The sequence below is a fragment of the Platalea leucorodia genome (assembly GCF_965183815.1).
Source record: "Platalea leucorodia genome assembly, chromosome: 4".
Lineage (NCBI taxonomy): Eukaryota > Metazoa > Chordata > Aves > Pelecaniformes > Threskiornithidae > Platalea > Platalea leucorodia.
Genome location: NC_138826.1, coordinates 91393217 through 91537395, shown reverse-complemented (window position 1 = coordinate 91537395; position 144179 = coordinate 91393217). Strand labels below are relative to the sequence as shown.

General features: G+C 38.1%; 1 protein-coding gene across 1 annotated transcript; it reads right to left on the bottom strand.

Annotated features, from left to right (window-relative positions):
- Positions 1-35819: 35819 nt before the first annotated feature.
- Positions 35820-119550, bottom strand: TAFA2 (TAFA chemokine like family member 2; the record flags this gene model as incomplete). Its single annotated transcript, XM_082310215.1, has 6 exons — positions 119487-119550; positions 88772-88878; positions 58061-58213; positions 56886-57010; positions 42794-42887; positions 35820-35863 (listed from the first exon to the last, which is right to left on the bottom strand). The coding sequence occupies exons 2-6, from the start codon at positions 88875-88877 to the stop codon at positions 35820-35822; spliced, it is 522 nt and encodes a 173-aa protein (XP_082166341.1). The 5' UTR covers position 88878; positions 119487-119550.
- Between the last annotated feature and the right edge of the window lie 24629 nt (positions 119551-144179).

Below are 144179 nucleotides of genomic sequence, written 5' to 3'. Positions count from 1 at the left end.
TTTTCCTTTTTTTTGCAATTATAATTACAAAATACAGAAATAATAACTGTATTTTTATATAATACCTAAAAGTTGGGTCCAAAAAGTAATTTTAAATAAGTTTACTTTAGAAAAATGAAGATTTTTTTTGTAACATTTTCACAGAAACTATTTATTAGGTGACACAGGTCATAAAAAAAGAAAATGAAACCATTTATGTATTATTTTTGCATTTTAAATGGCGTTGTTTTGGGGATCCATATTTGGCTGCCTAAATTGGGCAACATAACTACATTTCTAATGACACTATTTCTATCAATCACTGTATGTTCTAATTTGACTACTTGTGGCTAGAGGTCTTGACTAACCTTTTTGTGACTTGAGAACAGCCATCTGTTATTGATGAATGAGATACTGAGGAATTTCAGCCACATGGACTTTTAACATATCTAAAATTTCAGGAGACTGGCAGAGCAGAGACTATGCTGCAGTACTAAGATCTGGTTACTTTCCCACATTTTCAACAGTAGAATACCAAGATAACTATTTAAACAGCATGATGGCAAAAAAGTAGACTAAGAAAATGATCAGTAACTAGTGGTGGTTTTTGCTCACATGTGAGAGAATTAGGAAGCAAAGTCATTATGAGATAAATTCAGGGAAGTCAGAACCTTACGTTCATGTGCTTATTTCTACATTATTATCAATGCTATCAATTATTATCACTGCTATCATCCTTCCTAGAGAAGGATGATATTAGGTTAAGGTTTTTACAAACAAAGATCAAGGGATGTCCTCCCTAAAAGATCTTCTAGTTCATGCAAAACACATTGAACATGGAAAACGTGGGAAACAGTATAAGCAGGGGGGCAAATGTGTCAATTTGCAAACATCACGGATGTTTTCTGCATTGGTTTCTTGAGTATGTTAGGGGTGTATCAAGTCTCGCACTTTCTGTGATGAATGCGGTTGTTCCCACTTATGTTCTCCTGCCACACACTGACATTCCACATTTGGTAGCAAGGCAAGACAAACTTTTACTCAGCATCTGTATCTTGTAGAGCAGTAGAGAAGCTGTGGTGCTGTGCTGCTTTTAGGAAACCTTTCCTAGCAGGGCTACCAATCCAAGAAAAGCCCTGCTGAAAAACACATTACCCATCAGCAGCTTCTTTTGCCTGAGAAATGACCAGCATAGGCTGGTACCTGTGCAGTCTGACAAGTAATATTTCCCACAACAGAGTTTAGAGATCTAGATGACCAAAAAAACAGAGAAAGGCAAAGGAAAACATCCCCGGGGGGGCAGGGGGGAGGAAAAAGAGGGAAACATCCCTGCTCTTCCTCAAGCAGAAGCAGGAGAAAACGAAGACCAGCAGAGAAGGCTGTCCGAAGCAATTCTAGCTTAATGCAATCTGGAAAGCAAAGGATAGCACTTCACCAGTCTCATCATCTGTCATCGGTATAAATATAGTCACATTTTTTTTGGAAGCAGTATAAAATACTATCTATTTTTAAAAAGTAAGATTTGCAAGTGTAAAGTATTTGGCCAGTTTGCATGGGATATTTTTTATAGTGCTTCTTTAACATAAAAAGTATAATGAAAATGGTAAATTATTCTAAAGGCAAAATGACTGGAAGGCATAACAAACTTACATACATAATAACAAAGTACTTTCTAATTAAAGTTAGCATATTTTCATTAAACTTTATGTGAGGATTATAATTCAGTGTTAGGTAACATATAATTACCAGGCCATTATGAATGTAACTGAAAAATCAGCAATCTGGAAAAACTAGGATTAAGATTTACTTTAAACATTAAGTTTTGTTTCCTTCTAGAAGAGTGTCTTATTTGTAGTCCAATTCCCTGATATCAGTACTCACACAGGTGCACACCTATAAAGTTATAATATTTGTTGTCTTTTTAGTGAACTCAAAGAGCAAGAATGAAAAAAACTGTCTAGTAATGCATCATAGAAAATTGCTTGCTGTTAATAATTAGTGTTTTCCATTTCAAATAGAACTGTAGTTTATTCTGTTAGCATTAATAGTTGCAGAATTTTATTCTTTCTTGTAATTTAGTCAAGTTACTCTATTTGTACTACTAGAATGGTACAGAAAAGTGACAGCACAACATCTTTCCATTACATTTTTGAAGACAGCAATGTGTAATATGGACTGTTCACTTACGCAGACTTACAAAGCTTAAGCTTCATTCAAACAAGAATGTTCCTTTGCATGTAAATGCAGCAAAAAGCATAAATGTGTCTGATGTGGATTAAAGTAGCAAAAACCAACTACTTGATTTTGTAATTAAGTGATAAAACAAAATGTTGACATGCACAGAGGAATATACTCAAACAAATGATACACATATACCAAACTCATTCCATTACTGTCCTTTGGAGAACTGCTTTAATAGTCTATTAATATGTCAGTCATTGGAAACCAACAGACTGCTACAGACAGGCAGCAGAGGGAGTTCAGGTTTACTGCTACTTCTGGAAAGAGGATGAAGTACTTGGAGTTTCACAAGGTGGGGGCAACATGAAAAGGCAGTTTCTAAACCAGTTCAATTTTTTTAAAGTGTTACAGCAAACAGACTTTAAGGATATACACTTACAATCTTGCAGAATCTTAGTCCCTGTGCAGAAAGACCTCCTGCATGCTGTAATGCTGAAGCTGTAATGCCACATATGCTACTCCTCCCAAGGAGCATGTGGTAGATATGTGGCTAAGAAGTTGCCGTAGCAGAAGTCCCCTGTCCTGGCCCACCCCACCTTCCACATGTGAGCCCCCTTCCCATGGTGGTGACGGTTCTACTGCCCCAGCTCAAGGTCTTCCAGGTTGGACCCCAACTCTTGATAAACGGTCACATCTTTCACAGCACCACTTTGGAAAAAGAAGTTTCCAGTCTTTAATATGTTTCTGTCTTTGAATCTGGCTCACTACAAAACATACTTAGTAATTTTAAAAAACACAGTACAAATAGTAAGGTCAGAGCAAGTTAGCCTCCACCATGTTAAACAAGCCATTTTTCACCAAACGTGGATCCACTGAACATAGAGGCTTTCCCCCATCCATTTTGAGTTTGAGGACTTTTCCGGCAAGACTGTTGTGTGGCAACTTGGAAAGCCCTGTGCTGATTTGACACCATTTTAGCTTTTTTACTAGCTGTGTGACTTTGTTTCCACCAGAGGACAAAAAAAATCCTTTTCAGTTCCACATCACCCCATTCATTATGTCCTTGGGTAAGCCTGCTTTCAGTTTTGACCAGCTCAGGGTAGGCACTTCAAGTCACTCCCCAAGTCACACTTCAAATAGGCCATTTAAGTTTGTCTGAAGCTAAGTTGGTCCTTATCTCTGTATCATTGTGATTACGTCTTCAGTGAAAGAAACAAGGAGAGCATAATTCCTCCAGCATTTCAGAACAGTGCAAGGTTTCCTTTCTTAAGGCCACATACCCACAGGAGATGTTAGGCCATCCTCTTGTAGGAAGCCGCAGCATGTGACTTTTACCTGACACCTGCATAATCTAAATTTCCCTTCTCCATTTTTCTTCTTCAGTTTTACAAAACTGAGGGGAAAAGGCAAGTGAAACAGAATTTCTTTCGAACTCAGAAGAGGTAATATGGGCCATCCAGTCTATTTGAGCAGTTTTGCCCTGTTGTTCCTACAACAAAATAAGGCTCCTCCTAAACTACAGTCTTCTAAAAGCAGAAAAGAGAAAGAAAACTTCTCTAGGAAAAAGGACTATTTCTGCAAAATGAATCCCAGAGAAGAGACCAGCAGAAGCTACTTTACCTGAACTGTGGTGAAAAAGACTTATATAACCATTTGGGTACAAAAGCTGGTGACATTAATGAAACACGAAAGAAAACAGTTAATACATGCACAGTTTATCAAGTAACTTAATAAGGTGGCTTCTTTCCCCAGCTGTTATCCAGCAATTATCAGTTTTCAAAAACACGAATCTCAGTTCTACAAGGGATGAGGCTCTTTCTCAGAGCTCTGAGGTAGGAAGAAAGCTTCCTTCCTACCCTGCCACTGAAATCAGGCCTCTGCACTGGGAAGTGACAAGACATGAGTGTTGCTGAAAGATGAAATGGAAAGTACTTGGTCATTTAGCACGGGAAGGAAGACAACAGACTGGTTCATGTTCCCTTCCAAAGGCATGCACACTGGCATTACTGTGCCGAGGACGGTGGAGGTGTATTTTTCAGAAAAGACACTGACAGTAACTGACTCGGATCGACTTTGTCAATATCAGCTCAAGTGCTATATTTATCATGTCCCACCAGCTTTGCTCACCATCAGGCATTTACTAAGCACACAACTTAATTCAACACAGACCACAGACTGCAATAGACACATCTTAGTGGAAAATATCCAATGAATTTCAGTTTTATGATTTAATAATATTCCTGAAAAACCCAACCTGAGCAGAAGGGGGAACATCATTGCCTCTCAGTCTCAAAATTCTGAGGCCATGTAAAATAAGTAAAGGAAAAGGAGGCTTTTTCCTTTTTCTTTTTTGTAAAATAGGCCTCCACAGGTGTGAAATAGAAGAGGAGAGTTCAGTGAAGCAATGTGCCTTCTTCAACTCTATTCAATCCAGTCAATTTGACTGAAACAATGAAGATTACTTCTTATTGTCTCAGCCTTAATAACAAATTTTGCTAATGCCCTTTCAGTGGGGAACTTCTTGCTATTTCAAAACACATCCTACTGCTGTGTCTTGTTCTTTCCCATAATATCAATTTTGCTGATTTTGAAATCATGTATGAAAGGTACCTGCTTTTCTTTTTTTTATTGATTTGTCAGTTCTTCGAAGAATATATGATGCTGCTTCTACAGAAAAGTCTAAGGAGGCAACTTTCAAGGAAAATTGGTTTAAAAGGCTAAATAAAACTCTGTTGTATCAAAAATCTTTAAATCCAGCATCTTTACAGTTCATTACAAAGAAAAATATCTCCTGGGATGGTTTCCTTGCTTCTGGAGATGGTACAATGGTCATCATGTTTGCCAGTGTACAACATATCTCTCTTCCAAGAACTTGTTCTGGGATTTCATCTGCTCAGAAGGGAGATAGTATTAGACTAATTGCATATGAAGAAGAGGCAATATTTTTTTTATTTACCTTCACACCCCACCCCCCCCCCCAAAAAAATAAGGCAGTCTGGGTTTCCTTCTTATTCTATGGGGCTCATTTCACTAAAAAGCCCACATCTAGATTTTGTCATAACTTTCTCACATTTAGTCTGGATGTGGATACTAAGACAGAATCTCCTCTACTCTATTCTACCCTAGATACTTGTTGTGGTTTAACCCCAGCCAGAAACTAATCACCACACAGCCGTTCACTCACTCCCCTGCCACTGGTGGGATGGGGGAGAGAATCGGAAGGGTAAAAGGGAGAAAACTCGTGGGTTGAGATAAGAACAGTTTAATAATTGAAGTAAAATAAAATAGAATAGTAGTAGTAGTAATAATAATAATGATAATTAAAAAGTAAAATACAATAATAATATACAAAGCAAGTGATACACTGTATAATTGCTCACCCACCCACCGATTGATGCCCAGCATGTTCCTGCACAGTGATTGCTGCCTCCCGGCCAACTGCCCCCAGCTTATATACTGAGCATGACATCATACGGTATGGAATAGCCCCTTGGCCAGTCGGGGTCAGCTGTCCTGGCTGTGCCCCCTCCCAGCTTCCTGTGCCCCTGGAAGAGCACGGGAAGCTGAAAAGTCCTTGACTAGTGTAAGCACTACTTAGCAACAATTAAAACATCACTGTCTTATCAGCATTATTGTCATCCTAAATCCAAAACACAGCACTATACCAGCTACTAGGAAGAAAATGAACTCTATCCCAGCTGAAACCAGGACAATACTAAGGTACAATTCACAGAGGACATGAGGAAAGAGTACTAAGTGCAGGATGTAAGAATGAAGTTTATGCTGTAATTTAACATGTGATCTAATAGCTGGGATTACCAGTCCCAAGGGAGGAAACACAGAAAACTGAATTATTAATAAATAACAATTAAATAATAACATAGTAACTCTTTGTTTTACTATACATATATACAGAGAAAGAGAGATCATAATTCTATCCTCTACTGATGAAACTGGGACAACTCAGAGCTCAGGACTACACCCATGTCTAGAAATTGGACACAGCCACACCCTGCCCCTAGGAAATGCCTCTTTCCTTTCCTTAATTCAGACTTGAGACTCCAAAATCCACTCCTTGCGCACAACTAATTCTTGTGTTCCCTGGCCAGCACAACATGAGCCTGTACCTTCTCTCACCCTTGTCCAGTGAGGAGCATTGCAAGGTGACTGTCTCAGTGCAAGCACAGTCACTCCTTGTCTTACCCTTTAAGCACCATTTGGGGGATGCACACACTCAGAAAAGAGGTATCGCACCCAGAAACGCAAAGGAACAGGACTAAGTGAGCAGGAACGGTACTCAGCAACATCTCCCACCACTGTTAAACGCTCGCAAGTGCTGGATCAATGGTCAGAGAGCAAGCACCTTCATGGGCCAAAACCCTAATTTCTCTATGACATACTGGTCCAGGTCTCTTTTTCCTCATTTTCACACAGTCTTTGTCCATCTCAGCTATTGCACCACTCCCCATGGTGCAATAAAATTAAAGCCAAATTGACCAAGACACACCATCCTGTTTCAGGTCAGAAAAAGTCAAATGCTTTGATTTTACAGTGTCAGTGTGTTGTGTTAGAATGCACTGTTTTGATTTTAAGCTGGTAAATCAACTAGTTAACACCATTCCAAAACATGGGGTTTCTCTATTTTTTTTCCCATTTGCAATTTCCAAGATCTAATGTATGGTGTTATTTACAAACTACAAATTCCATCATTTATCCAGAAGACAATATATAAAAAAATAAACACTTTATTAATTAGGCAGGTATGTATCAATTATATAAATATTTAAATAAATACAGCAATTTAGAGTATCAGGAACTGAGGTCTGTTGATTACTCAAACTGACACCATTTAGAGAGATCAGAGAGCTAATTCCCAGAGCTTTCTGAAGACAAGATCTTTAAGATCTGTTTCTCAGGTTGGGTTTTCCAAATTTTGGAGGACTCCAAATTATTACCTTGTAGAAGATTAGATCTATTGAGCCAGTTAAATTTTAATTAGGGAAACTAAATTAAAATGAGAAATCTGGATTCTCAGTATAATTGTAATCAGCCGTGCTTAAGAAAGATATATTCAAACAAGAACTGTTGCAGAGTGTGGTCACTAGGATGACAAGGGAAAAGGAGATTTGTTTAGCCTAGCCTAACAGAGGCTATAATAATATGCATTAGCAGAACAGAAGGATAACAAATGAGTATAAAGTGACTGTGACTAAATTTAGGGTGGAAAGAAAAAGAAAGCCTATCACAAAGTAGAGTGCTATACCAGAAAACTGTAGAGCTAATTAAATCTATCACATGGTAGACTGCAATAGCAGGAACTTTTGAATTAATTTGCCTGCATCCAGAGACAATTCTTCTTATTATTTTTCCTAAAAGTGATATCCACCTGGCACTCAAAAGGAACTCCTAAACCTGCAAATCTTCACCAACTGGATTATGTGGATGAAGGGCTTTTAGGTCTTATATATGCAGAATTTTTCTGTGTTCATAGGACTAGGAAATGCATTCAACATAATTGTTTGTGAGCTGATGTTGTATCATTCCTGAATTGTTTTTGGAAGGTTTTGTTTAGGTAGGTGAGTTCATACAACCCTGAGACAGAAAAATTCCTTGGACAAAAGAAGCAGTCATGGGGAGTCACATAAAAATCATAGGAGGAGATAATTTAGTTAAGCCTAATTTAGCTTCTGCTTCAAAACTCTTATGTCTGAGCGTGCTTTATGACTCCTCTGCTACTTAAATGTATGGCATGTTACAATAAATATGACAACGTTTCAAAAAACGTTCATTTATGGCTGACTGCTTTAGTGGCTTAGTGAAAGTCAAGTGGATTATTTTTGCAATATGTTCCCCACTATTAAGCCTTCTGTCCCAGCCTGACAAGAACCAAGAGTGTCCCAGAAGAGTGCACTCTAAACTGTAGTTTGGGGAAGCCACTAATGCTGCTGTGCTTGCTTTTATTAGCCATCTTCACCAGCTAACAACATTGGCAAGGAACTTGGTTTTTGTTCTTGGCTGCAATTCTGTGACAAGTGTTTCCAATCTAGGGCATTAACTTTTGACCTGCTAAACAAGAAGGATTCCCCTGGTGGCAAAAGGGGAAATTCAGTCAGACATCTATGAAGCTTCATTTAGCTCTGTCCTACATGTTGTCCAGACAGAAGTTAGGAAGGTCAAGAGAAAGCCAGAAAGCAGAGAAGTGTATTATTTCCTCAGTTAAAATCTGTATGGTGAGTTCAACAGGCAGCAGTAAACCTTCCTCTGTGCTCTGGTTTTAATCAAGGATTGTCAGTGATCCTAGTTTCAGGGGTAGTCTGGGGCGTAACTGGCTGCTTTTGAGGAGTGAATGTACCACCTGTGGCCCTCTGCTTTAGGCTTCACAGCATTATGGATTAAGACGGTGGTAAAACTGAGGTTTGCTAGATGCTTCTTAGTCACCCTTGTGCCTACAGATACCATGGAGCTTGCTAAGATATCATGCCCCATGTGCAGGTTGACCTACAAGAGTTACATCAGTTTAGCTTCTCCCATGATAACTTCTCTGCTTCTATCAACTTCCTTGGAAAGTTGGTAGCAGAAATTTTGAAATCATACCATAAATTGTTAGAACTGAAAGCAAAACTGGCACAGTCTCCAGTTGGGCTAATAGCCCCAAAGAATTGATCCATCACCCAGACAGTGAAGAAACATCAGAAACCAGTCTCCAAGAGACACTTCTGTTAGCCAGATGCCCTTCCCAAGATTTAGGGACTGTCTCTTTCCAGCTGTGTAATGTTCTCCTGTTTTAGAGTCTTCGTCTCAGTTTGACGCCACTCAGATGGATGATACAGTGAGTTAGTGCTTCTTATTAAGTCTGTGTTGATTGATATGAGCTTTGTATAACCCATCACAGGATACGATTTATTTCTGTAAGAATTATGGTAGAAATATATGAAGTAGTAAACAGAAGAGTAGCCATCTTATTCTTGGATGATTTTCATGGCCAAAGGCAAGATGAGAAGTGATAACAAACTCCTCAATAAATGAGGATTCAGGGTTTCTCATCCTCTCTTTAGTGAATATTTTAGAAATGCATTTTGCTGCTGCCAAAAACTGCAGCATGTGCTAAAATTTCTAGCTCTATTGCTGCAGAAAGTAGAGAATAAAATAGAAAATATCCTTAAAAATTGCCCATGACATGACACAGTATTTCCATCTTGTCCTGAGTCAGCATGTGTAGGTCTGCTGCAAACAGTCAGACTTTTGGTGAGGTTTCCATATCCACGCTTATGGCTGCTAATAACATTTTAACCTCTGATTTCTTAATTATTACATCATTCACCAACTCAGTGTTAAAACCCTGTTAGCATATGATAAGATATTAATGCATCTTTTATTACCAATTATATTTCAGGATTGCTTTTCATATAAATGCCCTATTGCTAGGTGTATGTCATCTCATTGATTCTACTCCAATGTACTGAACGCAGTAGTTAAAAATGTCTAATAGCTCACTCGTGTAATGTTACAGGTACATTTGGTACCTTTCTCTCCTCTGATTATAGACGTATTAGCTCATTAAACACTAGTGTAAGAACACAGGCTGAGCCCTTCCTTTTAACAAACTACCAGTGTGAAACTAGAGGCTAAGCCCTTCTCTTTTAATGAATCAGTAGTACTGCCTTCATAATCGAGGGAGGCTGGGAAGAGATGGAATGAGAGCACACAGTGTTTCAACCAGCATTTATAGCTACAGAGGTGGTGTTTTCTCATGTTTGATTTCAAGCATTTTTTAAAATGTCCTCTTGTGCCCTTTTCTGGTTGCTTCTTTTATTAAAAATGTTGATGTTCGTTATCAGAAAGGTTGCTGCACTTGTGTAGATGCTACATTGAACAGAATTACTCCATACAATCATTTAGAAACTGTATAATACTACAGATATAACAGCAAACTAGTATAACTGGTAAACATGCATATACTAAATAATATAAGTATGTACAACGATATATCTTATAAGTCAGACTCTAATTTGGAACCATTATAGGTCAGGGAGATATTTGTTTCTGCAGAGAATATGACAGCACTTCTTGTGGTTGCCTTAATGAATAAAATCAGTCATTTTTTGCTCCCAGTCCAATTGCATACTAACTGTAAATTGTTTCACAGCTCTAATGGGTTTCCTCGTCTGAAGCTTTTAAGGGATAAAAAGGCTTTATCTTCACCCAGAATTGAGCCTGCAGCATCTGGAAGGTCCTCTACACTTACTGTAGGAAACTTAGCCCTCTAGCTATTGACATGGAAGTCCTTCCTTTCTGGGTTTACGTATGATAAGAAGGAAAAACAGATGCAGAATTAAACACAGAGTGAAACATTTGTCCCTTAGATATTCCATGGTGGAACTCTCCCCCCGAAACATGGATCAGGTTTCAGAGATTCTCCTCCCTCTGCAAAAGCACACAAGAAAATGATCACGGCAGAGAGAGTTGTTTGACACAGTCCTCCATAGGTACAGAGGACTCTCAATGAGCCTATGCCCTCCTCTGTTCCACTTGCTCATGGTTTTCCTTTTCCTTCCCTTAATTCTGATTTTCTTACTGGTATATTGGGGTAGAACTGCTTGATCTCACCACAGCTCATTAACCCTGTGTTTACCAGTAGCGTGCCTGCATAACTGGCATCACTGAAAGGCATAACAAACATTTCAGCAGAAATACATGCCATAGCAATATAATAGTGCCCATCTGACTCTTGGCTGATATTCATGGCCAAAGGCAAGATGAGACGTAATAACTAATTCTACAGTAGATGAGGATTTAAGGTTTCTCATCTTTTCTTTGCTGAATATTTAGATAAAATGCATTTTATAGCTGCCAAAAAAATTATAGCACATACCACAATTTGCAGTTCCATTACCCAAGATAAATTAAGACAGTATGACAAAGTGATTCAACAGACTTGCTCCGTTATTATTACCTGTTTCAGAACTCCCAAATAAAATCAGTGAGCTGCAATGTATGCTGTGTCTTCCAGAGCTCCATTAGTTCTCTTGGTACCTTAAACACGAATAACTGCTGGAAAGGGAAAGGTTATATTAATGCCTCTAAATATTGTGCCAAATTATTAAGTTGTCTGAAACACAGGTAACAAACTTATTTTAGGACCTTCCCTATAATAGCAATTGGTAATATTAGTAGTTAATAAGACACATATCCTCAAGGGCTATTAAATTACTTTACAAATGACAGTCCAAGAAATAACATTATTTGCATTTTAAACTGAGGAAACTGAGGAATAGAAATGCTATTAGACCAAACATAAATGGTGAATTATGTATAAGACATAAAAGAACAGAAATGGTGGCACAGATTCATTCAACAGCACTTAACTGGGTCAAGCTAAGAGTATAGTCACACCACATTCCCTTCGTCAAGACAGAGAGTAGCCCAATAAATACAATTTTACCATTATTGACAAAAGGCCACAGACTTTTTGTTGCCCTTACAGTACTGGGTCTGAGGACTTGCCAGGGCTTGTCTTGGCATGGCTTAGCCATGATATCAGTTGTCTAGGAGTGAGGTAACTATTGTCAAAATTTGCTTTATCTTAGTTTTAGTTCATAATAACAAATAGTCATTCTATGTGGATTAAACAATCTAGGACTCTAGAGCAAAAATTGGAAGGATGATCCCGGGTCCCAGACTGTAAATACCATTGACAAGTGTCAACAAGAGGTCCTTATACCAGTGCAGCCTCACTAGTAATGTGACACCAGTTTTAAAGAAAAAAGTAAACAGAAAAACTGAATAATCTGGAAACAATTAAAATAAGTAACATGTAAGAAGTCTGTGTGAAGAAAACATATAAAAATAAATCCAAGCAGATGCAAGACTGAGGAAGAAACCCATATCATGAAGATCACATTCCATCTGACAAAGACCTCAGCAGTCTGACAACTTGTTATAGACCACCCTTCTCCATTCTTCTTCAGAAGTACTGAAGGGTCAACCTTGGACCCAGAGGGACATTGAAAGGGTGAGCACAACACCAGTGAACAAGGGGGAGATATAAGGAAGGCTTAGTATAAAAATGTTAAGAAACTATTGATGAAGATTCTCTGTGTTAGGTTGGACTATTAGAATGTTAAAACATTAACTGGGCTAGCAATAAATTCTTAGCTCTATATATGTGAAGTTAATGCCTTTTGCTCATAACTGAATTTTGAGCATAGTGAGACAGAGAGCCTGGCCAGATCCGAAGGCGTGTGGACTGCCGTAAGCTACATGGTCCTCTCTTAACCCTTCAATTCCATTCCCAGAGTGAAGCACTGTACATTCTCCAGGAGGTCATACATTCCCTGCTAGCAATAATACCCCTATTTACAGACTCAGTTATGAATTCTTACTCTACATTTAGAGGAAATGACACTGCTTTCAACATATAATAATTATGGTACATTTGAATGCAAAACTCATTTTCTAACATGAATAAATAATATCCATTTTCAGAAGGAGGAGCTGAACTCATGGTCAGTTTCAAAGATAATAATCTGTGAATTGCAAATAACACTTTTCCACAAAAGGGATTTCATCCTTCCTGATAATGGCTCTACTGCTTTCAGTCCTAAAATATATGGTACTGTTGCATTCTGCCCACTCTGGAAGGATTGCATTTCAATAAGAGGTGAAATAACATTCTTCGTAATACACATGCCAAAAAAACTACCATGAATGTCATTTTTATCATTAGTCCCTTTCCAGACCATTCTTTATAACACAGTTAGCACTTTTCAGCTGACTATCTCATTGTAGAATATCTTCTGTCTCTCTTATGTTTGGTATCACAAAATACCATGGCAGATTAATCCTGTTCAGTAGCACGATGCCCCAGCAGGAACACTGAAAAAAAAAACAATCCAGCTTTTTCAAAACCATAGTTCCTGCATCAGTAGCTTTCATTTCTTTAGAATTCATGATTTCTCAGTAAGCAAGAGTAAGAGTAGGAAATTATTGACAATGAGCCTAAAACAAAAGCAGATTTAAATAAACTCACTATTTGGTAAATACAGTTCTGGGCAAGGGAATAATGGGGAAAATTATTTTTGGGACTGCAACCAGTGCAAAATCAAACAATATCGAAGTGAAACAGTTCCAGAAAGGAAATGTGGTAAGGCGAATTTGTGCTCACAGGGTGCTTTCTGAGTATTTTGGAATCAAAAAAGGTTTGTCCAAAAAGTATAAACAGGGAAAAAATGCTTAGGGTGATTAAGAAAGTAGTACAGAAGCACAAACAGACAAAACCAGGAGTGGATAACTGTAAATGTGTAAAATCCAGCAATGGATAACAAGCTAGCAAAGGATAATTTAAAAAAAAAAAAAAAAAAAGAAAGAAAAAAAAAGACAATATATAAAAACATTAAAAGGCATGACAAAGCAAAGTAAAATGTCTTGAGATTTATGGAGAAGGTGAGCTATTAACAGATGACATAGTAAAAGCAGAAATGTCCCAGGGTTTTTCACTTCCCTTTTCACAAAAAGGTTAATAGTGATCAGATGCTTCATAAGATTGCTGTTAACAGCAAAGGGATGTGAACATAGGCCAGATCAGCATAAGAATATATCAGAGAATATTTAGGTATTCAGGAAAGTTATATATATTCAAGTCACAAGGCTTGAGAAAATTTATCGTAGAGCTAAGCAATCTTTGAATTGTTAGTGATTATCTTCTAGACTTCATGGAGAATAGATGGAATCTGAAAGGGATGGAGAAGGATAAATATTGATCTTACCTTTAAGAAAAGGAAAAATAAACACCTGGGGAATTAAAGATCAGTAAACATAACTTTGTTATGGAAATTATACTGAAGCAAATGATTAAATAATCAATTTATAAGCTCCTAATAACAATGAAGTAACATTAAGCATCCACTATCCATTTCTTGAGACAAAATTTTTTCAACCTGTTTGCCTTTTCTAGCTATCTCTCCCTCAACAAACAGAGAAGAAGCACAAGCCGAGCTGTGCATGGAACTAGGGAATGTTTTTGGCACAGTCATGCTCAGGAGAAAAAGCAGGAGGAAATGGTCTGCCATGACATCACCCCAGGCACTGAAAGAGTTAATGAGAATGATCACTGCCTGGCATTTTGGTTCTGCCAGAACACAGATGCATAGCAGGTAAAAGCCATTTTTAAGGCAATTATCACTAGGTTGGATCACACTGGAAGATCTTATTAGGTGGAGACAATGTAAGGCTGCACTATGTATAATTCTAGTCAGTGTTTTCATGAACAATATGGATAGTGGAAAAGATCCTTATAACATTTGTGGATAATTTTGCTGGGAGGGGCTGCAAGCACTTTGGAGAGTAGGTTTAGAATTCAAAATAATCTTGATAAATTGGTGAAATGGGCTGAGATCAATATAGCAAAATTCAATAAAAACACCTGTGAAGTACTACAGGACACTCAAGTACACATGTATAACATGGGAAACAAGTGACTAGGTAGGTACACTGCAAAAAAGGACCTGGGGTATATACAGACTGAAAACTGGATATAAGTCAACAGTGTGCTGCTGTTGCAAAGAAGGTAAATATTTTGGGATGCATTAGAAGGAGCATGGCATATAAGAAAGAGAAGGCAACCATCCTGCTGTACAAGGCACTACAGTGGCATCCACTGGAGTCCAGTTTTCAGCAGCACACTTTCAGAAAGATGCAAATAAGCAAAAAAAAATGCAGAAGATAGCAATAACAATGAAATTGTTTTGAAAACATAAACTGTAAAAAGAGGTTGAAAGAACAGAGTATTTTTTAGGCTGGAAAAGTCAAAAGGGAAGGCAAGATCCAATCCATCATTACCACTCCATGGTCTGTCACAATTTTCATGGCTCAGCTGACTCCTCCTGAGTATGTCTCTTTTCCTTGTCAGCTGAAAAAAAAAAAAAAAAATCTAGACTAAATCCTTCCACATTACCAGCAAACCAATAGCTGGGTGAACTAAAATTGAAACAGCCTATTTACTTTGACAAGACAATTGTCCCATCTTTAGACTTCCCCACCTAAATCCTGATTTCTTTCAGCTTTTCTTAACAATCCTGTGCCTGTAGTATGTAAATTAATCTGCCTTTGAAAAAGCAGAGCTAGACATTACCGACTAGATTTAGTTCAGCACATGATTTATTAATCGGGACATTTATGAGCAAGAATTGATCTGTCATTTTTAGGACTAGATACTTGATAATATGCATAATCCTTAAAATATGCAAGATAAAGACAAAAATACAGCCTGTTATCAGGAAGCCATTCTAAATCAGCTCCAAAATCATATCAATTGAAATTACACTTCTCAGCTGATTTCCGCTTCTTTCATGCTACCTTGCTCCCATAGTACCATAAACAAATTATGCATTTTCACAGGAGAAACTTAGCTCATTTGTGGCACTTGAGCACAGCAAAGTTTCTTACAAGACTTGAGGTGCATGGTAATAACCCTTACTTCTTATCAACTGGCTTAGTAAGTAAAGAATTTCAGCTGGAAGATCATACTCCCTTATTTACATTGGAAGGTAAAGCTGGAGGAATGGTACCACATTACATCCTCCTGTATGCGATGACCTAGATGTAGCATTGAACTTTTATTTGAGTAGGGAGAATGCCAAAAGGAACTTTCTTGTTCAGGTTTCTTCACTTTCTTGTTTGGGTAAGAATCAAATAAATCTTGGAAAATTTGCAGACCAAACCCCACTAGACATAGAAAACCTACAAAACTGACTGTTCAGTCAGATAATGGTATTTCTCTTCAGAGACTTTAGGGTAAGCTTGTATTTTCTCTTCAGTTTTGGTTTTCCACTGCTAGAGAGAGCTTCTCCAGATTTCACAACGTATTTCCCTTGCAGACAAGTCTTCTTTCTACCTTCCTGATATCTGACTAGGACAGAGTAGTGACCCACTAAAACACATGAATAAGAACTGGAAAGTTACTTAGGAGTTTTAGCAGTGAATTTTGTTTTTCTATTATTTTTTCTTTCCTCTTTGGGCTGCAATCTGACACAACAGCACAAGATCTTAATTATTTGCTAAGGAATCACAGATAGATGGATAGATAAATAGAAAGAGAAAAGCAGTAAGGTAATTGCTTCTAATGCCAGGGGCAGGAGCGATGGTAAAGAAGGCAGAGATTATAAATGCTCCTAAATCAGACAGTTTCTTTTCTTATATCAGAGTTTCTTCTATTGATAATTACCAATGCAGCAAGCTCCACGTTTCATGAAAATTTGAAACATATCATCACAATGAAGGAGTGAGAAAGCTCTTGAAACAATGCAGTATTATCAGCTCCCAGGCTTAAAGCCCAGAGTAAAATGGAGAATGTAGGCACACACAGAGCACGTGTACGCCCTGCATATATACAGATATATGCAGCTGGCCATGCGGATAACATGCACAGCACTCACACAAACACAGACAGCACCAGCGGCCTCATCCTGCTGCCCTCTGTGGCTGAGAAGAACGGAAGACCACTAGTGAGAATGTATCTCTCTCTCTCTATGTATATGTGTATATATATACACATATACGCATGTATATACATATATATACAGAGACAGAGAGAGAGAGATACACGTATGTGCAATGTGGAGCCCTCCAACATGTGGGCTCAGACACCCATTCTGACCAGCAACTCGCCCCTGGATCCCCCAGTCTCCCCAGCTGCTGGCACCTGGGTGCAGATGAGTCCCTGAGACCACAGTCCCGCTCCATCTGCTGGAACATACCCGCTCACACAGACACACACACACACGCATGCACGCACGCACACATGCAACATGGCTAGGTTTCCCATGGTCCCCAGCAGCCAACCCTGCTGTGGTCTCACCATCTGTGCTCTATGTTGGGTGTGCAGACCAGCTTTTACCACATAACCTAACAGAGAGAAGGCAGTCAGTGACCGGGAATCACATTCAGAGATGGGAAGGAGGTAGTCAGTTAGGCAGGAGAGAAGCCTATTCAGGATTATAAAAGAAGGAAGGGAAATCTGCAGAAAATTGAGGCAAATTCTGAAATGATGGGAAAGGGTTCTTCAGTAAAGGCAGAAGAAAACGGATGAGGATTTATGGACTTGGTTTGGTTTTGAAAAAAGAGAAAACATGTATCCCACTGAGAACAGTTATGGATTGAGTACATGCTTGTTTGCTACTGCTGTATCACAAAGCTGTGAAAACTGCAAATGAAACAATGTGCAATACCATAGACATATTTTTTTTTTAATAAAAGGTTGCCAAAACAGTGAGCAGAAGCTCAAACTAGTGTTTGGGAATATTACTTACTCATCCCAGTTACTTACCCAAATATTTGATTGGGATTGGCAAAACAACATAAGCAAAAATGAACTTCTCAACCATGACTTGAAAAGGAACTGTGGGACTGTGGTATTTATACAACACAGGAGGTGCCCTACAGTTCACAACAAAGAACGCCTGCCACATGTTTGCCAATTTATGCATGCCTCATGCCATGACATTTTGTATGTAATGGAAGAGAAGCCTGCACAAGAGGAAGGCAAACAAAAGGACAGAGTAATAGAAATGGACATTTGGAGCAATAGAATAGGGAAAACATGTCAAGTCCATTTTGTCAGAAACTTTCTCTACACTAATCTTCCCTGCATAAAGATACAACACCAACCCTTTCTCCTCATTAGACTTCTTATGAAAATAGCAGTGAAATAAACACTAGCAGGGCAATAAACAGGAGGAGCTGGAAGCCATTGCGTGGCAGGAAAACTGTGATGTGGTCGCCATCACGGAAACGTGGGATGACTCACACAACTGGAGTGCTGCAATGGACAGCTACAAGCTCTTTAGAAGGGACAGGCAAGGAAGGAGAGGTGGCGGGGTAGCCTTGTACGTTAGAGAGTGTTTTGATTGTCTAGAGCTCTATGACGGTAATGATAAGGTTGAGTGCTTATGGGTAAAGATCAGAGGGAAAGCTAATAAGGCAGATATCCTGGTGGGAGTCTGTTATAGACCACACAACCAGGATGAGGAAACAGATGAAGTTTTCTACAAGCGGTTGGCTGAAGTCTCACAATCTCTAGCCCTTGTTCTCGTGGGAGACTTCAACTTGACAGATGTCTGCTGGAAATACAACACAGCAGAGAGAAAGCAGTCTGGGAGGTTCCCGGAGTGTGTGGAAGATAACTTCCTGACACAGCTGGTAAGCAAGCCAACCAGGAGAGGTGCCCCGCTGGACCTGCTGTTTAAGAACAGAGAAGGCCTGGTGGGTGATGCGGTGGTCGGAGGCTGTCTTGGGCTCAGCGACCATGAAATGATAGAGTTTTCAATTCTAGGAGAAGTAAGGAAGAGGGTCAGCAAAACCACTACCCTGTACTTTAGAAGGGCAGACTTTGGGTTGTTTAGGAGTCTGGTTAACAGAGTCCCTTGGGAGGCAGTCCTGAAGGGGCAAAGGAGTCCAGGAAGGCTGGATGTTAATCAAGAGGGAAGTCTCAAAGGCACAGGAGCACTCCGTCCCCATGTGCCATAAGTCGAGCAGGCGGGGGAGAAGACCGGCCTGGCTGAACAGAGAGCTTTGGCTGGAACTCAGGAAAAAAAGGAGAGCCTACCACCTTTGGAAGAAGGGGCAGGCAACTCAGGAGGACTTCAAGGATGTTGTGAGGTTATGCAGGGAGAAGATTAGAAAGGCGAAGGCCCAGCTAGAACTTAAGCTGGCCACCGCCATTAAAGATAACAAAAAATGTTTTTACAAATATATCAGCGACAAAAGGAGGGCCAGGGAGAATCTCTCTCCTTTGTTGGATGCGGAGGGAAACATTGCCAGCATGAAGCCCCAGTTGTTGAAGAGGTGGCAGTCACCGACCTGCTCCTCTGCCTCAATGCCCACAGGTCTATGGGGCCAGATGGGATCCACCTGAGGATACTGAGGGAGCTGGCAGAGGAGCTTGCCCAGCCACTTTCCATCATTTGGAAATGGCCTCAAGCTGCACCAGGGGAAGTTTAGGTTGGATATTAGGAAAAACTTCTTCACCGAAAGGGTAGTCAGGCACTGGAACAGGCTGCCCAGGGAAGTGGTGGAGTCCCCATCCCTGGAGGTATTTAAAAGGGGGGTAGATGTGGTGCTTAGGGACATGGTTTAGTGGTGGACTTGGCAGCGCTAGGTTAACGGTTGGACTCAATGATCTTAAGGGTCTTTTCCAACCTTAACGATTCTATGATTCTATGAAAGGTTTATTTAAAAGGTTGTACACTCTCCATCCTTGGAGATTTTTAAGATCAGTCTGGATGAAGCCCTGAGTAACCAGGTCTGACCTCAGAGATGACCCTGCTTTGTGTTGGAGGTTACACTAGAGACCTCCTGAGGTTTCTTCTGGCCTGAATTGTCCTGTGATTCTGTGATTCTAAAAAACTTTGTACATCAGAAAGTTAATTTGCATATCTGAAAGCAGCCAAGGCAGTGGGCAGGTTCTGAAAAGTTTGTAAACATGTCATATCTACAGATGTCTCTTCCACAGGCTATCAGTTACAACTGTGGGCAGATGCATGGCATTGAAGTTTGGGGTGTTTTTACCTCAAGAACTTTTGAGTTCAAACCAAAGAGTCCATTAAGCCTGAACCCAAATTATTTTAGAACGTCATTTTTGTGACATCTGTCAGTATAAATGTCATCAAACTATGACACAAGAAGAGGGTGAGTTTCATGGAGGAGCCATCCACTCAGAGGAGCTGTCAGCCTCTTTAACCTGCAGGGATGAGGCAACAGATCTTGGACCTGTACCAATAGCTCCTCTCTTGGCAATAGTCTATGAGCAGACTCTTGAAGTACTTGCTTTCCTAGGTTGCCATAACAGTGTTTCTGCAAAGTTCATGTTTGCATTACTTTTTTCAATTCATTGTGACCTTCTGGGACAGACTCTTCTGTCAGCTAAACCTACTTTCCACTGTTCAAGCAGCATGAAGGGTATCACTGATAACTGGCAAGAATTATGCCTATGCCAAGGAGCTTTCCATTGACAGAAAGATGGTGAAGGTGGAATTGCCACCTCCCATGTCATCCTATTTAATGTAATGGATAGGAAGGAAAAGTTCACAGTAACAGTGCTGAAACAGTGCTGAAACAGTGCATAAAGTCAGCTGATAAATATAAACGGGAGATGCTGCTTGGGAACTGTTTAAGGAGCAATAGGAAGCAAAAATGAAAAGCTGTAAACATCTCCTCACTGCACCTGAGTAAAGCTCAGATGTAGCTAAAACTCTGCTCCTGCTGTCCCTGTTTAATTTGGTTAACTCATACTGCTTGTGAATGGTTCATATTTTTATTTCAAGTTCCTTCAGTTCTACCTTAAATTTTTCTTCAAATGTGGAAGGGAATGTAAAAGATATACACAATAATGCAAGAATTGGGAGCAATCGGAACAAATACTGACAAAATGATGTCCCTTCCATAAATATAGCATTATGAGTATTGACAACAACAAGAAGACGACTTACTATGTACAAGATTCTGATTTCCATTCAGGCGAGAAATTGATGCCCTTTAAAAGCAGTCATTCATAACACTGGGGAAAATTCTCACTATGCTGAACATGCAGCAGCTGGTGGGATGCTCAAATGTCATGCTTTCTCTGTGAGAACATGAAACTATTGAAGAGTAAATATGTTAAAACCAAAATAGAGTTAAGGAGGATTTGGTGGTGTGGGAGATTTACACTTCCTAAAGCATTCCTGAGAACAAGGCTGTTCTTTCCATTTAAATTATGTCCATGGCAATTAAGAGCTATGAAGCGGTTGACAAAGCATTTGTTACTGGTGGACATATATGAACCATGAAAGGATAAATAAACTACCTTACTTGGAAAGTCATATAAAAGTTGTGTATAGACTCTTTCTTGTCTTATCAGTTGCCACCTCAATAAGATGCTTATAATGATATAAAACTTTCTTACAATGGTATGGAATGTCATGTTTGCCTGTCAATGTGTGATTCTTATTTCCCTTCTTCCAAGAAAGTATATTATGTCTTACTACATACAGAAGAGATTTGCAAAGACAAATATAGAATAGGAAGTTAAAAGTATTAGCAGATGCATATATGGAACATTAAATACAGCTGGATGTTGATCATGAATCTATTTTCTGCACTGGTTTCCGGACTTTGTATATTAACTTCCAATCAGAATCTGCTGCACGTGTTTCAAACCCTGTCAAATTCAGCAAATTCACACCTTTTTGGAAGCTAATCTTTAGCTAATCTAAAATTTGTATTTAATGCAAGTGGATCAAATAATGGCACATATTTTGTTTGTTGCTCAGATGTGATAATTGTTAATAACTTTAGCTGGTATTTTCCATTAGCATATATTAGATTACACCAGTTCACTTCGTCTTGTGGACTGAGGAGATTAAACATCGTTGGGGAAAACGAACCCTCCTTGAGCCTCATTTCTTATGCCTCCATGAGTGGTGATGTAACCATAAAAAAATCCCCATTTGTTTGCTGAGCATTTTAAGTGAAATCTGCCTTCATGCTTTTGGTTATACAGATGATTACTAACAGTCCTGGAATCTAAAAAGCTCTGCCAGTCCACTAAAGAGCTAAGTAACATTCAGTCCACAGATCACAATGCGTGCTGTTGTCCTGCCATAAAGGGTCATCTTGAAAGTGAAGACTGAACACTTAATGATCATTCTACCCTTACCCTTTGTGATAAAGCTGCCAGCAAAAGATGTTAATGATGATGACTTTGAAATACAAACACTTATCCGATAGAAATGAGTGAAAGAGTGAACAGATTTGCAAGATCCACTGGGGAAAAAAATCCCCATGAAATGGAAACCACTTTCTCATTCCAAGCCAGACTGCAAGGAATTATTCTAATTTGTAATGCTTGTTAGCTTTATAGTAGGCTTTACTCTGGCCCAGGAAAGGCTTACTGGAACTACATCCAGAACACAGACAGTGAGCAAAATACTTCTATCCCATCCTCATAAATTTGTCTAAAAAGCACATAGCCCTAAGTGCCCACATTCAAATATCCCTACTGATTCTCACCTCTAGCACAAGAATGCTTTGAGGGTCATCCCAGGTTTACTAGTAATGTATGGAACTGTACAAAGAATAGCTACATGATGCACAGTGGGGAAGGACTTATCTTAGTGTGACAGGGATTTTTGCTGGCTAGGCACACATCAGTTCTGTGTGTCTGCTGTGAAGTCAAAAGCAGGATGCATTGGAAGAGCTGCCTGTAAGCACACTCCAATGCTAATCATATAGAACTACCTTTCAGAGGGGCTGCACCAGCTCTCAGGCACCAAAGAAGCACCTGCATCACAAAGGATAGTGATTTTTCTTGTGGAGTGGGTTTCACGTACGGCAGTGTACTCCACGGCACTATCACAGCACCTAGAAAACACCCTGGGTGAATGCAGGCAAGAAGACTCTGGCACCCACGTGAATGCTTACATCTGTGGTGCACATGGTGATTTAGAATAACCATTGATTGCAAATGCAAAATACTTTAAAACTTGCTGTATTGATAGGTTATAAGGTCTTTAAAGGACTATGTGTTTAATTTATTTTCATTTCTATGCTGAGGGGTCTGCTAATCCGCACTTAGTATATTGCACCTCATAAATTTTATGGGTTTGACTGTATAAGGGTTGATTTCTTTGTCAAAGAAAGTATCAATTTAAGTGCAAGCTTCTATGCTTTCTACTTCAGGGACATAGAATGCTATTTAATTGGCTTGTGTAGATTACTTGCTGATTTTTGATACTTTAATAAAACCCTTTGGCATTGCTGTGGTTTCCCATTTCCTTACAATTAAGCAGAAAACAAGTCCTTAATACAAATGCAGAACTTTATTAAACTTACAAATATATGCAATAAAAAAATTCCAGAGCAGTGCAGTCCAACCTGCTGATTGCTAACAAGGTATAATAGTGCTTTTTTAAATTATCAAACAATGCTTAGTGAAAAAGAAAAAGAAAAAGAAAAAGAAAAAGAAAAAGAAAAAGAAAAAGAAAAAGAAAAAGAAAAAGAAAAATAAGAAGAAAAAGAAAAAGAAAGAAAAAGAAAAACAAAAAGAAAAAAAGAAAAAAAGAAAAAAAGAAAAAAAGAAAAAAAAGTGTTAATTAAAACTAAAGCACACTTGTAAATAACATTTTAAAACTTCCTACAGGCAAACTGAATGGCAGTGATCTGTTTTCTTTGCTGCACCTACCTTTTCTTTCATGCATGGTGTGGAGCCATACCAGAGATGAACAAGTGAGGAGTATTTGTCCAGTTTGTCCCACATTTACTTGAGCTGTGCATTTCCTAAAATGTGTGAATGTAGCTAGTAAATCCCTTATTTGGGTACTTACTTATTCGTTACCTGATGGATTACCAATACTGTGTGGCACCTTCCCTGATTTGCTCTGCTCTTATTTTGAAACTTTGTGAGGAACCCAGAGCTGGGGAAAATCCAATCCATCTGCAATAGCTGACATTTCATGATGTTGCACAGATAGAAAGATCATAGCAAAATCCCAGCCTGAGGTGGAAATTAACTGCATTGTGTTGCGCCTTTCAGCTGCAGCAAGCTGTATCGGTGCATTTGGGCCATTTGGTTTAGGCCAATTTTTTAGGCCAGATGGATTAAGCTGAAAGTCCTGATTTTGCACTGTCATGGTGAAGGACTCCCACTCCACTGCCAAGTCGGATGGGACAGTCGCATGCCTGGTCGACAGCTTATGAAGACTCAACGGACCTGCAGATGTGGGAGCACCTGGGAACTGGGAGAGTGGGGTTTTGCATAGGTCCCACAACCAAATTTAAATCCTGATCAGCCAGAGAGAGGAAGGGATTGGGCGGTCTGTGTTGCATGTGGCTATGTTCATCCTTTGGGTGTGTTTATGCAGGTGCTGATAAAGGCACCAGTCTCTTGCCTGTGTTGATCTGTGTTGTATTGTGTGTATATTTGTATCTTCAAAGTACATGCTCAGCCTTGCTACAGCCTGGGCCTGGAATCGAGACCAGCAGTGGCCATGTCTGGCAGACTGGGAGGAGAAACTCTCTGTGTCTTAAAGTCTTCAGGATCTAGCTTACCCTAATATTACTAGAAGCTCAGTTTCAAAATACACAGTCTTCAGGAGACCAGTTTTTCATGCATGCACCAATGGGACATTGTGATAAGGAGAAACCTGGCACTGCTGCAAATACATTAGCATGAACTTGAGTCACCATAAGAGAAGGTCCCAATCCACAGGCGAGCTGTCTTGTACCAGCTAGTCTGTATGTGGCCAGAAATGTTCCTCACTAATGGTGAGGCTGGTCATCTGTACCTGTAGTGGTTGGCTCATAATAAGGAACACAGATGTGTCTAGAAGTCCTTCCAGTTCTGCTGGCAATATGAGGACTCCTTCCCTTCCTCACAGAAGAAAAAGCAGTACAGTCTAGTTTTGTTACAACTGCAAAGCATACATAGTCAATGAAAGGTTTATTGCATAGAAAATATGATTCTTATATTAAAAAAAAAAAACAAAAAAACCCAAACAAGCAAAAAAGGAGGAGAGCACAGCACAGAGACAGATCTCAGGGTAGATTTCAAAAAAGCAGGGTTGCATATTACCATATTATTGATAGGAGTACAGCATCACATGCCACTGCAGCTCCCCAGTCATGTGGTCCAGACCATAGACCCCATTACACCCACTCCCGCTCAGATCTCTGAAAAGTAAATCAGCTCATACTGCTGGGCTGATTACTGCTCCTGCTCCCACTAGCTCATTGCGAGCTGGCTCAGGCATTTCTGCAGTCTGCTGTGTGGATGCCCCAAAGTGCACACAGATCAGCAGACTCTGCAATATTAAAGTCCTCGGCTCACACTCTTAGGCATTCACACAGCATTTTTAGTTGTAACTGTGAATGAAGCATGTTGAAATTCTAAGCTTACAAGCACCAATATTTCAACCAAACTCATTTGTGCACTTAGTGGTTGATCCACAGCCCACTAGAGACAATGGGAAGACTGCCATTAACTTCACATCAGGCTCATAAAAAATGAGGCAGATAACTCCCATTAATGTTAATGAGAGTCATGTATATAAATCACCTAACCGCTGATGGAAAAAGAAACCTTTTTCTGTTCTGCTTTTTACACAGCTTCCACAGTCTGTGATGTTCAACCTCCTCCAATAGCATTGTGAAGACAAAAGGTTTTTCAACAGCTACGTCTTTCTAAAGATTTTGCTTTCTGTCAACATGAGTCAAGCTTCATGTAGACAGAATACATTTAATCATACAGTCATGAAACAACTACGTTTTAACATGGTAATGAACAGACTTAAGATTACAGCAAACTTATTTCCTAGAGGGCAAATTATTATTATTTCTCAATTATTGTTCAGAAAGTACAGTAACAACTCTGGGTTTTCTTTTCAATTTATTAAAAAAAAAGAAAAATCATTTTCCTAAACTTGCATTTTAGCTAACAAAGATAACTATTTCCCTTTTTTTACCCCTCTGCCCCCCAAAAGATGGATTTTTCACTTCCTTCTATTATTGCTTCATGTTACCTTTACATCATACAAAATCTCTTGTCCTACAATGAAGACATGCACAGACATACATATGCAGAATTAGAGTGATGTACAACAGGTCCTATTTGCTTTAGCTTACCTTTCCTTTTTACACAGTGGATATGTCCTGGGTAGGCAAGATAATATTAAACCACGTGGTGTATCACTAATTCTGATCTAGTACATTAGTCCCTTTAGGCTTTTGTACAGTTTAAAACTTTTTTAACACTCCTTATTCCTACACAAAAAAAAAGCTTTCAGATGTTCAGTATTTTCTAACTCTTTCTACTTGTATAAACACATATGTAAAAATTTTAAAATAAATAGAAATTAATTCTCTCTTTTTTTAAATAGAAGGTAAAAATGTAATGTGGCATTAACCTCACTAATATTTAAATTTGAGAGGAATTTTAATAGCATTCCAGAGGCTGCATTTTCCTGTACATTTCAATAATGATGGATGGTCAAGACACAGTGCAGGAAAAATGAGCTACCGTTAATGACTTGTCACCAGCAGGAGATATTAGGATTCTAGAAAGCATTGCAAATGGATTTTTAGTTTTCAAGACTAGACTGTAGCTGCTTTGCTCCACCAGGTTTAGTCTTTCTTTGGCTGCTTATCCTTAACTCCTTAATGTGGTACATTAATTATAGCCCCTCATATGTTCCATTCTTTCAGGTCCCTGTGTCTAGAAATGTTGCCACTGAAATAGCAAAGTGCAAGCTTTCCATCATTCTAATAGTTAAATAATGGCAAGGTTATGCAATTGAAACAGCATGAAAGGTCACCTTGACAATACTCTGACTGGTAAAATGTAGCTTAAGGCATCACAGTTCTTTATTGTGAATGAGTCGACTGAGTTTATGACTATTCAGGATATTTTAATAATTTCCAAGTTTGACACAAATTAAGAAATGACATTTTGGAATTGCTGCAGACAATCAAATATGTCAAATGTAAAGACAATATTTACAAAGCATGTTTTTGACTATATTGACCAACAACAAAGTGGGGACAGGTAGGAGTTTGAAGCAATGATAAAGTTTTTGGAACAGCTGGCACAGGTAGTCACTATGAGCAGAAGTCCATAAGAAGCTTAAGTCACCAGCAAGGTTCTCAGAAAGCTTTGTTTTCAAGATTTAAGGAGAACACGCATGGAGTAGAGACCTTGAACTGAGGCTTTGAGAGGAAAAGGTTTATGCCAAATGCCTTTCATAAATTGCCTTTGGTGTGTGTTTTACAGCAGGACTAAGAGCAGGACTGAATTTCACATATTTCTCTGTTGGAGGAGGGACCAGAACCATATAATTCCCACAATTATACAGCAATATGATATCTGGTGAAAATGTAAAGGAGATCCAAATGTTTTGTCACCCACATTTTGCTCTTACCCAAGCCCTTGATGTTTCACATGCCTTTTCCTCTAGGTGTTCAAATTAACTGCAGCTTAATTTTCTAAATTATTTAGCTAGAATGCTTAAGACCAGACTTACATTTCATTAAAGATAGTGGAGCCAACCAAGGCACAAACTGCCTTGCCCTTCCTTTTGTGTTTCCTTTCAGAACTGCTGATTGCAGAAATTGATTAGTTTAAGGTCCTTATGTTACATGGTTTGACAAAATATGAGGTAAGATGCAAGCTATATGGACTTCGGCAATAAACACATCATTAACTGAAGTCCAGTCAGCACTTTAGCTCACAGTCTTCTGGTATATCTATATTTCCTTCCAAAGACATAAAAATGGGGAAAATACTTGCTACTTTCCTTATCCATTAGGAACACTAGGTAAAGCCCTGAATTTGAGATGTCCTGGATACTTCATTGCATACATCAATACCTAAGGATCCATCTTTCAAGTAGCTATTAATCTTTTATATTAATATTACTGCTGCACAAATTTCTGTATAATCAAATTTGAATCAAAGCAGAGGGCTGGATATTCTGAATGATGGAACACAATCTTACAAGTAGGAGCTATAACTTCCTTCACTGAGCAGGGTCTATCTCTTTGCCTGAGAGTAATTAAATCAGTACATCTTCAAGGCTCTTTTACTACTTCATCATCTAGTTTCTAATGTTGGTACTGACAGAACGGAAAAACCACAACATGCTAATGAAATACTTACAACCCAAAGAGCATTTTCCTGCAGTGACAAAAAAGTCACTAACCAATGACACTATTTTAAAAGGTGCCACCGGTAGCTGACAGAAAGGCTAATACATATATAGCACAAATGAATAAATTGTAATAGGATGAACAAAGAAGAAGCTGCAAAATACATCTTTTAAGTGCATTGTTTAGACTGGTGCAAAATAATCAATTTTAAACTTCTACCTAATAATAAATATTTATCCTATAGCTGTCAGAAAAGACATACAGAACAATCAGGGTTGTCAGTATAAGACAAAAGCATGTATGGTAATGCATGTTTTACTTCTTGCTGAAGCTTGTCAGAGCAACTATTCTGCTCTAAAAGGTGCAGGGCAAGTGGCGCAGCTTGCCAGCAGCCTACTGTACAACTCTGACTTAGAAGAACTAGAGAACAAGTCGTATGAGGAGTGGCTGAGGGAGCTGGCGTTGTTTAGTCTGGACAAGAGGATGCTCAGGGGAGTCCTTATCGCTCTCTACAACTACTTGAAAGGAGGTTGTAGCAAACTGGGAGTCGGTCTCTTGTCCCAAGTAACAAGCGATAGGACAAGACGAAATGGCCTCAAGTTGTGCCAGGGCAGCTTTAGGTTGGATATTAGGAAAAATTTCTTCACTGAAAGGGTAGTCAGGCACTGGAACAGGCTGCCCAGGGAAGTGGTGGAGTCCCCATCCCTGGAGGTATTTAAACGGCGGGTAGATGTGGTGCTTAGGGACATGGTTTAGTGGTGGACTTGGCAGCGCTAGGTTAACAGTTGGACTTGATCATAAAGGTCCTTTCCAACCTAAATGATTCTATGATTCTATGATAAGAACAGTATAGTAACACAGTCCAGTTTCAGTAGTAATGGAGGAGGGTTGGATCTGAATTTCTGGAGGACCTCTCTCAAGACATGTCACCAGATCTTGGCTTTAGACAGGGATATTTACCAGCAAATACACACACAGCTCTACTGCAAATGCTACCTAAACAGCCATTTTGTGTCTCCTTTTAGAAAGGACCTAGATGGAAACATCCTGTGGACATATCTGACATTTTTAAGGCCTGTAGAGTCACACTGTGAGAGATGTCTACATTGTTTCTCTGTGTCCTTCCAATATTCATTTAGGTATAACATTTGATTCAGCTCCATGCAATAAGAGATATCCTGTCAGAATTGTTTCTTTAGGAGATGGGCAACAATGATGTCTGCAGAAGCGTTTCTCTAGGTGATAGGCCATATTTCACCAGCCACTGCAGTAAAGTCATGGTATTCCCAGACATGAGTCTATCCACCTCCTGTCTGTCCACTGCGTAACTTCTGCTAATGCCCACCTCCACTACTGGGACTCTTTATAGCACCCCAAATGCTCCCTGTTGAAACCAGCTTCATGGTCAGCATGAGTAAAAAATAAGAATAGAAAAATTTTACCATAAAACAGGAAAGAGTCATAAGTGTAATTAAGAAAGCATCACAAGCGTCAGCATATAAGATTTTGAAATCACTTATGATTAGCTTTTTTTTTTCTTTATTTATAAGAAAGGATAAAGAATTAATTATTAATATTTAGTAGTCATTAAAAGAGCTCTGCACTGGATATGAACCCCACCCATCAGTCAGATGAGCTGGATGAAAGAAACTTTATTGCTTTTTTTTGTGAAGCACAAACAAGGTATTTCTAAAAGTCGTTGTGTTGACACTGAAATCACAAATCCACAGTCAAAGGCCTGATCCTGCCAACAGATTTGTATAGGTGGAACTTTGACTTCTGGACATTCCTATTAGCGAAAAGATCTTACACAGCTATAGCTTAACTAAATATTTAGAAAAATAATGTAGAAAATACAGACCTGACCTCAAAATAGCAGCAAAATTCCCACTAGCATCGCTAAAGCCAGGCTTTAACCCATCATCTATAAGTGTCTTTGAATGCACTGAGATAACAGCTCCATAAATGTTGATTTCTTTATGAAGTGGGAAGAAAGAGTTTGAACTTTCTCCACTAAGTTTGCCTGTGCACAGAGGTCTTTTATAATATAAATTTAAATACACAATCTGTTTTACAATGTTTTCCATCATCTCTCCTCTCCATATGTTCTCCCACTAGGAATCTAATGAGTTCTACATATGAAGGATGACAAGGGAATATGCCTGAGAAATAATTCCAGCAATTACGGCATATGGAGGCTTTGTTTTTGAGTCGCTTTTGCCATGAACATTAGGCAGAGCATCTGGGACCAAATTCTGTCTACCTGCCCATGGACATTAGCAAAATCATCATCTTGCATTTGTAAATTCTGCTGAGGTAATCTGCCATACAGAGAGGACCATTTCATCAGCTTTATGATCAGAGAGCATATTGAAACATAGACGATTTATAGCTGGGAAAAAATGCTTCTATTCAGACAGAATAGTTTAAGCTGGAAACCATTTTAAGAGAAAATTATAGAGACACATCATCTCTCTCTCTTCTCTCCAAGAAGAACTACGAAGAGCCTGTGTTCAGTTCCAGGCCACTATTTATTAAAAAACTTTTCTCACCACTGCTGAAGTTTCATAAGAACTGAGTAGTTCCCAGGTAAAGAGAAAATGACCACAGAAAAGTAAAAAGAACAACAAAAAATAAGAGACCCAAACTCTAAATCAGTAACAGGAAGGATTATATTCTCTACACGCAAATATTGGCATGGCATCCAGAATTAATCATAAACAGAGAAGCAGACTAAAAAACCTCTTTTATATGCAGACATAGTGACTAAAACAACTAGCATACATTCTGCGAGTTCTGGATATCAGATCTAAATACTAAGACATAAGGCTGGAGAATTCAAGTTCAGTTTTTGTCATGTTTGTTATGACAGTAAGGAGAAAAGAGATCAAGAGATTCAACCAATATGCTGATATGGGGTAAACTTGCAACTTCACCTATTCATCATATTCAAGAAAAATATCTCAGCAATGTGTGTAACATCAGTATTTTTATATGTTGTTTTCCCAGCTGCGCAGTTGAAGCAGTGAAAGCAAAGCCATAAATCCCAAACTACAGGGTCTTTAGGTTACCTCAATGTTACAGGGACAAAAGAATGTCTCTGTTGTTATAGAGGATCTAAACAGAATTTTACAGTTATGAATATAAACATAATTTAAAGAGCTAATATAGAACTTTTACAGTTAAAGTTACATATGGGCAATATTTCTATCACCCAAACTATTTCTTGAACTTATTTGGGCAATAAACCGGTTTTCAGAACTGAAAACCAAATATATTTCAAGTCTTTCAATCATGGTTAATATTGATGTGATTAGGGATATTTAAACAAGAAAATCTGTTATCAAGGAATAACTGGATTTCACTTCCCCTTGCCACACAGAATTACCTGTGTAGTAGCAAAGAGGGACTGAAAATACAGGGAAGGTTCTTTAGCCATTAACCTGCATAAGGACAGGCAGGTGAGCTTTAATGAACTTACCCATTCAGAATTTTCTCAGCAAAATGCTGAACACTCTCAAATGCAGCTGAAGGCCTTATCCAAACCACACTGAAATCACCAAGGCACCTTGCCATTTCTGCGGTCTGGCTTCAGAGCAAACCCCAGAGACACATGAGACAGACCTTTCCACCACGCCAGAGAACAGGCCTAAGGACCTGCTGTCACCACTACAGCCCCAGCTTCAGGATGCCGACTGTACCCTAGTGTTCCTACACAGGATCCACATCCCCAGAACCTACATCTCTGGTGGTGAAACCATACTACAATGGTTTTGCCTAGGCTGGCATCCCACTAACAGCAGTCTGAGAAAGAACAGTCATTCTCTTATACAATGGTTTCCAGTTATCACCATCAGTGGTCCTCCTTCCAGATGGTCTTAAGTTACTTTTGCATTAAGAGATGTTGACAACACTTGTCATCACCTATCAAAACAAAGTTGTGGGAAATTCAGCCTTTTCATATACTACCTCTTGTAATCACCAGTGCAGTGCAGATGAATACAGTACATGCAAAACAAACAGACATGGAAGACATTTTTGCTAAAATATTTGCAATGACTGACTGTAAAGTGGTATTCAGAAAGTTACATAAGCTCTTACAGAAACAAGATCAAAGGTATAATTTGGAAATGCTTTGTCATTCTATAAAAGAATAAACACAAAAGTTTTTCAGGATACAAACTGTGTTATAAAGACTAACAAAGTGATTAGGTGATTCTCATTACTCAGTTTAATACCACTGAAACCACGAGAAATCATTTAATACCATCAGATTGTTCAGGTGTGACATATTTGATACAGAGCTATCTAACTATTGTGTCATGGTTTAACCGCAGCCAGCAACTAAGCACCACACTACTAACTAAGCTGAAACCAGGACATATTGGCAAAAAGAAACTAGAGATTAAGGCAACACTTCTATTACAAAACAAAACTGTGCTCCTTTTCCTTGCCAATATATTGGTTAACAACAGATGTGTAAAATTCAAGGCATGAAGAAGGAGGCAGTAAATCAACAGAAAAGGATGCCAATCACATCTTTCCATTTTGTTGTTACAGACATCCATGCATTACCTGGAAACTATAAAAGCCAGCTGTACAATCATAATGAGCAAAAAAACCCTGCATATATTTTATGAAATCTAACAAAATAACATGCTTTATAGTAGATTTTTAGTTTCAAAACAAATCTATCTGATGCACTCTGTCTCCAGTTTTAAAGCATATAGATTCTACACAAAACAGCTGCATTGGCTTGGTGAAGTACTGAAACCCTACACCAGTAACGTTCCTGAGCAGAGCTCAAGATTTAAGATATAGGATAGATAGGAAGATTTAAAGGATATAGGATAATAGGTGGATTTAAAGGCAGTAACAGTGGTATTTGCAGCAATTCTATTTCAAAGGTTAACACTTACTTATGACCAATAAGCCAGATACAACTTGAATGTTTTTTAAGCTCTATTTTAGATTTATTAGATCTGATTTGAAAATTTTTTTCACTAAGCCTTATATCAGGATTTCCTTTTTGTTTTGTTGAACTGATCCAATACATTTCATTTTGAAAGGTTTGAACAAAGCAGTGAGTTTTCTTTCCCTGGCAATGCACTGCCATATGGAACTGCAGAATAGGAACCCATATTCTCCTGCAGTTCAGAGTTCTTGATGATTACTGAATTCAAAGGGTAATATGGGTTTCCCTCTGATCATAATGCCTGATCATCTTTATAATCAGATGAAGATGGGTATATCAAACAATCTGGGAAGCAGTATATAAGGAATTAAAGGAGTAATTGAAGCAGGATTCATCTTCACATACCTACAACATGAATGACCATAGCTGATCTAGTCACCTGTACTCCATTTTCAAAGGTAGCACTAAAACAGGCACTATGGACAGCTGAACTACGGTTCCCAGCTTGCTTCAAGGTGCACAAGCAGAGTTCACTGGTGAACTGGCTTTTCTTTTTCTTTTAAACAGTTCAACAAATTAACCTGAAACATTACCCTTTCAGGAATGTCTACCATGTCCTGTTGCTACTGAAAAGGTCTAAATGAGAATTTTTCAGGATTCCCATTTTGTGAAGAAAAAAAGAAATTATTCAGTCTGGCCTGAAAACAACAGTATGCCCGCCAGAATTTCCCATGACAATGCTAGAACAGTTGTGCTAGATATCAGCTTCCTTTGGAAAGGATCTTTCAAAGTGGTAGGAGATATTCCCAGCTCTACTGAAGAAATACAAAATTAATATAACCCTTGAGATTCTTATTCACTGAAAAAAAATTATTTTGTTCCATGGGTAAACAGAATAGATCTCCAAAGCGCACATCCATACAGGGAGCTCTATTTTATATTACAATTTTATTCACTTGTTATGAATATTCACAACATTAATCTACTGCAGATAATCTATTCAGTGTATTTGAAAATCCATTTATTTTCACTTATTGATATGCATGTGTTACACTTGTATATAATACAGTATTTTCAGAGGTGGTTTAAGAACAAAGAAACAAAGAAAACAAGTATTGAGAAGCATGATGTAGATTTTTGACCAAAGAGAGGCCATATTCAGGTTTTACAAAACAGCACATTTACACTTTGCACTGTCCCAGACAATCTCTTTAAGATGCTACCTTCTGTCCTGTACCTGTTAGCACAAATCCATACAATATTAATCCATCCTAAAATACTGAGATACTTAGTTGCTGCTACAAACAGTTTATCCTAATTAAATTTTAATCAGAAAAGAATATCTTTCCCTGCTAATATTTTTTATTATTTCTCAGTAAAATGATAGAATATACTTCTCAATTTTATTCCCAACAGTCATTTATTTTATTTAAGCTCTCCTGTGCAATAATACAGCAGAGGTAATGAAATGGTTTTGGAACAGCAGGGGCTACTGTGACTGGCAGAGCACTCGAGGGTGTTCATCCATCATGGAACTTAATATATAACTACCTAGCCATGTCAATGGCTTGTAATGATAAAATCATTTCCCTCTTTTTCTAGGAGTCTGGTAACCACACAGGACTTTTAAATAAGCTTGCCCGTATATATTTTTGACTACCATTAAGTGTGTGTGGTTTTCATTTCAATGCACCAAAGCATACAGTCAGAACTCCCTCACCCTCTCCAGTCAGCATGCTTATGCAGTGTCACTAAAAGGAATAGCCAAATTTCTGTTTTATCAATATTACAGATGGTACAATATACATTAAATGGAGTATAAAATTATACATTCTGTAATAACTTAGAAAAAAAGCTCATAGATGCTTAAGGCCTTTAAATATTGAGGATTATTTTCATGTAACAGCACATCACAAAGTTCAAAAATTGCTACTGAAACAAAAAATAAAAAAGTAAATGTGATTTTGGCAAGGATCAGATCTGAATTGGATGACTGTAAGCAAGCAAAATACCCACAAACTGTAAATCTGGGAGGGCACTAGGACTTTTTTCCTTTATAGCAAACAGACTGAGCAGACATCTACATAAGCATCCAACAGTACTTACGTTCAAGCAAGAGATTTTATTTTTTAATAAAAAGACAAAAAAATTTTGAATGATTGCCATCCAATTTCATAATTGCAAAACTCATTTACATCCCTGCCTACCTTTATAAAAAGGGATGAAATACTGTCATTGACTGCTTACCATGAATTTCAATGAATTAAAGGTTGGGAAAGTAAAGTACATGTCAGGAACACCCATCTCCTTCAAACTAAATGGAAATGTATATCTTAAAGGTATAAAATGCCTTATAATGGAAATGGTAATTGAGTTTTGACCACTACTTTTTTAACTGCCAAAGAGCTGCAGTAGTTGGTTAGCCTTAGGGAAACATGTCACCCTGACTATACATTCTAATATGACTGATGTATTCAGATAACTATTACTTGTCAACAATAATTATTAACAATGGATATATATTTCCATTCCTATAACAAAAGCAACTTCAAGATGTTGAAATATGTACCTTTGAGAGCTCCAAGATTAGAATACAAATAAAAATGTCTAAAACTGCGCCATGCCAGAGGACAATTTCTGCAACAGAAATTTAATTAAAGCGGTGTGCAGTCCCACCAGCAATCTGAATGGTGGACCAGGGATCATTTTAGAGAGAAGGAACCAATACATTTTGGAGGTTGACTTCATCAAGACGAAAAGCCACCGGCCTGGAATGGAGAATCCGAAAGATTGCTGCTTTTCTGCACCTTTTGAATATCAATTCTTGTGATTACAGCTGCAAATTCCTCAGCAAGTGCAATTTTACAAGTGTACACAGTTCAATCAGTTGAAATCTTTGTGACACAGAAGTTCAAAATAACTTTCCAGTAGTTTTGATCTCAAGGCTGTTGCTGATTACAAGCCAGGTTGTCACTGAAACAATTGATTCTGAAGGATACACCCCAGCAATATAAAATTTCACTTCAAGGATTGCCTGGAGGAATGAAATTCCTATGTGTTGTGTTTAATGTTATCAGCCTTGAGACAGACTTGATTTGTCTTTAGCTATCGGGTTACCTGTAAAGAAAAAGAAAATCAGAAAATCAAAACTGTACATAGAGAATCTACTTCCAAAGTACTGGAAACTGAGACTGAAATATAAGATCTCTGTCCAGCAAAGCTCTTTCCATTGTTTCTAAATAAGTGAATAATTCCCAATGGTAATAGATGGGATTGTTCCCCAACTTAAACTGTGTGTTTAAGTGCTTTGTTGGAATTGGACCTGACAAAGAGAAATTGAAATGTGACTGCTTAAAAATATAATAAAAAAAATCTGAAGGTCACATATTACCAACCCACAAATGTCAAAAGCATTCATTTCAAGGAAAATTTCTGTATTTTGTTCATCCTTTTCAATGTTAGAACTTCTGCATGGTAACAACTATGCTTTTAAAATGTCAGCCATTGAGTATAACAGTGACTGATACTGGAGATGTATTCTTCTGTTCTCTGCATACTACTTTAGAATGCAATGTCCAGTTAAGGGCTAAATGCATCTTACCAAGCAATAATCACTTTGTGGAGAAACAGGACAAAAATCATGCATACGTAAACAAGAGATAGATATATCCTGTTATTCACAAGGTATAAAATAACTACGAAGGAGTTCACTTAGAGTGGTTTCACCCAACCTAACAGGAAACAAGAGTGGAACAGAGGGATCAGAGAGAAAGAGTGGGAGACAAAGCATTTCACAGTAATTGGACTTTCCCTGTGTCTGATTTGGATTTTAAAAATTAAAAGAAAAAAAACAAATCCATCATATCAAAGAAACATAAATTTGAGGAATATTTCTGCTGTGTCAGTGGATACAATTAATGATCATGTAACATTTTAACATCAAATTGTGTCAGGGGACAACATCCCAACTCTTGAGGAACAACCCATTGGAACGGTCACAATAACACTTTATGACATCAAGGGGCATATGCTTTTCATTTTGATCACAGTGAGAAGGGTCATGCTCCTTAATGATGAAACATTCTTTTGCCCTCAGCAAAACTGTTTGCATACAGCTCTTGTCAGCTCTGCAGAGCACGAACGTAGAGCAGAATATTAAAAGGACTGTTCAAGGAGTTCATTACTTTGGTTTGCCTTCTCCACCAAGTTGTTTCTAGGAACTGCACTTAAGAAGGCAATAATAAAATTGTGCTTTGTGATTTTTATGATACATGGGTTTACTTATTACACTGCTTTTATTTGGTTTTGTTCTTGCTGTTGGAAACAGCCTCATGTGGCCCCTTCTATAGTGGAAGATTGCCTGAAAAAATAATGAAGAATTAATTTAAAAGTCAGGCAAGATATTTCTAGGCATGAAAGCTCAAAAGGCTGACACAGCATCTTATTGTTATTTATTTTTTGCTTTATTGTAAGAAGCTGGAATTCTACTCATGGACCCAGGTGCCACTGAGCTACATGATGTGAAATACACGTCTTCTGATCCTATCTGCAGGTGGATTTTTATTAGCTTCACTTGATATACATACATATATATGCAAAGCACACTGAAGACAGATCAAAGGATGTGAGACTCCCAAAGAGGCCATGTAGATTAAGGGTCAAAGCTTCTTACTTTTCCAAACAACAGAGTAGACCAAAACCAAAGCAGAATCAGAGGATGGTTTTCTCGGAGGCACAACTGGACAGGCACAGTCAGTGGAACTCAGCTGAATTCTCTGTTCTGCCTACATACCCACAGAGTAGACCTTTGCCAGCTGACTTTCGAGAGACCAAGTTGACCATGACCCAGCAATGTGCCCTTGCCTCAAAGAAGGCTAAAGATATCCTGGATTGCATTAGACAAAGTATTGTCAGCAGGTCGAGGGAGGTGATCCTTCACCTCTGCTCAGTGCTGGTGAGGCTACACCTGCAGTAGTGTGTCCAGTTTGGGGCTCCCCAGTGCAAGACAGACATAGAGCTACTGAATAGAGTCCAGTAAAGGGCCACTCAGGCAAGTAAGGGACTGGAGCATCTTCATATGAGGAAAGGCTGAGAGAGCTGGGACTGTTCAATCTGCAGAAGAGGAGGCTTGGGGGGGATGTCATCAATGTGTACAAATACCTGAAGTGAGGGTGCAAAGAAGATGGAGCCAGGCTCTTTTCAAGTGGTGCCCAGTAACAGGAGAAGAGGCAATGGGCACAAACTGAAACACAGGAGGTTCCCTCTCAGGAAACACTTTTTTACTGTGAGGGTGACTGAACACTGGCACAGGTTGCCCAAGGAGGTTGTGGAGTCTTCATCCTTGAAGATATTCAAAAGCCATCTGGTCCTGGGCAACTGGCTCTAGGTGGCTTGACCAGGGGGGCTGGACTTCCAGAGGTGCCTTCCAACCTTAACCACTCTGTGATTTATTATTTCTATTACATCCAGCTCTGCCAATGCATAGGCTAAGGTCATATACTGCAGCTAGTAAAAACAGTATTTTCACACACACGACTGCTCGGTTACATGGCTGTTTGGAAGTGCAATTATGTTTTCTTCAGTCACAAAGAAACTCAGTACAATCATAATCTGCAGGCCTATCTGCTGTCCCCCATCTAGCTCTACAACTGTGTGGTGAAAATATCCCTATAAAAGCAACATACACTGTTACATAGAATAAATAGGTGATATAAAGAAGAAAAAAATCAGATAGCCATTCAAATCTCTGCTCTGTAACAGGTGGCTAATCATATACAAAGGTCATTTTGTTTATACAGACCGCGCAGGAAGTCAAGCTGCATATTCCTAGTTTTTATGATTACATGATTGGAGTTTTTAACTGCTTTCCCTTGCCAGAATTTTTATTATTCCACCTGCCCTCTTTTTTTCTTTTCTTTTCTTTTTTTCTGTTAACTTCCAGGTCACAGAATGCTACTCTGAGTAACATGCATAGTAGTCCACATTTGCCTCTATGTAAGAAGGTACTACTTGTTATGTGCAAGCACAGACCAGACATTAACATTAATGGAAATTATATATCCATACACATTAGGGAGAGAATAGACCTCTCAAATTCTAAAGGCAGTTTGATAAAGAAGCAATGAAATTTTAGCTAATATCTAGAGATGGTATTCCCAGAAATGCTTAATTTTGGATATAGTAAAATCTATTTGGTTTCAGTGGCTGGGAAGCAAGGTATTGTGCCAAAGGTCTTTATAGGACAAGGGGGACTGATAGCAGTATCTGTCTGATCTTTAAAATCCTAAGAGAACAGTAACACACTGAATAGGTGCAAATCAAGTCTAATCAATTTTTCAGTTAATAATTAATATGTACGGAAAATTAACTTTGCTGCTGTTTAACAATACAAATGAAAAAAAGGACATAAAACCTTTAGCATCCTAGGTGTTGATTTGAATTAATTTGTTCATTCTTGGAACATAATTACTCCCTTTATGCTAATATATTTTTTCACATGGTTGTTATATCATAAATACAATGCATTAGACTCTCTTCACTTTCTTGTACTAAATGTGCAATTAAAGTATAATTACTCTGCAGTTGCAGACTTTTTAATTTAAATCAGTGAGTGGCTGCTGTAAATTGGCTGTAATTGTATGTGAAGTCACTTGTTTTATTTTAAAACAACAATATATAATTAAACGCAACTGAAGTTTTCCACATTTCTTCTGCTCACTAAATGTTCAAAACAGATTCAGTCTTTGGGTAGAACATTTTTGCCAGGGTAACCCAGAATAGACCAGAGATTAAAAGACCTCAAAGGCAGTGTATTAGAAAAGCTACAAGCTCAAGAGATTTTCTGGACAGCTTCCATTCCAGTGCTGTTGACAATGGGTGAAAAATGTCCTCACTTGTGAAATCCCCACAGCTGATAAATACAGCAGATAATACCATCTATTCCATAAGAATAGATTCCCAGTAAAAAAACAGCGTGATATTTTTCTCAAGACTTCCTTCTGCCTTAGAAGAGGAAGGAAGGAAAATCAAGACTATAAGATTTAAAGAATGGCTGAGTGAATATTCTCTGAATAGTAAAGCACTTTTCCTTACTTTCAGCCACCTAAGCATCAAAGTTACAGGATCACAATTAGGTATAGTACAAATCTTCTGTTTCTTCAGAGAAACAAATATATCATTAATTGTTTGCTAAGTACAGAATAGTTTATACATGCTAATGAGGCACATAATTAATTATTATTTAATAATGTTAGAAGAAAATAGGTAGCAATATATGGTATATTGAAATAAGTGTGTAGTGGAACATTTCATAACACAACTTTGTACATTACTATTTTTTTGACTGGCAGCTCTTTCCATTTTTTTCTATGATGTTCATTACGAACCATACACAAAATCCATATTAAAAACAAAAACTCTTGAGTTTGCAAAGTCAAGCACTTGAAAGTTAGCAGCTTGCCTGTCTACAGGTGCCCTTGCAACTCCAATTCTATCTCTTTTCCATCGTGCACAGTAAACAACAGAATTTAGTGGGGGAGGAGTGTTGGAGGGAAGCCTATTATAATGTTGTCAAGACTATGTATCAATGCAAATACTGAAAGAGGCAAACTTTTAAGCCAGTGCTCCTCTCTCCACAGATGATTTAGCACTATGATGGACCTTCTCTTCCAGGTTTTTGCCAAAGAATATAAATAAACACAAGAAACAGAAAGAACTTAATACTGGGATTTTTTTTAATTAGAATTGTTCCATCAACTGTATAGGATTGTGTGTGTGTTCATAGCCTGAGTGTTGTCTGAGCATACTCAAGAATCATCAAGCTATCTTTTTTTTTTTTTCCCTGAGATACGTAAGACACAGAAAGGAAATTATTTTTGTAAAAGCAATCAATAGCTCACCCTGAACTAAGTGGAATTTCATGAGACAAAGAAAAGCCATCTTGGTACTCCTAGCACTCTTCTGTAAAATATTAAAGGCCAGTGGGAAACAAAAATGGTGTGGGAATTTCTTTGAAAAATAAAAAGGGGCTCAGAAATATATTTAATGAACAACATGAGATAAGCTAAATACAGGGAATGTAACAAGAATCCCTTAAATACATGCTTGAAGAAAGAGGCCTAAGAAATGGCTTGAAGAAACACCTAGTTATGGATTGTCCTCCAAGACATGGAGATAAGCCAGAGATCTCATACCATGACAGCCCTTATTTTTATGCAGTATCTTTCCATCCATTTTGTGTCCTTGTTTTTATATTCTTTCTTATACTGTACATAAACAGACCACCAAAAAAATTAATAAAACATGGTCAACAAAGTGATTCTTCAGCAAACCTTTCCTAATAAGGAATGGACTTGAAGAGGGCTATATAAGTCATATTTTTCTATGACATAAATAACTTTAGTTTGGTAGTGATAATCTAATACGAATATTACAATGCAGAAACAGAAGGGCCCATACAACCAGAAACAAACATCTGCCAATGCATTTTTTCCACTTATGCTCTCTGCGAATGAGGTTGAGGTTGGAAATGAATCTTTTGAACAGATGGACGTGCACTATTTCCTGGAACTTCAAAATCCATACAGTGTGTTTGCCATGCGCTGTCATTCATACATGGCTTATGAAAGCAAATGACAGTTTGCATTGCCACTTGTGCATGTTTATTCACTGGAACAGTTCAACTTGTAAGCTTGGAAGGTGCTTCTAATCTAATACTACTACCTTGTACCAGTGATACTCAAAAGTACTTTGCAAATGTTAAAAAAGGACAGGCTCACAATTTCCTTACAGCTTGAGAATCCTGTAATTTATTTTCTAAAGAAATGGGGAAGCTGGACAAAAAGAGCTGTTAACGGCATTTTTGCAATAGGGCACCTATATGCATATGCTCTTAACAGTAGACAGGTATGGATTTGGGTATTTATACTGAATAACTAAGTTTCTGGGTGCACAAGGAACCATTACAAAAGTCCGAGAAATGTTAAGGTGATCCAACCACATTTCAAGGGTATGGTTGATAATGTAACTGCAGCAGAGAACTGTGAGTTAGGATACAGGCTCTTGTTTCAGTCTCACAGACCGTTATTTGACTTGGGCTAATGACAAAAGACAAAATTTGAGTGATTTGTGAGCAGTTTGGGAAACAGATATTTAATGGTAACTACATGGATTCATTTACCTTCAGTAAGGATTACATATTCATAGACTTTTTTTCAAGTCTTCAAACACTTCATTCTCACTCGTAAAACTTTGGCCCTACCTAACTTTTGCTATCAAGACTCAAGAGATTTAAATTTTTCCCTTAACTTTATTTTAGGCACTGCAGTATGAAAGGTGTTAGTCTAAACATGTTCCCAAGCCTGTAATAGAGCAATTTAGAATTCTAGAACCTCAGGTCTGTCCTTCAGCAAACATCTCTAACTCATTTTATTAATTAAACAGAACATTTCCCAGTACGCTTAAATGGCTCAAAAGTTTCCAATGTTTTTGATAACTACCAGATGCTAAAGCTTTTAATTTTTTCATCCTTTTATTGCACTGTGACTAACCAGAATTTCATTTGTGATAATTCTTGTGCTTAGGACCTTCCATTAGAAAGAAACAAACATGTTGAAAACTCATTTCACACAATGCCATTTGAAATACAATTCTATATTTCATGTTTTCCCACTGCTCTTAATTATTTCAGCAGGAGATTTTTGGTGTTAAAATGAAGACCTACCCAATCAGTATTAAAAATTGTAATTAAAACTAAAACGGTTTGGAAATCTTTCACATGTAAATTGAGCTTTCCACTAGCTCCAAATAATCTTAAAGTTATAACTAGAAAAATAGGCAAAGGAAAAATGCTTTAGAGCATGACATCCATTCCTGAAAATGGCAGAGTTCTTCCTCTTAAACATGGTTTTAAGACTAAACAGACAACATCTACCGTATCTTAGGAACATAGTGGAAATAATACACCTTTCCCAACTTTTTCTGAATTTTAAGTAATCCAGTATGGGATGCTGAGCTTTCAACTACAAAGCAACACCTAACTGAACGTACCAAGATGTATTTCCTTTTTAAGTGTTGTTCTCTTCTCCAGAGCACCTGTTGCTTTCCCATGATAGTAACTTTTACGTTTATCAACTGGGTCTACCTTTGAAAGAACAGTGAGTGAAGAAAGACGTTTAAAAGCTCCCAGAAGCATCTGACTGACACACTGAGGCTGCTTAGGAGTGCAATGCAGAGTCTCTCCAGCCACCCTCCTGAAGCTCTGCCCAAATAAGCCACAATTCCTGGGCATCTGAAGCAAACTAAGCAACTACCATGAGGAGTAAGCTACAACAATTCCTGTTAATACTGTGTAAACCTGTATTTGTACACACCTGCTGCTCTGTGAGTAATAAACCAGGGCTGGAACACATTTTCTGGAGTGGTTTGACTCTTTATTCCTCAGCGAACGTTCTGGCCCTTCCTTAGAATCCGACCAAGACTAGGATTCATCACAACTAGTGCTCCAACGTGGAGCCAGAATATTTTGTGTGTGTGGAAAAATCAAAAATTGTCATCAGGCACAGCAGAAACCTCCTTTCTCTACTTCTCCATTCGGACTTGAGGAGTTTTACACGTTTGCCTAAGAAACAAACACATGTCAAGTACTACACTGTTATGGAATTAGTTAGAGAAAACAAAACTGGGATAGATGGAATTTTCTTTAACTTACAAGGAAAAGTACAAAATTGCAGGAAAAAACATATTTCAGAATCAGAGCAACTTCTCTTAGCAAAAGAGCATGATCTCAAAAACACCCCCAAGCAATAACAGTAACCCCAAAGGAAAAGGTTTAAACATACTGAAATTCAAACTCATTGATTTGTCACCGAAAAACAATAGAAACTGATAGATAACATTCATTTTTGCAAGTATATCAACAATCTTTAACTATGATAAAACAGTAATTGAAAAGATATTTGAAAATAAGTCCATGGATAGACCTGTGGTACAGAAAAGAGCCATGAAGTCACAATACGATTCCTTCTAAATGAAAGACTTGAGTGTGTTTTTCCCATATATGTTTAAAGTAAAGAAAAAAACAAACCCCAAACCCCCGAAAGTTTAAAGTTTGAAAATGTGAACATTCTGGGGAGAACTCTACTCACAGTTGTTTCTATGGTTAGTAGATTACAGGAAACACCATAAAATAACAGATGACATGTTTCAAAAGACAATATTCAATTCAGACAGCTAGTTACTTATCTAGGCATTTGAGCTAGTTTTTGGACCTGCTGATAATGATTGCTTCCCAAAAGGGTTGCACAGCACCTCAAAAGATCACCTAAATATCTTTAAATAATGCTTACAAAAAGTTTATTTTCTTTTTTTTTTTCTTTAGTCTTTTTGACTTAAATGTCATGCTGCGGATCACTAGAAACATACGTTACAAGATTAAACTCATATCTTTGATAACTTGTTGCTTTAATAAAATCTCTGCACACTTAAATACTATGAAACAAATTAACATGGTTCTGTCTTCCTATTTCCTTGAACTTGATAGTTTACAAAATAAACTTAATTGATACAACTCACTGGGACAATTATCATAGTGTATATCTGATGAAGACATATGAGTTATGTCAAGCCTAAATCCAATTCATTAGCCTTTTGAATGTACTTCATTATTATTCTCTTCCAAAAGGTAATGCCACTACAATGTGCATACCCAAACTTTCCCAATGTTTTTATAACTCAGCAGAGAAATTGTTCATGGTAGAATTGTTTTAACTTCACAAAATTTTTCATTTACAGACAACAGTTTTATATTAAAAGAAGACTTAAACATAAACCTTATTTTACTTTCTGTAACAGATAATAACTGTAGCAATTCAGACAAGGATATATCCTCTTGAGGTTTTTGTGGTGATCACAACTCCATAGTGGGACTGCAGCATGGCGGCATAGAAGACTGCAAGACAATTAATTAAACAAATGTAACTTTCTTCTCTTTTACACCACTTATTCCATCTAGTCATCTCAAGTGGGAGATAAAAATAACCTCCTTCCTTTTTACAGTGAGGAAACTGAAGCATAATAGTCATGCTACCCTTCCAACTGTGAGAAAGTAAATGGAGAAGGGGGGACAGGAACAGAGTCCTTCTGTCTTTGGTTTTATCTGACCTCACTTTCCTAAAGAAAAGCCTACTGTTGTTCTTGATTGAAAAGGAAAACCTATAACAAGCAGTTTCCTGTGTTTAATATTCTAAAAATGAAACAAAACAAAACAAAACCCCAGTCTTGTTTCAAAACTAGGATGAGGTTTTAAATTGCCTAATAGGTATAATGGATTTTAATCTTTTAATATATTTTTTCAGAAATTCGGTAAGATTGAACTTCAAATTATCCCCACGAAAATAACAGGTAGGCTACATTCATCACATTTGATATCTTTTTCTTCTTCAGATGTTTATGGTATGGTTTTTTTTTTTTTTTCTGAGATTTTGAATGGAGAGTAAAAAGCCATTTGGACGAGATCAAAAGAGAAATGTAAATTATTTCCTTACCTGTAATTTTATCTTCTCTATGAGGGTACCTGCTTCTCTGTTAGTGCAGTACTGATGTGTTTTCTGCCTTTGTCCCAAGCTTCAGAGATTCCTCTGGTGATTTTTCCCCACTTGCTTACCAGCTTCCACTGCTGGCATTTTGAGGTAGTGCACTCACACTTGGCTCCAGGAATACTGCCACAGCTGAGGGAATATAAGACAACTAAAAAACAAGTTAGAAAACAGCAGAGCAATATCCAGGCAGGAAAAAAAAATGTTTAAAAACAATGAACCAGTCATCAACTTGAAACCCTTCGATCATTTTTCTCTCTCTTTCCATCCATTTAGAATCTCCACATGAAGAAAAGACTTTCCTATGCTTGAAGAAATTTTAGCCAAAGTAGTGGGTGCTGACAGAGTAGTGGGTACCCATTCAGAGAAGATAAAATTATTTTAAGGGAATCTAATTTTAATTTTCTCCAGTATGAGTACCCATCACGCCATCACTCTAATACAGATAAGAAACAGAAGAAAGGTGGCAGATTTGGAGGATTTCAGAATAATCCCTCTCACCCTGTCTCAAGTCTTAATAGAACTGGGGAAAAGGAAGACTCAAGGGCTTTTCACCCAAAAGCTGTCATAGATGAACAATTAGAAGGATTTCTCATTGCCGAGGGAAAAATACACACAGTCTGGTTCACTAAGAAGTAGTCAAGATTGTGGTTGCTGATTCCCAGCTGATAGTTGTAGTCATCTTGGTCATCAGAGAAAAAGAAGGGAAAAAACAAACTAGTACTGTCAATTTAATAAGTAAATAAATTAAACATAAAACAGAGAGCATATCCACCATCCATGCTTGAAGTTGAGTGTAGATGACAAAAGTTCACTGTCATTCTTTTTCATTTTTTATATGTAATGGTCACAAGTTCCAGTGGCATTCTTGGAAGAAGATAGCATAACACACCGGTATTAATTCCAGAAAATAATGGCTTTGATGTTTGTCCCTGGCATTTGCCCTGAACTCATGATAAACTGATGCACGTTACTAGCATCATTCCTGAACAGACTAGAAATGTCTTCTTGCTCGAGTATTATGGAGATTTCCAGGTGAAAGTTGCAACTTCCTGTAACTCCTCTGTACTGGGGATCACCTTAATACTGTTTCTGCACTTCACAGTACAAAGAAAAGATGTATCCTGTCAAAGGAAAAAATGAACTCTAGAAATTTAACTAAGAACCTGCTTTGGTATTCAATTTAATTTGTCTTTCTTAAAGAACCTAGCCAGTTGTCTTCATACCTGCATCTTCTCATTATCTTCTGACTAGTATGTGACTCAAGACAAGGTAAGTATGAATGAATCAGACTAGCTAATCACAATTAGTCACTGGTATTCTAAAATCTCAAGTAATGAAGTAAAGACCAAAAGGCTCTGAAGAAGCTGTTGCCTTCAAATTTCAGGAATGTAAGTAGCAATGAGATGTGCTTTAAGGTCAAGAGCAAGAAAAAGGAGTCTGGTAATTTCTTGAATGACCCTCCAAAAAGAAATTGGCTTTTCAAGTAACCAGCTTCAAATTTGCCAAGCTGCATTCTAGGAGAAAGTCTCCCATTCCTTTTTCGTACTTTGAAAATGTTGAACAATAATTATTGACAACTGGAATTAGAATCATGCCTTGAGGATGGTAAATTTGCTATGATCTTGTTTTCCAAGGTCACTCTGAAAAGATGATAAGGAGGCAGGACAGAGGGATCTCAGAATTCTAGAACAAATACTCTCATTTTTCAGTGCATTTGCCTGAATTGGTAACAGCACAAGCAGAGGTAAAGTCCCTTGGTCTTCTTTTGGCAGGGACAGGTTCCGGAGCCACAAAGCTTGAATTCAAGATGAAGGAAGAAGCTGTTGTTCTTCTGGCTGGCATCAGTAAGATATTTTCTGTCATTCTTGAACCTGAAGAGGCAAAGCTGGTTTGGACCTCTTAAAATATGCAGCTCCATTAAAATTCTCAAATCTTCTGTTACTACTGAGTTTGCAGATACATGTTGGTTAGACACAATCCATTGTTTCCTTGAGATTATATCCATCTTCTTAAACTGGAGACACACTTGTGTTCAACTCTGGTTTTAGAGGTCTTGCCAATATAATTATACCAGTCACATCATACAAATCAGTCATAGTGAACTGGATATTTTGTAGCTTCACCCAGAATCTCCACTTCAGAGCTCTATGACATTTCTCATTGCAGATGTGGAAGGGGATAAACGATGGTCAGGACTGTAAGATCTGAGAAGGAATCAACTGTGTATGCTAATAATGCAGTAGAACAAAGCTCAAAGTCCATTTTATAGAACATATAAAGTCCTTCGGAGTCTTTTCTCCACACACAGCAGTAGTGTCTTTCCTAAGATGAACCTGGTGTTCACCAAGGTGGTGGAAGAAGGAGTAAACTACAAGCTATGAAAATGAACAATTTTGAAATTCTTATGGAAATTAATTTTATGTTGGTCCTCTTCTTTTCTAATCTAGTCCTAGACATCAATCTTCCACTTATTCTTGCCTGAAATACATTTTTTCTTCATTTTGAACAGTTCTCAGATAGGACAGAACTATCTTAATTTTTCTTATGGAGAAATAAGCAAGATTTACAGCCATGCTCACTTTGCTCCGCAAGGGAATAATATCTTAGTAATCTGATTTCAGCTGGTTTGAGAGTTGTTCATTCCTCCAGCGGTGACTGTGCATAATGCTCTGTATGACTGACTTTCTCCGCTTGGTATTGATTATTATCCATTTCCTTCCTTCCCTACTAGAAGGCAGAAAAGCAGAGCTGCAACAGGGCAGTACTTCTAAGGTTTTCTATAAACAGTCCTAATGAGTAAGGTAAGATCTCGAGAAAACTATGGGATTTTGGAGAATTGAAAGTAATACTTTTTGGACAGTTGGGGGCCACTTTTCCGCTCCCTCATATCAGTTCTGCAACTAAGAAGTGATGCAGTTTTTGAAGCCTGTGCCAAATACCCATGGAAAGAGGCAAGAGTTCTCCCTGCAGCTATTCAGGTAGTAGGTAATGTGAGGTTTCAGAACACTCCAGTCCCTCTGAGCTGAAATGTATCATTTCTGTCTTGCAGAAATAATCCAAAGAAGCCCTTACAGACTGCAAAGGAGGGTGAGACAAGGAAGAAGCTCTAGTTTTAGAGCATGCCAGCATGACTCATACAATACTGGCGTTTGAATATCATCTTCCTATACAGTAACTTGTAAGGTAGTAGAAACTGACAGAGATTTCCCAGGAACACTAAAAAGGACTGCTAGATATTCAAAGACCCCTTCTTGCACAGCTGTGAAAGGGCAAAGAGACTGGCAGAAAATGGAGCTGCAAATGAGAGCGGAAACGTCTTTGATTTCAGCGTCAGGACTTTTCCACTTCATGGAGAAGTGGAGAAAACCAGTAATTTACATAAAGCCTTCAGAACTCATTCTTATTTTCCATCATAGAGGCAGAAAATTATTCTTCAGACATGAGGTCAATATCTCAAACATGCCAGCAAAGGACAAATTGGGGAAAAAAGAAAAGAAAGAAAAATAAATCACAGGTTGAATCTTTTGGGACAAAGGCAGAAAACCTCTTGAGTGGACTGATGGAGTGGAGGATTCCCACGTGGAAGAAAGTAATGCTTGCAAAAATCACTGATTAGTTAATTAGTGACATGCAACTGAAACCATTTGCATTTTTCTTTAAATATTGCAGAAATATTTCTCTTTGATTTCAGATTAATTCTGTCAATTTTCAGGTTCTGCAGAAGCTAAAATGATGCTTTACGATGGACGCTAGCTGCAGTCTTACCTTAGGAAAAACTATTTCCTCATAAAAATGTATAAACACAGCATATATTACTAACACTCTGTGAGTGTGATGAAGGGATTGCAAAGGATTTCATTTCTCATTATTTGTACAGTGTCTCTACTCACAAAAAATTAGAGTAACACTTCTGAATAGCTAGAGATAAGACCCGGTGTATTCACAAGGAGATGCAGCAAAGCACTGAAAAAAATAAGGAAAAATTGCAAACTTCTAGGCAAAAGCTGCTAATTAAAAAAATAAAAATACTATTCTGTGTTTAGAAATTATTTTCTTTCAAGTAATGCATTAACAGGTTCCCTCTTTCCAGAAAAGCTGTACCTATGAATATTGCCTTTAACCCACTGTCTCTTTTGATGTTTCTCACTTTCAGTTCTTAATATCAATATCCATAGGACTCAAAGTCAGAACAGAACTAAACAAAATTTGAGACTGAAAATGTCTTGGGAGTTAAATGTTTGGATTATCTCTATTTGCCCAACAAGTTTTACTGACATTTCAGTCTATGACTTTGCTTATAACATTTCACACCACAACACTTCTTCCTTTAATCTTTTTCATCATAACTTGTGTTTTGCAGGTATTTTTAAGTACATTTACCTTTGAGGAAAGGACTATGACTTGTTGAGATTTCTGTGACCTACAGATGAACATCATCAAACTGTAGGCCTAAACTCATGTCAAATGTAGACTTGCAACAGGAAGCTTTTCACAGGATAGAACTAGGCACACTAACGTCACATTAAAGAAGTAAATTTGGTATATAGCAGCTATTTTTAAGAAAATCAGTGAACTGCACAACCCTGAATACTGATGATTCCTTGTAACGTGTTGGCTAGAATGCTATTTTCATCAAAATGCCCATGTGTCCCAAAAGATTAGTGTTTAGGTGCCCTATAAAAAATACAGTTTCAATATGAAAAAATTGTGATGCTAGATCAAAACAATAATTACTGACTAATACACAAAGCTAGCTTGACCCCAGAAAATGTCATCCTATTTCCGTTACCAGTTCATTTGCCCCCTGAAACTTGTATGTATTTTTAGGAAAATGTGTACATACCACTTATTGCTATTTTAATGACAGATTAGATACAGCGAGTCTCTGAGTTAGCAATGAGAAACATGCTGAGACAGCTGCAAATTTCTCCTGGTGACAGATTAGCCAAAGGCATGGAAAGAGATACCATAGCAACAAAGAGGCTGTCACAAGTGCAATCAGTCTTTTCCATGGGTGATATTTTGCTACAGTCTGTGCACTTACTTGTATTGTAATCTCATCCTTTTTATGAACCACAAGGTATTGCTAGTCACTGTATATATGTGTATTATTCCTATAAATCTTCATCTGAAATTAAGGTAGAAGTTGAGGAGTCTATAGACAGAGGCTCTGAAGGGAGGCAGGGGGATAGAGCAGTTTTACAGTGAGGTTGTTTCTTAATTTATTCATACAGTCCCTTAAATAATATTAGGAAAAGCATTTCCTGTCATTATTTACTACTGACACATGGCAGATCATTGATTTAGCCTATAAGTATTTCACATTTCACAGTAGTCAAAGCAAAAGGCAAATTGTTTCATGTGATGGAAGTTAGTAGCAGTTTTACACTGAAAAAATGGCATGTGAGAAATACATTGCCTTATTAGCACTGACTGACCACAACTACCATACGTCCGGCCTATCGGAAACATCCTGGAATAACCTATACACAATGTTTATATGACAAATTTCTGCTTTTTCTAATTACATGTCATTACTACTGCTGGTTTTGAAAAGCCTGGAGCAGGAAGAGGAATAAAAACCTGAGGGAAGAGGCTACCACAATGGCAATATTTCTTTTCAACTTTGGCAGAAAAAACAGTAATACTTGTTCCATTTTCTTCCAGTCTGCTGCTGCTTAAAGAGCCTATGCATCTGTTGCTCATGCGGAGAAGCACAGATCAACAACTAGCATATCTGCATTGCTAACACCGATGTCAGGCTCAGTTACAAGAAAAACGCCATTTTCTTCTCATATCCAGGGACGCATTTTAGCTCTCTTGTATTATGTTGCCTTACTCAAGCAGTGGTTACAACAGCACTGGTAGTAGTTGAGTCACCACTAATGCTGCCTCCTAATACTGGAAATCTCAGTAGCCCACTGCAAAGCATTACTATGTAAAGGTACCTAACAGAGGTCCTTTCATTCCTTCTGCTGAAAGGGTTATGAACAGCATATTTTATAAATTGAAACATAAATAATATTACTGCCTCTCCTTTCAGCAGCTGTAATTAATTTAGAAACAATCCAGCATCTGCAAGCGAGAAAGAGGAGATAGGGTAAAGATATAAGCAGCATTTATAGATAGCAACAGAACTGCATTGATTCAGAGTAGTGGAATGCACATACTGAACACCATTTGGCTTCATGTGCAGCCAGTTGGTGTGTTTGGATGGTACACTTTCTCCTCTTCCAAGAATGTTACTCAATTTTCAGTTTCTTTTAAACTCTGGATACCATAATGTAAAATTAGATTAAATGGAATATTAAAAATATCTGACTTCAGGCTCTCTCCAATATTGTTTTGGAATGTAGATAAACACTCTCAGTATGGATTTCTCTCCATCCTGGAAATATTTCTGTTCTTTTCACACTAGTCGTCCATCTCTGGTATTGATTTGGAAAGCAGATTTGGAATGTAGATAAATATACTCAATATGGATTTATTTTTGGCCCTGTAATATTTCTCTTTTATTTCTCTCTGTCCCTGTAATATTTATTTTATTTTTTACAGTACTCTATTTCTAATATTGGTTTGGCATATAGTTACATAGTAATATATTAGATATTGATTTCTTTCTGTTCTGCAGTGTGCTTTTCCACACATATTAAAAATAATAGCCAGTTTTCAGAGTGACAATTGCAATTCCTTCTGCCCCTCATAAAAGTGTGGGTGCTCAGCTATTACAGAAGTTGGATGCTCATTTCCAAAAGATGGGCCTTTATGACCTGTCTGCAAATATTACTTTCACTTGTTTATAGGAAAACGTTGTTCACTTTCACCTTCTAGAGATTTTCAGAGGTTAATAATCAATACCATTCCATCTGATCTTTTTGGTTTATTGTTGTTGTTGTTATTATTATTATTATACTAACAGGTCACTTCTAAAAGGACATGCACTGGTTGCCAATTTTTGCTGAATAATAGATACTGGACATGTTGCTCATCATAGTATGATTCACTGATTTAGCTCATAGCTGTGTATCCTCAGAACATGAACATTTTTGAAACTACTCTTGTATTATATTGCATTTGATAGTGGTCAAAGTCCAAAGCTTCCCAAACTGACAAAGAATGAAGGGGCTTTTTTGATCATCTTCCTACTGAAGACCACAACAAAGAGAGTAAAGTCTCTGAGCCAGCATCTTCCTATTCAACATTAAGTATCTAAATGTGAGGTGCTAAGTTAGTCATCATAGATTTCCTTTAGAGTTATTAGGGAGACATAAGCACCTCCAGAAGATAATTCATCTGACTTATCTTAGGACAAAATGAACTGTCCTCTGGAATTGAACAATTCTCTCCAATACTAAAAAGACAGCCTAGAGCTTAGGCTAGTCATCTCACTCTACACAGTCCTAACCTAGGCAAAGTCCAGTAAATTCCACTCCGCGTATTTTAACCAGAACTTAGTACTTAACCTTAAACTATACCTTATTCCACAAGCAGTTCTACCAAATCAAACTAAAAGCTTAAGCATAAGGTACTATTTCATTACTGCGCAATGGTTCAAAGCTGCGCCGGGGAGGTTTAGACTGGACATTAGCTTGCAGCTTCTGGTGCTCTTATTTAAGGTCAGCCTCTATTATAAAGATAATGGACAACGTACTGTTCTTAAAAATACAAATAAAGCCTGACATGTGGATCTGCACTTGAAAAACCCCTATCCAGAGACCTCTGGAATACACCCCATAACGGAGAGAAATATGAATTCTCCTTAGCTCTTATCTGACTGCAAAATGTTGTTTTCCAGTCTTTGTAAAGGGCTTCTTTGTTTAATACAAACTCATAGCATTTTTTTAATGTCATTGTCAATTTTATACATAATACTGCTATATTTTGGAGTTTTCAACTGATGGGAAAATTCCCCTGTTTTAAACAGACATTTTCCTTATTTTGCAAAAAGGAAAGGAAACACAACCAAGACAGCTTCTTGAATGAAAATAATTATATTAGAAAAATGCTGTAAGAAGAAAAGATATTTCAAAGGTAAAAAAAATTATTTGGATTTTCCCTGTTTTTTAACACTTTTGTCATCTTTTAAAGAGGGTAACGCGACAAAATGTTTGTGTTTATTTATCAAAACATTGAGGCCAGCCATACAGAAAAAAATTCAATTGCTTCCTCTCACAACAGTTTCTCAGTCTGGAGGAGAATGCCACAATGTGCCTGGTAAATCTCAGCTACGCATATAATCATTTCATAATTCTCCTAATGTGGAGTGAACATCCTCTTTTGTTGTGGTATAATGCTCAGGAATGCAAACACGCATTTCTTTATACAAAGTCAAAAAAATTACTGTTTTAGCTAAATTGTCATTGCATTTTCTCCCCTTCCCCTCCTGCAGGCTACATAGACCCAAAATCGTCAATTCTAAACCAGCACAAGTTAACTCAGTACTCAGCTTATTCATACACACTTCCCTCCCCGTATTCATTCCTTTTCCATGGTTAACTCCTAATGTCAGCCGTCTCCCACTAATATGCAGACAAATTAGGAAAAACAGTTTAATCTTTCCATAATATCTATTTTTGCATTCTGAAGGTAAATAACTTCCACCTGGTTTTTCTTAACATTTGAATTCTGAGTATCATAACATTCATGCTATTTCTAATTCATTATTCATGTATTACCTTATTAGATCCGCATATCTGAACAAAATGCAAAACCTCAAGTAGACCACATTTTTAAAAATCAATTCATTTTCTCCCATTATTCACTTGGCCTTTCTGCTTAGTGTCTGATACCATAAGTATTAAGAAGTTGGTATCATCACTTTTACAACAGTGTGATTAAATATGCTAACAGAGGTAGACTAGAAAAATACCTGCTTCCTCCACTAGTTTTCTCTCTAACATAATGCTTAACTATTAACAGCTTAGGGTGTGGAAATGTAGGTGCTGCTTTTGAACTTGGTATCCTGTAGAAGAGAAGGTAGTACTTCAGCGGTTAATTGGGTTACTTTTCTGCACATGAAGGAGGAAAACTTACAGAAAATGTTTGGAGGTGAATATAGACTTTCTTAGACCTTTCAGGAAAGCCTTCACAAGGCTTTTCTGCAATAAACTTAAATCACCCAAGCTGTTCAGTTCCCAATGTTTCTTTACGCTTTTACATTATACATGATAATCACATATGGGTTATTTCATTCAACAATGAGAAACTTATTGTTCATTACTTCTTAATACTGATTCTCTGTACAGTTCTTTTTATTTTTCTCAAAAAAAGGAGGTTTTGAAACCACAGACCACTTTAGAACTTTTCCTTTTATTTATATAGACTTTGGGGAGCAGAAAGAGGAGCTACAAAAATATTGTAGTCGCTACATATTGGGGAAAAGTACTTACTTTTTGATAGTAAGCTGCTCTCTAAACACAAAGAATCACTCACATTTCCAATAGCAATGTATATTTTTCTGGGCATGAGAATGATGTCTGTTAAAATCTCAGCCTTTTGCATCTGGAAAGACAGAGACCTTCATTCACCTGCCACCTGGTTTCAATAACTGAGACCAACTCTCTGTCAGAAATTTGATTTCAGGTTTGCTATTATCTCAAAACAGCTTTGCAGCTGTGTGGGAAATGAAGGAAGAAGGCGGCAAACATATAGTATCTGGACAAACTACAAGGCAGAAAAAATAGTGGGGGATTTAAGGGGATTAGTATTTTCCTTTTAGTGGTGGTAGGTCTGCAAGCAGGTTATGGTAGCCATTGTACTGAATCAGCACGTATGATGGCAAATAGAGAAAAGGACTGGCTTTTTCATAGCTGCACTTCTGGAGAGGTATGAAATGAGTCCTGAGGATTGCCACCATCCATGGAGGACACGAAAAGTCCAACTCCCGCAAAGAGCCAGACAGAGGCTGCAACAGAGGCATAAGACCTTGAGGACAAGAGCCTTAGGATTCTGTAGACTCCTAACAGTGGACAGAACTTCATAACCCTGACCAATGTAAAAAAACCTATATTCTGAAAAAATGTTAGGAAGAAATCTCCTCAAGGTGATTCTGATTGACATCTCCCCCTTTTGAGAACTCTTTTTTCCTACAGAAACATAATCCAGACCCACATTTTGACTTACTGTTTGTTAAACACATTAAATATAAAATGGCATGCTTTCTTTAACACTAGTAGTGTCATGTAGTAGAAGCCAGGACAAATTTCAAAATTCATACACATGTAATTCTTTTTCTATTACTATTATTAAATTCTATCTAGTTCCTTTTGGTTATAATGCACACACACACACACATTTTACATGCATAGAATCAGATTTGCATTGGCATGTACAAAGTTAAATGAGGCCAGCATTCAAGCAAGGTCAGCTTCAGAAGAAACACATTTGAAAGAGGACGTAGGAGTGTAATTGTATATCAAACATTTAGGAAGTATCCTTCCTTCAAAGAATGTCAAAATGTTTTAAAGACTTATACATACAGAAACTGAGAGATGTAGAGCTCTCTGTGGAACAGAAGGAATATAATTCACTCAGTGCACACTACATTTCACTACAACCAAGGTGTACCAAAAATTTAGTGCCTATGCAAGGAAGATTTCAATCAAATGACGTAGACACTCAAACACCTGCATAGAGTAAACAACACACAAGCAAATTATGGCCTTACACAGCAAACAATTACTAAATACTTACAAGAAAAAACAGTCATCAGTATGTGTGGTGGGGTGTAGGGGTAAAGGTGTTTATGCTTACATATGTGCATGTGTGTCTTCAGAGTGCATTTTAATCTGCTTTATGGTGACGAAGAACTGTGTTGACCCTATAGAGATACAACACTATTTTTAGGAAGTTTGAGTGCTTAATGTTTATCTGAAGAATTTGTTATCCTTCTGTTTCTGTTAGCCACTAAAATCTGAGATGACAGCAGGTTTACTTTGGTTTCAGGCATTGTGTATGATGAATGTCAGATGTATTTCTGTTAATGTAATTTTGAACCAATAATATGAGAAGTGTCAAATGGAGAAAAGGAACTCATTGAAACTGTGTCAAATTTTTTTAGTAAATCCCAGTCATACAAGACAGAAAGAACCAGAAGATCATACTGTCATGACACATTAAATGCTTACCATACTCAGCAGTTTCTATGTAGAAACATGGTAATTCCATGTTATTGATAAAAATACACTTGTTTGCTACCCTATGAATGAAGAGCTTAGCAGGGTGTATGGACTTTGTGCAACTGGTTTCAGAGAGAAATACAGTTCAGATTATAATACATTTAATCATTACTGGTAGTTGAAAAAGGTGTCAACTCTGCTATCTCCACTGCTTACCTGAGAAGGTCTGGCACACTGATTACCATGTTTAAGCAATTACAAAGTGTGCTGAGAAAAGTGTGCAGGACCAGGAAGTCCAATCCCAGTATGACTTTCTTCCCACACTTCTTTAATCTTCTCCACTGATGTCTTCTATGTGCACTGAATTTCCTGCGTGCTTTGTTTTTTTTACCTGTTGGTAGCATGTAAGGTTGGTATCATACCTACCCTAGTTGTTTTCACTTTATTCCCAGAGGAACAGCTCCATCCCTTACGATCTGGAAGAACTTTACATTCCTCCCCTTCAAGACATGGTTGCATGTGGCACCACCATTTCTGCTCCACTATTGAAGCTGCAAGAGAGGAACACAAACACATTCGCATGTTGTTGAAATGGAACTTTAATATGTCATTATGTTGCAACATTTCTTTTATTTTCCAGGAAAATCTTAGAAATACATTGACTGACAACTAGTCTGTGATTTTCAGCCAGATCAGAATCTTCATAAGAAATTAGGTCTCGATTTGCACAAGGTGCTATGTGCTTCAAAGTCAATCTCTTCACTGTGGGGTTGTTTGTTTTTTTTTTTAAATTTACTGCAGTTTAGGAACTAATTTCACAGCATTTCTTTCCAACCCTCATTTTTTTTTTGCTCAGTCAGATTTCAAAGTTTTAAGTAGAACATCTTTTGAGGTAGTGTATTTTGCCTGATCTGCTATGTAGTCTAGCATAGCCTGATTAAATTTACTCTCCAATGATGACATATTTACAGCTTCTCTGACAGCCAACAACCTATCAACGGTAAAGAGATCAAGTAAAGGGTGAATCCATCCTGGTCCTCTTTCAGAGAAAGAGACGTGAAAAATCAGCTAGTATTTTCCCAAATAAAACATATGAGCCTATGCCAGATTTGCTAAATAAAACGTTAATATTGCACTGTGAACAGGAAAAATAGCGTTGGTTTAAAAAGACTAACAACCAGCCAGAACTGTGTTCTGTTTGTTTGCTTGTTTGTTCCTGTATGATAAAAATAAATATACAAATAAAATGTAAGATTGCAGCACATGAAAACGATACGCTCATGTAGATTTTGCATAAACACTTTTAATTAAGTGAATTTCATACAACTCTGAGGGCACTCTGTTAGATCAAATTTAGCTTCTCAAGAGGTCTCTTTCACTGGCATCTAATAATTTTGCATAGCATTTCCATAGAGTAATAGCAAATAATTCATTTTTCCCATCTTCCTCCCATTCACCTTGGGCATGCCCTTCAAAATGCAGAAGGCTTCCTACTCTTATTTGAAATAGCTAACTGTGATGGTGTCGTTCTCATTGGTGACATTAAGCAAGCAAAACCCCCTAGGAACATGCAATGAAAGGAAACAATAGAGTAGTCGCACCATCAACACAAGAAGGAGCTGCCCGGGTGGTACCTGCTACCTGCCCAGGGAAGCAGGAGCACTTCACTGTCTGTGATCTTTCTTCTATCTTGTTCTTATTGCAACATCTGTGGAGTGCCACCACTTCACAGGTCCCAGTTTTAACATGGTGAGCTGTGAAAATAAGATGAGCAATTTGATAACATTGCAAGGTAGCATCATACTGTTGGGTTTGTTTGTTTTTTTTTTTTAATTAGAAATGCATTAAACTTGGCTCTGTAAGGCAATCTGCCATGCGTGAAACTAGAATTACAATGCTACTAACACCAGAATGTAAAGTTGATTTCCAAATGTAGTATAACTCTCTGAGGTAGAAAACACTGACTAAAGAACAATTGGAGAGGGCTGCATATGGGACTGTTCCAGTGAAGTGGGAAGCAGAAACATTATAAAACTAACCTAGAAACTATATTAATTTCTGGACTTCCACAAACAGCTGCGTATCTCTACCAAGACTTTTTTTTTCCTTTCCCTAAGGGAGAAATCTTGAAATGGAAGTGTACCAATGTTAAAATACCCATACATGCATATGTTTTCAGAACCTATGTCTCCAGACTTTATGTCTAGGGCAGATGCATGATATGATATCCCAAAACCTTCCTACAGATGGACAGAGAAGAACTGGCAGGACACAGGGACAACCCACCAACAGAACCCAGAAATAAAATCTACTAAGGAATCACATTTTAAATCTTTCTGCCTGGCACTGCAAAGAAAGTCTGGGAACATGGGGAACCAAATTTTTCAAACACAGAGAGGCAACAGGACAGTCCTCCTTATCCCATATCCAGTACCCATCACCCACACCTATGCTGCTTTAACTGATCACCAGAATCATGCTACTGGTGTCCTATGAAAAGACCAATTTGGTAAAAGGAAAACTACCAAATTACCCTTTCTGGTTCAGCAGCCAGTTACCAAAGGATCTGGAGTTCAGAAAAAGTCATTTTAACTGAACTTTCAGTGGTGACTGATACAAGACCAGATATTTCTGGGGATAGTTCATTTCCATCAGAAGGAAGAGAGAAAGAAATCTGAACTTTTTGCTGGTATTGACCTACAACCTTGTACAGGGAGGAATATTAATCATGCAAAGCAATATGTGTTTTAACATTACCCCTAAGTCCTCTATTTTTTCTGCTGTTTAACGTTTTGTATGCTTTATGCAATGCCTATGTACTGAATGCTTCAGCTATCTTTTATATCCCTAATGGCAAACAATAAATGAGAGCTTCCACAAGGAGAAGGCCCTACTAACAAGCTTTCAGGAGCCCAACATTGATCCCTGGATCCACTCAGTTGTTATTGCACAGTATCAGCTCCCAAAAGGGTTGAGGAAGGAAAACAAACTTGATGTAGGCAATGGACCCCCAGAATGTGCCTAGAGGCAAAAGCCACAGGCAGCAATTAAACTCTGGATCTTCATCAACAAAACATAAACATTTCATGCAGGCAGTTATGCATTTTTCAGTAGAACAAAGTCCACTGAACAGTCTGTGATCTTTGTTGTCACTCACTGCATCGTACTATGTCAGGTGAGATTATACTCTATCACATCATGCTGTACTACAGCTGTAATGAATTAACACAATGTGAACAATTAACCCATGATCCATCATATTGTGATACACTGAAATGTTACATATAAATCAGAAATCTAGGAGAAAAAAATCTTTTTTGCATAAAAATGCTTTTCTTTTTTTGTAAGTATTTATCACTTTTAATTCAATAGAGGATGAGGAAAGCAATTCATATCTGTGTGAACTTTGCTCTGATATTTTCATACCTTTGACGATGATAAAATATTTTTACAGCTACCAGCAGAGTCTACTGTAAAAATTACTTTTAATTATTTTCGAAACAATTTCACTGGTATATATACCAATAAAATAATTTAAATAAATACATTCATTTTTCTCAATAAAACTGTTATAAGTTTTTTTTATTTATGAATATGCTAAGAAGTTATTCTAGGATATATTTCTAATGTATAATATATAGTAGAACAAACACAGGCTGCTTTTGTAAGTTCACATTAATTTTTATTTTGATAGGAAATTACACATCTTATACCCACACATGTTAACACAAATTCCCTTATTTGTATTTTATGAAAGGTACATTAAAAACTCAGACACTGAATCTAAAAAAGAAAGTATATTTAGTGGTTGGATGTGAACTTCATCTCACTTAATTTTTCACTATATTAGTTTTCAGTCCATATTTGTATTCTGATGTGTATCACCGATCCGGGAATTTTGTCTCCTCGCTCTCTTATTAAACAGCTTTACACAGCTCTACTAGGTCTATAGAAATGCCATAATATACCTGCTAAGATAAAACAAAGTGCAATGTGCACCAATAGCCATCTGGAATGGAAGCCATTTAGTAGAGTTGTTGTAAAGTGCTGTGAGGGAAATGTTCACACTGAAACAAAACTTTTGAAAGACTTGGTTTGTAGCAGTTAGGGAGAGAAAATCAGGCATTTTAAGACTTTCATGGGAAAAGAGTGTAACTAAATGAAACGGTCTCTTACATTCATGTACAATACAGAAAAACATTTCAAATGGTGAAAAGATATGTGAAAATGGGAGAGAACAAAAATAATCACATAATATTGATAGTATTTTGGACAATCTTTAATAAAGCTGCTTTGAAATTTTCTAGGTATAAAACAAAAGAAAATAGAAAACATACAAAGATATTTCAAACATTGAAAATCTAGGTCAACGATCCTCTAGTTTCTATTTACCATCTAGAGTATGGAATGAATATTCCTTGAGAGGGATTGTAGGGATTTCAGCTCCTTATGCTATCAAATAATTAAGTTCCAGTGCAGTAAGTACAGTATCTGTCACATTCATGTGAAAAGAAAGCCTCTATACAGTAGATAAAGGATTTCCCACAACCTAATACAAATTAACCTCATTAAGCCACTGAACTATTCCACAAAAGGAGGATGGTATTTTAGGTTTTAGCATTTTGGTTTTGTTTCTTTTTCTCCTAGCACAGACTTCAAAGTATGCTGCTTGCTTTACAGAAAATATTTGAGGAACTGAATGTCATTTCTGGAATCATACAGAAATTCATTATTCAAAACCACTGCAAACAGTCCTGCATTCTCTGCTAATGCAAGTAATCCTTCCTGAAATCAATCTGAAGAAGGACTGAAGACAGACACTCAGAGATATCTATGTGTACAGACTGTGAAGTTTCCCTGATGACTATGCATAACATAATATATGTATATATTATGTTCCAGAAGATGTAACACTGTATTATGAGAGTGTAACTTGGAAAACAGACATAACCATATCTCACCCATTAACAGTATATCCTGTAATTAACCTGCCACTTTTATAGCATTTATCATGTAGTGAAATCATCAATAGCTATCTCATAAATCAGTCTGATATTGGTACACCAAAAACTTAAGTGTTCATAATCATGCTCCTGGAAAAACTAAAGCTAAGTAATTATTATTCTTTATTTTACATAAAATTGAATGCACTTAAAGAGTATGTTTAAACATACACAGCAAAGACCTTTAAATATATATAAATTCTACCTGTTCTTTTTCCTTCATGGTAACTTTAAATTTCTTTCGTTCAGGTGAATGACATTTCAGTCATATTTGCACAGTATATCTGGCACTAAGTTATGGCCCTGACGCCTTTACTTCTGTGGGAAGTTTGTTCCTGGCAAGAAGGCAAGTTACTGTTCAAGATTATTATTTTGCTACTCACAAATATGAATATAACATATTTAGTGTAGATGCAGTGTTATTCACAAACCTAGCATTAAATCAAGGAAAGTCTGCTGAATTCCATTGTTTGTTATGATCACCATTTCCTAACCTCGCCACGTAAACATTCATGTTCACTTTTGACACCCATCTGCTTGGCTGTTTGAACCTTTTATTTCCTGAAAGTTGCACAGATCATGCTTTAACACATACACTGACCATTAACAAAGAGGAAGAAATCATGTTGCGATGAACTAAATGAAATAAAGTCACAAAGTGTTTCTGTCCTCAGGTTCCTTGTCATTGCAGTAGCCATGTACAAACAGTGAAAAAACGCCATCGAAAAGGCTCTATTATATGCTCTCTGCAAAGACACTGGCACAACTGTGTGATACAGCTAAACCAATCTAATGACTAACAGCTACTGTAAGAAAAAGAAGATCCTTTGTCCCTTTTCCCGCCCTCTTTCATCCCTTGCTTGCATGAACACTGTCATTTGATGGTGATGACAGTAAGCCAGGGATTTAGACTGGCAGAATATCCACTTTTTTTATAGGGTTAGTTCTCTACCAGTTTAGCTCCTACAACTGGGTGCAGAGACTAGTGAGAAGCAGTTTCAGCCACAGGGAAGCAGCAGGAGCAGGCACCCACGGATACGTGGTTACCTCCTTCTGCAGAAACCAGTTCCTATACCAGCTTACAAGCACTGCAGCTCTGCGCTCTTACATGGAATAAAGGTATCTTATTTTATTCCATTTCAGGTAATTCCTCTGAGGTCAGAGAGACTATGTAAAGTGTACAAAGCTTTGTTTGTTTGTGTCTGCAGGTTTTTTAAAGCTTTTCACAAAAACAAATCTTTAGTTGAACTATGAAGCAACCGATCAGCAATAAGGAGAGGAATGGAAATTACTCTTAGCCATGAGTCTCAATCCATATTACATCTACTATTATACAAACTTTGGTCTTGTCATCTTAGGTGTAATCAGGAAGATGTCCCATATGAAATACTATAGTGACCCAGTCTTTCAAAGTAGGCACATAAGTAGCCTTTATTAATGTAAACCGTATTCACGAGTAATTGCATTAAGGACTATAAGGGAACTACTGTTTTTAATAACCATCTGCAAAGAGAATTCAGGAGATTATCAACCCACTTCATCCATTTCCCTGAGTGATTAGTCACTATTCTATACCACAATATTAAAAAAAGTGTGTGAGGGGAGGTTATTGATATCAGAAAAATAAATAAAATTAGTTGTTATAATGTACCATTTTCCTGGTTAGGTTCTAAATCACTGTCCTGCTCTTAAGTGACCGGGAAAAAAGTGGGTTTTCTTGTTCACATAGTCTATTATTTACTTTATTCATACTGATTGACGTGGAAAACAAATGTAGGTTATTTCTGCTACACTTCAGCAATTTCAATATGTCATATCAGCCTCAGTGTGTCACTATAGATAGGAAGAATACAAATAAACTTGCAAAATCTCTCGCCCACAAAAACGCACACTCACATGCAGTAGTGTTGCATTTTTTCAATAGTTTAATAAGTGCTAGTAGCTGCCACATCTAAGCAATCAAAATCCTATGCAACCACAACTAAGCTGGGATTTCCATCTAAGCTTTCTCTGTTTAAATGTCAGACAGAGATATATGAGAAGAAATACACTGTCCAGTTCCTTCATTCAACTAATTTCAATTTTTTTTAATATTTTATGTTATGCGCCCCAAAGAGCTGGTAAGGAAATACCTGAATTAGGCTTATTCATAATCTATCAGCAATGGTGGTGATATTGCTGCAGTGGTGTGATATAAGAACATAAGCAATGTCAAGTTTTTTGTTAAAGGTAAGATCTTAGATTTGACCAGTCATTAGTGTAATTGGGAAAAAAGCCGACAAGATTTTGGGAACACAAGCTTCAGTTTGCTTGTGTGAACAAAAAACAAAGCACACCTTCATTTCAGCTCCATGGGCCAGAGGGAGAACTGGCAGGACAGACATCAGGAAAAGCAGAGGTGTCTCCCATACCAGTCATAATCTCGTTGTTACCTCTGGCATGCAGCAAGCCACTGACTCCCAAAGAAGCACTGGTAGATACACATTGACAGGAACCTTACTGAACACGACCTTTAAAGATCAGATTCAAAACCCTTTGAAATCAATGAGTTTGGTTTGATCAGTGGGTTTGGATCAGAATTTCAATGATGGAGTTATTTTTTTTTTATTTTCAATACAGGTGACATCTGAATTTGCACCTGAGATATTTATTCTGATGATTGCATACATAGTACCTATTACAGTGACTGAGGAAATGATGACATATAGTCCAGATATGTGACTAAAAGTATCATGAATTAAGATTATTAAATCATGTTTTAAACCATCATTAGAGTTGTCATGCGTTTTTCATTGAACAGCTCATTTACTAAAAGTATAGTATCCAAGCAGTGTAACTATTTTTGAAATGTAGTCAAATTTGGTTGCACATTGAACCTAAAAGTAGGCATCCTCAGAGGGGGGTAAAAAAATTGTTTCCACATTTTTTTATAATTTTTTTTTTTTACAATTTTTTATTGCTATGACAAACTCACGGGATTCTTAAAATTGTAAAAATTCTCAAAACATAGCAAAATATTTCATTTGGTACTTTTTTTTTTCCTGTTTGGGGAACGAACTGAAAAATCAATTACAGACACAGCAGTAATTCCTGTGTCCTCAGTGGTGACAATGAGGCATGCCACAGTTGTGGTGCATCTCAGGAAAGGCACTCATGCTGCTTTATTTTCCAGATGACACATGGTGTTGCGCTATAGAATCAGCAGGAAAAAACGATAATTTTGTGCTGTCTTATTCTACACTATCATTACATTTCACATGGCTACTTAAAAACTTATCTATTCCATTGGTGCCACGCGCATTTAAAACATTCACATAATTCAGAAGTAGTGTAGAACTAAAAACAAATACCAAATTTTACTTTGAAAGAGAAAATTTTCTGTAGTGAGAAGCTGTTCTCTAAGTCTCTTGAGGACCGCTTTTCCAAATACCTAGAACTGAGGATGTGTCAAATAGCCCTCACTTTGGCACAGGATATGCTAAACACAGAGACCCTGGAGGACCAGAGGAGTCCAAGCACCAGTGGAGAACCCTGACCTGCTGCTCCCAGCGCCATCCACGGGGAGCAATCAGCCCCTAGGCCTTGCAGGAAACTCACAGAGATGAGTCAACCCAAGAAAGTGCCTCCCTAGAAAGCCTTGCAGGCTAAAGGGAGTTACTGCCTACAAGGTTATAGGGACTGTTATCGGATGAAGGGGGAACAGAATTTTGGGATCGTGTAAAATTTGCCATCAGACATTTTGTGGAAACGTGTAAGACTCATCATGGGATGCTTAGTGGAAGGACCAGGGGCAAGGAATGCGAGGGGGTCAGGGTGGTCTGGGAAGGAACAAGCATGAGTCAATAAAAGGGTCAGGATAAGACGGGCCAGTGAAGGATAAACAGCAATAGATCAGTACGCTTTTCTGGCTGAGCCTTGTGCTCAAACACTGCAAGCTATCCTACATTCTCGTTAAATCCCATTGCTATCTTTTTTGTGGGTGAACTATCTTCTCTGAGTGGGTATGTGTGAATGCTAGGGAAATTTAAGTCAGATTAGTTGGTGATAGATTAAGAGATCTGATTGCCTGCAACTGGCATGAGATCACAGACCTCATGGGTTCGTAAATCCAAGTGAAAGCAACTGGCAATATGGGAGCACCTCGGACCAGCTACCAGTCAGGCTGAATGTCTAAGACCAGCTACTGGAGTGACCCATTTTGTGTATTTGTATATATATGTATCTCCCTCCACTAGCAGACTTCAATCCTAGTCAGCCAGGGAAGAGGAAGAGGATTGGGCCATCCTTTGTGTGATTGCTGTATGCATTACCGTGGGTGCCAGGAAAAGCGTTTTGTTTTGTCTGCATTGATCTGTGTGGCTGACTCTGTCCTGTTCATGTGTGAGTCAGTGTGTCTGTATGTTCATCCATATGTGTCTAAGGAGCATACATGCTTAGCCTTGCCATTGGCAGAACCTGGGAATAAGGAGCCACGGCAGCTTCACATTTACTCAGCTACTGTATTGACCAACCTCTAACAGATGCGAGCATTAGAAACCTTGGGAAAGCAAAAATAAGCAAGGAAGACAGAGGCAGCATTTGGCAAAATCACATTTAACCCTCAACCTTTGCTTCTAAGAAATGTACACAGACTGTCAAGATAATTCTCTCGTATTAGGCAGGTTACCTGCTAGATCAATAGCTGTTGAGAGGCACATGCCGGAACACTGCAGTGAGTCAAGCAGAAGAGTTGCCCTGTTTGATCAGAACAGTCCATCCCACTCCAGAGGCCATGCAGACTTCTTTTTTGCTTGATTTGGGTAATGCTGTGATGTGGAGAACTCCTTCCCATGCAAATATCTCCTAAACCCCTACAAACATACCTTATTGACAGGGCTTTGAGGTCTTATTTGCTTCATTCACATTTCTATGCCTTGCACCTCAGCTAGAGCTATTAAAAGTCACTTTGTCACCTTGGGCACTGAAAAAGTCCAGATAGACAGAACACACATTATGCTCTGCTTACACCAGTAGAGAATCAGTTTAACTTAAAAGTACAACATTGCTTTTCATTTCTCTTCTTTTCGGATGTCTCTTGCATCCTGGGACAGGTTCTCAGGTGAAAAAACTGAGCTGATTGCTTTGACTGATTATTTTTGCAGTGCCACCCGTAGGCAACACATACACAAAAAGATCCTGCTAACTGCAGCCCCTCCCAGGCTTCTTGGATTCAATTTGATTTCTCTCCCAAGAGAACCATTTTAAAATAACAAAAGTAATTCTTAATAAGTGTTTATTCTGCAGATGTTAGCCCAGCTCCTCTCATTGGATTGCCTCTACCATGCAATTAACCCAGCTAGTCCACTTGAGTGAAGGATGGTAAGCAGAGTTCATATGACAACACTATGCAGACAGCATCTCTGGTAGCCTTTAAAAACCGAGCTAATGACAGGTTTGCCACAGTCACATTGCCAAGCATACTTTTCTGCACAGTGCCAAAGAAAAATCTCATCCATCAGCTTGTCTGCCAGCCACCAGTTATAGCCATCTGTGTGGGAAGACTTTTTCCCTTTTGGAAAAAAATCAAAGAAAACTACAATGTAAGCATTCCCCTGAGAAGAGTCCACTAATGACCCTGTGAGATCAAGCCTAGATATTCCCGCAGTAAAACCTATGTACTGAAATGGACTGAAGGGTTGAGTTATCTCCAGTAAGAGAGAAAAAGACTTATGGGAATAATACAGCAAGCTGGCATGGTCCCATCTGGTCACAATCTTTACAAGCATAAAACCACAGATGGAGCACTTCATGTAGGATCTCTTGGACCTGGAGAGCTCACAGCCATCTGACTTTATCCTCCTGGCCTTACTGAAGCTAATTTTATTCAATCAGTCTTCTGGCAGAAGTGAGCCAGTGATACTCAAATAAGCTTATCTCCTCTTTCACAAAAGTCAGAGCCTTTTTATTACAGTGGCTACAAATGACGCCTTCACGCCCAACTTTTAGCCAAAGACACAGGAACTCAAAACACAACTAATTTTCAGGTAGCCTGAAGGATAATTTCCTCTTCTTCATATGGCTCCCTCTCAGCCTAGAGTGTCGCCCTCCCTAGGTCCTGCTTTCAATTTTGAAATCAGATGATCACTAGGCTCACGAAACCACAAAGTGTTTGGAGACAAGATCACAAGCAGCGATCATTTGGGATCTTGCAGCTCTTTATATGTTCACCTGCCGGAAGAGGAGGAGAAGGCGGCGGCTCTGCACATTCGCCCAGTCCTCACAAGCAGCTCAGCTCCCCGGCTGCAGCCAGCCCACTAGGTCTCTCGTTGCCTCCCACTGCAGGTGCCCAGGGTGGAACCGCTGCACCGTAGCCACCCCGTTTGCTGAGCAGCAGAGCAGACAGGGGAGGACATCGATGGCAGCAAAGGCTGCGTGTTTCCCTACGGGCCAGAAATGGAGCTGCTTTGCTTATTGCAGGCAAGATGCTTCCCGCGTTTCTTCTCTAGCGGCTGTGGGCTGACACCATCCACGAGACGAGCCTGTGTAGAGCTGGCAGAGAAACACCCAGGGCGAGGCGCAGTTTATAAATACTACAAGAAGTCAAAAGCCCCAGTATCTCTGAGGTTGTTATCAAACATGTTAAGCAAACGATATATTAAAGCGTGCAGACATTTTGTAAATTAACAGGCTGAGGTTTGAGATTACTAATTATATGATTTCAGAGAGAAAAAAGACCAATCCAGCTCTCAGGCACTCAAAAGAACATTTGGTACAAAGACTTTTTATTCTCTCCTACTCTCTCTGTGGGCCTTCTGCCAAATATCTCGACTCAGCAAGAAGCAGTAGCACATGTCTCAGAGCAGCCTTCAGCATCTGACAGAATACAAAAAACCCCACATTTTTTCCTCATTCTCAGGGCTTCAGAAGCCTGTAGTTTACACAGTTTATGGGGAATATGTTTCTCCTGTTTCCTTAGATGACTCATTATTAATTTTCTTTTCTTTCCAGCTGACCCAAATGGTCTCAAGGCACATTGTACTAGATGACAAATTAACATGTTCTCAGGGACGCATCAGAAAAAAAAAGAACCAAAAGGTTTTTTCTACCCCCAAGTATTTGAATTACTTTCTGGCACACAACCCTCACCTGAAATAACGTCTTAAGAAAAGTGCTGTGTATGGGAGTCTCTATGAAATAGGATTAGCGTAACAAGGTGAAGAGGTAAATTCAATAGTCCTTTTGAACAGCCTGCTTTCAGGCTTCTCACGCTTATTAGAAAATAGCTCAAGCACCTTAGTGAACTTTAGGTGCCTCTGTGGAGACAGCAGCTGAAGCCAAGGGAAGGACAACCATGGTTTCCCCAAAGAAGGATGCAGCTGGGTCCCTGTGCTTTATTTCCATCTCAACACACATCTAGCTCCTTATGTGTGATCTCGCTTCCACAGTTAAGGTATTTATTTGTTTATTAAGGTGCAGAAACTTATTTAGGTAATAAATCTTGGTAATAAGGTCAATTCATATTTAAGCACCTGAATGTCACCATGAATTCCATTATCAAAGTCTTTATGTTTTATTCTGCTTTTCTTTTTAAAAAAGTATGCGTAGTGCCCCTTATTCACTACATGCTAAGATTCTTCAAGGTTAGAAAAGCAGCAGCCCCCCAAATTTATTTGGAAAGTCTTCAATAAATTCCACCAAAAAAAGAAGAGTAAAGCAAAAGCAATGACTTTCAAAGTAAGAAGCACAAAGACTTTTTTCTAAGCACTAATATGAACATTGTTTGTTTAATATCTGTATTGAAGAACTATTAAGCTGATCAAACCTAGAATACACTCTATAACAGAAGTACTCTGGGACTTTAGTGATGACCTGATAGAAACTACTAAGTGAGGTCAAGGTGGACTTCCAAAAATTGTGCCAACTTCAAGATTCCCATTGCGCAGAATTTTTCCAAACATAATATTCATAATATTGAGTCACTCTATATCCCTCTTCCATACAGAAAGGCAGTTGTTTACACCTGTGCACCCGTTCATCTAGAAAGGATATTTAAATAAAAATATACCATATGATTCTGAAAATACTTTCTTACATCCATATGTGTGTGTACATTCATCACATAAATATGTGATGAAATTTAACATAACTTATCTATAAAAGCATTTAATTTTTGAAATTCCACATTTTAAAAACTCTCCAAGATTTTTGCTTGCTTGGTTGGTTGGTTAGCTAGTTGTTTTTTTACAGATAGAGTATTAGTTGCTGTGTCAATTTTTTTCTTTTAGGGTTTGTTTTGGCTTTGTTTTGCTTTGCCTTATGTATTTTCATGACTGGATAGAATGGTATCTCTGTACTAATTTAAAGTTTCTTTAATTCTGTAACATATTTTAATAATACATAACATTCCATTTTGCAGCTCTGTAATGCGTTTTTACTTAATCTGTCAATTAAAACAAATTACCAAATATACCTTGAAATATTCCTCCCACAAACTTCAGGCACATGTATGCATACTCGCCCTTCTGAAAACTACATAGCTGTTTCTTTTTCCTTTTCCACCCCTGCCTTCTAGGACTTCCCCACAGTGCTTCAGACTCCCCCACATGTGTTAAGAGAAACTCCGTAGGATGTCCCAGCACACAGTTCGCCATCTGAAAGAAAGATCTTAATTTTAAGTTTCGGCTTGCTTCTGTAGAGCCCCAGGCAAGCTCTTTGAAGTGCAGAGTCAGGGGAGGAACTTAACTCAGGCCTTTAGAAAGAAGCTGCTAACAAGGCACATGTCTAGTCCTGTGAAATCCCCTCTTTTAGACTGATCTCCCCTGCTACAACCTTCCCACTACATTATTGATTCCATATAAATAGCCAGTCTCTAAGCCATGGGCATGATGAATCAATAAGTATCTAGACAGAGTCTATGAATTGAAACTGGATGGCCTGGGAAGAGGCTGGCTATTCTTCAAGACAGAGGAAAAGAAAGCACATTTCAACAAGCAAAATAAAAGAGGAGAAACTGCCAGAAGAACCATTCAGAGCTGTGCAATCAAGAATATTTTTGCTCAAGGATTCCCAGAAGATAATACTTTCAGATATCTCTGCTGAAAAGGTATCTTTTAAGATGCTCCTAGCAGACTCCCTGGCACTTGTTTCTGAAGGAACTTTGGTTAATAGAAGCTGTTGATAAGAAACATATATACCACTCTCACTGCTATCCAAAGTCAGAAGCTGCAAAAACATCACAGTTCCTAGAACTCCAGAAGCCTGCTTTGTAAAAACTGTCAGGTAATGAAAGCATCTAAAGTAATTCACACCTTCAAGAGAAACCTATTAAAAAACAAGATACAGGGAAAAAAAATCATAACTATTCAGGGACTTTTTTGGAGAATGAAGACATGGCTTCATGCTTGGCATTTTACCCTGTATGTCTACGGAAGCTCATACAGTGCATCCAGCGATGCGAGAGGCCATGCCAGGCCAGCTCATGATCTCTTTTCGTTACTGTCCATCCATGAAATAAGCCAGGCACCTTGTGTATCTAGACCACTGCTGAGATGCAAGCACAGAGCACAGCAGAGCTCGCTGGGCAGCTCTTGGGCCTGAGCTTTCCAGGACCATAAGAAGCATACCTGGAGCAGGATGTAAGTAAATTATTAGTAAACTAATTTTACATTAGCCCAAACTGGTCAAACCTCCTGGACTGAACATGAGACTCACAGACCAACCAAACAACCATGCCTCCTTCCATGGAGCAGAAGGAAGGCTACAGTGCTGTGCTGCTGCTGCTGCTGCTGAAAGGGGTGGTGAAGGGGCCGCTGTTCAAGGCAAGCTTCCCACCCCTCACCAGGTCCAGCTCCCACAGCTCTTCCTCTGCCATGTTACCCAACACCCAGATCCATCCTTCCCCCACAAGATCCGGAGCAATGCTCTCTCAGCCCCTGACAATGAGGCACTGTATCAGTGCCAGAGACTGCTCATGCTAAAGGGAGAGTCTGAAGTGGCATTCACAGTTCTCACATCTTTCTCACCACTGTGAAATGTTGAGGGGGGGAAAGAAGAGGGGTGGGCCCTCCGGGAGCAATGAAAATTAAAAAAAAAAAAAAATAAAAATGATCACATTTTAATTCAAATGTTGCTAATAGGAACTTGCAAGGAAGCACTTAATGTATAGGCAAATGACCATCTGCACATAAAATTATAGCATCCATATACTGGCTGTATATATTTTTATGGCTGCATATTCCTTGACCTTTTTGCTACTTTAATGTAGGATTTTCCTCACAGAGGTCAACTTTAGAACCTCAAAACTTCAACTCTCAGATTGCTTTGAAGAGTGAATTTTAGTTAAATAATTGAAAGATCAGTAGATTGTGAAGCAGTTGTTATCTGTCGGTTAGTTTGCATATACTCTTTCAAAAGTCCCAAGTGCGAAGCTGAACGCCATGTACAGTACAGAGTAGTACAGTGTATTTGTCTTCCAGTGCCTAACAACGTGTCAAAAATGACAACAAATGAGTGGCCATTTATAAATATCCACAGGGCCATACCTCTTTTCAAGGTTAGATGAAATTGTTATGGGGAAATAACCAGCTACCCACAGTTCCTTAGGAGTATCTACACTGGCTCACAACAAATGTTTTTACTGCTTTAGTTCTAGAACGCACACCAGAAAAAACAGATGAGCATTAAATAACTGTCCAGGTCTGCGGCACTGATGTGTTGTGAAGGGAGCCAAGTATAGGGGAGACTGTCACAAAACAAGAATTGCCTTCCCCTTCCATTCACTGCCTTAAAAGCTGAACAGCAAGTGGATACACTGTAGGATTTGACAAAACGTCATTCATGAGATAGATACCTTGTCTGATCGCATACACAAATCTAGGGGGAGTTTTGTCTTCACAGGGCTCACAAGTCAGGGAAACCTTGAGAATAATCCTAGTGCATATCCTCCAGGTGCAGCTGTAGTTAGCAGAGCATTTTAAAGCCAAATATAAAGATGGGGAAATCAGAAACTGAAGATGCAGCAGAGTGAGCCAGCCTTTCCTGACTTCAGTGGTACAGCCTTGCTTTAACAGCTGATTCATAACGTGAAAGTACTGCATTGCCTAGGAGTTATATTACAGCTGGGTACCTATAATTTTTAAGGAACAAGACCCACAATATAAAAGTAAACATGGACACTGTGAATTTCCTTTTATTTCACACACAACTACTCTGACATTCATGGTTAGTGGCTGCTCTTTGCTTAGATTTTTACTTGAGCAAATATGCTGCATATACGGATGCTATCTGATTATTTTTGATCCTCTGTCTCACCTCTTCAAGGGAGTGGCATGTTCATCCACATTTCCCTTCCCATACAGTCATTTCTGGAGTCTAGCAACACACATATTACACGAATATGTTGTCAGCTGAATGAGCAGAAACTAAATTTCAGTAGTGCATGCATGGTTCAGAGCCCCAAAAGCAATGCACAGCAGTCTGAACCTGCAAAGTGGAGAGACTTGCTGAAGTTTTGTTCCTGCTTATTTTTTTCAAGTATTATACATACGCATACATACGTACATATATACATACATACATATACGGTCAGGGACATACAAGAAATTATCTCTAAGTAGAATGATCCAAAACTTTAACACAGCAATGCATCTTGACATTTTTATTCACTTTCTGAATCTTTATACCATCATTTATTATATTATGACAGTAAAGAAAGTGGCATTTCCATTGTTCTCTACAAAAGCAATGACACATGTTACCATATGTTGTATGCCTACAGCTTTGGCATCTAATCTAAACTGGATGTCCCTGTATAATCAATGCAGAGGTAGAAAAAGAAGCACCCCCAGGAGGTAATACCTGAACATTTTAACATTAACACACATTTTAAGTGTGCAAGATTAGATCCTCCCTAAGGGAAAGAGCTACATCAGCAGAGATGTGCCTTGGTCCCTGGCTAGTCATTTCTTTTGGGAGATTGCCCTCAGGAGAATCTGACATTTCCACAATACTGAAACAGGTCTAATAGGTCACTGCTCTATGACTATGTCTGCTCTAGGACTGATAATATATGTGTATAACTAAAGCAAGCTAAAATATATCCACTGATTTATCCTCCACTGTAAAGTTGACCTCTGAGATCTCAGACATTGCCAGGACTCAGCAGAGGAATGACTTTCACGTCCAAATATAACACTAAAGTCAGAGGAAGAAGCAAAAGGACATTTGAGGAACATACTTCCCTAGCTATTATTTCAGGAGCTTTTAAAATGTTACTAGTTATGGTAGCAGCATATCTAGACTGGTTTTCAAAGCTCTCTTAAAACAGTGAACTTTCTCCTTCAAAGAAAAAAAAATTAAACTTAGAGGATGCAGACAGACTTCCTGGATTTGAAATACATCACTGATTTATTTCCTCGTTGTAGACAATTCACTTTAATAAAGGGACACAGAAATAGTCTGAAGCTTATAAATCCCACTCAATAGCTGTAAAATACCACTTCCACATTTTTCTGCAGGTGGTCTGTAAGAAAGAAATCTCATATGTCCCATCTGTCTCCTCCTTAATTATTCATTTTTGCTATGCATGAACCTAGGAGATTTTTCCATACAATAAAGTACAAAATAAATGCCAAACATAAAAACTTAATTAAAAACTATTGAAATTGTTACCTCCCAGTGATCATTGTTATGAAAAATTGAGTGATATTTTATAGTTTAACACTCCTCTCCTACAATGACTCTATTAGGATAAGCCATAATTTGGCATTTTCTCATATTTTTAGTGTGGGTCATAATGCTGCTTAAGTGTAGACTGTTGTATTCCTAGCGCCCAGCAGAAGAGCAAATTGGTTTATAATCTCTCCTACAAATCTGTTCGGACAATAGAACAGATTTTTAGGAGAGCTTTTCTAGCAGCCAATATCAGTTTGATAAGTGGGGCTTTTTACATTATTTTCCTTACACCACTGTTTGGTATGAAAGTTTTAAATGTGAGTTCTTCACAGGATTTATTGTGTATACAGGTTAAAAATGCTCATTAGACTAAGTTATATTTGAAAATAGAAGCAAGAACTAGACCTGAGAGAGGTATTCTCTTCAACAAATTAATTATTTTTAGAAATAGTTTCAGTACTTACTGTCATTAGCACCCAACGGATTAGGAATGTTTATTTCAAAAAGATGAAAAAAGAATGAGGGTAAAATATCGCCTGTGATGAAATAAACCACATGAACTGCAAAAAATAAGAGTATGATTTCTATATGCCATTCAGACTGCTCTAATTTAGTTTTGCTCCGACTTTCAGCAAAATCCTCAAGTTTTAAATGCCTATAACATGAACATAAAATGTTGATAATCTATTAATTGAGGTCTTAGTCCAAAATAATTAAAAGATTTTTGTGTTTCACTATTTCTAAAAATAGCTAATTGATTCTGAATATTTTTGGGTACTTCTATAACTAAAGAACAGATGTTCTAGAATATGGCATTTTTACAGGCAATAATATGCAGTCGTCCTTCTGTTTTTTGTTGTTTTTTTTTAAAGAAAATTTAAAATTACACCAGTTTAAAAATTGTTTCATGTTCCCTAATATTTAGGTTTTACTTCAGATTTGTAAAGTACAATATACCTAGCCCCTCTCTGGTAGCTATGCTCTTTTCTTCAGTCATTTTCCTCTACACAAGCTGATTTTCAGAGTAAACCCAGAAAAACGTAATGACAGTAATGTTGTGACTGGGGAAGGGTGGGAAATATGTACTGTCCTTAAATAGCTTAGAAGAAAGCATATCTAATGACACAGGGCAAAAACTGAAAAATCAAGAAAGGCATGAGATAAGAGTAGTGAGCACTGTCCCTGCATTGGCATAATGGGGATCCTCCTAATTCCCCACTTTTCAGCTGTTTACATCCCATCCCTTCTTCTTCTCTAACATTAGGCGGGGACTGACCACACTTTGTTCCTCCAGTCCCCAAAGAGCAGTTTCCAGGGCTGGTGTGACAGCAAAGACCAAAGAAGCCTTTATGCACATCTAAACTATACTATGAAGAGGAGTGGCGTAAGTAGGACAAAAGGTTAATTCTTTTCTCAGATGTTTCCAGGGCATAACCTCTGCAGGATGCCCTTTGTCTTCTGCAACCCAGCTTTGTAGTATACTATGTATTGTTATCATGAGGGACAAAATATGCAAAAATATGGATTATTTACTTATCATAAATGAGATTTTCTGGATTTTCCCATGTTCTGAAAAGGCAAACATAGGCATGGAAACTGTATTTTTATTCTCCTAAGGTGTTTTTGAACCAAAACTAGGAGAAGAAAGATTTACACAGCCTTCATATGCGCAGCGTGCAGCAGTGTAACAAGATGGCACAATATTACTCTTCTTCCTTCCTTATTTAAACTTATATCTTCTCTCAGATACAGTTATATTTGCTCTTAATATCTCTGGCAGATGTTCTGGGGTGAATGATGCAATTAAGAATCAAAAATTCCCATTTCTTCCAGATGCTTATTTTCTCAATATTCACTCACTGGAAATATATTTACTTTCCACTCTGCGGTGTCTAGCAGTTAGCACACCTTCTGGGTTCCATTTCACAAAATTTCCACAGTTAATCTGACACATGCCAATGCATCTTAGATGAAAGTTTAGCACCGGTAATCTTTTTTTTCTACCGGTAGTAAATTTACATAACATAACAAAACTGAGCAAAGTTTTGAATAAGCATTTTACTTTAAAAATCATTTCATTTTGCTGTTCATAGGTACAATACTTTCTGCTATTTGTCATATTTTTAAAACTTAACTTTGGTTTTCCTTAGTCTTCCATCTCACTGAAGGAATCTAATGATGATTCCAATCTTTTGTATGATTGATTCTTTCCACTGAGGTTGAATTACAGGCTTAACTGCTTCATCTTTGCTCCCTTCTCATCGGACACATACATAGTCTTGGGTTCAAATTCTGGATCCAGAATAATTCTGACCTTCCCAGCAACTCAGTCAGCTTCCTACGAGCCCTAGCTCTCCTCACACACAGTCCTGGCACACAGACTCAGCTGAAGCAATTCTAATAACTTGCGCCCAAAAGTACAATGGCAGAATGCACCCAAGATTTGTGTCGGTCTTAACAGAACTCTTTTCTCAGGCATATCCTTTCCACAGCTCTGCATTCACCCAGAATAACCCACGCATTCAGCTTCATACTTCAGTCATTCAAGGACACTTGATATTGAAGCCAGAAGTATTTTGCAAAAAGAATTCTAAGCCTACTGCCTTTACTTGAGAACAATTTGAGTACAAGAGTTATACAAATCTATGGGGAAAAAAAGAACAAGACAGACTTGGCAGCTCCTGCCTCAGCCTCCTCATCACTACAGACAGAATTCTTGCTCAGCTTGGTAAAAGAAAGCTGCACAAAGCAGACTGCTCTTTTATGATTTTCCTGCTTTCTGTCATCTAAACCCCCAAGGCAGCCGCCATTCTTCAGTAAGTATGCCACAGCTTTGTCCCCATCTATGTGGAGAAGTGGGTTTTTCTTGGTCACAGCCACCTCTTTATCAAATGGTACTTTCACACTTTAATGGGAAGGTCAAAATTTCAGTATTATCCTATTATCCCTCTGCATATTTCAAGAATTCTTCCTGACTTTCTGTGTATTTTAGCTCAACAAGAAGAAACAGAGCAAACGCCAAATCCAGGTTTTACAACTAAACCTTTTTTAACACAACAGAATGACATTTGCAGAATGATATGCAGACATAAATGAATCTGTCACAGACCAAATTTCACTGGCTTCTGAACTGAAACATGAGACTCCATTTGAACAGTAAAAATAAAATAGGACCTTTACAATTTTATTTGGACAGTATGACTCTGATACAGGAGAAGAATTATTAGGCAGATAAAAGAACAATATCCAAACTGAGTCTTCCTGCTAAGAGACTTTCCAAAAGTTTCAGAAGGTTTCCAGTAGGTTGCAAACTCTTTGGTATATGAATTTAGGGAAGTATTCACACCTACACTGAAAGCTTGAGTTCCCACTTTGTGAAAGGAATGAGCTCTGAAGGGTGTTTCAGAGCACCTAAAGCTGGATGTTGTGGAAAATTCCCTGATTTTTCAGTTATGTTTGAAAAGCACTTAGTATTTTGTGAAGCTCCCATAAATAAATTATAAGCATTTTAAAAACACTAAAATGGTCCACGTAAGCTATTTCATCAGTGATGACCTTGCATTTTTCTCTTTCATCCAAGTCTCTCATATCTCTGCATGCATACGCATGCACATATGCATGCATACAGACACAGGCTTTGCTGCTTTGGAGCTGTTGGTTTGTGCAGCTTCAGCTCAGATCAATTCCCTGATCTTCCAAAAAGGTGAGACTCTTTTACAAATCTCTACTGCAGTGGAAGACTGCCCCAGTGAGCCTTAAAATGGTAAATCCCTGTCAGCCCCCCAAAGAACAGAACTAAAAACTTTGGTTCAGAAAGAAGCTTTGTAAATTGCTACCCAAAAACACATAAAGTATTTTTCTCCTGCTATTCCCCAGAATAGCTGACTGTTTCTGAACATTTCCTTGGCACTTGTACGACTAAAGAACAGCTGTTCTAAAATATGACATTGTACAAGCAATCACTTAACACTGCTATAGAGTAAATTCAGTGAAGAGTGTCAAGAGAGAAGGGCACAGTCTTTAGACATCATCAGCAGAAAATTAATGCAGATGAAAGACAGATTAACATATCCCCTGAATGCTATAGAAATAATCTCCACACGGGATGTGATTTTCTAGGCACAAACCTCCCAACCTGAGTACGTGAAATCCCCTGAGTAGGATAACAGGGGTGTGCAGTAGATACCAGCAGACACAGTTATCACTGCATGTATGGAATGTATGTTGGGTGTATGGAATGTATATTGGAAAGCCTGAGGGGCAGTGCAGAAAACCCTAAGACCAGCACTGGGGTATATGGCCTCCATACCTGAAACCAGATCTTGACTTTGGAGATAGAATTGGCCCTAATCCTGCCATTACAGTAATTTTACATATCTGGATACTGTTAAGGGTCAGACTCTAATTATAATGTGATATTGACCCATTATATTTGACGTATAAAAATGACATGACCTTAACATGTTGAATTTGGAGAAAACATAACGTAAGGAAAACTGTAAACTATTCAGATTTTCTTTTCAATTATATTCTTGTTTGATAGTCCCAGACATTAATACAATTTTATGAGCAATTCTCTGAGGAAAAAGACAGGAAAAAACAAACACTGTCATACCAGTGGAGAAAAATCTACTTGGTTTCTCCACCAAAGAAAGTTGGTTTCAGGGTCTTGGACATAAACTTTGTACTAGTCATAACCTTCCAATATACCTCAAGGTCATCCTACCGTCTGAGCTCCAAAGCTGTCAAAAGATTCAGACACAGCTCTTCTACAATGCATGGCAAATTCCAAGGCTGGAAACCTGCACATAAGGATTCACATTTTTGGAGTAACTCAGTAGTGCCTTGTTATCAGCATTAGAGTATTTATATAAAAATAGAGAATGGCATTTCCTCAAAAGGTTTTATTTGTGTACATGCACTCTGATATTTACAATTAAAATTTTGCAATCATTTTCCCATTTATAGCTCCTATACTATCTGTCTGTACTGGAAGGATCCTCTTTAGCCAATACAGTCAATGAGTAAAAATGTTTCCAGAAAGGGAGAAGGGGCTGGGGAGTGGGTACAGGAAACTGCAGCAACCCCATCAGCTCACTGTGGCATAGCACCCTGCTTCATGCTGTATAATAGGAGTCTCCAGGTCACTAAACAATCCTTCTCTTCCTTTTCTCTTCCTCCCTGATCAAAACTGCATCTAACGTCCATTGCTTTCTTTTTCTACCTGAAGGAAAAGTTTACTTAAGACATTATTTCTGATACGATGTACATTTAGGCAAATGAAAAATTTGGAATAAAACTGTAAGCCCAAAAAATAATATTTTAAATCTGGAACTGCTAACAATAATGTACTACTATATGCTACATTAATTGAGCACTTAACAAGTTAATGAAACAAGGAAAATTCTGATCAACAGATCCAAGAGAGTGGTGCTACTAAACCAAGACTAATTGAATAAAGACAACTATCTAGGGGGCTAACAATTTCTTTCATACTATTTTTATGGTTTAGTCAAAACGGTGGCATGCAAATGTAGGCACTCTATTTTCCTAGGTATAAAGATAAAGGAATCTAGCAGAATGCATTACTTAGTATACATAACGAATCAACGGGACTAATTTGAAAAAAATATGACACTGGAAAAGTAGATCTTATTCCAGTATTAGGGAAATGTCAACATTTACTCATGGTAGGAAAAAGTAACAGCAGGGTAAGCATGCTATCAATGTTTTTTCAGTCCTAACATCTTACAATATTTTCCTAACAAAAAAGCAAGGGAAAGCTTAATCTTCCAAAACAGAAATGGTGTAAAAAAACCAGCTGATTGGTGGGCCAGCTATCCAAGGGAAGATAACATTACTAATAAATGAAAGGGCTGAAAATGTTAAAATGTTTGGCATTTCTGACTGTAAAATCAACTAAGTATGTAACATTTACAAGATACAATCTTTTGCACAATCATCTCCTTTCCATCACAACACAAAATCTGAATGTATTTAAGGAAAAGATCCTGGGTACTCACTCATGGAAAGTTAATAAAAATTTGACACTGGGATTACGAGATTAGGCCCAAAATAAAGAACTGCTATGCACTTCCCTTTTACCTGTCTTAGAAAAACAACAAGAAACCATAATATTTGCCAAATATAAACAGAAATATTTTTAAGTGATCAGTATAAAGAAAAATGCATGATATCTCATTGCACCTCTCCAACTTCTCTCTCCATGGCTGCCTCAAGGACAGCCAAGTTTCATTGTCAAGGTGGTGGTGGGGATGGAGGCAAAAATGAAGGCAGCCATTTGCTGTGGTGGAGCTGGAAGCACAGGGAAGAAATAGGCATAACTCTGCTATTGACATGATTTCTGCACCCATGTCCCAGTGAGCCATCAGAACTATTGGCATTTTGGCAACCAGAGAAAGTTATTTTCCTTTATACCCTGGCAGAAGGCCAAGGAATGTTATCTACTGAATTCCAACAGACACTGTATTAACATTTTAGATTGCAGTGACAGATACTGATATGAAAGTGTTTGACTGACTCTTCTATTTTATCTTCAAGTAAATGGCAACTTTGGGATCAGGTTCTGATCTTGATATAACTGAAACTTTCAATTAATGCCCAAGCTAGATAAGAACATCTAATATCTTTCTTCCCCATGTCTGCTAAAATGACTATCATCTTCCTTTGTTTCTATATTTAAACATTAATTACACTCAGAATTAAGTTAGTGAAAGCTGCACACAAAGCATTCTCATTTAAGAGAATCTATCTCTGGGACAAACTTCCACAAGAGATAAGATTATCCATGTTTGAGACATTTAGCAAATATGACAAAAGAGTTTGATGACGCAGTGCTGACAGATTGACAATAGATGAGTGGATGCCTCCCTCTAATATTTTGACAGACCCCACTGACATTTTCCAGCCTCACCTAGTAGCTCCTAAGGCATCCACACACATCTCTCTGCATGCTTGCAACTTCTCTCATCTAAATATAAGGCAGTTTTCTCCTACCTAATTCCAGTCAAGAACCTGGGAATATGCAGAACAACTCTTACATCCTTTGACAGTCCCACGCATCCAGAAGGTGCATGTTGAACACATACATCTTACCCACAGGGTCAGACCCCTCACCAAATGTTAAGGTACAGGCACTTCAAAAAAGTGCAAACCAAGGAAAAGATGGTACTGCTGCTGCTTACCCTTTATATTACAGCCTATATTATGGAACTGGGAGGTCTGCATTCAGTGCACTCTTCAGCTCAGAGAGGTTGAAACCACATATCTTATGTCCCCAAAGAATGCCATTACCTCCAGTAGGACTCCTTCAGGAAGGAAGGAGAAAAGGGAGCATGTGGCTATCTAGTGGGTACTTGGCTGGAAGAAGGGATGTCTTTGATTTAGTTTCTGTCCTCTGCACCAAGGGTACTTATTGCTTTTAAAATTGAATACAAACACCCTCTATTTCTGCATTATGAATGCTGTCTTCTAAACAGTGTAAAATCATCAACAGAAAGGACAAAGGTACATTCATACTAAAATACTATAACTTCATAATGAAGGAACTTTTACAAAAAGGCAAAGGTTTGAGCCCTTCAGAGGTCTCCCATGTGTCAGTTAGGGCTATTCTTTTCTAGACACTGAGACTCTAAATGCTAGGAATGTAGACCTCAAACACCAAAATGAGAGGCAACCCCCTAATTTGCCCGAATAAAGTAAACTAGACAGCATTATTTAGCTGCAATGTGTTGTAGGTATTTACCTCAGCTTCTGAACATTGTTGTCAGTACCCTGCACGGTCTTAATGCAACAAGAGACCAGAGTAAAGGACTGATACAGCCCTTCACCAGCCCTTCTGAATGACTGTAACCTCCAGTGTGATTCCCAGTAGTAAAACTGGTTACACATATTCTGCAATGTTCCAGTTGTTATAACATTCAAGAACTTTTGATATGATTTTTCATACAAAATACAATGAGATCAAAGTCAATCAGAGGCCTGTGGTGGACCATTTCTTACAGAGTACCCTAAAACTTCATCAGGACTAATAATTCAAAGTCATTATTATAACCTAGACACAAACTTATTTTAAAACAGAGAAAACTTGGTGGTGCTGAGTAAAACTGAACAGAAATAAAAGAGCTTATAATAAATCTGCCCTTGGTGGGATGGATTCTTCTTTCCAAGGTTGCCCTCAGACCAGAACCCCTTCAGTCACATCTGGCTCCTTAACTCTCTTTCCACCACCTCAAAAAGCTAGCTGTTTGCCTCCTCATCAACCTTCTCAGCTGTCCCCCAGTCTTTGCTCCTGCTGTAGGCTTCCTGAAAGCTAGTCTCTCTCCTTTTTCACCTGACCACCCATGTCCTCTGGAGGCTTTCTCCCAGCCCATTCAAGACAGTTTCGTTTGGTCTGTAGCAAGCAGTCAGCACAAGAAAACCATTGTCTTCTGCTCTGCTGCATCAGATTTAAACATACAGCAAATCAAGAAGACAAATAAGCAGAACTAATCATCAGTGCTCAGAAGCATTTCTACTTAGGCATAGTCTTTAGTAAACTTCAAGGTATATTTACCCATGTCCGTAATATACGATACTTCTGATGACAAAGTTTTGTCCTGGGAGTCCAGGGAGTGCAAGCCAGTGGTAGAATTTAAATACTGACATCTGACCATGGAGTCCCATGTATAGTAATAGAGTTACACATAGGCAACTAGATGAGTATCAGTCAGTGGATAACTGAAAGTTTGGCTAGGAGAAAATCTGTTGCAAGGATCAGAGGATCAACGGTATCTTTAAGGCACAATTCACAACACTAAGAGTTTGCAAAGCATTTCACAATATTCACCAGCATGCCTCAAGTCCCTTGCACTGCCCTAGTGGTATGAAACCATAAATACGACACACATCATCCATTAAGCCATCTAAACAGCTGTCCTAACTCACCAGTGAATTTCACCCCTTGTGCATGAAACAGTCATGAGGGCATTGAGGCAATGCACACAGGCCATTACCATAGCTTTTAACAAAGTGCTATATTATCTCTGCTCAGAACAAATCAATTCCACAGCCCCAGGGTCAGGCAAAGCCAGGAGCTTGTCACGTGCTGATTCAATGCAGCCTTAGCATTACTGCACTTGCTAATAGAGCCCCAATGAATGCTAGAAGCCGAAAGAATGAACTTGCACCACCCCATCTGTCTGCAAGGGCTATGAGTCATAGAATCATAGAATCACAGAATCATTAAGGTTGGAAAAGACCCTTAAGATCATCGAGTCCAACCCTTCCACTCCCTCTCCAGAACCAGGTGTAGTATTGTCCACACTGGCCTATGGTATCACATTTGATTTTGTTCATTGCTATGGGATTTTGTCCCCTAAAAAAAGTTTACATTCTCAAAGATACACACATGTGGGACTTGTGTTAGACTATATGGAGCCCTGTTGAGGGCTTGACACCTTTTAGTTCATTTTCCTAATAGAAAACATGACAAATCTAGACACAAGACTTAAAAACTCCTGCAAAGCAATCAGAAATGATGAGTTATCCAAAGAAAATAAGATACCTGGGGACAATTATTTCAATGAGCTACATTTCTAACTCAGTTCCACAAAGACTTAAAATTTTCAGTCAGTTCCTTAGGCTGTCCAGGACTGTCCCACACATTTTATTTATACTGTTTTCACAAAACAAAAGAAAAGAAACCCAGTGACCAAGGAAGAGTATGACCACTAATGAAAGTCCATCCATGTCAAAAACCACATCAGCATCACTTGCAAGCATGCTACTGCTACTACTGGGTTTCTTGCTTCTCATAGTCATACCAGTTCCCAAACTCAAGGCACACGTGTGGCACAGGCTGTATTGTACATCACAACACTGGTGCCAGCAGTGCTTCTGCCCTGGCAACGCAGCTGAGAAAAGCAGACTCACCCAGGAAGGGTGATTTAACTAGCAGCTTTAGCAGCTCAGTGGATCCTTCATTCAGCTGGGCTTCAGAACAGTGTTGCAGTTTAGCCACAGTCGGCAGCTGAGCACCACACAGCCGCTCACTCACCTTCCCTCCTGCCCCTGTGGGACGGGGGAAAGAATTGCAAAAAAAAGTAAAACCCGTGGGCTGAGATAAAGTTTAATAAGACAGCAGAGGAAGAAAAAAAAATAATGATAAAAGAGTATACAAAACAAGTGATGCACAATGCAATTGCTCACCACCTGCTGACCAATGCCCAGCCCATCCCTGAGCAGCAATTGCTGCCCTCTGGCCAGCTCCCCCAGTTTATATACTGAGCATGACGCCATACGGTATGGAATAGCCCTTTGGTCAGTCCGGGTCAGCTGTCCTGGCTGTGTTCCCTCCCAGCCTCTTGTGCACCTGGCAGAGCATGGGAAGCTGAAAAGTCCTTGACTAGTGTAAGCACTACTTAGCAACAACTAAAACATCAGTGTGTTATCAACATTATCCTCATACTAAATTCAAACCACAGCACTATACCAGCTACTAGGAAGAAAATGAACTCTATCCCAGCTGAAACCAGGACAAACAGCAAGGAGAAACCAAAATTCATTTTCATTTTCTCCTTTGCAAGGAGAAACCAAGACTCATTTTCTTCTTGTGAATAGCAAGACTTTCCCTCGGACTTCTAATTTAGTGCAAATTCCCAGACAAGTCGGAGCAGGAATTCTGCACCACAAACGATAAAGAATTTAGTTTGTTTTAACTATATGATAGGCATCAGATGAATAAGTTCAGCTTCTGAGTGAAATTTTTTAAATGAAAATAAATTATCATGCCTTTTCATCTAGTAAATCCAAAAATACTCAATTACTTTATTTATCTACCTGGAGTGTTTTCTGATTCCATAACAAATTCCTTCTGGCAAGCAAGCATTCATGATCAGGCATATTTTTAAGTAGCTTTTTATCTTGTTGAGGTATTTAAAATTTAATATAAAGCTTATTGTTTTGTATTTTGAGGAATATTAAACTATGCTCAGATTCAAAAGCACCGTTAATTTATTTAGATTACCTTATTGCATTATCAATGTAAAAAAACTTAGCTATCACAAAAAGCCCAAAGAAATACAAATTTTGATAGAGTTTTTAGTTTTAGGGTAGAAACTGTGTCTCACGGTAGCCTCTTGTCTACAAAGGAGTGCTTGTAAGGGGCTATCAGTATACTTCGCAAAAGGACCAGTCCAACACTTGAAACCTTAAACACAGGCTGTGAAACAATGGTCACCAAATCAATTCATGTTCCCTATGACAGAAATAGCAAACAGGCAGTGATGCTAAACTGATGCCTGCCTGCCTGCCATATCTGTCAGTGAACACGATATGTTTGCACAGGTTTATTTGTTTTCCAAGGGCCAGCAATGAGTAGGAGGATCAGGATCAATCTTATAATAAAATATCCTTATGGATTTCTTTCAGCCACCCTCAAGGTATATCAGCTTTTGGACTCATAACCTTGACAACATCCTTTTGGAGACTGATATGCCACTCTTGTCTTCTCATACACAGCTACTGTAGCACAAATAGATCTGGTACTGTGGGCTGATTCACAGGTGTATGTGCTCAGGTAAGGCACACACCACCATAGTATCAGGGTCCCCAGTAAAATGAAAAAGAAAAAGCAGAGTTCTTGTTTCTTTCCAGAAGACAATATAAATGGAATACAAGTATGTGCACACCCAGGAACTACACAGGAGAACTTAGAGTCCTGTGTGCAGCAAAAAAGTGAGCTTTGTGTTTTGTTTTAAACAGTGAGTTCTTATCTCTTTTAGCTCGTGGACTTTCTGCCCAGATTGATGAAACTTTAACAATCAGCCAAGATAAAGGGAGCAGACATGTCTTCAAACCAGTCTTCTCAAGAGCAAGAAGGATGGACTTGGCACCCATGCACCTGACACTGAAAAGCTGTAATCTGAAACCCCAGTTTGTAACCCTGGTTGTTGCTTAAACTGCACCTCAGAGCCTGGCTCCCCATGCCCTGCCTCAGCCTCTGTTTTTTCTTGCTGCTGACTTGGGATTTCTCATTTGTGCCATATCCCTGAAATAAGCACAACAAGCCTGGAGACGGCTTGTCAGAGTCAGCTGTTTATATCCCTGCTGAAGTCTGTCTGGAGCACAGAATGCTCATTAAAAATTTTTTCACACATTGATGATCTTTCCTGCTTTTGCTTTTGCTTTTGCTTTTTCTTCTCTTTTACAATAGCCTTCAGAAAAAGAGATGAGTTTAAGAGTTGGTGCAACTGATGCATAATATGACTAAGTCAATAGGGAAGTAAAGATTTTTTAAAATGTAGATTATCGATCTTTGAAATTGTAAGGGGTCCTTCAAAGTCATTAGGGTTTGTTGTGTCAATATGTTAGTAAGGACTTCTATAAATGAAGATTAATGATGCTAGGGATAATTATGACTGAAGAAACTCGCATATATCTCAGTATTTGGAAACTCCATGCAAAGGTGAACAGTGTCAGGTTTTCCTCGACTGCACCTTAGCTCCATTTTGGCTGTTACAGTAGGGGGAAGATTTTCTTTGACACAATGGGAAGTTAAACTCCCAGTTTCTTTGGAAATCAGTGGTAGCTGAGCTGTGTAACTCTGATTTGTGCTATTTAAAATAATTCCCCCATATACAGTGAGTGCAGCTGATTTGCAGATCTACTAAATCCAGAAGCCAAAATACTTCTGAATATTTTTTATTTCCAAAAGAATCTGAACATGTATAATAGTTGCTTTTCTAAATTAAACACTCAGGTCGTGTTTCTTATTACTGTTCCCTGCAAGACTTCATATATTTTGCTAAAGGGGTGAAAAGTTACAACTTAAAGAAAAAGAACCAAAGCTTTTTGTTAACTTGCAGGAATGTAAAGAAGTCCCTACAGCCAATAACCTGATTTTGCAGGGGGCTTATATGCAAATTTTTTTATCTAAAAACATCAAATTCAATATTTCTCAAGTTATTTCTGCGTTAATGCTGGGGCTCAAAGCCCACGTACTGTCCAGATAATTAATGGCATAGCTCTGCTGGGGTTTCCTTTGCATGACTGTATCTGGAAAACTAAAATTGGTGGGGGACCATTTGATTCTCAGTTATGAAGCACTAATTCCCAAAATAGTCCTTAGAATTATAATTTGTTTCCATGAAATACTTGGTGACAGGTTTTACTCATCATTTTTTCAAAAACAGTAGCCAGCATACTTTGGCAAAGTTTGAAATGGATTGAGGCAAACACAGCTTGACCAGCTTTTGCGGATGGGATCAAAATGATCTGGAGATGGGCTTTTTGATTTTTAAAGAAAGGTACTCAAAGACAAAAGAATTCTGAATCCAGGCTGCGATATCTTGGCTCTTTTCCAATAGATGACTAAACTGGCAAGCCACAGTACAAATCCATATTCTGGTTCAGGGGGGGAACAAAGGCTGAGCAAAGGGTGTCAGCGTGGTTCCTGTCTGGCACGATGCCCATCTTTGGTGGCCTGCAGGACCACATCAGAATCTGCTTTGTTTGCAGCCAGATTGCAACTCGCAAAAGACTTTGCAGAAAGTGCCTCTGCATCCTCCAGTCCTTAATCAGTGAGGTATTTTGAAGAAAGATATCTTCACACAGCAGAACAATATCTAGCAGCTAGATATATAAAATACCTGCTCATGAAATCCTGTCATCAGAGGAAACATTATAAAATGTACATGAACATAGAGAGATGAACTGACTGGTGCTATTGGAATCCTTCCCAAGTGTTTAACTCCTTAGATCTTGGAAATGTTCATGTCCCATCCTTACTTTACCAAGTTATTAGAGTTTATTCTTATCCTGAATAAGCGGATAAACAGCCAACAGACACTATATGAAGATGAGAAGTGGACTTCAAAATCATCCTATACTGCAGATCACATTTCAAGTTATATTAGCCTATAAGAAGATATTAGTACATGAATCCAGAGAGCTTGTTCCTTGCATTAGGGGTTTACAGAAACACACAAAAAGAAAAAAGACACCTTTTTACAAGCTTCAATAAACCATCACAGCTTCTGCTGGTGTGTATACATTTTAAGGGCTGGAATGACCCAGAGGAAACAAATCGCACATTGTCACAAGCTACTGAAGTTCCTGGTCTGGTGTTAGGAATGAAGCATAGAAGACAGAAAACACTGCAAAGCAACGGTCTTTTTTTGGTGATGAAACAATCACATTCAGCACATATTATCCATGAAGTTACCCTTGACAGATAACTGCACACAGTAGCAGCATACATGTTACTAAAAATTGTTTCTTTCTAAGGTTCATTCCAAGAATTCATCTGTAGCACACATATGTGCTATCTGATATATCTATTTTTATGAGACAAGCAGTATTCATTATTTGATTTTTTTACTTTATGATCATTTTTAACCATCTTTTCAACTGTGCTATCATTACAAAATGACCTAAAAACAGAGAATGCTGAAAATGGGACTGAAATACTTAAATTCTCAAGAAATTAATGAAAGTCTATCCATTGAAAACTCTTCTTCTTTGGTACTGGTTAGTGGACCAATACCAGGAGACACAAATACACATAAGGAAAAAAGGTTGCATAGTCTGAACACTTCTGAATTTGTTGACAGAGGCCACAGATATGACAGTATAATAGAATAGAACAGAATTTCTTACCTTTATGATGATTTGCCCCGGATGCTAATTTCCCCCACAGTGTTACAACAAATATTATTATTAGCAGTTTTCCTTTTGTTGCTTTCTGCAAGTATCTCTTATTCATCCTGAAAACAAAAATACACAAAAAGTAAGTATTTATCTTAAGACTTCTTTAAAAAACATTTTTTGTCTTAATTTAAGGAGAATTCAAGAAGTTTTTATGTGTCTGGCTGACAACCCTTAAGTGTTAAATTCTGCTTAGCTCTAAATGTGGTACATCATATAGAGCATCAGTATAACCTCCCTCCCTGGTCTGCCAATGTTCCTCCACCCTGGTCAGTACCAGGAGAATTCAATACCTCCACTCATCACATTTTCATCACATTTCTCTCAAGGCACAAGCGGTGTTCATAATCAGAGCAGACTCCAAAGCTTGCAAGAAGGATGAATCCATGCAGCTATGCAGCAGGTTTTAATGTACAGAGCAGTTCCACTAGTGTGTATGGGGCCAGTCATGGTCAATGTGGTTCTCTCTGACCATGCGGCAGAGTTTTTAGCTTTTGGGATTGCAACCCTTTTTGGATTGTGACCACAAGTCATAAGGTGATAACAGATTTGAGTAGACCTCCAGCACATGTACAAACCCTCCTACAGAGAAATCCTGTTAGGAAGACATGAGTGGTTTGGAAACATGGACTCGAGCAGGGCAGATTCACTAGTCTCTCTCCTGTCGATCTTTGGGTAATGAAAAGATTTGATTTACTGCACCAAGGGAAATTGCACACAGCTACCCTCATCTTGTTCTGTATGTTTTCACTGTGACAGCAAGACACCATGGTGGTTTAAGCACAAGGTAACACATGACTTATTTCTCAGTAACCTCCTCCAAACACAAAATATCCCTCCACCTACCAAAAAGACAAGTTCAGGAATGTAGGCTCTTGTGCTTAAGGATTACAGTTGTGCAGAGAGTGGCAAGAGGTATAATAATGAAACCTTCCATCACTTTTCATTCTCTGTGGAAGAGCCCTAGGGAGCTGGCTAAGAAACAGCTCTGCATGATGGTCATGTTTCTGCTCATAGGTCAATAGGGCGATGATGACTATTTCAAATCACTTATACTAGAAAAGCTGCAAATTTGATCACTTGAACAAAATTATTGCTGTTTTGTAATGCCTGGAACTAGGGTTCCCTTCTGAGCAGAAAAAACTGTATTGCTTCAGTATGGCTGCACGTGTCTCCTATTATGTTCATAAAAAGCCCAAAGGAATTTAAGAGCATCTCTTTTGCTCTGTGTACAACACTATCTTGGGCAACCACAACTCTGTGAAAGGCAGACTGCTCTAATACAGAATTAACCAGTAGCCTGTTCGAAGTCCCAAATCTCTTTCCATTCCTTCAAAGCGATTCCTTTCCTCTGAGCAAATTGCTTTCTAACAGAACACCACACGCTGATAAAGTAACCCCCACACACCCCGCAATTCCACTCATGATTTCCAGACTTGTAACCAGACCACTTCCCCCAGAACTGCCAATGTTGCTCTCCAGGAGATTGATGAGATCTTGTTAAGCACTGGGAAGTTTCCACACCAGGCTGTGTGTAACAAAACACTACGACTCAAATTAAGAACCCACTGAGGAATGTACGAAACCCTTTTAAACCTGAAGAGCAGAACTCAGCATCCTTTGACAGAAGTCACACATCTACAGTGTGTTTCCCAGAGGTTCAGATATGACATTTGTCAGGGAAAAAGAAAGAGGAGTAAGCTAGTGTAATATCTAGGATGGTGGATGTGCCCCTGAAAGCCTGACTGATTAATAATCACAGTGGAGGTCACAGTGTGCTGTGAACCACACCAAGCTCTGCCTTCTTGCACTGATTCCAGCGCCTTTGGAGTGTAAACTGCATATTCATCATCAGCTCCAGGTTTATGAAGCACTCAAATCTAACGGGAAATATATTATTTGTCACTGTAAATAAGAACAAAAAAATGAAACTGGAATGCACATTCAGCATATGTTCTTTCACAGCTATCTCTGTGAACAGAATATGAATTAACTGTTTCACTCCTGGATTCTCATACCACACCTGTTATGATGCTGCTGCCAAGTCACCTCACATTAAAATCAAATCTTTCTTCCTCACCTACCCAACACTGCTCAAAACCCAGTGGGACTTGCACCATTAAGCAAAGTTGAATCTAATACAGTGCCTTCCTGTACTCTGATGATGCCAGATTCACCCACTGTGCTGCGAGGCTGGCAGCAAATGCACAGCAGAAAATGCAAATACATAAGGAAAAACAGTAGTGGCAGAGGGAAAGAGAGAAAACCAACCTATCTGCCTGTGAACAGCAGCCCCTCAGGGTAGGTGGCAGAGTGAAGATACAAACCTCTGCCCACAGCCCGGCAAACCAAAGAGGAGTAAGCCAGCACTGAATATAGAAGAGACTGTTCTGCAAAGTAAAGGAAAGGTTTCAGCTTTGACGCAGAAAATCTGGGCTCAGTGCCATTGCCAGGTTTTCCAATCATGACAAAAACAATACACCATTTCTGTACCACAAGCCTATTACACTATTCTGCATTATGTATTTGTGGTATTCACCTTTAGAAGGACGAAAATAGGCACAATTAACAGAAAAGTCAGTGCAAGTAGCAGTTCTAGCTTGGGACTAATAGTCCAGAGGGCATCAGCAGAAGTACAAAAAAATATGTCAGCATTTAGTGCATTCATAACATACAGCAGCTCAAATAAGAAAAAAATGGAAGATGATGTTAAGTTTCAAACTAATTATGCAGTATAACACTAGACCTGCAGTTGTGTGCATGTTGGCCACTCACAACGGTCAGTCCAAGGACAGACCAGTGGCTGCATGAGCACAAACAAGGTACGAAGCACTCTGCTCGCAGCAGTCCTGCTACACACACAGAAGCCACACCATAGCAACACAGGCCTAGAAATAAAAAATGAAGGGTTTGTAGTCCAAGAAACTCAGGGGGTTGGGATGGATGTACCTCATCAGCAAAGCAGGCAAACAGCTAGATAACCAGGAGAGGCCATGAGATATGCTCAGTATCTGAGTGCATGCATTATCACCTGGGCTCAGAAAAGCTGATGCTAGTTATTTTTTGTGGATTTGCAAAACAGCCCATGATACAGCACTGAGAAGACACTGGAACTAGATAGCATTTGACCTCAGCTCTGAAACATAACTATTAGCCTCTTGCAACCCTGATCCATGTCAAGTAAGTGCATCCAGGAAATAAAATTCAGTCCATTACCGTACTGTTATTACACTAACATAACAGGCTGTGTTAAATAGAACAAATGAGCTCTGAAATGAGGTCTACTTTTACTAGAGGTGATGCAGAGCTTCACAGAAAAACTATAGCTATTAACCTGAATGGTTTTCTCTGTGAGACATTTTCCTCTTCTATTTACCTTCCTTTCTGCAGAACTTCTCCCTTGCTGTGATCCTTACGGCCTTCAATAATGGCATATAAGCCAAAGGTGATCAAAACTGAAAACAACCATGCTATAGGAGATGCCTACATTTGAAAATCAATTTTACACAAAAATGCAAACTTTATGTGTTAACAAAAATTTCCTTCTAGTTTCTGACCCCAACATATTGGAAATAAGCCGAAGGAATTCTCAGCACTTTCATGCAAAAGAGGATATGAAAAGCTGCCATGTTTGAGTTCATTTTTCAATGTGCTTAGAGACAAGGAAAAAGAAAGATAGCTCCTTTCGTGATTCCAGAGACACATTCAAAATAAAACAAAAAGATGTCACCCACGTAATTCAAACAGGCAGTGTCTGAGTGTGAGATGACTCTGCCGTGACCAGCTCTTCACTAACACTGTAACACAATGAATAAATCCATAGCATTTGTTATTTTTGCTCCATAAGATTCCTTTTACCTGAAGCACACTCCATGAGACCATCACCAGTCTGGTATCATGGACTCAGGAACAGACTGTCTTAGTGATTAGTGACAAAAGTAGGTTAAAAATGGCAGGATTATTTTCTCAGGGTGAAACCACATCTGATGCTGCAGAGAAGCTTTACAAACTGCTGTGTCAGCAGAAATCCTTCTCCCTGGCCTCCATGGCTCAAACTGTGAATACACCAATAGGTTGCACCAGCTCTCCGCATCACTCCTCCATCTCACTGTCAGCCCCCTCCCAACAGCAGATGTGGCCCAACTATTCGACGGTACTGAAACTGCAGATGTGTATTTTCAATTTCACTGCAGCAATGTAGCATTCATAATCTTCTGAGTTTCCACTTCCTTCCTTCTTTGCTTCTGAGCTTGAGATGAGCCACCTTTCCAACAGTTCAGAAACAGAGGAGAATCACATGGGAATTACCTTACTTTGTACGGCCAGTGCTAAATTGCCTTGCTTTCCTATTTTAAGTGAAGTGTAACCTTATGTAATCTTTATTGTTGAGGAGAAAAAAATGTAAGGAAACAATAGCTTTCATTCTTCCCTTAAGAGATTATACACAAATAAAATTCTCATCTGTTTCCTAGGAGTAACAGCATTTTTCTCTGTTGCTCCATTTCTTTCTTTTCTTTACAAACATCAGCTTCTGTGAAGCTGTTCAAAATTCATTCATTCCTGCTTTACATACGTCGAAACTTTCAGTGTCAGTAAGATCCATTTGTCTTCTGCAAACACATGCACCCTACGAATGCAAGTGTTCATAAAGAGAAGCATAAGCCTATTTCTCTACTGAATCCTGATGAAATGTTTAAGAGAAAAAAACTGATAGAAAATTAGTCCCATGTTCTCTTACTTTTCTTTTTACGACAAATATTTTATTTGCTACTTCAGAAAAACCCTAAATGAGTAGTAGAAATCACTTCTGACCCCGAGTCTCTTGTACAGAAATAATGCAGCCATTTAAATTATGTTCTGTACTGTGTTGAATCTTACATTATTTATTAGTTGTGTTAGTTTCTACATCCCACACAATGCAGGTATTTGCAGTTTTATTTAGCCTTTCCTGTGTAAGCTAATGCAGATTTTAAAATGCCCCTCCGGTGGATAAGGTCACTTTGTAAAAGTAACACCGATGTGACCCCCATGTGTTTGCATATATATAAATTCCCTCTATGACACTCCTGTCATGTTTGCTCAGTGAACAAGTAATTTGCCACTCTCATTACTTCAGGTACAAGGTAGCTTGTGAAAATCAATCTTCTTTCTGCTTCATACATCACCGCCTGTAACAGACACAAAGTGCATTCTGATTCTGAAATGAAGCTGGGGGAAAAACACAGACCTGTTCTCATAAGCTACTTTCTTTGATCTAGGTGAGCAAGGAAAGAAAGAGAATAGGCATTTAGCCTAGCAAAGCATGTGGGTCTTACGTAGGAGTCACACAGGAAATCTCTGTATGCAAAGCAAAAGGAGTGGCTTTTGTTGGGGTTTTTTTCAAAAAGTTGTTGTTTACCAGTGTGGATCCTTTAATAGCAGAATAAGTAGCCCTAGAGAGCTTAGCCCCGCTATAGAGAAATATTTGGAAATAGTTAAAGCATTGTTGGCAGATCAATACAGTAACATTGTCACTGTTACTTTCAGCTGAAGTGTACCAGTGGAAGCAGACTGAAGAACTTTAGACTTAATGCCATAAGGAGGGCTTTTGAAAGGCTACTGTGCTAAGACTTAAGACACTAAGGCAAATGAATTCTTCTTCCCAAAAGTACATATGATTGACATGCATGCCCATACTTGTCTTTTATTTAAATCAGTGTGACTTAAGCACATACTTAAATTTAAGCACATACTTTCCCAAACAGAGATGTATGTACTCAACATGAGTTCTGGAAAAATGATTAGCGAGTGAGCTTTTATAAGAAGAGACAGTTTCAAGAAAAGAAAATATCTCAAATATCTGAAGAATAAAAAGTTATGGAATACATGAAAATACGCAATAAACCAAAAAACATTTTTTTTTACATACTGCAATTAGTTTTCCAGTAGCAGGAAACTGGAGAGAGATGCGCATACAGGTAATTACATTTGCTGACAGTATCTCATAGCACTTGGGTGTGAAATTTACATATATATTATTGTTTCCAAAATCTGATAAGCATGGATGCTTAAATTGCCAGAGATATAAAATGCTTTAGCCACCTAGCTGCATGCCACCTCACAGCTAGAAACCCTGAGAGATCATGGGGGAAACTTTTTTCTTCCAAAAGGGTATGTATGGTTGTGATGATATCGCCTTGAAAACACAGATGATACGATGAATGGCCTTCCCTCTAAACTGCTATCAATGTTAATCTCCCCTGCTTCCAGATTAACACCAGTTATTTGTAGACACAATTGATTCTTATTTTCACCTTCATTAATTTTCAGATGCAACACCTAACTGAAAGCCATAAAGAAAGCAAAGAGTAAACAAGAAATGCACGGTCCTCCTGGCCAGCTTCACGTCAAAAAATACAGATGTATTTAACTGTGTATATATTAAATGTCTTTCTTGGTCATTACATCAGGACCAGCAAAAGAGTGTTAACCTGATGAACATTGACGCTGACACATTACTAAATACACAGAAAGAAAATGTCATGAATTTTTGTGGGGTTAGATTCTGTACTTCTATGTATTTATGAAAATATAAAACTAATAGTAATAATCTAGCAGTAGACCTGCACATGCCATTCATTGTGGTTTTAAATGCTAACATAAAACATTACAGAATATTTAAACACCCAAGGTATTCTAATATCTTTAATCTGCCCAATGATGTCTTACCCCCTTGTGAAATAAGCTCTCACAGTTAAGTGTTCAGTATTAGAAAGCACTTAGGCTCCAATTCACATAATTTTCTCTGATATTATTATGCCACTTTAAACTCTTTCTCTCCCAGTTTCTGTGCTTAAGGGAGCTTTAAGTTGTAGGGGGTACTATCTATTCACTTAATCATCACGGCAGTAGTATTTGCTTATATCTTACATGTGATCCTCTTGCAGATGGTTATTTAAATATTCTTTATTCATATCTCACTAACCAATCAAAAGTTTAACTGAAAAAAAAAAAAAAGGATAACAGTCAATGGGCTTTGAACAAAATGTTTCACTGAGACCTGAATCACTAGGTATACTGTGATTTCATAAAGGCCAATCCAGTGGCAGAGATAAGCCTCCAAAGCTATCAAGGCAGAGAAAGCACCAAATATTAGTGGAGAATGGCAGCTGAAGTGCCCATACTTAAAAGCAAGGACAAAAATGATCTGGGCAAGCGTAAGCCTATTAGTCTGACCTCTTCAGTTTGCAAGAGCTTAGAACAGGCTTTGAAGAAAAGGATAAATTAAAGACAGAGAAGTAAATAGAACATAGGATAAAATGTAGCAGTGTTACCAAGGGTAGATTGTGCCAGACTAACTTGACAGCTTTTTTGATAAGATAACTGATTTTCCAGGCAAAGAAATGAAGTAGATATAATTTGTCTGGATTTAGATAAAGCATCTTCTACAGTGTCACTCCGGAACTTACACATTAAGCTGAAGACTCAGTGGATTACTATAAGAATTGAAAGGCGGATCCAGGTGTGATAACAGCAAGTAGTACTGAAAGGAAGTATCAGGGATTAATAGCATTTCTGCTACAAGTTGAGAATTCATCATTTGAAACAACACATGTAAAAAACAACGTTTATTTTAGCTGATCACCAAGAGCACATCGGTATCAATATGACATGAGATGGCTGTGAATAAGGCAAATCCTATAAGTTACTAAATCAAATATTTCTAATAAAGAGACAGAAGGACAAGTATGAATTTTCTTAAACTATCATTCAAAATAATCTATCAAATTCTGGCCATCCATCTTCATGAAAGAAAAACTGAACCCACAAAACATATGGGGACAGTCTTCTATGATGGTCACAGGAATGAAGACTCTACCACAGGAGGAGTTTGAAAGAACCTGGCTTGTGGAACAAAGCAAAGGCTGAAGGGAAACAGAGAAACCAAGGAAAGGAAGTAAACACAGTGAGGGCAAGAAACATATCCATAAGAAATAGGTTAGATGATATCTTGCCGGCAGGCGGGATCAGGACACTCAGCAATTCAGGAAGTCTCTTCTGGTGTTGTCTCTATATCAATATCATGATTCCTTTTTTGTACATTAGTACAGGAAGTCAAGTGCTAGTTTTTTCACAAAGAAAACTATACGCACATTCTTTCCAAGTGCATTAGTGTAGTGTTTTTTCCAAGTCATTTCACTCTCCTCAAAAAAACAAAAGTCATAGCATTTCTCTCTGTGATATCCTATGTGAAAAAAAAATGTGAGGCTCCTCACTAATGACCTGAACCCATGCTGGGTTCTATCCAAAAATTGGCCATGCTGATGAACATTTGATTAAGATGAATATTCCTCCTTATTTTTCAACATCTTCAGGGCATAATTGCCATCTCTGTGTCGTAAAATTTAAGATGACCCAAACACAGTGCTGTATTGGTGGACCATTCAGTACTAAAATTGCTTTGTGACTAACTTCAGTGAATTAAAGTCGTACTGTTGAGCATGGGTAACTACTCCATGATTAAGACTCTCTCACTTTTTTAGAACTCACTCTCTTTTCTATCACTCTTGCTTTAAATTGAAAATCTTCCTATTGTCATCCTGTTTTTAACATTGACATCATGGAAACGTAAAACTGGCAAGCATCACAATTGTCAAGATATGAAGGAGTCTTGTTTTCCACAAGAGTCCAAATGTAGAAAACAAAAACTACGTACTTTCAAAAATTTATTAAGCATTTTAAGATAGTAACAGAAGAAACAATACCATTAGAAGTATTTTAAGAGTGTGAATACATGAACTTAAAAGTTTCTGTTATTATTAAATCCATTTAAAGTGACTACTGTCTTAAACATAATGTCTTTCAAGCAATACATGGATGTAAGAATATGGATGAAGTGCTATGGTTATATTACACGAACTTGCCAGACCTGAAATTTAGTATGTTCACAGGAACCATTCAGATTCTACTGCATGACTTCCCTACTGAAGATTAAATTTTGTTTTTCCAAAGAATTCTTCTGGCAAATAACACTGTGACAGACCTCTGCAGATGACCAGGGAAACAAGACTCAGACTAAGTTCCCCTCTATTTTCATGACAATTATAGACATAGTAGCACTTCTGAAAATAATAGGTAGGTCTGAGCCCAATCTGTGTTTTATACCTGCCTCCTACACATTTTGGGCCACATTTGAAGGCAAAGGTTCAAGTGTAAATAAAAAATGACAGGTTGCTCAAATCACAGAAAAATATGAAGCCTACTTGTGCAATGACCAAAATATCTCTAAGAGCTGACATAATACACTAGGAAGACAGGAGAGTTGTTGACTGGGAGTAAACCTAGTTGAAACACAGTTGGAACACATTCCTCTGTACTTTTAATGTCAAATCCTAACACGTGCTCATTCATCACAGCCACCATAGGCACCACTTCCAGGGAAAAAAAAGAGTGAGACCAAAGTTAGACTAGGATCTTCCAAAATATGGATCTGGTACATAATGCAAATCTCTATTCTCGAGCTAGTGCATAGGAAAAGACTTCTTTTACTCTGAGAGATGCTAAAGAAAGGAAGTCAGGCTGCACAAAAAACCTTCAGGTACCAGCTGGGAAATAGAACACAACGTCCAGTGGCTAATCCAGATACAGAGCCTTGTACTCAGCAGAGGTATGCCCACATAGGCACACAAGGAAAATTTGAATTTTTAAATTACTTGTAGAAAAATACAGCAGCTTTTCTGTCTATGCACAGGGTTTTATCAAATATTGGTGTTTTTCTGGCCCTGGTATGCTATCATCTAATCTGTCACATGAACTGTAATAACTGTCTTGAGAATCATGCTATATGCCACACAATTTTGAAGTCTCCTCTCAGTCTCTATTTCCTCATCAGTGTTCTGAAACAGTAAGAAATTATTAATAACCAGCTCATAATGAAAAAAAATTCAGAGTATTCCTGTGATGGCTTGCTAGGAATGGATTGAAGTCAGGTCAGGATTTGCTTAATGATGGCTGAAGTATCTAAATGGCACCCAGTCTTCCTTGAAAAATCAAATCAATTTCCCAGCCCCTTTTCAAACATCCTCTTTTGGAGGGTACCGGCAGCTATATAAAAACCATATTGACCATAAAATCCTGAGTTTCATCCAAGCGAGTGTACCTCCAGAAACAATGCACTCACTTTGGTATGTACTATGCCAGCCTTGCAATGGCATTTTAATATGGCCAGGAGCTCATTTAAATAGCCAGTCATAACCTTCACTTCCTAAAAGTCTATACTCGTCTTCCTGCTGCATGATATGTAGCTTGGGATTTGCAGGTAGAGCACAATAGGAGGGTGAATGACAAAACAAACCAATAAATAGTGTTCTGTTTCTCTAGTGCCCTGGATCAGAGACACTTAACGAGGTGCATTTATGTTAGCATTTCAGTTTGGAGCTTGACTTCACTTTTCAAACAAATTTTCAAGTTGCCTCCATTTACTATGATCTGGATCACATCATGGAATGATTCTGGAGGACATGAAATTAATCCCTTTTAGATGAAAATAAAGCAGAAGACAAACCTGAGAGTGTATCTAATGCACCTCAACAGTTTAGGAGTGTTCAGTTCAGGGGACAAAAGCTAGTTGAAAACAACTACCTTCTCCACTAAATGAATATAACGTGAACATTGTGCCCTCAGCAACAACAGTTTGGGTCTCCAAAATCGCTTCTGTAGGGATAAACTATTTGCTAATGTAGACACAGCCCTATAATCTCATGAGGAAGGAGATAATTATCATCATTATTTTATACTTGGATGAGATGCCCTTTTGGTTGTGATTAATCTGAAAAGCATTTTCTGATCCTCAGCAAACCTCAACAGCACGTTGAAAGGGACCTGTCACTCAGGAGGCCCTCAGACAAGTTCTGATCTGCATTTTAGGGCCATTATTCCTACTGTGACACCACAGCAAAGGGAAGGACAGCTTGTGTGCCAAAATCAGGGAACAGCTACCTGCGGTACAGCCCCCTAATTTAGAGCATAGAGTACAGAATAAATTACTTCAAATTACTCAGTGAATAGCTCCTTTTTGTGAAACAGCAAAACCCTTGTCTTTCAATGCAGAAAATCAAAGACAAGAGCTTTGCAGTCTTTTTTCACACTGAGTACTACCTAATCTACGAGCAACTCTACTGTCAAAGGAAAGTACAATTCATTGTAAAACTGTCAAACTGGATACTTTACTAGCTCCATACATGCCATTCTCAGCCATTGGATTATTGACAGTTTTTCCCTGCGTCTGGTAGCCAAGCTACGAATAACCACACTTTTAAGATGTGTAGGTTGACCCTTTTAGGTGAACAACAGAAAACAATTGGCCAAAAGAGAAAGCCTAAGAAATTACTGACTGGAGGTGGGACAGGCCCTGGCCAGCAAGGACCTGCCCTGCCCATCCCACTATGTCCCCTGGCCCAGAGGGATGGCACTGGCTTTATGTTGCCCTGGTAGACAGGACTTCAGTTAAGGACAGAGCCCAAGTACATTTCAGTTGACTTTATCCAAAAAAATAAAGGTCGTATTCATAATTAGATTATAATTCTTTTATTCCAGCCTAGCATTGTAAACTGTCCTTAAATTAGAAGTTTATTAGAGTAAATTAAATCTGACTCAAGAGGGTTTTTGTTCCCTAATACAGATTTGACCAAGAAAATCCTCAGATGTTACCATATTTACAACAGGATTAACTGTTTCTAACAAACTCTGCATTTGCATTCTTATGCATGCTCAGTGGAACAAAAAAAATATTTACTTTCATTTGTATTTCATTATTAAAGAGGGTTATGTCATTATATGTTCATAGCAATTGCATTAACAGCACAAGTATTAGACACAAAGATGTTCAGGATTCCATGCATCTTGTTTCAAAAGAAGGGGTTACAGCCAGTTTTTGTAGTATTTATGATTAAAAAGAGCTTTTTTTTTTTTTCTTTTCATTCTTCATTTTAGAATAATTAATTGGAACTGTCCAGGAACTAAGCCAAGTAATGCCTATTCTGCTGTCAGTAACAATCTAAATTTGGTAAAATACAAGAGCAGTACAGTCCACTATGATTCTTTTAGTGCTGTCTTAGAAAGGCTTTCCATGTGTCTCCTATACTAAGAGAGCATTGTTCTCTAAATGTGCAAGACTTGAAAAGGGTCTTTAGATAAGAATGAGAACTAGCTAGTAAAACATCAGAAGAGCCATAAAATGAAAGACAGCAGAACATTGCCCAAACTTCTGAAGATAAATGGTGAGAGAGAAACGTTTAGAAGGTTGTTTCTGTGAAATCATTATTTAATTTTAATAAGGGAGCATTATAATTTACTAGAGCACAGGTATAATACTGTACGTACATTACTAAGAAAAAACTGATATAATAATAGTTCAATACCATTTCAGACACAATTATAGATATTGCACTTCCATCACCATCAAAGGAAATGATTATGTGTTTTCTAGACTTGCAGGAAGCTATATGTATCATACTGAGATCAGAAGTTCATTACACATATTGTTGTAATTTTGGAAAATCACCAGTTTTCATAACTTGAAGAGAAACAAAGCTCAGTCTAAGCCAACACGTATATTTCCTTCTGCATCAGTTAATTTTAACCACTGCCTTGCATTTTCCATAATCCTTGACAGTAAAAGCTGAAAGCTCTTCTATGACACTAATACAAGAAAGGATGTTTGCTGTTTTTATATTCCTCCTTGCATAATTTGCCGTTGTGATTGCTAACAATGGGCCTCCATTTCAGTACCCTATTGCACAGTGAAGCAAGCACAGCCCTCCCAGTCTTTTCTTGAATCCTTTGATATTTGGTGTTTCTCTGAAAGCTTCCAGAGTCCAATAATTAGATAAGAACTGCAATTTTAATTATCCTTTATAGTTGCAGAGAAAATATGATTTCTAAAGGTAACAAAACAAAAGGATCCATTTTCATGTATGAAAGCCTTGAGAACTTGAGAAAGATGAACCTAAATTCCTGGTCAATCAGGTTTGGCAAGTATTGCCAAATTTTTGGTTTGGAAATAATCAGTGGAGGTTACCTATTTATTTTATGCTTCTTTTTTCAAATTATCTACAGATGCTGTATGGAAAATTTGTTCTGAATAGCTACATTAACTATGATAAATTCACTTACATCATTGTCGTTCATGTCTAATTAATAGAAACACCCAACTGGGAATGTAAAGAATTTGCATAAAACAAGTCACAAATTCTGGAAATGGGAATTTTCCCCTCATTTCCCTACATACGTTTTGAAGTTTCACAGAGACAAATGAAACTGAAATTTCAAGATCAAGATGGCTTAGCCCACAAGCGAATTAAAAAATGCTGCCTAAACAATGAAACTTAGTTACCACAGAAATACATATCTTAAACAAAAAGCCACTAAGATAAATGAAAATAAAAGTGTATTAAATAAGACTGCTTGTTTTGTTTTCTTCTGTTTTTTAATAGGTAATAGTAGGTGTCCCTTCCTCTTTTGCTGGTATCACAGCAATGCATATTTTGCTTTCACTGTCAAACCCAAATGCTGCTAAGACTCAGCCTCCTGTGAATGGCAGGAATGAGGCTGAATTCTCATGGACATATTTCTGGAAAAAAGAAGAGCCATGAATTTGTAAAGTTATTGTCTTTAGGTATTTTCAGTGGTAGCTGGGTTGCTCTTGTATATCTAGTGTAAGATATTGTATTTGATAGCGGCAATTCAAGCTTCTTCAGTAGAACAAGGAGGACCAAAATCTAGTTGAAAGAAAGTAAGTGTTTAAAGGGGACTTTTTTGCACACTAAATGAGACCAGTGTCATTTCTGAATCCTATGTTTTCACTGTACTTCACCAAAGGTAAAATAGAGCTGATGAACCTATGTTGTATGCATGAACTGAAAGTTTAGCAGTTATCTCGAACTATTCATCACCTCATTGACTGCAAGAAGTGCAAAGCATTTACATGAACAAACAATGGAATGTAGTGGGAAAGCAACTCACCCAAAATGTATTGCTCCCATAAATATAAACCACTATATATTTGCAGCCAGATTAAGCTCATCAAATATCAGTTCTTTGTTCAGCTATAATGAAAATCTTTTACGTGAGGCAAAAGATAAATGGGACATTTCTCATGATTGCTGTAATTCAGAAATACTCATCTACCTGCAGTATGAGAAGGAGCCTCTACACTAAAAAAAGTTCTTCTCTGAGCCTCAATGTAACTATTTTTTTTCTATTTTAGCCTGTTCCTCTATATATGATCGTTGCCAAATACTGTTCAATAATGCTATGCTATGTTTTATTATTGTTGTCTTCTGGCTCGAGTGATGCCAATAGGTATATATGCATTAATGATCTGAAAAGTAGGGGATAAAAATAAAGATGAGCTCACATTAAAACTTGAGATCAGAGAACCACAGTGCTTTAGCAAAGTTCAAATCCAGAAGAGAATTTTAGTTCAAACAAACTTAAAAACATCCTAACTCTTCTATTCAGCTTCTGAAATGCATTAAAAGAGGGACAGAATTTATTTCTTTATAGCAGGAGGAAAGTTCTATAGCGTACTTGCTGAGAAAATACGGTTTCATTGATTAAAAATTATGCAGAAATTTGAACAGAGGTCACCTAGACAACTGTGAGAAGGAAAAAAAATAAATTAAATACACAAAATGAAGGACAGGGCAACAGAACTTTTAATTTAATAATACTGCATAAGTCATTCATCCAGGATATGGAATATCCACATTCAAGTCCTTGAAGGTAGCTGAAGGAATATGAACCTTCATCTTCCAGAAAAATATCCCAATGAGTATGCAGTAGTATATGGTACTCTCAGATTCTTTAGCTAATGTTGCCCCTAGAAAACTTTATTATTCATTGCAACATCAAAAATATATATTTTACCTCCTAGGTGAATGTCCCACCCACCAGACTGCAGTCACTCTTTCTCTGAGTAATTATGTTTGATACAAAACAGAAAAAGCATCAAGGGATAATCTTTGGAGCAAGCCATTCACACCTTCACTACATGATCAAATTTCTCAAGGTAAAAAGAGAGATCTAAACACAGGTGACCTATGTCCTAAAGGAATTTTGTACAGAAGCAGCTGTTTCTTCTCATTTTTTGAGGACTAAGACTAGGCTTTTGTTTTGCTATTTTATACTGTCTGTAAAAGAAGTAAGACGTTTTCTTTTGGTCAAATATTTTGTTCAATTCAAACACAAGATGCATTGAAACCCCCAAAAAATGTTTCAGCAACAGCAAAACAGAAAAACACCTTCATTTAGGTTTTATCAAATGAAAATTTGATGAAAATCAAATGATATCTTGACATCTTGAGCTTCCACAGAACCTCACCTTTTCTGCCCTTTCTCCTGTGTATATCTACATCTACGTCACCCTGGGTGTGTAGTAGTCACTGCCTCCACCAGCACATTATCCTTTGGACTCTGGCAATTGGAGATAGAATATTCCTACAAGGCACAATGATTATTCAGTCCTATGGAAACAGTGTAATGCAGATAGGAAGAAAAAGTGCAAATCAGAGGGTAGAATGGAAGCACAAGGTATAGTCTCAATGGGGCAATATAACTGGTGAGGCAAGTAGATAGACTGCCAACAACCTGAAATTGTTTCAGTATTTCCACATTTTATTTTAATCCGATTGCATCTAAATCCTTGATTCTGAAAATTATCTAAATACAAAACATTAAGCTCTTTTAACACCAAAAGTAGTATTTTTCAATGCAGGTGAAATGGATCTTTAAGACCATTTATGAAAACCATATTATTTGAAATCTACACAGACAAAGTGATAACAAAAGATTGTCATAGAAGCTGTGCCTTAGTTTCAGTTAGCTTGGAGTCACATGTGAATGTCCTGACATACTGCAGAATATGGTTTCTACATGTTGGAAGAGGTGAGTTTTAGAAATAAAGTACAGTTTTACTTCATGTTCAGCTTTTGGCCACAATCTGTTCTTGAATTATAGCAGTTTTCTAAGTCCTCTGGTTGAAGGTGTTACAATTTCAGGAGATGATTAAATATTCATCAGAACAGACAGAAAAGACCTGTATTCCACTGAAAGCTGAATGATCTGAGCGAGGCAGCCATCACACTAAAAAGTCATGCCCTGATTCAAAGACTATTTAGTATATATGTAGTGTACAAGCACCATGAGGACATACTGTGGGAGACTTATCTCAGAAGACCCTCTGCTCTGGTGGTTATGACACTGACCTCAGGTAAAAGACGGTTCAACTCTGCCTTGTGCAAGACAGAAGTGAAAACTATATGCTGCAGTCATTAAGATAATGACATAATCATGCAAAAGTGAACTCAAATCCCTTTAAATAGAAGAGGAAAGTGGTCCTGCATAACTGGAGAAAAACCTTAATCTGTATGGTGCGACCAGGGAGCTTTATGATGAATCTGTCTTGCAGGATTCTTTAGCTGTCCTGCTTTTATCTGTCCTACTTCCTTTTCTCAGCACTTCTGGGGACCAATCTACTGTCTACAGATAACCACAGCTATGGCCATTGCATCTGAGCATGTGTGAAGGAAGAAGGTGGGACATCCTCGTGCCATGAAAGCACTAGATAGTGCTGAAAGAATCCACTGCAATCCCTCAGAACGAGACTTGAAGACTAAGTTCCAGCTGCTAATTTTTGACCAATCTACCCCAAATGGACAATACTATATACATGTTAATCTAGTCTCTGTAAAATCCCATATGCAGTTTCCCCTATTTTTGCAGAATTCTAGAGTACCTGTAGAATTATGAATTAGTTGGCTACAGCTAAAGCAAATTTTGGAGATACAATTTAAAAGTCAGTGCACAGCATACTTCAAGTACTAAGAAAAGGTGTTACAGCTACACAGTAAAAAAAAAAAAAGTGTGAAAAAATATCCCTTAACTACATGTTCAATAATGCATGCCAAGAAATCAAAGTATCAGAATGATTAGAAATTATTCAAATTGACATTCCCAGAAGTACTATTTTTCTATCAATAGAAGAATCAGCAGAAAGCAACTGCCTACCTCACAGTTCATCAGAAGAAGAATCACCTAGCTACATTTCATCAAAAAAAAGACACCACACCAAAATGCCATTATAATCCAAGAATCAAGGAAATAATTCATCTGTCTATTTATGAGCTCATGATGTAGCTGGTGTGCTGTGAAATGCTGATTTAAAATCTAGTCAATGTCTCTTCAAACTCTGATTCTTGAGAAATATTCAGTGTGATTACAAAAAGTATTTAAATTTATAATGGCCATTATATTAAAAAAGTGAGAGAAACCATATTTTTTATCCCTCTAGCATTTTTTTCAATTGCATGAGAGGAAAGATCTATGTTTTGGTTTGTGTTTTGTTTTTTTTTTTAATAAAGGCTTTCCAGAAGTGATCAAAGTAAGGTGAGCCAAGTGTTTAGAGTTACTAAAAAGAAATCTGAGCCATGCCTATCCACCTACGCTCTTAAATGGACGCACTACTTCAGTACAATGCAGAATGGCTCAGAATTTATGAACATCATAACCAGGAAAGAGTACAACATTGATCCTGCTTCCACCATAATAACTACCAGGGTGCACAGGGCACGGAGCAAATGAGACTTTTCTTCGTGGACTTAAAGAGTCCTCATTAACCAGATATTCTGTTCGTATCAGTTGACATCTTGTAATGTAAACCTCTGATGATCATGCCACGCAGAATTCTGGCATTTCTCATGTTAAAGTTTTAACTGCATACATAGCCTTTGTCTGGTAGGCAAAATTTAATTTTGAGACAACATACTGGATTTTCACAATTTAAAGAAGAGAACACTCAATTCTATGATCCTTTATTTCTCCAGGATAATACATAAGTGCTGTCAATATGCTTTAAATAAATCTGAACTTTTCAACTTTTCTGCAAATACCTTGACTATTTTACTCTTAAATTTTGTTCTGCGCATCCATTGAGCAAGGAGAGGGTATTTATGACAAATCTTTGAATGTGCCATAACAAGATGCCTATGTTTATTATTTCTCTGAAAGTCCATCTAGATATTTTGTACATACTAGCTTGGAGGAAAGTAGTTTAGGTTTGGGAAATGGAATCACTGCTTTTGATTGTGCCATTGAGTGTCAGAGTAGTATTAACATAAATTGAAAACAGACCCAGTGACTACAAGCCTGTCATCTTTTTATGAAAATTGCAGAAATTTTCAACACTTCATGAGATGAGAGAAAAATTACTGTCCAGAAGGCTGCATAGAACCTACACAGCAGACACGCTGAAGGTTCAAAATAAGCAAACAGACGTTACTTGCAGTTTATTCCCCTGAAAGCGGCTCTTCTATTAAAGATTATTAAAGACTTAGTTGAGCTTCATGGCTGTGACCTCCTATGCACCGTATATCAAACAACATGGAAGCAGTCACTTTTAAAATACCTAAATTTTCAGTGTGTCTTCACTAAAGCAGGCTGATGCCATGTTTGTAAATATGCAATTAGATGTATTTATAAGACATTTGGCTTAGCTAAACTGAAGAGCTAACCACAGAGTAATCCCAAAAACATTGAAGAAACCATCTCTAAGTAAAGAAATGAGATCTGGTGTTGATTGTGGGCAATAAAATAATTTCTGAATCCAATGAGAAAATGCAGATAATCTCTAAAACACAAGAGATATTATCAGGGGACTTTTTCAGTTCAGTATCTGACACACTTGGCTATGATTACAACAATATTTTGACTGCAAAGATTGCCGCTCTCTCCCAGCCACGTCAAGGTCAGGGATTTGTTCTCAGTGTCACATCAGAATTTGTTAATTCAGAGGGAAGGCAGTCCTATAACTGTGGACACATCTGACACTCCAGAGACTGTAGAAGCACAATTCAAGGGCTGAACATCCAGAATAAAAGCTGAGTTTAACAACAGATTCCCCCACCTCCTTCACCAAGGGACATAAGACTATGAGTGTCACACCACCAAAAAGGATCAGTAGCTTAGAATTGGCAAGAACACCTTCAGAATAACTGGCTCAGAACACTTAAGGACATGTCACCAAGTTGAGCTATGTACAAGTAATCTTTGCCCTATTAATCATAGCAATTAAACGTTATCTAGAAAAGAAAAGTTTGGAAAGGGCATTTGGAAACAGTCTGCAAAGCACAGTGCTGGAAAGGTAGCTGCAGCCTCAACCACTCCCTAGTCTGCTCTTAGTAGAGAGTCAACATAGTTTTAGCCACATAAGCTGGAATTTACCTGTTCTTTAAGTATCTTTAAGTATCTAAATGTCTACATTTCTCTTATAGTTGATGGAGGGGCAAAGATAGATTCAGGAGCTGGTTCCCAGCAGCTTAACACAGGTATCTAAGGGCTGCTGAATCATCCCTGCAATTGCAAGTTTTCCCCCATTCATTATAAAAGGAGTTAGAGAAACTGGTGTAGACAGACAGATCTGACTTTTAGAAGTCTAAGGCTAGATGAGATGAAGCCCACTCATGGAGTCCTTTACTTACCCAGCAAGGGTATATTAAACATCTGCGATCTCCTCCTTTCCCATGGTTATGACAACTACCTCCTCCTGGTAGGAGCAGCAGCAATGAACTGCACACCTATGCCAGCTACTGAGATGTATTTGTTTGAGACCATTATGTTTACTGTATTCTTCCTCTGCCATACACAGAATTCTCCACTGAAATTATTCTTGATGGACTACCCCAAGGCACTGACTCTGGAAATTGAACACCCCACTGAGATTTAGAGGTGAGTCCATTCCTCAATTCCATTTTCCAGAATATCTGAAGTCCTGACATATCCTTAAAAGGTATTCTATGTTTGCTAGCTTTCCTTTATTACTGTAAGGAGCAGAAGTAACATTTCACTCAATGAAGGCTGTGATTTCATTCTTCCAAGAGCTGGAGCACTAAGTCTACTGTGTCTCTGTGCAGATCTCAACCTGTGTAAGGTCAGAAAACTGCTGAAATTTCTGCAGTTTTTGCTATCCTCTTCAGAGCCAGAAAAACACAGTCTAAATAAAAGAGCACATAATATACAGCCTTACATATTTAACAGCTTTTTAAAGACTTGAAACAAGAAATCTGTTTTTTTAATCAGAATTTAACTCCTGTTGCTTTAAAATTCCTCACTAAAAATCTATTCCAATGAGGGTGTTTTATGAGTATCAAGAGTTTTGTTTTTACCTGGTAACCAGATGGCAACTCTTTGTCTGAGGTTTTCATGTTATTTAGCTGGATTTTAGTTTTTGTTCTTAATAGGTATGGCAAACATTTTATCCTGCTACTACTATGTTTTAGCATATTTAATTGCCAAGTTCACAAGAAACCGACCCACTGCTTTTCCCAAGCAGATGGTGGAAGTTGTTTTTAAAACTGTAGTGAGACTTCTTTTCCAAAATGCTTGCATAGCTTTATGAAGTCTAATCGCTGTTCAGTATACACATAGAAGATCAGCTCATGAGCACGTATGCAGTTAGGGGCCAAATATGCAAAGTGTTGAGCACTCTAGCCTAGAACTCTGCACTGGGACAACATTTTGATCTAAAACTCAGCACATGTTCCAGTATCTGTGAAACTGGGACTACACCTTCAGTTTCTGGGAGATACGAGGTCTTAATAAACACTGGTGTCCATTTTGGACTTTATTATTTACACTTTCATTATACATATCTTCTCATATTAGTTTTAAATATGGGTAAGTTACAGCAATACAAGTCAGAAAGGTATAAAATAAAAACTCATTTTTAAATGAATTCTACTTTAACTGACAAGCTAAATCTATGGGTGCTGCAAAATGAAGAGTGACCTAAAACAATGGTGTAAAAAAAAAAAAAAGAATTTACATAAACTCATTTTTTGTAGCTTGGAAAATAAGAAATATGAAAAAGCACAGTAGGTGACATAAATCAGAAATGTAGATCCAAATATCTCCCAGCACTCTCTGAAGCTCAGATCTGGATCTGAACCCAAACACCATGCCTTGCCAATCATTACTAACTGTAAAGTAATATTTTAGAATAACTTGTGTGAAAATAAAAAAAAAAAAATTAAAAAGCAGTAGAACCACCTCTTGTCAACCCATACACAGCACAGGAATACAGCTAGGGACATGAGTTGGAGCAGCCTGTCTGCCCTGACCTGATCTCAGAGCTCTGTCCCCCAGCAAAGCGAGCTCCTGCCACCCCACTGAGGCATTGGCAGCCGTCAGCCAAGGCCACATCAGCAGCTACAGCCCACAAGGTGCACTCTGCTGGAAAAGAATTGCTAGAAGCAAAGTGCCCTGGCAACAGCTTCCTAAACCTCCCCTTACCTCAAAGGACCTGGCCCATATATTTTATAAGAGAAAGTATTAAATACAGTTGTTTCACATAAATATAACCGTATTCACACAGAAGCCTTATATAAGCGTCCATTGGTTATTAACAAATCACTCTTACTTTCAGTGAGTTTGCAATATTTTTGAGACTGTCAATCCATGGCGTTTGCACCGCACTTAGCACAGTACTGAGTCTAACAGCTGATGCTCAGAGAAATAAACAAGAGTATAACAAATAGTGTCCAAGTAACACGAAATCCTACCAACAAGTGAACCATCAAACTAACAGGTCACTGATATTAATTAGGATCTTTGAATATTGCAAAATGTTATTCATTTGTACAGTGAAAGTCTGATTCTTTACACAGTTACACGAAGACTAGGAGAGAATAAATATATTGGATTAATGAATAATATGAGAGAATGAATAGTATGCATTATGCTATCCGAAGATAATGATGTGCCATTAAATAGATCGGCTATTATGCTTCCTAAATTTCAATAATGTAGTTAAGAAAGCGCAAATAGGGCAAAAAGGAGTGAAAGAAATGTAATGTTGTTATTTAAAATGTGTGCCTAAGTACCTTGTGTGTATACTCCTTCACAATTTAATCTGATTAACAAAAAGTAATAATTTTCTGTTCAGTGCTACTTGTGAAAAAAACAAGTTTTTGTCTTATATAAGATTTTCTATAAAATGCTTTTCAGCCTCAAGATAGCTAACAAGTTAGTTATTAGAGAGCCTGCGTAATTTTATGACACAAAGTAGAGTTTATCACACATTTCACATCTAGACTGTATTGTAAAAAAAATTGTATCCAGTCATTGCTGGTTTTGACTGACTGGAACTAAACATGGTGGGAATAAAATGCACATTCTTTTCCAAATGCAAGAAGAAAGGACGTTCCCATTAAAATTATTTGCTGATATGACTTAAAACAATTTATTTAATCTTCACCTTTTTATGTAAATATCTTTCAACTGAGAATTTAAAAAGTATAATTTAAAATAGATTTTGTAAAGTATAATGAGGTGCTCTGTCAGTTGGGAAGACAAATTAAAAGTGCAATTCACACTGTTATAGCAGCAGTGCCATCATGGAGCTACTAATCTTTTGCACAATGCTCACAGTAGAATGTACTCCAGTCTCTGCAGGGCACGTGATTTGCAGGGAGACTTGCAGGGGGACCAGGATTTAAATTATTCATCAATGCTGATTTCCTTTTGCAGAAAAATTAGTGTGCCACATAAACAGCAAAACTGTTACTTCTTGGCCTTTTGCAGATTAACTGCCTGGTAATAGCATCAGTTATTACCACTTAGTTTTCCTCACAGTTACAATAGCAATATTCTGTCAAACAGAAAGCTGTATACGAAAGTAATGCTAAGGACAGAACATTCGCACAGCCAATTACATGTTCAGAATGCATTAGGTCTGGTTAATGTAAACAGCCATGCATAAACCTGTCAGGAGATCTGACGAATGCCAGATTACGGCCACAACCTATATGTCCAGAGAACAATGCCATCTTAGCTACGGCATGTCTTTACATACGAACATCCAGAGGGAATAGGATATCAAAATAATTTGCCTGAAAAAGACTTGCAACCTTCAAAACTGTCAGGTATGGCTTTCAAGTGAAGTGATATGTGCTTTCATCTGCCTGTTAAGCACAGAACACTACAAGCCCATTATTTACACAGTCAAACTCCATTGTCATCTAAACAGTATTATTAAACTTTTGCACAAGTGGTACCTGCCCCAGCTGTGCAGTAGAGGATGGCAGCATTTGTGACATGCAGGCTCTGTCAGCCTTTCAGCACAGCAATACCACAGGTTGGTTTCTCCTACATTTGGGGGAACTGCCACAGAATTTCTAACCTAAGGGATGGATTTTAATAACCAGTTCCTAGCAGCTTCATTGAAGGTATTCCTTGGGCACAAATTTAAGCAGATGCCTAAAATTTGGCCATTACTACAAAACAGGTGGAGCAAATCAGTGAAAGGACTGTACCGGTTCCTTCCTAAGTACCTAGAATGGTTCTTTGGACTAGTGGCTGGCTCAAAAAATTGTAACCTACACAAAAATATAAAAAATGAAAGGCTTCATAAAAAATAATTTTGACAGTTAAATCAACAAAGCAAATATCCTTGATTTTAATACATAATTGAATTCACTGCTTCTGCTTTAGGAATGAAACATTCGAAAGTAAGAATTAGTATCAAAGAGGAAAATATCAACCTCAGCGAAATCTAGGTGAAACGCCAACATTAAAACTAGAGCAAAAAAGAATCAAAGACACTACCTAAATAATTAAGTGCAAAGAAATGCATGCAGGTTGATACTGCACCAAAATACACCATCTCCAGTTCAAAATGTGAAATCTTTACTTCTGCAGCCTGAATGGGAAACAAAAACATATCTTCTGCCTAGACTCAGGTCTCCTCTAGTTACATGGAAATTGAAGCTGTCCGTGGTGTGACACAACATGGAAAATTAGTCTGTTACATCAGATTTCAGTTCAAACCTCAGTTCACAGTTTTGAGAATTCATCTGACAAGACTTGAGTCTCACAGGGCAAATTGCATTCTCAGTTTCAGTATTGTTCTTTTGGTACCACCATAACACTGTGATGGAGCTATAATGGATGTGGACCAGTCTTATGTCTGACCAATAAATCTGAACATTTCAGTTAGTCTTGACCATTCTCTCCTGGAAGGCTAAAAGCACGACATCCAAAACACTTAGGAGACACAATCCATTCTCTCCAGAAATGCAGTTAGATCTAGTCAGTCTCCTCTCCTGCCCTCTGAAGGACACACAGAGAATACGCAGACCAGCCAGGACTCTTCTCTATTTCTCATGGCTATCAATGGAAGCAGTCTGGCAGGTAATGCTTTCTTTTTGTTTCCTGCAATAATGATCACCATACAAATGCTTACAGCTCAAGGAGATCTGTCTATAGGAGCTGAAAATATCATTTGGGACACAAATCAGACACTTCTAGAGAGAGGACTCGGTCACTTACATATTGCTTTTCTTAAATGTTGACTTTTTTTTCTTTATTTTGCAAAGATATTCAGCATACTAAAGAAAGATGTGTTTTACTCCTTAAGAATAAGGTTGAGCTCATTCACTAAACTAGTCAACATCACTGATTCTACCTTGACAAAATCCATAAGGAGTGAGGTGCAACTGCCAGCAAGTTCTACAGACTGAGACACTCCTTCCGGGAATATAGACCTGAATCTAATCCAAGAAGAAAAATGCACTGCAACATTCTTCCAAGTTTTTAGGCCAGGTAACATTATGATTTAAAAATACAGCAGATTTCATTATCTAGAAGGGTTCATCTGCTACTATAAACAATTCTGTTTTTTTCAAGAACAGTATTCAATTACTTCACCTTCCCTCTTACTCAGAGACAGAAGCAATGCAAAATAGCACCCACATGGAAAACAGTCCTGGTTCCTAGATATTTTATCACAATTTGTAACACTGACAGATGCAGATGCAGTTTTTATTTTACTTAGGTTTCAGGTGTGAAGTTAAGCATCTTCTTTCACCAATGTGTATGAATTGAAAATTTTGATTCTGAAATTATTATTAGGAAAAACCAATTGTAAGATTAATGAAAATCTCTTTCACATAATCTACCTTATAAAACTCCTATTGAAATTGATCTAACTACCTGCACATGGATACAGCAGACATATTTGGACTTCTAATGGACACATAAACCCCACATAGTGATGGTGACCTGAAGCATTCCTCTGCATGTTCCCCTCCTTCCAGCCTCTTATCCCTTCTTTGCTTGGAATACGTAATTTAGACATCCTTCCAGGATAATATCTTTCCACAGCTGCAGAATGCCAAGGCTTTGTAAGGATAAAAGAATGAAATACTTTTATTTAAACACAGTTGGTTCTAAACATAATCTTTCCCTTTTAAATGTCATGTATTTCCAAATATGTGTCTCGGTGATGATTCCTATAATTTAAAAGCAACATAGTGAAAACCTTGCTCTGCTGAAGCAGCACTCAAAAAAAGATAATTACCTTGCCTATAGTCTCACTTGTCTCTCTGGAACTAGCAATCCCAGTGCCTGGGATAGACCTGTACATTGTATGTAATGGAGCAGCCAACCTAAATATAGCTGCGTGCCACTGCAGCTGGACTGCTTCTGTTACTCCAGTAGTTCATTTAGCAGGAGATTAAGTATCTCTGCATTGCACAAAGGAGACTGAAGGCCAAGTCCCTTGGTAACTTTAAAGAGAGTCCAAGCACAGAGGAAATTCCTTGCAGATAAAATACAGCTGTCAGACCGTAAACTTTCCAGTTTTTCTATTCCCTTCCTTTCCTTAAAGGGAGGAGAGGGCTGAGCCTGGATAATTACATTGTCCTTTCAGCATAATTACCCAGCTTTGTCACTGCTTCACACATAATTAAGTATTAATATTACCCTATAAGTAAACAATACGTACATGATATCTCTGCAATGTGTGAGAAAGCATTGACTTATATACGCTCTGTTAGCTGGAGTAAAACTGTAAAATGCATGCTGAATCTGAACCTATACTGTGCTGTCAGATATTTTTGGTTAAAATGAATTTGTTTGCTCTTCAGTACAACGAGCCGTTAAAAAATAATTTGCACAATGCTAAAAGGATTCATTATTGAAGGATTAAAGGATATAAAAGGATTCATCATTGCAATGAGCAACGTGTCTAAATACCTGAATCATCACAGAAAACAAGATACTGGACTCAAGACTGCCGTTTGGAAACATCATTACATGTGTGTCAGTACTGTAAAACTGCCACTGTGGTGGCTTAACCCCAGCCAGCAGCTCAGCCCCACCCAGCCGGTCACTCGCTCCCCCCCAGTGGGATGGGAAAGAGAATCAGAAGGGTAAAAGGGAGAAAACTCATGGGTTGAGATAAAGACAGTTTAATAGCAAAGCAAAATAAGGAATTCATTCACTACTTCCCATTGGCAGTCAGATGTTCAGCCATCTCCAGGAAAGCAGGGCTCCATCACATGCAACAGTTACTTAGGAAGACAAATGCCATAACTCCAAACGTCCCCCCTTGCTCCTTCTTTCCCCCAGCTTTTATTGCTAAGCACAACGTGATATGGCATGGAATATCCCTTTGGTCAGCTGGGACCAGCTGTCCCAGCTGTGTCCCCTCCCAGCTTCTTGTGCACCCCCAGCCTACTCACTGGCAGGGCAGCATGAAAAGCCCAAAAGCCTTGACACTGTGTAAGTGCTGTTCAGCAATAACTAAAACATCCCTGTGTTATTAACACTTTTTTCCTCACAAATCCAAAACACAGCAGCTTACAAGCTACTATGAAGAAAATTAACACTATTCCAGCCAAAAAAATTACACTTCCAAAGAAGAGTGGCACTATATTAGATGTTCTTTGCATAAGTGCTGATGACTGCATGGGGAAGGGTGCACAAAGCTGTTGAGAATGAGGTCTTCCATGTTCATTTGTGAACTTTGAGACAAGTCAACTTTAGAACTGCTCAGTCTGGCCACTGTCCTGTATTGAAAAATCACCAACAGAGGACAGAGTTCACACAGAATGTTTCCCTCATACAGCAGCCAGCAGTGTAGGGACTCACTGGGTCTGATGTTGTACCAAGACCATTAAAAATAATAACTATAAATGCCCTATTTCCTAGAATTTAGTTTCATCACTTTCAGAAACCATGTCTGTGTTTGCCTTTCAAAATATCCTATAGTGGTGAGTTTCAGAATTTACTTATCAGTTGTAGGAAAAAGCACTTCAATTTCTTTGTCTTAAACTGCTAAATTAAGCTAGCGCTCCTTAGTTGTAGTGTAACAAGAAAGAGTGATCATTTATGATTTTATACGTATTTTCACATTTCTTCACAGCTGTCCATTTTCCAAAGGAAAGAGTCCCAATTTACATTGTCTTTTCTAATAGCACAGCTCCTCCATGCTTCTGGTTTGTATTTGGTTAAATTACCTGTACCCTTCCTAGTTCTGCTACATCTTTCTGTGATAGAATGAATGAATCTTGCATGCAGTATTCAAACAAGCTTGTGCAACATGTAATTGTAGTAGTAGTTTAATGAAGTTCCGGTGTTTGCTCTCAAAACCTTATCTCAAAATTTTAAACATCTACTTCTCCTTTTCAGTGTTCAGCATTGAGGTGACATTCTGTATGAAATACCTGCTGTGATTCTAATATTGCTAAATGATAATAGTAATGGTAATTCTGAGGTCATTATTCTGTATGTGTAGTTAAGACCATTTCCTCTGCATGCATCACTTGGTATTTATTGACATTGAATTTCATTTGCCATTTTATTACCCAGTAGCTCAGTATTGTACCATCAGAATCTCATCACAGGCTGTTTTAAATACTAGGCATTACTTTGTTTTGTCTGCAAACTTTGTCGCTACAATACTCATCTCATTTTCTGAATAATTTATGAGTTTGTGAAATTCAAATTTATGAATATGCTGAACAGCACAGGCTCAGCACAGACTTCTGCAGGACTTTATTTGTAACTACACTCCATTATAAGAACAAACCACTGATTTCTAACTAGCAATCTTTTAATAAGGTGGCAATATGGGTCTTTCTTTGTTGAAGGAATTTGTCATAATCTCTTCCATAGTTCTAACTACAGTATATCATGTGGATCATCTTTATCCCATGTTTACTGATGCATTCAAAGAACTCTAGATTTTTGACTCATTACATCCCTCTAGTTTCCAAGCCATTTTGGTGCATATTGCATGTATTTATCTGTTTGTCCACTAATTCTAACCTTTATAGTAACGTCTATCAAATTGCTTATTGCAAATGTCAGATTTCTTGGTATGTAATTCACAGGATCATTCTGAGACCCCATTTTAAACACTGGCATCACATTTTCCACCTTATACTTATTCAAAATTGTAGGTTGCATATTACTGTTAGTAGCTTAGCAATTTTATTTTTAAGTTCCTTAGAACATTCGGATGAAAGCCATTAGATCATGGTGATTTGTTACTATTCATTTTATTGACTTGCTCCAAAACATCTTTTATTGACACTTTAATTTGAGACAGTTCCTCAGACTTATCATCCATAAACGACGACTCTGGAGTAGGTATTCTCCTGACCTTCTCTCCAGAGAGCATAAATGAGTGCAATTAATTCAGATATTCTGCACAATGGCCTTATTACACCCAATGACTCTGATTATCTGCCTACCTAGCTATCGCCGACATTCTCTGGCAGACTTCCCAATTCCGATGTTGGGGCAGGGGGGCAGGGGAGTGGGGTATTTGTAGGTTTCTGTTAGAAAGTTGTCTCTCAAAATGTTTTTGGCTTGTTTCATTGCAATTTTGTGTTTAAACTGCCAAGTTTACATTTATTTCCACTTGCCTCATTTGGGCATGATGTGCATGTCTGTGAGTTCTAACAGGTTGTCTCTGGTTGGTATTTAACATGTTTTCAGTATTTTGAAAGTATTCTCCAATTAGTATTTAAGTTTATAGTTTATTTAAATGCATCAAGGTTACCTGCAAGCATTTTTGTCCTTGTTGCTGCTCCCTTCAATCAGCTTCTTTACACTTTCTCACAATCCGTCTTTTTAATGTTAAAAGGCACAGTGGAACTTTTTAGGTTTTTTTGTACAACATATTTGGAGGCAACTGAAATCTCTAAACATTATTGTGTTTTCTGCTTTTACAAATTCTCTAGTCCCTGATTATTCATCTAGGGAATGCTCGTTTACTCTCTCTTTCAGTACAAGAACTACAGGCATCCATGTGAAACTGTCAAGTAGAAACTTGGCAACAGGCAATGGGAAGGACCCTTTTCATCCAGTATTTCTTCAGACTATGGAATTCACTGTCGGCATTTAGGCTAGGTGTTCAGTAATGCAGTATAATAAACCTTTCCCTACTTAGGCATGCCATGTAAGCCTCTAGCAAATCTGTGATTCATTTTAACAAAGATACTTTATATGACTTAATGCTCCCACCCATCCGCATCATGACTTAGTGTGTCATTTCTATTTACTTTCTACTCCAACAATACGTGTCTCTCTGATTATCTTCTCTCCATTTTACTTCAGAGATGCTCATTTAAAACTAGCCATTTTCATCTCTCCATTTGGGATTCAGACTTGAAATGTAGAGATGGAACTGAACATGGAAGACATACACAGGGAGGTATATGGAATATCACTGTATTGCTGATTACCCAAGATAAGTGCAAGATTATTAAACAGTTATTCCAAAAGCTAGGAACAAACATTAACAGGGAAAAGGTGTTTATTTGCAAGATATTAACTATATCAGATTAATTCCATGTGTGGACCTTCTTATTCTGAAACAAGAACTTATTACAAAATAGTTTATTTCCAAAAGAGTGTGTGTCTCTGTGTGTGTGTCTGTGTATACATGTATATATATGTATGGCATTAATCAGAAAGACTGCACTGCAAACAACTTCTCAGAAATACCTCTCATCAGCCAAATTCTTAATTTTCTTAGGTCATAAATATTCAATGACAGCTGTTTTTACTTTTCTCTAAGAATTTATACAAATTAAACACAGTGTTACTCATTTCATGTAACTAAACACTTTACTAACACTAAAATAGGCTTTGTATAGACTGCTGTGTACTTGCAAAAAATTAAGGCTGTGTGAGTATCTCTTTTGTCCTCTTCCTAATTCAAGTTGTGCAATTTAATTTATGTTGAATCTTCTTATTGAATGGAAATCTCAAATACAAATCTCAATTACAATAGTGATCTGGTTAAACTGCAACTAATCATATACGATAGTGGTAGGCAAATAAAATGGAAGTGTAGGTTTATACTATGAACACTAAATTTCAAACTGTCTTCCAGAGGTTGAATAAAATATAAAATTATACGTGCACTTCATTGGCTTTCAGTCCCTAGTATGTGTTATTATCATGTCATACTTGGAGGAGAAAAGTCTCCCTTTCAAGAATACAACAGACGATAGTGATTATACAGATTATATTGTCAAGGTCAAGGTAACTATTGTGCAGATATATAGACAGATAGACAGACAGAAAGATATATAACTTTTTTCCAGTCCAGAAATTCTGGTCCACTCTTAGTTGACAAGTGAACACGGAATCACAAGAAAATGTTTCATCTTGTTTCTCTTCATAGTAACAAGACATAACAAAAGGAGAAGAGGCACATATGTCAGATCAAACGTTCATATAACTCAATATCCTGTCTCTGGCAATGGTGAATAATGACACCTAAGGAACAGTATAAAATAAAGCATGTAATGGTAATTCCGCGGTAAACTCTCCCTACCTATAGAAAACGTTAGCACAGGGCTGGTCAGATGTCTCTTTTTCAGGTTGAAGTACACTGGCATAGAAAGTCATTCTTCATGTATTTAAAGAAGTCATTACACACCTTCCATGAGTCACACCTTCTTTCTCTTTATCTTTTCTAATTCTCCTATATGGTTTTCAGGACTAGAACCCTAGAAGTGTACAAATTATTACAGATGAAGACAGACCAGAGATTTGTACAATGCCATAATAATGTTGCCTGCTTTGTTCTCTATTCCTTTCCTAGCAATTCTTTTCATTTTATGTGCCGCACTGAGCTGACTTTTTCATAGAACGATCTATTATAATTCCAAGATTTCTTCCTTGAGTGGAAATAACTCATTCAGAGCCCATCATTATGTACGTAAAGTTAGCTTTTTCTCCCAATGTGCATCACTATCAACACTGAATTTCATCTGGCACTTTATCACACACTCCCTCTGTATTGTGAAATCTTTTGCAACCCTCCTCAGTTAATTTCCATTTTCACTTCACTGCATAGATTAGTATCAGCAAGCTTTGTCACCTCGCTATTCACCTTTTTTTCCAGATCATTTATGAACATCTTGAACAGACAGGCTTAGCACGGATTCTTCTGGACTCCACCAATGACCTTTCCCTACTGAAAAAAAAATATAGTTTCTTTTTTTGTTTCCTACCACTTAACCATTTATTACTCTAAGAAAAGACCTTTCCTCTTATCTCATTGCAGCTTAATTTTTCACTAGCTTTGATGAACAATCTTCCTCGAAATCTCTCTTCAGAATGCAACTGAGAAATAATTTGCAAATATTTCCTGTGACTTTGGTGAAAGCAAATTTATTCATGAATTTGAATTTCATTTTCTGATTTTTTGACTGAATTTTCCATAAAATTACATAAATTGATTAAATATTTTTTATTATAATTTTCATTTCTGTTTTCTTATTGCTGACTTTGCTGCCTCAGAATGATCTTCTGGTACAGTTTTGTGCATTGTGGCATTTGGACATTTAAACAATTCAAAATACAGGATCAAATAATCCCATCTGACTTCATTATATGCTAATAAGAATAATAGTTTTCAGTCAATCTTTTCCAATTCCTAGATAGATGTCTTATGTCAGTTAGACATTTTCTACTTTTTTCTTATGATAGCCAAGTAATAGAACTGCTTGGAAGTAAATGTCTGAATCACACTGGCCAATAGCTGAACTGGCCGAATGTGACAAAAATTACTTACGGGTCTTTTTGTATCTTAGCAATTCATTTCAATAGTATTACCTGACCTTCCCTTTTTTTTTTTTTTTTTTTTTTTTTTTTGTGAAAATTTAGTAAGTAAGTAAAGCTTTCTTGTAATATTGAAGGAAAGTAAAAGCTACATTATGAACCCAAGGATAAAGTGATATTCATAATAGTATTTGCTCTGGAAGTGCTCCAGAGGCCTCTTTGAAAGCTCTCTGGTCTTCATTTGGCAAGGAGGTTAACTTAAGTATCTAAGTGGTTCTATTCAATTAAGATCTTCAAAAAAGTACTTCACAAGAATTAACTTTTTACAAATTGGGCCAAGCGGTCAGGTAATTAAAACCAAAACATGGGGTTTCCTTACATGGCAGTGGATGCAAGTTCTCAGTACTTTCAGTTTCTACACATTGAAATGACCATAGTCCATACAATATCATTATTTATAAGTTATTTACTAGTGAGATGATGGATCATAGTTCAGAAGACTTTTTAAACGTTACCAAAGACAAAGGCATGGAATGGTCAAATCCCAGGATGTCTAGAAGTACCAGATCAAGACCAAAGAATGCAGAACAGCTTACAAGATTTAACTTTAGCTAAGTTCTAAAAACAGCAATGCTCATGGCACTGGCCTCTATGTAACAGGAAGCATATCAGCATTTTTTTCCCAGGATATCACCATGAGCTACAATTTACTGGAGAAAATGCCAAGTCAGCAGAGGATGGCAAGGATTCCAATACCAACAGAAATCCAAATAGTCAAAAAGTATAACTAAGAAAACAAGGCACCTTCATTACATGAGAATCCAAGAGGATGTTAGAAATATAAAAGCATGGCATATGCACACAGCATAGCAGCTCAAGGAAAGAGTCACAGCCAGCAACTATTCCCGTCTGAACTCACACCATTATAACCCTGGCTCTTCATGTATGGTGGATGCTGCTGCATTAGGGAGTTAGTAGTCTGTCTAACATTCCTGTTATCTGCTAAAAATGGCAATCGTGCTATAGAGGAAATCTGTCATGAACAATTGATTCAGTGGTTACTTAGCTATTTGCTAATCTTGGAAAACACATCATCAATAGGTCTCTGTCTTCCCTGTCCCACAATGTCATGCCTACTTCTTGCGTTATATACTCATAATGTTGCCTTATCAAGGTGCTACTAGTCAGTTTCCAAACTAAGTCTCCATAGTGAGAATATCACTCCAACACCCACCCAAAAGAACATTTACTACCCATCTTAACATTTCAGTTTCTCAAAGCAGTGACACACTTCTTTCTTCTTGTTCAAAATGAGGTGGAGTAAACCTTAGTAACAAATAAATTGTTTCTGAAATGCAAGAAAATGTACCATTGGTAATCTGCTAAAAAAAATCAGAAGTACAGGTCAATGTTAGCTTCTACGACTTAAATGTTCATGAGTGCTATACATTCAGGCTGGTTTATGTTAACCTTATTTTAATTCAGTACAATTCAAATATTTATAAGACTATGCTGGCACATTATGAACATGAACCCCACAACACTAAAGGATTTGTATCAAGAAATTTAGCTGAACTTTCTATGACCATTATTCTTCCAGAGTTTTTAAAAGTTGTTTAGTTTTTCCATTTTGTACTAGCCAGATGATTTGTACATCTTGTGCTTTCATATTTACCCTTTCAAGATTGCCAAACAGATACCAAACATGGATGATCTGTGAATGTAATACTTCTTTGTACTTTTGCTTTTCAGATAAGCAGCTGAAGAAGGCTGCAAACTGTAGTGCTACATTTTATAAACAAGATATAAATATGATTTGTAAAACTGTTTGCAGAGATTTCTCTGTTTCAGTCACTGAACCATCAAAAAGGAAAGATGAATTGGTAGTACAACTTTATGTCTTTGCTTGGTCACAGCCTTTATAGTCCTAATCAATAAACAAATTGAGCTTAGTCAGCTTGCTCTCTTGCACTCTTCGTAATGAGGCAAATATCTAACTTCAGCAGTTGCTGCAAGACAGTTCCTTCACAGTAAATTCAGGACTTTTAGTGATAGAAATTATTCTATAGTGCTTGAATAGGGCAAACTAACCTTGTCACTCAGTCCAGAACAAATAGTCTTTCCAACTATGAAGGGAAGCTGGAAAAACTGTTTTGGTTAACGACATCAGTGTCCAAACTTTCTTTTGCTTTCCTAGAGAGGTGCCACCTTTGCTTTCAGACCTCAGGGATTAGCCACACATTGTCCAAAATATAAAACACTGGAAGAGGTTCAAGTGCAATTATTTACCTGTTCCCTTCAAACCACCGGTGACCTTAACTGATCAGTTTTCTCAATATAAAAATGAACCATACACCTCAGGGTACTTTAGTTCAGAAAAAAAAACCACAAAAACCAAAAACAGTAACTCACATGAACAAGGTTCAAAAGGGCATAGACAGTGGAAACTGGGAGTGTATACTAAAAAAATGGGGGGGGGGGGGGGGGATATTTTTAGTGACATGGAACAGAACAGAGAGCAAATTTGCTTAATTTCTGTTTCTCATGCTTTCCAGCGGAACTGGAGAGAAGTAAGCCAGAACTTCAAAGACATGGCACCTAAACTCCCAGTATCTGGCCAGTTTTAAAAGAAAAAAGGGAAAAAAAAAACCAGAAAAGGAATGGAAAGGGGTGAACTTCTCGAAGTCTCAAAGAAACAAGGCTAGCCTATGCTGAAGTACAGAGAGGTGATGATGAGGGGGGCAAGGTCTCAGGGATGAGGAACTAAAAGGAGATAATGCAACAATGAACATTTGAACAGTGTTGTCATGAACTGCAGGAAGCTGTATCATTAAAGTTCACTCTTCTGCTTCTCTCGTCTCTCTTCTCCTCTTCTCTTCTCTTCTCTTCTCTTCTCTTCTCTTCTCTTCTCTTCTCTTCTCTTCTCTTCTCTTCTCTTCTCTTCTCTTCTCTTCTCTTCTCTTCTCTTCTCCTCGCTTCGCTTCGCTTCGCTTCGCTTCGCTTCTATTCTCCCAGCACTGCTTTCAGGTCCTGTACTGCTGAATGCAGGGAACTTTCCGAAGTATAACCAGTAACCTGTGCAGAACCCTCCAAGCAACACTGCTCAGCATCAGCAGCCATCCAACCTAAATGCATTTCAGACCTTCAGTTTCTCCAGGGGCAGTCACACACAGAGCACGTGGCAACTCCTTGCTGTGAGCTGAAAGTCTTCAACCCTGCAAGTCCTATTCTGTCTCTGAGAGACCAACTGCTAGTTTCAAACTTTTTAGTAGACATTTGTTGTGGAAGTTGCAGCCCTGTTGTCACAGTTTTTTCTTCCTATTCTAATTCAGTACATTTGCACAGGTTCCTAAGGCAATAAAAGTATTTTCATTTTTACTTTTGGTTTAAATTTGATTTTAAAGAATAATAATCTAACTTCCATAAAGCCTGTAAAAAAGTGCCATAAAAAATCCCCAAGAAGGAAAATATAATCCCATATTAAAGAATTTTCATTTAAAAATCATTTAAAGGTACATGAAATGTCCCTTGATTTTCTTCATGAAATATTCATGAGTAAAGCAAGAGAAATTATACAAAACATTCTAAAAATAAACAAAGTTTTAAGTGGGAAGATGAGCTCCTATCCCAAACTGTGCAACATCTCATGATCATCTTTGGTTCTTTTTCAAGTCCTGTAAAGGGTGAAGATAATAGTATGAATACAGCCATTAAGTGTCAGCTATGACAATTCCCATTCTATCGTCGTGCTCGCACTTAAATATTTCAGCGACAACTGAACGATTTGATATAGTCCATGAAGCACTCATGAACTAATGCCTGAAATTTTCAATAATCCGAACTATAAATGAAAGAAGTTTTACTTAATTTTTTAAATCATCCGATTTTCTCAAAATAGGAATACAAATTATCGCTGATGAGATATCCCTAGAGATTGTAGTTTTGCATCAATATCTCACTGGACACTTGTAAATCTTGGAAAGCGTCCAAATATTATTTCTTAAATTGTAGTAAGGCTTTCCCTGCACTGCCAGATATTATGCAGCACACATCAGACAGCCATAAATCCAGGAACTATTTGTTCAGCAAACCCTATCTTTGTCAGGAGACAGCACCATTTTCCTTCCAGTCTCCCAAATGCACAGTTGGTCAGGATGCAGGTAACAGTTAAACAACCCTTTTCCTCAATCCAATTGCGTAACAAGAGAGTGTCTCTATTAGGATAGTGAAAGGTCAATCGAGCTCCCAGGACAGCAGTGATAATTGCACCACTTTAATGTCCACCAAGCAAAGAAAAAAAAAAAAAAAAAAAAAAAACAAACAACAATCAGACAACAATCAGAGACTTCTACTGTGATCAGCTGGACCTTACAGCTCAATGGAAAATTATTTCTTTCTGTTAAAATCCAAAATGTCTGGGGCAGAAGCAAAGAGAAATACGGATTTTATCAGCAGCTACTGTAATTTTTCAGTCTCACATTCTCAAATCTACAAATGCCTGAGCCAGTGCCTGAGTACTGGGTTCTCTATCAGTATATATATATCCTTCCCAGGAGCTTAAACAGTCTATCTACCTATACTTTAACTGCTACCTACAGCCTAGCATGAATAGCAGCAATTCTGGACAGTGTTACCACATACTAGTAAATAGTTTAAGAGCTCTCATAGTGGTATATGGCTTCCATAAATATCAAAGAAGTAGTCTTTGTTACTCTCAAGTTTGGAAGCCACTGCTAATCATTTCAGATCTGCACCATTATTGTCAGCTACACATCCATGCTTGCCTCCAGGCCTGTATTTTTCCTTGAATAAAACTGATCAAAGACACACTTTCAGATACAGTTGTTCTGTGTGCTCCTCTTCCATATGCTGTCCTTGCTCTTCATCATGCTGTTGATGCTTCAGCCACTACAAGCAGCTGCCAAAACTACTGGAAAAGCTGTTCAATATCAGTAGAAAACATTGTACTTAAGCCATCTGCAGATAAACAGCAAATATATCACACAGATAGCTCCATAGTTGCAATAAACATTTGTCCATGCTGACCAGATACAAGTTGAAAGTAATGCTTGCTAGCAAAAATACATACTTGGAATAGCAAGAAGTCAATGAAAATTGTATCATTTGGCCCCAAATTGCAGAATTCTGACTGATTCTTGCAGATTTCCGGTTTTGCTAAACCTCTGCCATAGCAGGGCATCCAGTAGCAGGGCAAAGGGACTGAGATAACTTGATCTGTTATCTTGCTTTCAGTATATAAATTTATGTAATTATGGAAATTGTATAACCAATTATGAATAATCTATAGATGAAAATTGTTCACCTAAAAGCCCTGTACAACATACAATGAATTCATTTAGGGAAATAAATTATTCTAAGTCATAAGTTATTTGCCAAATAAATTATTCACTGTGAATTGTTCAGCCCCCAGTAATCAAGGGCTAATCTGCTGTTCCTCCAAAGACCAAGTCAGTGGAAGAATGCAAATTAATCTGGAAATTGTAATAACCATTGATTCATCTCTCTGGCGTATATAACAATGCAACTTGATACTGTTTCCTATTTCTTTATAAAGACTATATTAATTCATTTGATGAAGATCAAATCTAAAAAGCAGAAATACTCAAAATAAAATAAAAAGCAGACAGAAGGAAAAGTTCTTCTCTTGCAACAAACAGTAATATTCTGCCTAAGCAGAATTCATTCTAAACAGCATACGCCCTTACGTCTGTTCTGGTATTGTAATCCTCTCTGCTCTCTCAGTTATCCACTCAGATCACTTAACAGCTTAAATTCTTTAGGTATTATATTGAAAAAGTGCTCTTTCTCAAGATTTTTAGTGAAGTAAGTTGATATCTGTTTTAATTTCACTTTCACTTGGAGAGAATTTTGGAGGCTGCTGCAAGACAAGCAAAAACCAATGTCTGAAGGCAGTTATTCTGTGCCTCTCCAAGGAGAAAGACCCCTGAGGCAATACAGTACTTCTTAAAATGATGCCGAATGCTTCTCATGAAATCATGCCAGAAATACAGTAGCATAAATTATTTAAGTATGCATGGTTAGGTAGTAATCTTGCACTGAAGCAAGGGTTTAGATTAGTAGACTTCTTTTGGTTCTTATTTTCTATTATTTTCTACTTAACTGTGTACGTCTAGAGAGTTCTACCCTAGCTGTAATACCTGCATTTTTCATTTCTCATCTCTCTTCCTTGCTACAGTGTCCCCACCTTTTTTATGTTCGTTACTTTTTCTATATTGCAATACGTTTGTCTCCTGGCCTATCTTCTAGCTTCCCCCACTGGGAGATTTCTAACTTTCTATATTTCTATTTGTCCCTTCCTATCCCCCAAACTACACTGATTTATCATAAGTTCCTACTTTGTTTTCCCCTCTACCGGCAGAGTACTTGTAATTCCCTAGGTGGGCCATCCTCTGCTCAGACCTCTTCCCGTGGGATTCCAGGACATCATCTGGCCAATCCTGTGAAGGCCATGGGTACAGACATGCTGTTTGTGGAGCGGTTCATAGAGTCCTGATTCATGTGCCTTCACTGGCGAAAAGAAGACCCTGGCATACATGTACCCCAAGAGCTCCAGGTCACTGTTCCCTTTCCACCTCCTCCAGATCCTTTTGCTGATACTCTGGATGCACAGGTTTCCTCACTTCTTCCTCTTATGTTCTCTCTCAGGCCACAGAAACTTATTGCACCTCCTCATACACCTTCTCCTGGTGCTGGCATGCTAGCCATCAACACCACCAGAAGGAAGAAAATAATGGCAAGGATCTGCATTGGCTCACCTCTCTGAGCAAATCACCACCAGATGTCTTCTGGAGGCAATGGGCTTCGTCAGACATATTCTGCTCCATGCCTTCTTACTGAGCCTGCTCAATCCATTTTGGACCCCTTGACCCTCAAACCCTGTTTTGTTTTGTTTTTTCCATTGTTTTTTTTCCCCATCATCAGTTGCCTATTCTTCTTACATTTGCTCAAGAGATATCTAGGCATATTAAACCAGGAAGTGTCAAGTACTTTGGGAAGGCCTTTCTGGGGAGGCCTTCTTTCTTGACCACATATGCCTCAAGCTCCACTTATATTTTTGCACCCAGTGGATTCCTTAGGGTAGCTGCATGCTATCTCTTTTCATGTACTGTAACAGATCTCAGTGGGAAACTAATTTCCTACCACACAAAAATATTCATGATTTCAACAGCTTTGTTTTCCCATACACAGGAAAATACAGGCCAAAATTTCAAACCTTTTGCAACTTGAAAATGCCAACAGAAGACATACTTTGACAAGTAACATTTCATTTTTTAAATTCTCATTCCATTGCTGATATTACTATATAACAAATACACATTTCAAAACAATTGTTTCTATTAAGAAAGACTAAAGTCTTCATTTGGAAAATGGCAAAATGGGATGTTTCCACAATTTTGAAACTTTTTCAAAACAGCTTTAAATGAGGAAACTAATCAAAAAAGTTACTTCCCACAAGCAGTTTAAGTTCAGTCCCATCAATGTTTTCCAGCTAGAAATGATTTCATCAAAAATCACTCTGATCTACTCTATCTTGTACATTATTGATGATGTTTTGATATGTAAGTCTTCTTATGTGATTTTTTCCAGTTTGCTTGTTCTAAAAATTTTATATTATTTCAAGTGAAGTATTTATTTTACCAATTAAAATGCAAATACTTTTTTTCATCACATGCCCAATCCGTAGGCCAGAGTACAGTTATAACTGAGTTTCATATGCAACATCATTTTCTTTCAGATAATTAATTCTTATTTTGATGTGTATAACACTTAAGCAACTGTTGGTATTTCTTGCTGTGTATTAGAACACAATGCGAATCTTATATTAGGCTTCTAATTGCGTAATTTGTCCAAGATAAGGTGATGTTCAAAGAGTGCAATATTTTCAAACCTTACCTCTAACACTAAAGGCAGTGAGCTCTATACTTAACAAAATACTGAGAAAGAGTAAAAGATTCATTCTTTATTACACTTCACATCCCATGTTTGGTGAAAGCTCAGCAGGTAACACTAGTGCTTCGGAGAACCGAGCCATAAATTAAAGCTTAGAACTATAACGAATGTTCTCCTGAAAATCAGATCCTACAAAGGGATCAACTCCAAATACAGACAATTCAGGAAATTAGCGCCATCCAATATCAGCTCTTTAGACTGTAAACTCTTGCTAATAGAGTCTGGACAGAACATATGAAGTGTGTGTGTTAGTGTGCATGTGTGCATGTGAACATGTGTCTACAGAAGCACAATAAATAACAGCAGAAAATCTTTCTGACTAAGCAAGTGGCAATTCCAACAAACTCTTTCATTGCTGAAATTTAATTTTGATAAAAACAGAATTTTTGTTGAGATAAAGGTATCTTATTTCTATTTGATATAATGAATCATAGGTTTTCTCCAAATAAAGGAACAGACTGGTTTGTCTTTAACTGATGGGAGAGATTAAAAATTCACCTACATAGATATCTACAAAATTATGAAACCCTTCATATAAATAAAATTAATTTAAATTAAAGAAAAAATGTCATGTGCAGTGCCACTTGCATTTAACATGATGTGTATTGACAAAACCTTTTTCAAATGAAGTTGATTGCAAAAACAGTATGAAAGCAATCTGAAGGAAACACTACTACAGTTCATAGCCAGATACTGCTGGTTGTTTATGAGTTAATCTGGTCAACCGATCACTGAAAAATTGCATCAGTGTCTACACTAGATCCAATGAACACTGAGATGCAAGCTTACGATTATAACTTTTTTTTGTTTTTTCCTCTGCTCTGCATGTAGATTGTCAAAGTTAGAAAAAGTTCTTTACAAGCTAGACATTTGGAACATGAGCAAATAAACTCTGTATCCTCTAGTGCAAATCCATTTGATGGCATAACCCATTTCCTAGGACTACTGAAAAGCACTACTAGATTAAAAGCCCACAAAATAAATCTAACCTATTACTTTGTTTTCTGAATTTCAGGACAGTAATCTACAAGTGATGAGCTCTTCTTTTATCAAAGCCAAAAGGCTTCTGAGCAGAGAGATTTTATGTAATAAAAAATAAAGCCACCTCCTTTCCTAGCCTCTTGTTTTTTCATCCTGGCCTTTAGCAATAGCAGCTGAGGTTTCACAAGGATACAGGTGCCAAAGCCTTGTACTCACATTTCCCTGCAAAAAGAGCTGCAGTTCTTCCCATAGTCAATAACACCTGTGACACAGCTGCAAGGGTCTCTCCCACACCCTAACTCTTGCTCCAAGTGCCTTGCTGATTTCTTTGAGCAGCAAAACCCAGTGCCCACTGTGCTATATTGTTTTGCTTCTTTTATGACAGAGATAAGTGAGGCCTTGCAGCAGGAGGACCATTCATTCTGCACTATTAGAGACAGCCGTTATTTGGTGCCTAATGTTCCATGACCCATAAGCATTAAAGGAACTGCTAAGAAGTATTTGATCAGGTAAAAGGTATATTTTTGAGCCACAGGCATGCAAAAGAACATATTGGAGAACAAAAACATTTCATATAATGAATAGAATACAGCACAGTCAGGTAATAAAACAACAGAACAAAAGCATATCCTCAGTCAGAGGCAAATTCTTGCATAGAAAAACCACCGCCCTCTTTGTGGCAAAGCCACAGAGACAGTCAGTTCCAGGCATGAGAACAGCCAGCCTCTCCTGGAAATGCCGCTTGACCTGAAGGTTGCAACACTGATGCAGGATACAAGTAAAAAAAATCATGTCATGTTTTATATTAGTCCATTAGTGCCTGGTTTCCTCTGGATTGTCAATAATCCTCTGAGAAATAGACTTTCACAGAACCAGCTGCAGGGTTAATCCCTTGTGAATGCATCGGTCTGGCAGACTAGCAGAACAGTTCAAGCCATAGGCAATGGCAATACTGTGTCAAAGCCATATCTGGTGGCCTAGGGAAAAAAAAATGGGATGTACAAGCACAGTTTCTCTTTCCATCCTCCTTCATCCACTTCCTTTCCCACCAGCAAAGGAAAGGTTATTTTAGTTAAGCAAGGCTGGAAGGGACATCAGGAGGCAGGACGTCTCTAGTGCAGCCCCCTGCTCAAAGCAATGTCACCTCTGAGTTCAGACCAGGTTGCTCAGGACTTTATCCAGTCAGGTCTTGAAAACCCCCAAGGACGGAGAGCACAACTGCCCTGGGCAGCCTCCTGATGAAAAAAGGGTTTTCCTTATGTCCAGGCTGTACCTCTCCTCTTTCAGCTTATGCCCATTATCTCTCAGTCTCCCAAAGAGCCTGGCTCTGTCTTCTCATTAACCTCCATGTAGGTACCAGTAAGCTGTTGTTAGGACCCCCAAAGCCACCTTTTCACCAGGTGGTGAACAAGCCCTGGTACCTCAGGCTCTCCTTGCAGGGCAAATGCTCAAGCCTTGACCATCATGGGGGCCCTCTGCTGAACATGCTCCAGTTTGCGTCTTTCTTTGGGGGGCCCAAAACAGGACACAGCGAGAAAAGGTCTCAAGAGTGCTGAATAAGGGAGGATGATCCTTTCCCTCAATCTACTGCTTGTGACCCTGTTTGTGCAGCCCAGGAGGCTGCTGACCATCCTTGCTGCCAGGGCACACGGCTGCCCCATGCTCAGCTGCCCACCAGGGCCCCAGAGAGATGCTCCCCAGCCAGTACCCCCCAGCCTGAGCTGCTGCAGGGGTGCTTCCTTCCCAGGGGCAGCACTGAGCATTTCTCCTCATTGAATTAATATGGCTATAAACACCTTGCTAAAATGGATAACTGAGACCACCACTAAGAGGAGGAACTGAACCTCTTGCAACAGTTGTCTGCCCAACAAAATCACTCATTTTAAGCAGGGTCAGAGCAGTGGGAACAGATGGTGAGTGTGTCGGACAGGCACTGGTGCTACTGCAGCCGCAGCGGCAGCACCTGCAGAACCAGCTCCAATCACCGTCTCTGTGCCTGCTGGCCCAGGCAAACCAAAGATGGGTACAGACAACAACTCAAAGGCTTGCTTAAGGCTATCAAATGAAGTGGCAATGGCAATCTCAATAAGCAGAGGCCAATGAGTAGCTCAGGGAGAAAGCAATCATCTTGTTAGCCCTTAATCTGACAAGAGCAGCACAGAGCCCATCCTGAGAGCTGAACATGATTAACAGTTATTCTAAGGCACCTCTGTGTAATCAGAAAATGCTCTGACAACAACTCCAGGAGGAGATTAAGGCCTTTTCTCTGCCTGAAAAACAGGTAAGTCCTCCTTCAGTAAGCTCAGTAAGGGAAATGCCTATTTTGCAGGCAGGCAAGGGCTGGCCCTGCTCATGCTCTATGCAGAGTCTCCAGCCAGAAGCTGTGGTTGGTTTTCCTAGTGACAAATCTTCTTAACCAGCCTTATGGAGAAATGGAACATGTTGGTTCAGACCTAGTGTTACATCCTTCACATGCACACACAGAGCAGCTTGTGTCTGCTCAGCAAGCAGCAGGTAGACAGTGGATCCTTCCTGCTTGTCCCAGGGCGGCCCAGACGGTGGGTGGCAGGGTCAGCCTGGACACAGCCCCATAAGGCAGCAACTGCACATGGGCAGCAGCAGCACTGAGCCCAAGGAGCTGCCCTTCACCTGTGCAAACCAGTGCCCTGGGGAACTCACCCAACCCAGCTGCCTCTGAAATACAATTTACAGGAGCCCCAGCTGCCTGGCCAAGTTTATTTTGTTGCTGCAGCAACCATTTTCTCTAGCCCCACATAGCTCTGCTACCTCCTGCATTACCTCTAAAAAGAGGTTTCTCGGGCGGGGGGGGCGGGGAGTGGGAGGGGAAAGCTCCTATGGAAGGGGAAATCTGCAGGAGAAAATCCATTTAGATCTATACAAACTGTACAGCCAAAAAGATCTTCAAGGCATTTTTAAATAAACAACCACATGAGCATTCAACACTGAACCTGGAAGAAACCAGAAGGGAAAAGGGAACCAAGGGCAACACAACCCACAGTGTATTTCCCTTTGAGCTTTTTTTTCTCCAAAAGACAATGCCACATACTTTATCACTGCGCTACTCCAAAAGGATTAGTTTCTTTTTTTTCTAGTATATTGCTGTGCCAGCTGATGAAGCTAGTAACAGATTTCAGTAGCAAAATTTTGCAAATGTAGTAAGTTTTACTCACTAAAGGTTGAAACTACACTATATAACTCCCTACAACTGCAGTAATCATTTAATGTCTTTTATTTAATGATACCAACAAACCAGCCTATGTTAAAAGCTGGCTTTCATAAAAATGAGGCAATTTTTTGACTTGGCAAATGAAAGGTGAAGAAAAAAGATGAAGAAAAAATACCCAAATGAGGTAATAAACAATTAATTTCAAAGAACCAATCATCAATTTAGTAGCTTACACAATAAAAAGAAATGGTGATGTAAATATAGTGTAGCTGCATCTACAAGATGTGATTTAATTGGTAAAATGAATCAACTAGAGAAATGACTGTAAAAAATCCAGCATTTTTCAAGTTTAGGGAGAAAGTCTTCTTTCTGGTTTGTAATGTGAAATATTATTGCTATTCTGTTCCCACTCTACTGAAAAAATGTCACTGATATCCACCAGAAGTCTGTCAAGTCCCAAATATGTAACCAATTCACCTTGCAGAGCACTAATGAGTTTTTTTGCCCCAGACCTGTACTCAGTAAATGCTCACTATCCTTGTTCAGTGTAAACATCCCTTTACATGTATCACAAGCACATATAAAATTTAAAAGTAGACCTCTCAAAACTCTGCATTTTCTTATTGTTTCCTCTATTTTGCCTTCTTGCCCAAAATAATTGATCTGTCCTGAACTATTATATTGAATGCAAATATTAAATGGAATGCAAATATACATGAGAAAGCACCAGAGGAAACAGCAGAATAGGGTTAAAAGAATGGCCCATACTGACAACCAACAACACAGACAACAGCAATGAAACTCTCAGGGATGTGATGTTTCCATCGAGACTGGGGCCTGTGCTCTGTTAAGACCACAGCACAGATGACTCAAGAGTGGAAGACCCTACACTTTGATAAAAGGAGGAGGACAGCAAGGTTACAGCACATCAGATGAGCTGTTCCTCTTCTTGCAAGCCCAGCAGGAAGATAGGTTACAACTCTGAGATGCCTAAAATCAGGAAACATAAACAATGTCCAGCAAACTTGCCCAAAATTTATGTTGGCTGAAGTAAGCAAAATTCTGAGGCAAAAGTATCATGCCATAGTAACAGCTGAATCCTGAAGGATATAAAAGGCCTGCTCAAAACCCTGTTTGTCATCACCAACCAAGAAAACCCAAATGCTGTTACGAGGATTCAGCAGCCAGCATCCCATGTCCTTTGTGTCACACCAAGTCATCTTGGCCAAGCCACTTTGACATTCCTGTCTCAGTGCTGCTGAGTATGTGAGGGTGGGAGCAGGAATGAGTGAAATCTGTGACAGAATGAATATGAATTAAAACAGTGTTGTTTAAAATAAACCCACCTTCCTCTTCCACAAGATCTCACACTGAGTCTTACTAATTTCCTACAAACAGTGAAGGGGACTGTGCAGCTACATGGCCACAAGTACCTACGTTGACTTGTACTTTACCAGCAAGGAGTAAGGAGGGCCTAGAGCTGCCATGACCTTAAAAAAAAAAAATGGATTAGCCTTTAATTATCTAGAGTCTTCTGGTTTTGTTAGATGATGCTTTAGGAACCCAAAGTCAAGGAGTCTCCTCCCTTAACTGAAGTATTTCAGAGAATCTTCCTGATTAATGCTTGTCCCTGGAAGACACTTCTGTCATTCCTGAGTCCTCAGATACAAGATCTGACCTATGTAGCTCCAATGGAGACACAGCCCATTCACTTTTGGATTTTCTCAAGCTGCACATCCTGGGGATCTGGGTGCTTCCTACTCTTGCAGCAGTTGGGCTTTAGGGATCACTGTCCTTTGGTTTGGGAACATCCTGACATTTGAAACCACCCATTGCTCAGGTACCTGTGGCACTGTTTGACCATCCTTCTGGGGGAAAGAAAAATAATAAAATTAAATTTCTCCTATCTAAGCTCAATTTCCCATGTGGTAAGTTGCATCCATTGCCTCTCATCCTACCACTGTGCATCTCCAGGAAGAGTCTGGCTCTATCTTTTCTGTAGCTATGCAGTAATCACCCTTTCTCACAGAGTGCTACAGTCAGATTCAATTTCTGTCTCCCCAAGCTGATTCACCTCTGGCAAATCCAGAACAAAGTTTTAATATTCTTCCCACTAAGTTATGAACCAGCCAGTACAAGATGTGAAGCCTTCTTCAGTGGGCCAGGTACTATTCTTGTATTTAATATTCTCCTTGGCCAATTTGGAGTAGAACTTTCCCCCTATTTCAGCATGAATTGCTTCTATCCAGTGAACCTTCTGTTTTGCATCAGTTTGTAGTGCAGCAGATACAAAAATATAAATGTGATTTGTGCATGCAACTTTTTACTGTTTTTTCACTGAAATCAGACACCCGATAATCAACAATTTGAGGTGACTGAGTTTGAGATTGCTGGCCCCGCAAGTCTTTGAGAAATAACAGTTTTTTATACAGTAGAAATTCTCATCCTGAACCTTTTCTATGGCTTTTTTTAAGTTAGTGTTGTTCTCGTCTTGAAGGTTTTTTCATTACTGATTAAACAAGTATTTGGCATGGTGACAGCAGCATCTGACTGTCAAGGATATCCTGACAAAATGCCGTAACAAAGAAGATCGCTCACCATAGATCTGAGGGAAGTTTTAATGTCTGCTTAATCCTTGTGTCTTTATTGAAACTTGAAAGACCGTAATTAGTGCAAAACAAGATGGTATTTTTGCGTTTTGGACAGCTGTCCTCTACAAATTTAAGACTTTCATTTCACATAGGCCAAACAAAAGCTCTCAGGTGATAACTTCATTCAGACAGTGCCAACCTAGTCTGGGATGTAAATCAATGCCCTAGAGGTGAAAGTCTTCAAATCCTGTTACTATTTCACTAAACAATCCATTCTCCCATCCTAAGATCCTTGGGAGTTGTAAATACCAAGACGATAACACAACCTACATTGAAGAACACATTTTCACACATCCTTTAGTATCCTGTACTGGTCAGCTTATTAAGATTGTCTGCACGTATCAATACAGAAAGAAATATTTGGCCATCCAACTGCAAAAAGAGTTCACAAAAATTAATGGCAGCTATAAAAATCTCATCACTTTATTTAGACTGAGTCTGTTCTTACCATGAGCTTTGGAATGTGACAGCTGTATGTGCTGTACACAGGATGAAAAATGCGCTGTAGCATAACTACAGCTCCATGAAACTTTCCAGGAAAACTTTTTTTTGCAGAGCATTCCCTAAGCAGAAAACCAACAAATTCATGAATACATGTTGAATCAAACAAAATGTTTTAAACAAATGTCTGCTTCAATTTGTAACTTTTTAAAGACTATTTCACTTCAAAATGCATCTACAAAAATATCCTTTTTTAAGTTTAAAACATTCAAAAATCAAAGTATTTCCTTTTGATTCCAAACACAATAGTTTTTAATTTTTAGTTCAAAACCACAATATTTTGGTTTGTGATTCTTCCAACACGTTCTATATTTTCAGTAGCCCTGGTCAACCAAGAACACACCTCTTGCCAAGCATTGCCCATTCTTCTGCATAGTCCAAATTATCCACCACCCCATTTCTTCTTTGTTAAAGACTTTCTGCTTTGATAAGCTTGAAGAACAACAGTCATCCAATCAAATAAAATAAAGGAACATCCACTAATTTGTGTGCCTTATAAAAAAAAAAATAATAAAGTGACTGTTTATATTATTTGTATAACTTTTCAAAATATTATTACTAGTTAATTAAAAAAAGAAAAACTGAACGAAAAACTGAAATATTGCAAAATAATTGCAGAACTAGAATGTCAAATCAAATTGACTGTGTGACAGAAATTAGCCTTATTCTAGTATACAGTAAGGCATTTTTATTTATCAATATAATTAATGATTACCATTTGCATTTGAAAGAATTTGCATTTTCAGACCTCAGCTGTAGCAACAGTCACTTCTGTGCTGCTGGCAGGGGTAGGCATGTAAGAGCTCAGAATTGGATAACAGCCTTTCCAGCTTCCAGCTTGTTTCTCTCTGGTTCTTCAGGTCATGCCAAGAGCAAAATGCTCCGCAGGATCATGGAAAGAGCAGCCAGGGCACCTCGTGCACTGCCTTGCAGCAGGGTAGCTTTCCTCCCTCTCACACTGGGACCCCCAGCAAGCACAGCTGTTTTGCACATGCGATAGTACAACTGTGTGTGCAGAAGCTGCACGTTTCAATTTTGTTCCACAACTTTTAATACTGCTTGGAGACACATCAGCATTCCCAAACCAGTTAATCAAAATTTATATATAAATAATTGTCTTTCATATATAAATAACTGTGTTGAATATTTAGGAGATATCTATTAGGATAATTCCTAGAAGACATTAAGATAGATAGGATAGGATAAATATTAGGATAAATTACTAAAAGGATAATACTTTTTGAAAAGAAGGGAGGACGCCAAAGGCCCAGAGAAAATAAGTGGATTTTAGTTATAACAATGTGTTCTAGTGAATGTGAGACTACTGTTACCAAATTACCTATAAGCTATGAATATAGAAATACATTTTTAACAACCACTGACATTTCCTTGATTGAGTTCAAAAGTGCTATAAACATTCTTAAAGATAGAGTGTAGGCACAACAAAAGAAAATAAGAAAACTGCCCAAGTTCTCAGATATGAAACTCTGATCTCTGATTTTCATGTGTTCTTCTGAAAATCTCTTACTTCACTTAGAATTTTATCACAAACCAGGCAATTTCCACAATTTTTTTTTTCACTTTAATACCACCCAAATGTTTTCAAACTGAAAAAAAAAGTTGGAGTATCTTTGAATTTTTTTTCAAAATATGTCATTTTGACAGCCATGCATTTAAGCCCCATATTAAGCAGCGCAGAAGACATGGATTTGGGAAAATTTACAGGAAAATAATATGGGTATTAGGTAACTATGCTTCGGAAATAATCCCATCACTGATGTTATCTTTTCTACCTCATACATACTCATTTTATTAACTGCTTCCAGCATAATGCTATGTCAAAAATTTAACTAAGTTTATTAGGCGCATTCTAATAATGAGGTATATCAGAGTCCTGATCATTTGTTATTATGGCTTGGTATATTCCTGTCAGTTGACTTATTCAAGATGGGGAGCTGACTTTATGTTGTCACCGTTTGAGTCAAAAAAAATATTCAAGGACTGAAAGAACGGGAGACTTTTGGAGGATATCTTTTAAATGAATTCGTTGCACTAAGTTCCTCTTCATCAGAGCATTTGCATGTTCCATTAGCGTGAATCATAACACACACAGATGGATCAAGCAGCAATCACCACTCTATCACATTCTTATGCACGGCATGATGAAGCTGACTAATAGAAGTTGCCTTTTATTTGCTAAATGTGGAAATGCTCAGTCAGCATTAACATTTCTTCTTTTGCATGGAGGAAAAGAGAGAAAGCAGCAAAAGGGCAACTAAGCTGAGCCCTCATTATTTTGGGATCACATTTTGAGGCCAGTCTCCTCTGGCACTGAATTGCTGAACTCTGCTTGCATGAATGAATTTAAAAGTACTTTTTGTTAGGTATATATGAAAAACTTTTAGGCTACAGCAAAATATCTTCATAGAAAAAGATGTTTATATGCCTAAATATTGGGAACTGAGATGGTAACATTACTCCATATTCACAAACTCTCAAACATCTTCTTCAAAAATGAGCCTGTTATCTGAACTAAAGACTTTTTATATATTTATTTATATATGCCTATATATCATAGAATCATAGAGTCATAGAATCAATCATAGAATCATAGAATCATAGAATGGTTTGGGTTGGAAGGGACCTTAAAGACCATCTGGTTCCAACCCCCCCTGCCACAAGCAGGGACACCTTCCACTAGACCAGGTTGCTCAAAGCCCCATCCAACCTGGCCTTGAACACTTCCAGGGATGGGGCATCCACAACTTCTCTATGAAACCTGTTCCAGTGCCTCACTATCCCCATAGTGAAGAATTTCTTCCTTATATCCAATCTAAATCTACCCTCTTTCAGTTTAAAGCCATTACCCCCTTCTCCTATCACTACATGCCCTTGTCAAAAGGCCCTCTCCAGCTTTCTTGTAGGCCCCCTTCAGGTACTGGAAGGCTGCTATAAGGTCTCCCTGGAGCCTTCTCTTCTCCAGGCTGAACAACCCCAGCTCTCTCAGCCTGTCCTCACAGGAGAGGTGCTCCAGCCCTCTGATCATGTTTGTGGCCCTCTTCTGGACTCACTTCAACAGGTCCATGTCCTTCTTCTGTTGGGGGCCCCAGAGCTGAATGCAGTACTCCAGGTGGGGTCTCATGGGAGCGGAGTAGAGGGGGAGAATCACCTCCCTCGACCTGCTGGTCATGCTTCTTTTGATGCAGCCCAGGATACGCTTGGCTTTCTGGGCTGCAAGCACACATTGCAGGGTCATGTTGAGTTTCTCATCAACCAACAGCCCCAAGTCCTTCTCCTGAGGGCTGCTCTCAATCCATTCTCCGCCCAGCCTGTGTTTGGACTTAGGATTGCCCCAACCTTGCACTTGGCCTTGTTGAACTTCATGAGGTTCACACAGGTCCACCTCTCCAGCCTGTCAAGGTCCCTCTGCATGGCATCCCTTCCCTCCAGCACGTCCACTGCACCACACAGCTTGGTGTCATTTCCAATCTTGCTGAGGGTGCACTCGATCCCACTGTCCATGTCGCTGACAAAGATATTAAACAGCGCCAGTCCCAATACTGACCCCTAAGGAATGCCACTTGTCACTGGTCTCCACTTGGACATTGAGCTGCTGACCGCAACTCTTTGAGTGCGACCATCCAGCCAATTCCTTATCCACCGAGGGGATCCATTGAATCCATGTCTCTCCAATTTAGAGACAAAGATGTCATGCAGAACAGTGTCAAATGCTTTGCACAAATCCAGGTAGATGATGTCAGTTGCTCTTTCCTTATCCACCAACACTCTAAACCCCTATGTAGAAGGCCACCAAATTTGTCAGGTGCGATTTGCCCCTTAGTGAAGCCATGTTGGCTGTCACCTATCACCTCCTTATTTTCCATGTGCCTTAGCATAGTTTCCAGGAGAATCTGCTCCACGATCTTGCCAGGCACAGAAGTGAGACTGACTGGCCTGTAGTTCCCTAGGTCTTCCTTTTTTCCATTTTTAAAAATGGGAGTTATGTTTCCTCTTTTCCAGTCAGTGGGAACTTCACTGGACTGCCACGACTTCTTAAATATGATGGATAGTGGCTTAGCAACTTCATCTGCCAGTTCCCTCGGGACCTGCAGATGCATCGCATCAGGTCTCACGGACTTGTGCACCTTAAGATTCCTTAGATGGTCTTGAACCTGATCTTCTCCTACAGTGGGTGGTTCTTCTTTCTCCCAGTCCCTGCCTTTGCCTTCTGCGACTTGGGTGGTGTGGCTTTAGTACATGTCGGTGAAGACTGAGGCAAAAAAGTCATTGAGTACCTCAGCCTTCTCTATATTACAGGTAACCAGGTCTCCTGTTTCCTTCTGGAGAGGGCTCACGTTTTCTCTGGTCTTCCTTTTATCACCAATGTACATATAGAAGCTTTTCTTATTGCCCTTGATGTCTCTGGCTGGATTTAATTCTATCAGGACTTTAGCTTTCCTAACCTGATCCCTGGCTGCTCGGACAATTTCTCTGTATTCTTCCCAGGCTACCTGTCCTTGCTTCCACCCTCTGTAGGCTTCCTTTTTGTGTTTGAGTTTGTCCAGGATCTCCTTGTTCATCCATGCAGGACTCCTGGTGTTTTTGTCTGACTTCCTCTTTGTTGGGATGCATCACTCCTGAGCTTGGAGGAGGTGATCCTTGAATATTAACCAGCTTTCTTGGGCCCCTCTTCCCTCCAGGACTTTATCCCATGGTACTGTACCAAGCAGGTCCCTGAAGAGGCCAAAGTCTGCTCTCCTGAAGTCCAGGGTAGTGAGCTTGCTGTGTGCCCTCCTCGGTGCCCTAAGGATCTTGAACTCCACCATTTCATGGTCACTGCAGCCAAGGCTGCCCTTGAGCTTCACATTCCCCACCAGCCCCTCCTTGTTGCTGACAGCAAAGTCCAGCATAGCAGGTCTCCTCATTGGCTCCTCTATCACTTGGAGAAGGAAGTTATCATCAATGCATTCCAGGAACCTCCTGGATTGCTTATGCCCTGTTATGCTGTCCTGCATATGTCTATATGTATATATTCTCTCTATTCCACTCACACAGGCACTTAAAATTCAAAACTGACCTTAAAATTAGGTCAGTTCACATGTTGTTTCCAGCTTACAGATATGGAGCAAAACTAGATGTAAAGGAATTCCCTTTCATTTATGCTTTACCCTTTAAACTGCTTTCCTGTGTAGATTCATCTGGATGCCTCTCAAACCAATGACTACAGCTTTCACTATATGAAAACCAATTATACCCTTGCCTATATTTTTCCATTCCAAAACACTACTGAAATAATCTTGTCTAAATACTGAAGTAGCCAAAACCTCAAATCATTACAAACCCAAATCTTGACCCAGATCCCACTGGGAAATGTTCAATTTTTCACAGAAAAGACAAAACTAGAAAGTCACTAGATGTTCTCCCTGCCCAAAGAGGGAACCAGCTGTAGTTATGTCATTCTTCAGTGGCTCTACATCAGTCCCTTCTTCTTCAGCCTCCCTTAGATAAAATGTTTTACTGAAGACTATGAGAGGTTCCCCAACTAGTGAAAAAGAAAGACCCTGAGTTCTGTTTTAGAAAAATATTTTTTAAATTCCTCTTCATCACATCTTTGAGAGTCTGAAAAAAATCCTTCCAATCTGTACTCTGAAGAGAGTGTTGTACCTTCACTGCAAAACAGATTTGCAAGTATACTGCTGCAGACACTGCAGTAAAATTTTTCCAGTTAACAGAACAGCTGCATACCCTTGACACACACACTGCTTTCTTATTACAATGTTGAAAATTAATTCTTTGCCCAGGAGGCTTTCATGGCCCTACCGTTAAAGTTATGCATGTTCTGAAAGGAAATGTTTAGATTATCTAAAGATGCTGTCAAGCAAATTAAGCCTATTGTTGAATGTTTGCATTTCACTGTCAGACACCTACCAGCTTCACTGGGACTATCTGCTACAAATAGCAATGAAAATACAGGACAGTAAATTAACCAAGATTACAATTTATAAGAAAATACTGAATTAATTCAAACTTTTGAAATCTTGAGGAAGATACATTGATCTCTGAATGCACTAAGGAAATCAAGATTCATACTCCCACGTATCTTTTATTATATCCTCACAGTTTGACTTAATAGTGGAACAAGAATTTTTCATGGTAAAACATTTCTTAATATATAAATTAGTTCAATAAATGTAAAGAATACAAAAAAAAAAAAAAAAAATGTGTTCCCAGTATTAAAAATGTACCATTCCACTCTAATGTACATGAATAGCAAAGTTAATGGAGAAAAAGTCAGGTCTCTTAATTACCCAGGCGAGGAACTACACTTTGACATTTATTTGACAGAGGTCTCATCCCAAGAAGATCACACAGTCTGTTACACCTTACAGTTTTAAACAAAGTTATGAGCTTCAGTTTTATCTCAGCCCAGATAAGACCATCTCCTTTCACACCATCAATTTTTAAATAGAACAGTGCAAAGAAATCAATGGGGAGCTCTACTTAATAATTAATAAGGCCAACTAAAATTCAAGCACTACACATTGTACAGCTGCCCTAAGACGTGCAATAAATGGCTGGTATTATCAATCACAGTAATTAGACTTCCACAGTATATCCGTATATCGAGTTGTGTAAAAGACCCAATATGGTGTATTTATTGTTATTTGTTTTAGATAATTTTCATGATGTATCCGTTCCAAGCACACAAGGAGACATAGCTTCTGCTATTTGTTTTCATCAGTACTACAACATAACATGTGATTTATTTCATTCCCTAGTGCAAAATAACTACATGCAGTATTAAAAGTATGAAGAAGACTGATATTTCTTGAGTAGCTAAAAGTTGATAACTCTGCTAGTTCAACATAGAATAGATTTTGAAGAATGAGAGTTTTATTCATATGTTCATTATGGAAAAGTTGTTCATGAGAAGATAGGTGGTGCATAGGGTTAAGTGCAAAAGCTCTTCAGTACTGAGTTTAAGCCAGGACTGAAAATGAGCTTTACTGTTCTCATGGAACTAATCCAAAGGAAGTCTGTGAGCTTCAGAATAAAACCTCAATTTGTCGCAACTGATAGCCTGCTCTATAGATATATCTTACTGAAATAAAAGAAGGTTATTCCAGGGCAAAACTGTCAGTTACGTGGGAAATTCCCACACAAAAGAAACTCCTCACAATTGTGAATAGGCTCTGTCTAATGAGTTACAAAAGGAAGTAAAAAATGTTGTAAGGTATCTAAGATCAAGTGAATAGGTCTAACACTTTTTACACATATTTGTTTAAATTTGACAACTATTAAAATGTTTCTACCCCTTCTATATTTAGATTGTCATTATAAAAAAATAAAGCTTATTAACATGAATATTGAAAATCTTGATTTCAAGGCATAGGTCTTGATTATTCTACAAAAGCAAATTATTTGATAAGGAAGAGCAACAATTTCAAAAATTATTTTTTTTACATTTGACTACATTTTGAAATTAGCACAACTGGTTCCTAATCAAATTAAGAGAATAATTTGATCAAGCAATAGGAAAAAAAAATGTAGTTTAACAATGCCAATACATACTGTAGGGAGAGAGGGAGTAGCACATATACTTTTCTGCAACTTCTTATCATGCTATAGACCGGTGATATTAAACACAAAACTATTATAAAGTTGTGAACATTTTGAACATTTATTGAAGCTAGTTTACCTTCAGGTATGTATTTGGGCCTTTTGAAATCTGCCGTCAGCTTCACCAAGTAGAACACAACAAGTATTCTCTGCTAGTGCCAACATGGCACATTATCCACAAACCTGAGGATCGCTATACATTTCTTCCTCTTCTAAAACCATTCTTGAGATCTCATTTTACTTTTTTTTTTTTTTGGCTCACTTACATTTCATTTCATAGGCTAAAACACACAGTTTAATATTTTACAGAAACTAAGGACTGATCTGCTGCGCAAGTGTCTTTCTTCTCAATTACTGCGTTGAGCTGGCTGACATTTTACACATACCTCCATGCATAAACGCAAACATCAGGCTGAAATAAAATCCCAAGACAGTAAACATTTATCAAAGCTATAAGAAACTGAAAATGGTGTCCTATGACAGCACTTATTAGGGAATCTCACAATAGGCAGGGCTAGCAATCCCATTA